At 41.0% G+C, this 124531-nt stretch overlaps 3 protein-coding genes across 3 annotated transcripts; all 3 read right to left on the bottom strand.

The window, feature by feature from the left end:
- Nucleotides 1-8409: 8409 nt before the first annotated feature.
- slc6a3 (solute carrier family 6 member 3) lies at nucleotides 8410-24078 on the bottom strand. Its single transcript, XM_069655579.1, has 15 exons — nucleotides 24022-24078; nucleotides 23340-23550; nucleotides 21389-21520; nucleotides 18785-19001; nucleotides 17130-17268; nucleotides 16833-16967; nucleotides 14867-14970; nucleotides 14015-14139; nucleotides 12775-12887; nucleotides 12475-12603; nucleotides 12298-12397; nucleotides 10707-10807; nucleotides 10047-10214; nucleotides 8573-8644; nucleotides 8410-8490 (listed from the first exon to the last, which is right to left on the bottom strand). Exons 1-15 carry the CDS (start codon nucleotides 24076-24078, stop codon nucleotides 8467-8469), a joined length of 1827 nt encoding a protein of 608 aa, XP_069511680.1. The 3' UTR covers nucleotides 8410-8466.
- Nucleotides 24079-31284: 7206 nt separating this feature from the next.
- LOC138584144 (lysophosphatidylcholine acyltransferase 1) lies at nucleotides 31285-60983 on the bottom strand. The gene is made up of 15 exons (XM_069656308.1): nucleotides 60849-60983; nucleotides 60583-60738; nucleotides 53223-53362; nucleotides 51488-51702; nucleotides 47533-47645; nucleotides 46074-46134; nucleotides 45589-45647; nucleotides 42986-43020; nucleotides 41312-41366; nucleotides 40849-40931; nucleotides 38978-39103; nucleotides 38153-38306; nucleotides 36389-36487; nucleotides 35846-35987; nucleotides 31285-35671 (listed from the first exon to the last, which is right to left on the bottom strand). The coding sequence occupies exons 2-15, from the start codon at nucleotides 60703-60705 to the stop codon at nucleotides 35442-35444; spliced, it is 1635 nt and encodes a 544-aa protein (XP_069512409.1). The 5' UTR covers nucleotides 60706-60738; nucleotides 60849-60983; the 3' UTR covers nucleotides 31285-35441.
- Nucleotides 60984-116742: 55759 nt separating this feature from the next.
- Nucleotides 116743-122419, bottom strand: irx4a (iroquois homeobox 4a). Its single transcript, XM_069656998.1, has 5 exons — nucleotides 122375-122419; nucleotides 121260-121511; nucleotides 120336-120442; nucleotides 118502-118812; nucleotides 116743-117446 (listed from the first exon to the last, which is right to left on the bottom strand). Exons 1-5 carry the CDS (start codon nucleotides 122417-122419, stop codon nucleotides 116743-116745), a joined length of 1419 nt encoding a protein of 472 aa, XP_069513099.1.
- Between the last annotated feature and the right edge of the window lie 2112 nt (nucleotides 122420-124531).

The raw sequence follows: 124531 nt of genomic DNA, 5'->3' as shown, positions 1-124531 counted from the left end.
TCTGTTGGGATGTATCTATGGGAACACGCCGCTGTTCTCTCACCGACTACCAGGGACCTCACAACAGGTAGTCAATCATTAACAGATGAGGAAAACAGACGTATTTCATTAAATTCGCAACGACAGTGTGTTGGGAACACGATTAAACATACAAGACACACTGTCTAATGACAATATTTTTTAGATTACTAAGGCTTACAGGATGTAAGAGCTCTCCAACAGCCAAGTGAGAAAGTTAATTGGGCATCAAGAGACCAACTGGAAAGCCGTGTTGCTGGTGACATCCCGAATGTGGGACTAAAAACATGTTTGTTTTGTTGACTATTAGTGTGTTGCGCGACAACAAAGAGATCTGTACTCTATGTCCTTTTGCATGTTATTGTCAAGTGCTGTTCTGTTGCAGCAATTAAAAGCCAGAGGAATAAATATAGTAGCCTAAATGCCTGGATTATTTATTTTTAATGCATTTTTCTGTAAATGGTTGTGTTATTTCCTACTTTTTTCGGACATTAAATGATTGCTACACTATTTGTTTTATATAGCCTGTTCATTCATTCATTTATTTTTTCATGCCACAGATTGGTTCCTGCAAACCTTCTACAGCCTAGTTTGAATTCTGCGAATTATATCAGAGGCCAGAGGGCTAATAATGTTCAAATCCTCTTATACTTCTTTGCATCCTCTTCACCTTACTGTCGTCATTGCCTCTTTCATCAGTAGCAATCAGGGACAGACATGCTGATCCATTGGGGCATGTTGGGTGAGGGAGGCAATAAGGTCATGCAGGGCCAAAAGCCTAAGTCACTTCGGTACAATTATTTAGTAATAAAATATATAATATATATAATATACACTATACACTATATATATATATATAACTACCCGCTCTGGCTAGTTGTAACCTCCAGCTTATCTGCAGGCAAAAATAGTCCCAAAACCTGCACAACTGCTACCCAAAGCTGCAGCTGGTAATTCACGAGATGCGATTCTCTCTTTGCACCACCTGATGGTGCTGTCGTATATAGTGTGCAAGAATTAGTAAAACAGGTGGCAGCTGCAGAAAAATCCAATCAAAATGAAGATGTGATAGATTCTTATATGCAAAGTTGCAGTCATGCTTTTAGATGGAGTAACTTTAAAGATGCACAATTAGGAGTTAATAGATTCAATGAGCAGTTGTAGCTAGAACTGAATTTTCAGTCAACCATAGGATACAGTTGATGGGGGCAAAGGCAGGTATTTCATAGAGTTAAGTTGAGAGAGAGTAACACTGACACGCTAATCCCGATCATACTCCTGAATCTAGGTCTGTTTCTCATTCACACAGTGCAAATTTGCCATCAAGTTCTCCCTTGTAACCCTAAAGAAAGAGGCTTTAAGTTTGCTTTGAAATAGTGGTTAGCTTCTGCATCATTTTCTACGTATTAGTATGATGTAGTGTTTTTCTTGTTTGCTTTCTGAAAAGCATTTGAGCATTTAACGAGATGTGGTTTTTGATATGTGTTCAACTGAGTGTGAGAGTGTGAGGCTTTCTCTTTTGTAAGATGATTTACTAAATGCATCAGTGAAGGAGATATAACAGAAGTATGTCTGAAGTACTTTCCAATTAATGAACTGATTGCACTTCCATTACTACCCAGTTTAGCTTGAACACACATTCTCCATCAGTGGCTGCTTTTGTCAATAGAAGAAGAGTAATGCATTAAGTTGTCGATCATATGATGATGAAAAAAAAGTCATTCAGTGATGTGTAGTGCAAGAGTTTTGTCAGTAGAGGGTAGTGTACAACAAAAAACAAGCCCCACTGGAACACCTGCGCACAAGCCTGCACCCACACATGCACATGCACTCACACACACACGCACATGAGCTAGAGTGAGTTTTCTGCAGTAAAAAAAGTATTTCAGTGAAAAATAAACTGCAATATGTTTGTTGATGATATGAAAAGTCCTACTTACGAATTTAAGAAGTGGAAAAAAAGGGTGCACGTATAGTTGCCTTCACCATTCTCTCTCAATGTATAAAGCTATATCCAATACTTCTGTGAATAACAGTACAATATAGTACCAAATCAAATTTAGTTGCATGCTGAAATTACATTTTAGGCACCTTTTGCTGTCTCTTTCTCCAAATAACACATCTATCTAAGCCAACTGTCAGTTATTAGGTCTATTTTTAGTATCTTTTGAAAGCAGATGCACAACATGCTAAAAAATAAGGTGCAGAAAAAAGGAAATGAACACAAAGCTTCAGCCATGACATTAAGGGGAAAAAAGGCTTTAAACATAAGTAGCATACAAAATAGTAATGTACATAAAGACAAAACAAAGACAAGTCTTTCTTTCCTGTGCTGCCTTAAAAAAGTTTTCTATTTAAAGGTAATACCACGGTGTAAAAATACATGTATATAGTGAAGAAGAGAATAGCATGAAACGATACTTTATAGTTGTACTTAACATAACATAAAGTATAAGTGTAGTGGTATGTAAATGATTAAAAGTACCCTTTAAACTTGAACATTTCTACACTACTTGAGCTAATATTACATCCAACCACTGGCAGGAGACCTTTTGGAGGACCTGAGTAAAAGCTTAGCAACAGCGTTTACATTGGTAAAAGTTGAAAAAAAAATTGCGGTGGTCAACAATAGTAACACTAACATGATAATAATCATCCATCTCAGCTAGAGATACAATGGGCTGTTTACATGCAGGTCTAGAGACCAAGCCTGGTCCACAGAAAGAGTTTAATAACAAAGGGTAGTTTCAATAAAAGAAGAAAAAGAATCAATACTATTACATTTAGTTATTTGGGACATTTTGAGATTTAAACTAGATGTTTAATCGTCTGTAGTTGTAGGACATATCTTTAAAATAACTTATCTGACAGAAAAGAAACAATCTGAAGAAACAGAATAGGACCCAGGATAGAACCTTGGGGGACACCACAAGACAAAGTTTCAGTTGATGTGGGACAGATGACAGAGCAAGTCCAATTCTGATTAAGAAATATCAACCAAGCTCATGAGCCCCTCAGCCAAGATGGAGTAGATGGTGTAAGGTATCAAACACAGCAATGGGAATACCATTACCAACACAAGTAATTCTCTTGCATTGTGCCTCAAGAGATCATTGGCGAGTCCGTCATTATCAAGTAAAATCAGGGAGGGGAAGGATATGACAAGGCGCGTTTTGCCATTTTCCGACAGCTCCTTACTTCTGAGGCCTTCGAAGCTACCCCTTGACTCTGGCCCTCCTCCATTACTTCCTCCTCTGTCTGCAGGAAATTATTGGTGGAGGACACCACTGAGGTTTGGAACAATATGATCTACAAAGTAACTGATTTCTCAAAAATTATGCCACCCTATCAGCTTCAAACTTGTCTCGTCATCTACTCTTTCATTTTAAATACTGGCGATAGATTTCATTTAAATCCGTTGTTGATTGTGTACAGCCACTTAATATTTTAAGACAAAGCCAATACCATAAAGTGCAGTGTATCTAAAGAAAGTAATAAGAAAGTCCTGTTTTATTTCACCTCTCCTTTTGTATATCCTTTCAGTTTGAATGTCCTTGGCAAGGCATGAAATTGTACATAATTGCTGTTGTTTATTGGATGTGGTAATGGCACCTTTTAAACCCTGTCCTCACATGGCCAAAATTGCTTTGCAATTGTCCTAGCTTGACAAGATTTGGAAACCTCTTAGCTAACATCTGTCAGAGCCCTGAAGTATCAACAAATGGAGGAAAGGTGGCTTCAACAAATACATGTTTCGATTCATTGAGGATCAACTTTTATGACATGAAAGATAAATGACAGATAACTGCTGATATTAGTGACACCAACAGGTTTACTTCCACACATCATTCAATGGAGCTGGAAAACACTATTTATATTTAATCAGGCCTCTACTGTTACATGCTAATGTTTCATTTTAAGCTTCTGATCTCTTCTGTGAAAGTGTGCCAACATTAGAGATCCAACAAGGAGGTAATTGTTGTGGATTACAGATGTAATAGAGAAAAAATACAAAGTGAATAATTTCATGGAGAATCCTTTCATTGATAGTAACTGAATAAAAAATAATAAAAAAAAAAAAATATATATATATATATATATGTATTCTACTTTCCTGCTGCTTTCTGTTTCAGGTTACTGTAAGCATATTAAGCTAACTGAGTCACACAGGGACAAATGGTGTGAGGATTTTGCGCTCGGTCAGGGACGAAATAGGGTGAAATGACAAAGATGACACATTTTATCCATGAAGTATTTATTTCTGTCTTTTCCTCTATGGAGGGTCCAAAAAAACCCCATAATGAGTAACTACTGAACAAGACTATAATTATTGGACACCTACATGCACAACAGGAGGTTAGTCTGCTGTGCCCTAAATAAATATGACTGGTTCAGTCTAAAAAAGGTCAATAGCAAGACCTTACAAGAAATACGTAACTCAAAGATGATGGTCGGGCCGCACGCTGATTTGAACAGATGTCAATATATCTGAAAGCTTTTTAGACGGTAATCATCCCCAACTGTTCTCTGTTGTGGATATTGGGTTGTCTATGTGTGCAGAGTGTCCTTGAGACAGTGTGTGTTGACTCTTTGGTTACTGTAATGAACACTGTTGCTTCAGGGTCATGAAGACCAATCCTGAAAAGCTAACAGAAATTATAGATTATATTCATTGTGTTAGGACTGCGCTGTTTATATTTTTTGCCTATTAGTGCTCTCCCCATTTGAATTACATGGAAGCTGGATGATCAATGTGTCATTTTGGAATATTGAACACAACATTACGATGCAATATTAAGCGGAGGAAGAGGAACACTTTTGCTCTTTTGAATAACATTTTAAGAATGTATTTCTACAACTTTTAAAGAGCTTGCATTGTACAACTTTGATGATTGTCAAATGTAAGTGCAATGGTAAAATGATGAAAAATGTCCTTTAAATTCAATTATTCAGCAATAATATTTTTGCCAAAATGTAAGAAAAGTGAGGAAGTGTAATCTGCAGAATATTTGTGACTCCTTGTAGACAGGAGTAAATTAGGCGCAGCATATTTAAAGCTCCTGTGGGGATTTTTTTGCTGGTAATGAAACAGACTGAAATTCATTCTGATGACTCTATATGAGCTACAAAAGCAAACCAGACCATCAACGACAAGATAAATTATTTCTATAGCTATTTTTAATGCCTGAAACTGCTGGCGGGGGGTAGGTGTCAGATGAGCGATCAACTGCACGCTGCCTGTGTTTACAGTTTCCAGGGCAAAAATTTAAAGTGATACATATGACTGTTAAAGAAAGCAGGATGAGTTTTCTTTTTTTTAAAACCACCACTTAAACATGTACAGGACAAAATCACCAAAGAGATAAGAGGTACGGCTTGTCCATAGGGGGCGCCAAAATTGCCACAAACCTAAAGTTCCTCACAGGAGCTTTAAAGTAATCAAATATGATAAAGAAAGAAAAGAGCAGAACAGAGAGGGACATTTTAAATGTTATAATTTTATTAATCATACTTTATTTGACAGTACAAAACAAAGTCATACAGTCAGAAAACACCACAAGGCACAGTACAGCAGCACAGGCATACAATTTGGGACATAGTTAACCCTTTAGTGTGTTACATGTACCACAAGGTGAAAGCAAACTGGTCATTGCTGCCCAGTTCGAAAAATGTTTGATGGAAGAAGGTTTCTAAGAATTTTCCATTGAATTCTCCTCAAGATCGTTAAGGCTAATATGTATCCACCGCACAGTAACAAAACAATAATCCATTTATTTATATATATAATCTTGTTGGTGTTGTTATTCAATATCATACAGTACAATACGATACAAGCCCCTCTACATTACATTGACTTTTACAGATAAATAATCTTAATGACTTCATATATTACATTACACACTGTTCGTTTGCAGTTCAATAAAAAGCAGCTTTTTAAACAGTCTTGAAACACTGAAAAAGATTCTGTAAACAGTAAAATTAAAGCTTTATGCTTTCTGAAAATGTGACAGTCGTAGCTTTCAAATCACCAAACTGAAACTGTGTGGGCGAACAAACAAACACACAACATCTTTCATCAAATTAAAATGTGCGTTGGCACTAGTTTGTGAGATAGGGGAAGAAAGGACGACCTGATATGGAGGACAGAGGCTGCCAAAGTAATTGAATAAAGTAATGAATTTAAAACTCCATAAATAAATAAATATCAATTAAATGCATCAAAATAGTATTAACAATTAATGCAGGTATGAATTAATGATTAAATGTGACATACATTTCTATTTCTATTTAATTTGTATTTACTTTTGTATTAACACCCCATTGATTTACTTTTTTTATTTAATTTGTTCTTTTTATTTTTTTATTTCCTGATTTTAATTTTATTTTTTACATTTATCTTCATCATACAAATTTAAAATATTTAATGGGGGCAAGTTTTAGACTATAAGCTGATTGACATCAGAGTGCAATCAACACTTAAAGCCTCTCTGACCTGAACCTGTTGTGTCTCCAGATTCAGAGTCCTGTTTCAAACCGGATGTTTTAATCTCTGAGGCTGTGTTGGGCCCTGCTGCTCAGCCCAGTATGTGGCCCACTCACTGATCCGGCCCCCATCAGCATGCCCCTTTATATTGTCCTCGTCCTTGGCACATTCATCAGATTTGGTGCCATATTGCTTTTACCTAGCTAAAGTAGCTAGTGTACATTTCAAAATCTAGTTATTACATTTGCAAACTGATTAACAGTAAATCAATACAATTCAGTGCAGGAGAAAGGCATATACAGTTGATCTAAGTACTCTAATGTCAATCACCCAGTAGTCAAAAAGTTGACCCCACAACACGCTTGAATTACAGCCCCTACATTTGCATTGAGAAGAAGAAAATCAAAACAGAAATATATATTAATATATTAAGGAACATCTATTAATGTCACATCTAATTAACTAATGCCTATTTCTATTTTCAATTTGGTACATTTAATCGCATATTAACTTATTCATGAAGTTGCTTATTTATTTTTGGATTTGACAGCTTTCGCCCTCCATACATGTCAGGATAAAGTTAACAATCAATTGGTCCATTGAAAGAAATTTCCTTGGCAAAATAAGCAATAATGGAATATCTGAGTTCATGTATCTTTAGTCTTTGGTTGATTGGATCAGCTGTGTGGCTGATGATGTCGTTCTAATGTGTCACTGAAAGTTATTTGGATGCTGAAATGTTCAGAACTGAGTAAATGTTCAGTCAGTAGGCTGATGGGGCTTTGGAGCAGCTGTTACAGTCTATTTAAGTCAGAGTACAGTTCAGTTTGTTTGGTTAAATATGTTATGCACTAGAATGTGTCTGTTGGTCCATCTCAGGTAGCTAAAAGCAGGAGCATGGTGAGAGGAAGTGACGTCTATTTTTAGACAATCAGTTCTCAACTCAACTCAAACTTTATTTATAGAGCACATTTTTAAACAACCAAGGTTGACCAAAGTGCTGTACAGATTCAATTAAGTTTTAATTGATGAGTCTTCTGTGATGAGACCCGTTTAGTGAATTTAAATGATGTTACTGATTTAACAACTGCTCCTTCCTGTAAAGTGTTTTGAAGCAGACAGAAGTTTGTGCCTTTTGCTCAAAGTCTGCAGGAATCAGTACATTATATAACAGTCTTTAAGGAGAGCAAGTAAATAAATAAATATCATAAACGAGACAAGGACATGGACTGGGATCCATTAAAAACCTGCAGCATTCATCACATGTCTGACTTCTGAGAAGATGGAGAGAAGAGTTAACATCCAGAAAGACAAATACTACTGCTCGGAAAAATATAGAGTAGGTACAAAATAATGATGATAATAATAAATCCTACACTTTGGAAAAAAACTCTTCCAGATGCTGCGTGTTACTCAACATATTCACCGCATGTACATTAACAAAATACTGAGACTCTCTATTGTTATTGTGCCTCAAAGAAATACCATGATGCTTTGAGTTACACTGTTATTTTGTGTTGCTTTGCACTTGACACGATGCACAGGAAGAATATTAGCAATTCAAAGAACCTTTCTCACATCGTAACAAGTGCAAAATGCTAAAACATGCACGGTATGCCTTTAAGGATAGTTTCATATAATGGAAGAAGAAGTCTGAACACCAAATTAGCTGCTTGATTGACTCCCATTCACCAGTGTTTATATATTGGTGACATGGTCAATGCACAGCTTCAAACATCCACTGATGAAATGAAAGAACACTACAATTTATGGGTTTTTTGTCGGCACTTTTAAACTGCTCCCACCACCTCCACCATCATCGAGATTTCTGTCTTCTTCTTAGCTCTTCAGACCTTTGTACACACCGCTGTGCACACACGCATCCACCCAATGCACATACACACTCTCTCGTTCTCTCTCTCTCTCTCTTTCACTCACTCTAGCTCTCTCTCTCTTTGTATTTTTCAGACCACCAACCAGTGATGCAGCTGTGGGAAAATGGAACAAACCCATGAATTAAACATAGTATCATAGTAAAGTAAAGTAAAACATAAATAATACAGCACTTACTGTGAACTGCCGAACCTCCCCGTTGTCGACCAAATGATGCTCTGTCTCTGGGGTGATGGCATAAGCCAGTCTCTGTTTCAGGTAAAAGGGAGAAGAGTGATTGACATATTCTAAAAAGTTATACAGTTTATCTGCTAATAAAAAAGGATTAGTAAAGGATTACTTGATCTTAAATGAAACTGCAAGATTAAAATTTAAAGCAGCAATTCCAAATTTCCACTTTTGCCTGTCATAGCCTCATGCTACGTTCAAAATCGGGTAGTACATACTACATACTGCATTCTACATACTACATACTACATACTGTGTTCTGAGGTAGTATGTAGTACGGAGTATTTTGCAGTATGCAACGACAGGCGCCAGTAAACAATAGTCCGCCAATTGCAAAAAGTTGCTTCTTTAGCTATAGCACCCCCTTCTGCTCTAGTATGGCATTTTGAACACAGCCATAGAAAAAGATGGACGGCGTGACAGCTCCCTAAAATTAAGCCAAAACATCTCTATCGCCCCCTGCTGACTGGCTGCAGTATAGATCATAAAGCCCGCCTCCTCCATGTTAACAGATGGGACATGAGTCAAACTATAAAATCAAAGTACACGTAAAATAAATGTTTCTTAAACATGGTTTCTGTCATTATAGTTAGTTCTTATCATGCTGATTTATGTCCAAGTGTTCATTTTTCTGACAAGTCAAGTTTTAATTAGTTATTTGATGCTGTAAAAAGGATGATTGACAGCTCTGCTGACAAATACGGCTCCTGCAGCAGATCTGTGAACGACTGCTTCAGACCAACACAAGAAGCTGTTCTGCTGTTAAACACGCTGAAGTGCGGGATCTATGCTGTTTTTTTTCGTTAAAGTCCAGATGAAACAGCATTTCGAGAGTATCTAGCTTCCGTATCGTGACGTATTTCCGAGTGAAACAGGACATGCAGGCGGGACATATCATTAGAGGGATTTGATCATTGAGAAGTGGGCGTAGACAGACGTTCTCCACAGCGCAGTAGCTAGCTAACTGACCAAGCGTTCTTGGTGCTCTGCGGCTAAATGTTGCAAATTGATTGGTTGAAATTGTTTGGTGCTAACTTACGTAAGCACGCGTGAAATTTAGTTTTACCGGAAGAAAAAATGATTGGATTTTGATATAAGAATACGAAGAAATTGATTTTCTGTATTTTTTTGGCCTATATTGTCAAATAGATGCACAATATTACCCGGGATGTGATCTAAAAGGATTAAAATTACATTTTTCATTTCACCTCGACTTTAAGGTAAGTGTGTTTTTGTTAGCAATAGTGGCTTCCGCTCCACCTGTCGATCTCTACTGCGCAACTCTGGCTCCAAATGGCGTCACCATTGCAACATGGCAGTGCCCGTCACGGGGGCTATTTTGGCAACAATTTCATACAATGAGAGCAGATGGAAACGCGTCGTCCAGCTATATATACAGTCATTGATCATAGCGCTAACTTACATCGCAGAACTTTCCAGGCAGTGTGCAGAGTTTGTAGATGGCGTAGAGAGGCACCATGGCCATTGAAGACATGGCCAGACACCAGCCCACCATGTTAGCCCACGGAGGGAACATGTAGGAGCCGTAGTTTGGAGGGTTGAACGTGGCAAAGCTCACCACCACCATGAACTGAAAGGAAATTATGTCAATGCAGAATACTTGAGAAAGCGTGAGTGTCAAAGCATTAAAACTTCACACTTTACATATAAAGAAGAGGAGGGTGTGTTGAGACATGTGTTTCGACTTATTGTCAAAACACACACCTTCCCTTTCCCTTAAATCAGGAGTTTCTTGATCCTTTCTCTATGTTGTGTTTGGATAAGGGGTATTTCCCAAAATATGTATTTTGGCCGAGCCAAAGTAGTTCAGGCATTGAGCAACAATGAGCCTTAAATATGTTTTAGTTTATACCAGAGATTTAGCTGTGCATGTTTACTGACCTCGTGGTTTACAGGAACACTTAAGTACAAGCTGGAACAAAAGCTGGACACATCTCAGATGACCTGTTTGACCTTTGCCAACTACAGTATATCGTGCTAAAAGTAAATATTTTTATCCTATCTATTTGTAACTTGCCTAAGTTAAGGTTCCAATGTACATTAAGTCTGTGCATGGACTCACCAGGAGGAAGCAGGGGCTGACAAACTTCCAGCACAGCCTCCAGTACCTTCCTGGTCGCTGGCCAATCATCTCCTCTATGTCATCGCTGAATCGGTCCACTCCTGTAAAACATTGAAAAAATACTACTATAATATACTAAAATGCACTTGCAGTAATGCGGATTACATTCACAGAAGGTTTCGGGTGCAGTCCTTGTCTGTGTTGCTTGGTACATTATCTATCTTAGATAACAGGTACTAAAAGGGTGCTCATGCAAAAGAACACATCAAACCTGCAGAAAACCACGACTGATCATGACTGACAATCATTACCAGAAAGATTTTTAGAGACTTAAAACAATCTGCAGAGCCGATCACTGACCATTTTACCTTATCACGACTTTCCCTCTCTCATAAACCTGGTTGTACTTTTTTTCCCTCTAGCCTTCCTGCCTGGAAGGCATCGCTCTCTGCAGAGGAATTTATCCAGACTGACGAGCAGGTATTCAGCACAGCTAAATGTACTTTGTAGTGGACAGCAGAGCGAAAGACCGCAGTGGCCAGGGGTCAAGGGTTTCTGGCAGCAGTTATGAGGATGGAAAAATGGCATGCTTAAGCCTTAGGCTTGATTTATCTGGCTTGCCAAGGTCGGGACCCACCAAATTGGGGCAATCTGCTGACCCCTCTGCCGGAGGCTTTGTTCGTCTTTGGCTTTTTATGGATCTCCTCACAGGCAGGTTAAGCAGACATGAGACAAGAAACTCAATACAGAAGTTCAGGTCAACCATTTTTCCTGACCTTAGGATTGTTTTTGTAATATTTTCCTTCAGCTGGTGTTTAAGGATTCACACGATAAAAAGTCTGTTTATAACAGAAAAGGAAACAGGAAGGAAAGAAGGGAAACTAAAATGGTTTGCTGCACTGTTATGTTTTCTTTTAAAGCCCTAACAATCAAAGTACAGCATAAGATAGTTTAAGGAGGTTATTTACTCCCATATAACTTAAAAACATGTATGTTGTGTTGATGGAGTGCTGAAATCAAACAGGATAAAACACCATAAAGACTTTCACTCACACACAAACCTCTCTTCTCCCATGCATGTGTCTGCATACTTAAACCTTAATAAAAAGAAACAATAACAAAAACGACGACACGCAAAGTGTTGCAGAGATGATCTCAAAACTGAGTGTGGATATAATTTGGACATCTGGAGAGACGCTGACTTTGTTGTCGCCTCCACTTGCCACCCACAACAATCTTCAACCTAGCTATTAGACAGCTGACTCCTGTCAATGACAAATGGGATGAGCTTGTTCCCCAGCAGCAATTTTCTCACCACTGCTGAGTGAACACAGAGGTAACGCTGGCAGCGGTCAAAACTCCACTAAAGCTACAGTATATTCTTCTACCGTCACAATACATGAAGAGGCCAAAACTATTATTGGGAATAGACCCCTCTCGCTGCAGCATCCATGCATCTAATAGAACTATGTGTCACTGGGGCACGGCGCTCCTTTACCAACGGATTTCTCATCAAACCTTTAATATAGCATCAGCTTTGCAGAGCATGAAAAAGTGCTCCTTTCTTTTCTCGCCCGTTTGTCGTTCTCACCGTAAAACCATGCGATGCCGATGGCTTCAATAAGCACTCCAAAGAGAATCGATGTTCCTGCAGCAAAGTGGTCCAGCAGAGTGAACACGTACATCCCACCCTGAAGAAACAGAACAAATGTGTGATTATATTATGTTCAGTAATAACAAAAAATACATGTTGATAAATGATACTTACATTTGTAACGCAGAAGAGTGATATGAGGAAGGTGGCGACAACGATGAAGAGGGTGAACAGCTCTCTGTGCTTGTGGAGGCATTTAAACTCATCAATCAGCCCCGTGATCACCGATTCCATCCCACCCATCTGCAACACAACAAACAAGTGTTAGAATGAAGACTGCAGTGGCTGTAGATGGTCGATCCACATTTTTCCAATGCTTATTATGATGTCACAAATAGGGTCTGGCTACGTGTCACCTGGCTGAAACAACAGGTGTATGTGAGAGTGTTTGTGTGGAATTGGGTGCAAACTCACAGCACTGTCAATGCCCAGCGTCAACAACATGATGAAGAAAATAACCGCCCATATTGATGACCCAGGTAGGGTTGCAATGGCTTCTGGGTAAATGACAAACACCAAACCAGCACCTACAGAATAAGACATGGAAAGGAAGACAGTAGAAAACAGCAGAGAGGTAAATTAGCAACCTAAAGGCAGCCACCAAAAAGGGTTGAGAAGAATGCTTAATGCATGGTTAAAGAGTATAAACAAAACACATAATTAAGAGATGGGATATAAAGAAAAGTTTATGCAACATGTTTAATTTTAATAGACTTTTATGCAGCCCAGTTCCTCTCCCAGCTTTGGTGGCATTTGACTCTAGTAGAAATACGACGAGAATATACCGGTGGATCATCTAAAAAATCTTCAGGTCTGCAGTCTACATTTCAAACCTGACGATTTTGAACGAGACATGACATCGGAGGCGTCCTAGATTGAGTAAGTGTAGTTTAGAGAGCTCCCTGGCCTCCGCCAGATGACGCTTTTTATACAGTCTGGCGGAGGTTTTCCAGGGCCAATTGGAAAAGCGGATAGCGTTCTCCAAAGGCACAGAGCCAAACTACATTTTTTTCCTACCATAATGGCATTAGCTCCCCATTATAGCATGATAGGACTGAGGCTGAAAATCGGCGACCTGGCCCCTTTAATTACTACGTTCATGCATGATGGCATGCTCTCCACCAGTATTTCACATGGCTGTTGGGTGACGGTCGATGGCTTGTGAACATCCATCTTCTTGATCACATTCAGGAGGTTTTCAACGGCGTTCGGATCTTAAGATTGGGCTGGCCATGACATGTAGAGAGAGATGCTGATTTAAGGAACATTTGGAGTGAACTCTAAATATTTTCTGGAGCTTTATATGTACCACAGACTCTCTTACTTACTTGATGACATGTGAGGAGGCCCACAAGTGTTGGTGAGGCTCATAGGCAAATACACAAAGTGCTATAATAAATGCGATAGGACAAGTGCTTTCATTATTATCCTGAAGAGATTTTGACATTTACTGTAAAACCAAGTATTCTCTGTTGAAGGTTTATTCCACTTCTATGTAACAAGTGATCATGAACATGGATTGTTTAACAGGTTAAAACATTTATCAATGATTTTTGAAAGCTTCAGGAAAAGCTTCAAGATGATGATAATAACTGCCTATATCAACACAGTATTTATAAAAACACAAAATGAATAACAAACAATACAATCTTACCGTCTCTTGCAACTTTGTCCAGGGCTACGTTGTGCTTGTGCGACATGTACCCCAGGAAGGAGAAGACCACAAAGCCGGAGAAGAAACTGGTCAAAGAGTTGATGGAGCTGGTGATGATGGCGTCTCTGGATCAATGAAACCAAATAGGAAAACAACAGACGAGAATGACAACTTAAAAGAAAATCAAATATTTATTATTTGTTTACAATCCATCACAGTCAATATCAACGTAATGACCAGCCAGTCAATTAAAGAGTGTGTCAGGTGTGGGTCTATTGGTTTTGACGTGTAAAGAATGCTAACTCGATAATGATCTGTGACGTGGAATATATGGACTTTACAGATTAGTTAGTTAGTCAATGTTTTGTCTTTGATGTGTTCGGATATCATTGTCAAATAAGGAAAGAACCTTGATCCGAAGAAGAGAAATAAGGTGACTACATTTACACATGCACTAAATTGTCCTACAGAAAATTCCCAACCCAAAATTTCCTTTCAAAGTTAGATACTATTTTTTGCATTTTCTGAATTATATAGTTCCAATTATTTGGTGTTAAACTCAAGGAGGAATCTTCAAGGTGGACAGTGTCATGTGTCAGTTATCAGAAACGTTAAAAACAGAGATAAAAGCCTCCTGCAGGGCGCAGATTATTTCAAAGAGTGCGACAGTTTTGATTGTTGTTACGGCTGTCTGTTGCACAGCATGGTGTCAAAGACATGGCGGGTTTCAAGGAGCTTCAAAGGTTATTGTAATTCACCTGCTTATGTCGCGTGCGTGTGTTTGTGTGTGTGTGAAAGATTCTCCGTATCCTCTCTGCAAATCCGCTCCTGCCTCTCCCTGTGTGTCTTTACCTGTAGCAGTTGTTGCTGAATTTGTTGTAGCTGGAAAAGGCAATTAGCACACCAAACCCCACGCCCAGAGAGAAACAGATCTGTGTGGCTGCCTCGATCCAGACCTGGGGAGCGACAGAACAAGCACACTTGTGTGAAGCGGCAAACAAAAGGCACAGGAGAGGAAAAAAGCCATTATTAGGGATAATTGCAGGAAACTCATTCAACGGCAGTAGATGAAAGACGCTTGTGAATACGGGGGGTAATTTTGCAAATTGCTGCTCCATGCATCTACCTAATCTAATTCTCTGATTGCTGCCATGCATCTCTCTATCTCTCTCTTTCTTGCTTTGGCTCTCATTCTCCATAACTGCGTCCTTTAGTCCTGCATGCTTACTTATTGAGCTCCTCAGTGCAGGCTATTGAGGTAAATCAGATATTGTTAGATTTGATAGCAGGTTTCACAGAAAAATACTAGTAACCGGTTACACAAACATTTGATTCATATCTATTTTTAATGCCGTGAGGACATTCCACTCTTACGATACTTGTAAACCATGTTGTGTTTCTTTTCCTGATATGGTCATCAGCAAACAACATGGAGCTGACTGTTAATATCTTTCATGTGATATGCCATCTCAGAAATATTGCCACATTTAGGGCTCTGTCAAACAATGCTGAAGTTGAAGATGAATGATGATAAGATAGGGAATTTGTTTTGTAGTTTAAGAGGTTTGTAGGTAAGTTTCGTGTCACCAGAGCATAAGTTTCCTCCTCTTTCTTGGCTCTGTGCCTCCTCTATTTCTGCCTTTTATATTTTGTTTAAACGTCTCTTTTTCTTCAGAATCAGAATCAAGTTTATTGCCAAGTAGGTTTACACAAACAGCTCTTCTCTTGTGTAAGAGCAGCTCTGTGTATTGTGACCAAAAACAAAAAACAACGTGCACCAATTCACTGAGGCAGCCATCCGCAGTGCCATATTGGATCAATGTGCATGTGATACTTAAAGTTATAATCTCAAAGTTCTCAGTATCGCTCCATTTGGCGGCACTTCATGGCGATAAGAGGCAATTGCGGGCACATACGTCCCAGATAACCAGACGTCCACGGTTGGCTCCGGTTGTAACTCTTGACTTTCCTCGCTGACGATCGCTTTCCTTTTTAGACTGTTTTCCTTCATCTGAGTGTCGAGTTTGTTTCTTTTTCTTTGGATTTTCACTTATTGTTGAAGTTGTATCTGTAGTCATCGACCTTTTCTTTGTTTGTTCAGCCATAGTAGATTACTGTTTACTCGCAACACTTGCAGAGACCGGAAAAGCAGCCGCTTAGCTCCACCTACCCTCTCTGGCAGACCAACCACTGCTGGCTGATGGAAAACGCGTCACTAAATGGGTGCTGCTTGGGATTTTTTCCGCGACAGTCGCCACAGACACCCAGTCTGTAATACTGCAAATGCAAAGGCTTTCATCAGTGGGCCATAGGCTCAATCATCATTGTGTTACCTCATTCCGCAATAGATAGTGACTTAACAGACATTTATTTACATGAAAATCTTCAAAATTACCAGTTATTGTTTCTCTTAAGCAGTAGCTTAAGTAACATACAAGCTAACAGCTAACACAATACTGAATGTTACAGTACAGAAGATTTACCCTGTACCACTGTGGATACTAATTTGTCACTGTTTAAAACATCTATCTATATACTTGCTTTCTCTCACTGTTGTTACTGTTGTGCAACATGCACAGGTCACAGTATAAGGTTATGACGTACAACTCTCATTGTAAGTCTAGGCTAGCGCATTAGCATGATAAAGCCCACCCAGTATGTTATGTCATACAAACCTTTCAGAACAACCCCACTTTGATAAAGAATATAAAAGTAAAACTCAAATGTCAAAGCATTCCTTTTAGGTGTCTTCTTCTCTTGTCCTCCAAGCACGCTCACTTTGATCATGCCCCCCTCCCTACCTCCTGTGGACACTCACCTTGGCGTCACAGAGTCTCAGGAAGTCCACGGAGAGGTAGGCTTTAATGCCATCGATGGCTCCGGGCAGAGTGACTCCCCGGAGCAGCAGCACAGTCAAGACCACGTAGGGCATTGTGGCTGTGATCCACACAACCTGAAAGGGTCGCACAAGGTACACACACATGCAGATACACAGAGAAAGCAAGCCACACACACAGTCAGGTTAACAAATATGCATGTATGTACACCTTTACATAAATACAATAATCTTTGAGTGTTTTTTGTGGTGAAACACAGCTACTGTATCGTTTCCTACCTTTCCAGAGGTCTTGACTCCCTTCCAGAGACTGAAGTAGAGAAGAACAATCACGACAGCCAGACAGGAAGTCAACTGCCAACGCGGACGGCCCAGATCATCTATACCATTACTGTCCTGGATGTGGAGCACCCCTCGTCTAAGGGAGGAGAATATTATCGTAAGACCAATGACAACTCTGCAAAGACCTTACTTGGCGGTGGCAAAACCCCAAAGATCTAGCCTAACAACATGTTACCAAAAAGCTCTGATTGCCTTTTGATGAGGTGAATCCCTCAATAGGACTGTGCCTAACCCTGTAAGTCCCACAGCCTCCCATGCTGCCCTCATTTCAGAGGACGTTCTCTTGGAACAACATGTCGGGCCACATTTACAAGAAATGCACAAAAGACAAGCGGTGTGTCAGCATGTTTATGCACGGCTATCCCTTTAAATTAGGATTGTAAAGAGGTTCAATCAGACACATTTTGAAATAAAAAATAGCAGGTGACAGCTATACAAATTAGGGAATTAGCTGCATCCAGCTCTCCAGGACCTTAATATACAGTATAAGGCGTACAATAAATGGCCATCTGTTGTCTTGGAGGCACAAACCAGACTTCTCGGTTAAATCTGTCACTCAACATATTTTCTGAAAATGCAGTTTAACCATAAAAAATCTTCTGGACTTGAAGCAGGACATTTGGATCTACCTGGCTGGGCAGAAGAAGACGCCCTTGACATAGAGACCAAAGGATAAAGATGCCATAATGACCGAACTGCACCCAGGAGCCCTGCAGGGCTGCACTTTGAGCTCCCCTCGCCACAATAAAATACCCTGAATGAACTGATTCCAGATGTGCGTTCAGGATCCATATGGCTGAAGATCTAGCGAATGACATTGCTCATGCAAAGAATACTTCAGCCTACCTTAACGTCATTATTATTCACAACATCAGTTTAGCTAAACTCCTGGATCTGGATCTTTGTATAAAATTGGCTCAGTATTCAGCACCTGGCCTTGCTGGAAGCCGAGTAGCTGGGTTTCATTAGTGACAGTGGGCTCGTCAGATGCCCCCAGGAAATCTGGCAACATGGGGTGTGCTGCATCTGTTGCAAAAGCTGCAAAACGTTGCCTTATGGTAAATTAAAAAGGTCTCAAAGATCACGACAACCTGCGCAGACAGGGAAACTGCGTCGCTAAATTTTCGTATGGAGATTAGAAAATGTACTTTATATTGGTCAAGATCCAACAATGATTCAGATCATTCCAGCAACAGCCCAACAGATGAGGCTGAATATCATCTGCCAATGTTCAGCTGATGCGGTCAGATTGCCTGCAGGTGGTTCTATGTAAATAGCACGCTCTCTTTTCAGACAGCATGGATGACATGCCTCAACTGTCACAACAGATCATCCCTATACTTGTTGGAAGAGGAGACACCTGCTCGGCTTCACAGGGAAGGATGCTACATGAGCTAAATGCAGCAAAACTCTGTTACCATTTAGAGGAACATGTACTAGAAGTTCATTTTAATATATTAATTTCAAGATTGAGTAAGACATTCAGTACATAAGTATTTCCAGAATCCTGATAGAGGTCCAAACTGACTATAAACTATTTCTAATCAAACATTAGTAAATAAATGTAAGAGGCACCGTTCAGGCCGACTTACTCAAAGTACTCCTGAGCAGGGGTGGCCTTGTAAATGTCACTGACTGAGCTGTTGTCAGCCCAGTCGGAGCAGTTGGGACTGTTCCACGTGTTGTTGCAGTGGACCCACGGCAGCTCTCCGGTGAACGAGGAGAAAAGGTAGAACAGCGCCCAGGAGATGATGACATTATAGTAGAAACCGACGTAGAGGGAAATAAGGATCACTGTAAAGCCAACACCTGTTGGAGGGAGACAAATGATTCATTTTCATAGACACAAATTGGAAATTTAGATAAAATATGTCCATTGGCTACTTTATACTTCTACTCCACGACATTTACTTAGCTCATTGGTTCATTTTTAAGTAACTATTTAAGGAAATATCTCTTTGCTCTTTTAACACATGACCCCTCCCCTTGTGACCATTTGGGGGTCTAATCTCCAAAGTAATTCGGACTAAACCTAACTATCGATACCGATACATCAGTAACAATACTTATATCATATATAATAAGAAATCGGTCACAGTGGCTGTTTTTCTTTAGAACTATTAATATTACATTTAGTTAACTTTACTTTTGTACTTCAACCAAGGTAAGAATGCAGGTATCATATCATAAATTGTACATCATTACTGAAGTAAAGCATCTGGAAACTTCTTAAAGGTGACATATTTTAGCTCTGCAATCCATTTTCTATTATTCTTATGTGTTTTTGAATCACATTGGTAACGTTTGTTTCGTTTGAAAAATTTTATACATATTTTAATTTAATTAATTTTTCGGAGCCTCTCCCTCCTCCTGAAACATTCAAGCCGTTTTGCCATTGAAAGGTCAGACCTTGTTTGGTCAGACAGTGTTTGGAGTGACTGCGTAGCCCCTCCCCCACGTGTGCGATCCCACATGGGGGAGCAGCCGCACTACACTGTCTCTCCAAAGTTGTAGAAACAAGGCTGCTCTAGGATCGGTTATTCGGCCTTATATGCACAAGCCAGAATCGGACCCTGAGTGGGAGTAGCAAACAAAAAGTTTGCCTTTTAAAGCAACACTCATCCATTAGCGTACGTAATGACTGTATCATGCACCCCAAAGTGAAACAAGTTTAATTCAGACCTTTGAGAGTGGCGTCGCTCATCTGGATTTACAAAACACTCTAATTTGTTTCAAGTGTTGCAAGTGTTAAAAAGCTAAAATTGGTCATTTTAAGGTATTTGGTCACCAAGAAAGTTTGTGATTTGGTAGAAAAAGTAAAATATGCTTTGGCATTGCTGTGCTGAGCAGTGACAGTGAAGAGATCCACCACCAGGAGCATCTCTTACTCCGTGTCTTACACAGCAGCCTTTGAAGCACGCCTGTGGTTTCACAGAAAGCATCACAACATCTGAAGATCGCCTCTTCATGCCTCTTTATTATCAACCCATCTGCCCTTTCTGTAAATCTCAAACCCTGACCACTCTTCTAAGGCTGAATTTAATTGTTAACCTTTGCTAAGAGGCATGACCACAACTGTGCCTTATTGATTCCTTTGTAAATGTGGATGTGATATTTGTCCAGGCGGCGATGCCTCTTATTAGCGCCACATGCAGCCACGTTATCCTTCCATCTCGGCCATCTCTCCCTTTCTCACTCATTGCATTGATCCTCGGAGGAAACCAGCTTGTTGATCAGAATAATTACTGTCAATATGGGCATGTGTATGTGTGTGTTTGAATAATTACAGTTATCCCCCCGCTGAGAGACAGGGAGAGAGTGAAGCGTGTGATTAGAACGTCAACCTACCCAGTGTGGTCCCTGACAGACGGCACATGGGCGCACACAGGAGGCAGATACACACACGCAGAAACACATGAGGGAGCATGTACACACTGTGGGCCACCTTTAGACCAGCAAGGACGTTATGTAACTAAAGACAGCGGTATGGCATCAAACTGGGAAGCAACAGATGGTCTGATGATGATAATGGGATTTGGGGTTGCAGCTTTAGATTCGCAGTGAAGCGTAAAATATGGATTCAAGTTAAACTATAACTTTAGAAGCTGGACATGAAACAGAGACACAAACCTTACTTGAAAAGTGTATAAAAAGCATAAAAAGTTATATTTCCAAACAATGACTTTGCTCAGAAACTAAATTGATCTTAATCTTTGTTTCTCCATTAGTTTGGATGGCATCCTCCTAAACTGCGCTTTGCTTATCGATGTGTTGAAAAGTACCCCTGCGGAGTGTCAGCCGGTGATCCACGCCACTATTTGACAGAAGGATTTGGACAATCAGGACAGGAGTCTAAAAGCCCAATTTCCATTTGCTTTCCATCTGAGTGCCAGCAGAACCTGATGTTGTGGGGAGGATAAATAACGCCTGTCGCTGCTCAGCACGGAGACAAGAAGACAAAAGAGACTGGCATGTGGACAGACAGGCATGTGGGCAGACAAGCAGACAGAGAGACATGTAGATATTAAAGAAAGTTTACTATCAGACACATAGACAGGCATGTAGGCAGACGGACAAAAGGGATAGAATGCAGCAAATGCCATGCCGTGACAGATTTGATATACATGTGTGAACATTACTGTCAGAGCATGCTGATGTCAGAGTTGGCAGGTGTCCTACAGTGTGCCACCTCCTACCTTTAAAAATGGGGCAGATCTTCCAGACCCCTGCTGCCCCCTCTCTGTTATACTGTCCCAGAGCCAGCTCCATGTAGAAGAGAGGCATGCCTGCTATGACCATGAAGAACAGGTATGGCACCAGGAACGCACCTGCACACACAGACACAGGTTACACTCTAAACAATACACGCATGCGTCTATAAAGTTACTTCTTGTGATTGATATAAAATTGTGTGCACTTTTTGCTACAAACCTAACACCCCCTGTCAGTGAGCTGACTCCTCACCCCTGATTTTATTGTCTTACTTGACATTTAATGCAAATTGTTACATGACATGGTTCATGGTGAAAAACGCCGAGGAGTGTCAGAGCTGTGGCTTAAAAAGTTCATGACAGTCTTTATGAAACTTGACAGGTACTTTTCTTCAAAGATTACATTTTTGCCTTTAATGCTCGGACAGCTGAAGAGAGACAGGAAACATTGGGAGAGGAGAGTTGGTGATGACATGCAGCAAAGGGCCAATGACGGGAGTCGCACATGCATATGATTCTCATTAGGGATGCACGATATTGGATTTTTTTTGCAGATATCCGATATGCCGATATTTTCCAACCCTTTTTGCCGATTGCGATACCTATATATTAGGCACATGTTTTTTCCCACCTAATAGCAGAGAACATCAAGTCTCCACTATAGTGGAATCATGCCTACTCTTATTATAGTGGCCAAAAACTGCCGTACCACACACATCTTGCACCCTTCTTCACGCTTGACAGAAGAGGAGTTGTCCAAAAGGTCACGTGTTTGATCACTCAAGTTTCTGAGCGCACCTGAATGCAGCATCCCCCCAAAACAAAGCAGTGAGGGAGACATGCCCTGACTTGTTTACTGCACCTACTAAGAAGACATCAGTGACCGCCGACAGACTCTTTTTATCGTGTGTGCGTCCATGAATATGTAAGTTAGTTTTGCACTGATGCTTATGTTACTCTCTGTTAGCTTTGGCCGCGGGTGTATTTTCGGCACGTTTGATGTTGTACGGTAAAATGACGAGAATGTGAGCTAACTGTTAGCTAGTTAAGAGTTGTGAAAGTTATGCATCTTCTATTCATTGGCTCGAGGTTCTGTGACTTTTTAGTCTTAATTTGGATATTGTTGATAACCTTGTGCAGGCAGTGCGCACGCACACTCGGGCCGAGTTAATGTCGTAGCATTACATCAATCTTTTTTAGGGAATCATCGAGCATTTATGCAGAATTAAAGCTTTGTTTTATCAGCGGAAAATGCCGATATTTCAAGCCATAATCTGCAGATACCGATGACGTGCCCATAATATCGTGCATCCCTTATTCTCATATCCCTCTTCCTACATTTTCTATCATCTCTCTGTCAGCTATCAAACAAAAGGATAAAATGCCACCAAAATTTGTGTTACGTGGCACAAATTAAACTGCAATATAATTTTCTGTAAATACAGGTGTGACAAACATGAGGGATTTGGAGACACATGGCCTGCCTTGAGCAAGGCCACGGTATCACTGACAGCTCTTAAACATAATGAAAGCTCTATGTTAAACAGCCGTAATTAGTGGCAGTGATTGTTGGTGCTAATCTATTCCGAGCAGCTGTGGTGGTTTTTCCCCTATTTTGATCTCTGTGAAGGGCGAAAAAATGAGCACAGGGTGCAAAAACCTACACACACAAATACACACACATACACTGTCATTCGCATACATGTGCAAATACTCACATGTACCGTACACGTACATGCATGCACATATTATAAACTTGGAGAAAATATGCAGTGTGTCTTTACTTTCAACAATGAAAAATCTTAAATTCCTTCCTTAATAACAACCTTCATAGGACAAGGGAATGATCTTATTTCCTCACATACAAACACATCCTTTCTCCTTCCTTTTATTCCTTTCACAATCTACCCTTTGGTGGGACCCTTAGCCCCCTCACCTCCTCCATTCTTGTAGCAGAGGTATGGGAATCTCCAGACGTTGGCGAGGTCCACTGCGAATCCGATCACAGACAGGAGGAAGTCGATTTTCTTCCCCCAGGTCTCCCTCTCCTCCTCCCCGCTGGGGTTGGTCTGCGCGGGAGTCGGAGTCACTAAGGTGGTCGAGGTGAACTGAACCCCATTCTGCTCCTTCACCAAGATCAGCTCCACCTTGAGAATCGCAAGTCACAGTTAATACTCAATCAGATGCAATAGGTACTTCAAACATGATAATGTACATCATGACTAATCCTCTCAAGGTCAGATGTGTATATTCTTTTAATGACCCAGTTTCTTTAAGTCTAAAACCTCATGTCGTTATTCTGTCACTTCCCTCACATGTCCACCAGTGACCTTCATTCCATTTATACAGAATTCACCAACCTTTATACATTTTCTTCATAATTAAGTTAATTGTAAATGAAAATAAATGAACATTTTTGCTTCCATTATGGTTCATTACGGTTCTTTTTCCCACCCAAGCTCTTCAGGTCTGCATAAATTGAGTATGACGGCCCATTGCCGAGAGAAATGCACTTAATTAAAGAAGCTTGCACCATGCAGTGACACAATTATGCTTTCTTTATCAAAATGAATGTCATTACATTCATCCACTACAGATGTGTCAAGATCTGCACTGACCTCTTTGGGGCCCATGGTGTTGGAGGTGGGTTTTTCCGGGGCTACGACTGAGGACATCAGGGCTACAGGGACTCTCTCTGTCAGCATGAAGGGGTGCGCAGCCTTCTGGAGCGAAATGCCAGCGGCTGAAGGGAAGGAAGGTGAAGGGCCTTTGGTGCAGAGTCAAAAGAACAGAATATTTTTTAATTTTTTATTTCCTGTTTGGGAAATGAGTTTGTAATTGCAAACACAAACCAGACTTAACAGAGAACAACATGAGAGAGGGAGAAAATTCTGCCAAAATAAAAGCCTTAAAAAAAAGAACAATTAAACTCATGAAGCAGAAAGTGCATACATACTTAAAGTCTATTTTGTTACAGAAAATAAGTCATTTCTAGTTTCAGAGTTGTAACATATAGCCTACGAGTATAGAGTACAGTCGAATCCAAAAAGATCAAAAGGAGGGTGGAGAAAAGCAACAGAGAGCGATGGGATCCAGCGTAACAAGAGGGCGTGGGGGAGCGTCTCTAAATGGCCATCACAGCAGGCTCATTTCATTTCACACTTGTTGATCGCCATTTTGCTCGCAGATTTGGCCCAGCGTCTACTAACCCTGTCTTAACACAACATGCTGTCCAAGCAATTTAGTTCATAGATTTATGTTTCAAACTCTTTACTTAAATTGTCTTTATTAGAAACTGTAGCACTTTTAGGCCTGTTTCTTAAAAATATACATATAAAAAGATCATAAAAAATATTTTTTTCAATTGAAGCAGTAGAAAAAGTGCATTTTCTTCCACACATAGAGCTGATGTTTTCAGTTTAGAAGTCTAGAAATTGTTGCTCTTATAAGAGTAAATGGGCTTTTTCAGCATTACACAGTTGGAACAACGTAATCTCTCAAGCTGTCATATCAGCAATTTAACTTCAGCTCCTTCACTCAACTGCTTTAAAATGTTGCCAAATTAAATTATTTCAGATGTCAAACCATAAGACAACAAAAACCATCATTGGTTACAGGTAAATGCAATATTACTACAAATAAAATTACTCTTCAAATATGAAAAATGTTTAGGAAACAAAAACACTTACTTTTGACAAATGGCAGGTGAAAGTGGCTCCAGTTGTCACTTTGGACGGTTTAATTCCAGTTGTGCTGATGTTTTTCAGGGCTCTGCAAATTGATGCTGACCATATTTTACGTGGACCGTTAGATGAGTTAGACTCTGACCCAGATTGAAGCAAAAATGTTTAAAGAAACGCAAAAGTAAAACAGTGAGAGATGAGAGTAAAGGCAGAAAAAGATTAGAATAACTGGTAAAGTGTGATGAGTTGTGGAGCGCTCTCCCACCCTCTTTGGCTGCAGTGACAGACACACAGAGCCCAGAGTACCCTGTGGTCTGGAATGGAGATCCGTCCGCGATACCACTCTTGTATGAGGAACAATCAACGGCACCCCCCATCACCGTCACTCTCCTCCCTCCCTCCTTATCCAAGCTTCATCTGTTCCTCCTCCTCTCTCTCCCATCATTGCATTTTTCTCACCTGATTTTCATACATGACTTTTCTTTCAGTGTAAAAATGTAAATCTGTGGAGTAAACGCAAAGATATATAGAAATAAAATATTTCAAGATTCCTTGCAGACGTAACAATGTGAAATCATCACCCTCAGCATCACTATATACAGTAAGTTGAATATATTAGAAGCACATTATGAACCTTTCTTCTGAATAGATTAAAGTTAGGCGCGTTAATTTATACCTGCAGGATCATATATTCTTTATTGGACTGTGATTTCATATTCATACCATAGAAACCAGTGGAAGGCTTTCTCTACTTGATACAATGTGAACATGCAGCAGACAATGCCTTTTTTAATATTATTCTGTAGAAGTATTCTCCCTCAAGATGTTTTGATATAAGGTTAAAGCAGCAATCTTACATTGTCCCCAGGGAAGATCATAATTAAGTTTTCTTTCTTGTACATCATTTTTACATTTAAAAAAAATCATTTTTAATCATCTGCTCATCCAAAAATGTAACTTCTTATCCTGGGTCGATGGGTTTAGTTCAGGATTTTAAAATATATCACTGTTGATTGAGACAAGATGATCTCGTTTTGATTTGATTTCACTTTAGTGGTTCAAACGCCTCAACTAAGATTGAAAACAGTAAGATATTTTTGCCATTGTAAAGTCTGTAAAAAAAAAATCAATTCAATTCAATTCCTAATGAAAACCTAAAAGGGGTGGAGGGTTTTGCGTGTACCTGTGACCCAGGAAGCTGTGTTGTCAGGGGCTAGCCCGTGGTGGGTCTCCCAAGGCAAGCTAGTAACAACTCCAGCTCAGTCTGTAGGGACTTGGCTCGGGGTTCCTGGTCTGGAACAAGCATGGAATTGGGGCTAGTAGCTGGAGAGGTGCCAGTTCCTTTCCTGGGCTCCGTAGAGGTGTCCTTGAGCAAGGCATCTAATCCCCCATACTGCTCAGGGCGCATATCCATGTTCAGCCCCCTCACTCTGACGTCTTAGCATAGCATCCTGTTTGTGCATGTCTGTATTTCGAGCCTTAGTGTGTGTAGCATTTAACAGAGTGAAAACACTGAATTTCCCCTTGGGATTAATGAAGTATGTCTTCTTCTTCAACTGCAGGAATAGGCATGGGGATTCGGTGCAGTGAAAGTCAGGCTGCAGGCAAAGATGAGGACTTATGAGTGCTGATTCCTGGCATCACAGGCTGGTTCTTGGAACTTGGAAAGGAACTGCCCAATGGCGGGGAAGTGGAGCTGGTACAGGAGATGGAGTGTTACCAACTAGATATAGTGTAACTCACATGCAAACACAGCACTGGCTCTGGAACCACACTCCTGGAAAGGGGCTGGACAGTCTTTTTCCCAGAGTTGCCCAGAGTGAGAGGTGTTGGGCATGTTTGGGGATACTCAGGAGGCCCCAACTGGGTGCCTCTCTGTTAAAGCTCTCCCAGAAACAGGAGGGTCACCTCTATGCAACTTAAAGTCATGGAGAGGAAGCTCTGTATGTTGTCGTTTCTGACTGCTCATTTAACTGCTTTCACAAAACAGCAGTTCAGAGAATATTGCCTCTGGGCGATGTCCTGGAAGTGTGCCATCTGGGTACCGTATAGTTCTGCTAGGGATGTTCAAAGCCCACGTCGGTAAAGATGGAAAACCCTGGAGCGGGGTTGTTGTGGGAACAGCCTGCCTGATCTTAACCCAAGTGGTGTTTTCTTATTAGACTTGTGTTCTAGTCATGGATTTGCCATGATGAACACCATGTTTGAGCATAGGGTGATTTGTAAGTGTACCTGGTACCATAAGCCTTTGGCTAAAGATCAATGAAAGACGATTGTCATATCATCAGATAGGCCACTATGTCTTGGACACTTGTGTAAACAGAATATCAGAGCTGTCAATTGATCACCAACTGGTGGTGAGTTATATCAGATGGCAGGGGAGGCTTGAAGACAGACAGCTCAGGTATGAGGATGAACTGGAAATGTATAGCTGAGGTCCTTGTCCACAAGACACCCCTGTAACAATTTCTCTTGCATCCCCGGAGGAGGTTGGGGACATTGAATCCAAGTGGGCCTCGTTTAAAGCCTCCATTGTAGTGGCTGCAGGGAGTTATTGCCAGAAGGCCATCTGTGCCTGTCGCGGCAGCTGCCTAAGAACCCATTGGTGGACACCAGCGTTGAAGGAAGCCATCAGCCTGAAGAAGGAGTAGGCTTCAGACAAGTACCAGGTGGCCAGCCAGGAGGGCTGTGGCTTAGGTGTTTGCGGAGGCAAAACCCCAGCATTGGGAGGAGTTTAGGGACACCATGGAGAAATTGGCCTTTGGTTGGAAATTCAGGCAAACCTTTCAACATCTCAGGGGGGGGAAGCAGGGCTTTGCTCAGGCTGTCTTCAGCAGTGGAGAAGAACTGCTGACACAGTCTGGGGATGTAATGAAATACTACAAAGACCACTTTAAGGAACTCCTGAACCCAACAAGTCTTCTGATAAGAAGGCAGAGCTCAAGGATCCAGGTATGTATACCCAACAGAGGTTACAGAGGCAGTCAAGACACTCCTCAATGAAAGAGGAGCACAGCCTTGAGATGCTTAAGGCTCTGGACATTCTTTGGCTTTCTTGACTGAACTGTCTATCGAAAAGGGAGCTGACCTGGAAGGCAGACCTTTCGATTTACCAGTCATTTTAGTTCCAGTCCTCAACTATATTGGTCATGAGGTTTGGGTATTGGATGAAAAAAATGAAATTGCGGATACAAACAGCCCAAAAAAGGAGTTTCCTCTACTTGGCTCACTGAGGGTGAGGGTGGGTAAGGAGCTCAGACATCTCAAGGGAGCTCGCATCAAAAAGAGCCAGTTGAGGTGGTTTGGGTATCTGATTATGATTCCTGAGATTTAAAACTTTGATTATAGTTCAGTTAATTGTTTCCATTGGTTAACGACAACATTTTCCATTTTAGTCCCCCCCCCGAATACTGAAGTTGCAGACTGAAATTGGCACATGATTTAGGGTGGTGGAACACCATCACTCACAAATGGAGAAAACAAGATTTTCTTTTATTCAGTGTTCAGTCCCTTCCTGCTACCCTCATGAAAACAGTTCTGTATATCGACCCCAAAGACCCACCCACCCTTTCAATAGGCATAACGGTTATTGCCGGTTATGTCTGCTATAATCAGCCCCAACACCCAGACCTCTCCAGTTTCAAAGTTAACCAAAACAGGACTGGGGTATCAAATAACACAATCAGCCCACTCCCCACGGACAGATTTATGACCCTTATATCCGGAATGACAGCCTGTTGTTTGCAGACCAATAGTAGTTGATCAATTTGCCGCTAATCCCTGACACAAACACCGCCCTCACCACAGCACACACACTTTTAAAGTGCAATCATCTATCAAGCCTTGGGCCGCGTATCAGAAATTGTTGGGTCGATTTAGGCCGCGCTGGATGTATGAGGTTTCCGATGGAGCTCTGACAACGGTGAGGTGAACATAATCGAGTGGCTTGTTTTCATAAATGCAACAGCTGAGACCCGCAGAGAAGAAGGGTGAAGAGGAGGGGGACGGAAAGTGTGGGGACTTGTGCGAGAGAGGAGGAGGCGGGATAGGAGAGGGCTAAGAAATAGATTAAGGTAAATTAAAAAAAGTGGATTAGGAATACAAGTGCATTGTGTGTTTTACAAATGATGTAATCGTGGGATTGTTCTGTTTACGGTGAAGCTGTATGATGGCAATCTTTGAAATGATAAACAACAAGAGTACAACAAGCTTTCCTTGCACTGTCTTGCACTGTCTGAGTGCCGTCTGCTCACTCCTTCAGGAAGAAAAAAAAAACACAAAAGAATGAGGACAAATTCTTTCTCTGTTGAGTAATGACTATAACCACTGATTCCAGACAATTAAAACTTTCCCCCCCAGACACAGACGACCATTTCACCTGCTGAGCCACGCAGTGGGGACTCTCATTCAGTAATAAATGGTGCACATTAAGAGAATAGTTAAAGAAAACATTTCATTAGCAATTAGTGCTCACTTTAAGCACTCACTATAATGTCTGTGGAGTTAATAAGAAAACACCACAAGGACTGTATTTCAAGTGACACATAAAGAGAGAAGCTAAGCCATAATGTTTATTGAGATGTTAATTTAAGTTGACTGACTGGGAGTCTCCAGTCATGCTAACAGCTCAGAGAGGCTTTACGCAGTTGTGCTTTGAGCTAAGTGCTAATGCTAGCATGGAAACGTTCACGACAATGCTAACATGCTGATGTTAATGAAGGTTCTCAGTCCAAGTCACGGTAATTCAAAACTTAATCCAAAAGGGACTTGAAGTCATTCTTTCAAGAACTTCAACCAAGTCCAGTTTCCCTTTTGGATAGCTTTCAAGGCTGATGTGTGGCAAGCTAAAACACGACACAACATGCACCACACAAATTAGCTTAAAACATCCTGCCTAGTGTCTCAGATATGATGATATTCTTCTGACAACTTCACTGAATACACTATTTACTATTCAGAGGAACCATTTATGGTGTTGTGTCTTGTATCATTGTAATCATGGACCATTAAATCATGAGAGAAAACATCACTTTTTCAGTATTATGTTTGGTTCAAAAGATATCCTGCAAAATGCACAATAAGTTTATGGTTGCAAGTAAAGTAGCAGCATTTCTGAAAATGTCCCTCAACTGTACAAGTGTGGCAAGATTAATTCTTTTATTAGAAACTTTACATTCACATATCACCTTTGACTATTTTCTTCTGCAAAACTTTAACACATTAAATGTTTGTTTTAATTATGGTTTTAGAGGAAATAAATACAAGATAATCAAAGTTACTACAATCCTCAGGGGAACACTATGTACCTGATTTCATGGCGGTCCATCCAATAGTTGTAGACACTTTTTGTGGAGCTAGAAGGAAATGCACGATACGTCTGGGAACAAGAGAAAACTGTACGAATTCATATATAAGATGTTGAGATAAAACTTTGATCTACCAGTGGCACTAGAGGTGAAGTCATCAACAACAAAGTCATTGGGATTAATCGTATGGGCACCATAAATGTCTGCACAAATTCATGACAATCCATTCACTAGTTGTTAAGATATTTCAGTCTCGCAACTATAGACACAACTAAGAGTAATTGTAGCTCAATTTCTGCCAATCAGTACAACATGAAAACTGAACAAAACTGAATTTTAACTCACAATCAAGAGGTATACAATTGCCACTGGGAACCTTTCAATCAACCACCGCCACACAGCAAACGGCCCCCTGTAAGCTAGTCAGGGACAGATCATCTATAGATGGAGACACTTAATCAATGACAAAGGCAGGCCTCGTAAAAGACAGCTTTGATAATGGTAAACTCAACTTGCAGATTAAGATGCTCGTCATATCTCACAGCCTTTTCTTTTAAACATGTATTGATGTTCATGTCCACTATATTGATAACATGGATTCCTGCTGCCAGGGTCTTACCAATACCTGTTACGATGCATCTCCTCTCTATAAAGAATGTTATTAGAAGAAAAAATACACTATACCTGATGCAACTGCACTGAACACTTCAGACTGCATCTACACTATGTTACCTCAAGAGGGAGACATTTATGCAACATGCCAGCAGGAGAGGAAGGGTGCTTGGTTACTGTACACACTCATACAGCACATTTTAGCTCCCCAAAAATCATGCAAGCAAAACACACACATCAACAAACACCTCTGTGACAGAGACACCACTGTGTGTGTTATCATTTCTTTTTTAATTCAATCCAAGAGTCACATTAACAAGTTATATCATAGCAGTCCTGAACAGACAAATTCAAAGTAGCTTGAAGTAATGACTCTTCATCATCAAAATGCATTAATAAAATAAAACCTGTTGAGTATAGAAAAAGACAGGAAGTAAAGCTACAGAGAAAACAGTTTCAGATTCTTGGTCCGCGGACAATAAGCCATCAGAAAGACACTATCGCTCTGTCAGAGTACACAAGTCTTTCGTCTTAGGCTCACTGTTGGACAAACTGTGGTAAGCAGGCAGCAGTAGCACAAATATACAAGTTTATCTCTCGCAGGTTTACATTTTCCCCGTTTCACAGCAAGTAGAAAAATGAGATCCTCCTCTGTGGAGGTATTTGGAATAAAGGGAAGTGAAACAAAGTGTGGAAAGAAATGGACCCAGCATTTTCATACAGCCCCGATGCGGAATTGTTCTGAGTGTAAATATTGATTACATAAAAATGCACATATTTGACTTGCTTGCTGATGAAATATAATATAATCTGTATGATCTTTAAATGGAAATTATTGTTTAAAATAAATAAAAACACACGAGGGTTGGCTCGTTACTTTCTTACTGGACCGGGTCTTAAATATCTATTTTTTTTTTTACAGTTCTAATTCACAATCAGATTACCCACTGATGTACAAACACAGCAGTTGAATTTAATTAACCACCTACTGTAAGATCACATCACGTAGAAGAACATTTAACACTTGTCCATTCCAGGGTGCAAACAGATTTTAGTCATTCAAATCCGTACGTTGTTTACAAAGTCATTCCAAGCTACAAAACCTTCACAATCTTGAGACAAAACAGAAGAGTGGGTCTTAAAAGTGGGTTTAAACTAACCAAACTCTGTCTTAGTATAAATGGAAATGTGGGACGGCGGAGCGTGCTCTCTAAAAGTGTGATCCCTAATTTCCTCTGTGCTCCATTATTGCAGCAAATGTGTGGAAAAAACGATTCGTGAGCTACAATATTGTGACCTAGAAACTGAACATGCTTTACAGCGATGTGATATTTCTTTAAAAAAATAAAGAAAATAATCTAAAGTGCAAGCACAAATACATATAATTTAAAAAGTAGTAAGGGGGAAATACGAGATTGTTAATTAACATATTATGATACTTTAAATGTGCGCACAGTCTGGAGTGTTTGTGTTGTGCGGCCCGTCATGTGGTGGAAGACGTCACCTCAAGGCCTGACACGCATAAGCACTCGAACGCTGCTCATTTCAAACCTGCACGACTTAAACAGAAAGTCAATGAAGAGAGGGCTCAAACTGGATAAAAAGTGTACATTTGAAAACCATGATTTCTTCGGAAAATGTCCACTAGAGATCAGCGCTTTGACAAGCTTCTGATTGTGACAAGATTGTCTATACATTCTCTTTTTAGCATAAAAATTCTATAGATTCAAGGCTATCGGTTTCCATAAGAAATCTGCATTTTGTTTCTAAGCAGTCAACTCAGCGGTAACAGTAATAATATAACAACAATAAAACTTTACACTGTGTAGGAGGAATACAGCACAAAACAATCGCAGTATTATACAAAGGAAAACATAAATGTGGCTCATTTGTCACCATCAATACAATCTGCTGAGGAGAGAAGATCACAGATCTTTGTCATGGCAGTGAAAATAAAAATCATTCATATACGTATATCAAAAATTCACTAAATGTCCTGCATTTGGAATATTCAAAATACATATCAGAACTCTTCAAAAGCATACGTCTTGAGAAGGCTTAAGAGATGTGAAATATTGCTTCACTGAAAGCCAGAACGAGGACACATGTACAGTATGCATGGTCACGAACATGGTGGGAATGTGAAGCTCACCGACACGATGAACTAAGCTTTATAAAAAAAACTAACACAACATGACTGAGGTTGAGTTTCATATCGTGATAAGCATAAAGACAACAGAGTAAAACCATGAATGCACAGATCCCAAGTGTTAGCCGGCTACAAACAGACTCGGATGCGTTTCATTTCATCTGTTCAGGACAGGTATTCCCTTTTACAAGTAATTGTCCCGTAACATGACATCATGAAAAGCACTGCAGCACAAAACAACTTTCATTTTTAGAGTTAGTTTTCTTTGAAGTAATACGTTACTTTGTTTGCTTTCAGAGACATAAAAATAAGATAGGAAACAGCCAATTATCTGTTGCCAAATGATTGAAATGAGCATAACTGTGTTAACACATCTAAAAGTTGATTGTAATTTCTGATAAAGTTTCTTGATTTAAAATCAGAGTACTTGAGAATTTCATATTGCAATAAAACTGTTAATAATTTAAAGACCTTTAGACTAAACAACAGCTGAACCTTTTGCTTGATTCAAAGTAATAATCTCGAAGATTTTCATTTACATAAATGTCTGTTAAGTCACTATCTATCACCGAATGAGGTAACACAACGGTGATTGAGCCTTTGGCCCACTGATGAAAGCCTTTGCATTTGCAGTATCACAGACTGGGTGTCTGTGGCGACTTTGGTGGAAAAAAAATCACAAGCGGCGCGCAGTTAGTGACGCGTTTTCCATCACCCAGCAGTGGTTGGTCTGCCAGAGAGTGTAGGCGGAGCTAAGCCGCTGCTTTTCCGGTCTCTGCAAGTGTTGCGAGTAAACAGTAATCTACTATGGCTGAACAAACAAAGAAAAGATTGATGACTACAGATACAACTTCAAAAATAAGTTAAAATCCAAAGAAAGAGAAACAAATTTGACGCTCAGATGAAGGCAAACAGTCTAAAAAGAAACGCGACCGTCAGCGAGGAAAATCAAGAGTTACAACCGGAGCCAACCGTAGACGTCACACATGCGACACGGTTTGGATATCTGGGAAGTGTGCTCCTGCAATTACCGTGTATCGCCATAGGTGCCGCAAAAGAGAACAAAACTGAAATCTTCGAGATTACCACTTTAAAGATTAGGGCGGCCTATGTTTGATTTCTACATCCTGTAACACGTACTGAAACAGTAGGGTGATAGATAATACGCTGAGAAAAAGAAAGGAATGATTTAAATGCAGCAGCATAAGGCAGAGAGGGAAGAAGTCTGACCTTGCCTTTATAAACACCCACAAAAAAGCCTTCTAACTGAATGTGCTTTCACTGCCAACCATTGTGAATTGCCCCCCTGATAGCCATTACACTGACTGAAAAACACTAACATGACAGGTGAAAGTAAATCACCTTATGCATTTTTGGTCCACGTTGTGTAATTTTAACAATAAAAAAGACACTTGAATAAGCTAACCTGAAAGAAACATATGTGGAGTTCATGTGAATGAATGGAGAGAAGAGTACTGAGGAAACAAAGACATGCGCGCAACCCAGTGAGCGTCAAAAATGATGACATCATACGAGTTAAATTTTTCATTTTTGTCACTGAACCCTGAGCTAAATCAAATATATCACTGTATATATTTATATGTATATATAACAGGCTCATAGCAATTATGACCGTCAGTTCACAGAGACCCGGGGTTCACCTCAAATGTGTCTACTGCAGCTTTGTAACAGGTAGTCACACAATTGTCACTGGTACCCTCGGGCCCTCCTTCTTTACATAAAAAGTCCTCGATACTGCTCAAAGTAACATGAGCCCATGCATTCTGCACTTTCAGCTAAAAAGGCAGCTACCATTAATGAGAGGAAATAGATAAAAGGTACAAATAAAAGAACTCTGGTTTGACTAAAACTTTACTGTCTAGGGCTTGTGTTTTGTCTTGCTCCCCTCATGTTAAAAACATGCAGTTAGCACTATGTCGGAGGAAAATAAAAATCTGCCCCAGGAATTTTGTAAGTGCTTGCCCTTCAAGTATTCAAGCATCTGAAACAGCCATTGTTTGGCATTTTGACGAACCTTGCTATGAAAAAACTAAAAAAAAAGGATTTCTTTCATAAAATAAACTGTTATCAGACTGAAAATAACTTTCATGGATACAATATGAATAAAAAGGGTAAGGTAAACTTTGTCATATTTTTAGTTACTGAAATGTAGTCCCTTACTGCTCAAACGAGTTACTTAACGACAAGTAACTAACCTCGGCCCCCTACAGAGCACCCTCTCACCAGGAGAGGTGTTAGTTTTCTGCCTCTACATGTGTTAAACCCTTTTAGTTGTGTTTCTTGTGGAGTCCATCTTTTTTGCCGTGGTCGTTGGGGCTGAAGTCAGGGCAGATACCGTTAGCGATTTTGGTGGTGGCAGTGCCTCGCAGGTTCGGGGAAGACAGGTTGGGCTTTGTGTGGTGACCGTGGCAGGGGCCGCTGTGGAGGCCTTCGTTTTCTGTGTACAGGTAGTCCTCAGAGAAGTCCGGGTGCTGCTCCACAAAGCTTCTGAATTTGTCTGTGAGGAGACCACAAGAGGGTGCCAGAGGCAAAGGTAACATGAGGCAAAGGCTTTAAAAAAAGAGGCCACACTTAAAACTGAAGTGGCCTGGTTTTTTAATCTACTGCTTGTGACGAGAAGAGAGAAAAGCTTAAGTCAACCAGTATGTTTGTTTTTCATTTAACCTCTTACCAAAGGTGATCTTCCCCGTGTCTTCGGCGTCGATGGCAGTAAACAGACGTGACACGCTGAGGCGAGTCACTCCTAAAGCTGTCTTCAGGATAACTGCCAACTCCAGCTCTGTGATGGCACCATCCTCCTCTGCCTCAAACATCTGGAGAAGGTACAAGGGGAAGCAATGCAGATGGTCATCTCTTTGACTTTGCCTTCAGGCATGCCGCTCTGACAGGGTTGTCAGATTAGGAGCCAGTTGAACTGCTTCTTAAATGGGCACTTTGTGAAGGTATTAAAAAATAATACATCTGTTTCATGAGCCTTAAGGTCACAGGAACTTGCTCAACTTGAAAAATGATGAACAAATTAAATCTGCAGGTCTGAGCATAAAAATGTGGGAGGATGTGCAAACATGTGACAGCATGCTATGCTCTAATAATGGAGTAACTTTATAATTCTAGCATTTTAACATGGCAAATGTCATGACTGATCCTACGTAGGCACAAGAAGCTCTATTCTGTCTGATGGTTCAGTAATTGTAAAGCTTGAAAGGGAACATACCTTGAAGGCCAATTTCATTGTTTCCAGAGTTTTGGCAGGTCTGCATACGACAGATAAGGCTATCACATATTCTCTGATGTCCATGCAGTTATCTTCATGCTGGAAAAACAGGAGAATACAACACGTTAGGAAAGATGAAGACAGAGGATGTGAGCGAGTAGTTATTTCACAGAAGTATCTGCAGGTGAAGGTCATGGTAATCTCTGTTTATAGATCCTGCATAGAAATGTAGAATCTGGTTTCCCTTTGAACTACACTTGTAGTCTGAGTATTATTGACCAATCACGTATCAGCAGGCTGCGGCGTAGGCAGGGAAAGCAGTCCGCATGGAGAGCAAAAGCAGGCGGAACGTAATGCGGCGTAATGACATCCCGGCTCCCATCAGTGGCTATCTGACGATGATTTAGCTTCTTATTAATCTCTATACACAGACATCTGCATGCTAACAGCTAACAATCTGTTCTAGATCTAAAATTCAACTTGGGATGAATTCCCTTGACGTTGTGTCACGCGTTCAGTTTTCCGGACTACCTCGAATGCATCAGAAATGATCAATCTGACCGTCGTTCAACAAACAAGCATTTTAAAAGTAGTTTTTTTTCTCCTCTTGAGGACAGACCTGACAAAGCTTCATTTTTACTTTTTACAAATCTGCATCATGGTGTTGAAATTTCGTCAAAGGCGGGACCCGTTAATTAAAGTAAATGAAAAACAAGCGCAGCACACGGAAAAGGAAATCTTATCTGGAAGTCGTTTATTGTAACCGCTGGCTACATGCCTGACATGTTCACAGTTGTCCCCAGAGGCTATGTCGTCGTTGTCGATGGGATCCGAGATTGAGGTCATGGACACATTGCTGCTATAAAACTTTACCGTTTGTTTGGATGCCACACTTCAAGCCACTAAAAGTACCCGTTTTCAACTGGAGATCATTAATTTCCTAAATTGATGCACTTATTGCTTACTGCATAATTATATCATCTTTAGAAGTCAGGCAGTGGAGAAGTGATATTCCAAACCTGGAGGCTGACTTTGACTGGGACACTGTGTGGACTAACATCCTGCTGACGTCCCGTGACCCCGACCACCAACAAATTCACCTGAATAATGTACATAGAACTGATCTTACTCCTAGAGGGATGCACCTTATGGAAACTGTAGCCGATTCCTTCTGTTCCCTGTGTACTCAGGGAGCCCATGGAAGCTTTATACACATTTTGGGAGTGCCCACCTGTAGCCGACTTTTGGAGGGAAGTAGCCACCCATTTATCTGATATGTTCTCTTTATCCATAGAGGTATTTATACCTATTTTGATATTGAATGATGTCTCTCAATGAACAACTCGAGAGTATCAGAAGAGGGTTATTTTTGCAGGCCTCACTGCAGCTAAAAAACTAATTGCAATACGTTCCTCACATATATTGATGTTATTCACATGGAACTATCAACTGCCTGTATAAATGGGATTAAGGAGGCCAACCTAAATCAATGGCATTTGGCTCTTGAGAAACTGAAAGCTCTTGTATACTCACTGCCCAACAACCTTGAGACTTGTCCGTTATGATCCCGTAGGTCCTGGGGGGTGGGGGTTGTTTTCATTGAACTGTAAGTTTCAGGATGTAAGCGTCTCTCAAATGCTTTCCTTACTGTTTTACCCTCTTTGTTCTCTGTTGTTGTCTCTGTATTTATTATTTCTTACTTGTATGTCTCGTATGAATCTCTCTATAAAAATGAAAAACATTGGATCACATCAAAGTCTTTACCTCATCAAAAAGAGCAAACATGTCTCGCAGCATGTCTGAAACCGGCACGTCGAGGAACTGAGCAAAGTCGTCCAAGCCCAGCTTCTGTCCTTCCAGCTTCCTGGCTCGGTTCCCGTACTCCTGCAGGACCTTCTCGGTGTTCCGGGGTTTCAGCCTGGGAGGGCAAAGGCAAGAGACTTTGTTAATAAATAACTTGGCCATTGTGTAAACAAGGAAATTTAGAAATACCCCAACCAAAAAGAGGAAGAGACAAAGAGGAATTATGGTAAATACATCAGGGAAAGTGTATATGTGTTCAACTGTTAGTGTGGAGTTGTTTGAACCCCACTATCTTTAACTGCATTATATTAAAATGTTTGCAGTACATTTTTTCATTTTCAACCCCTCCCCTTTTTTCCTCAGCCCAGCACTGTCAGTGGTCCTTGTGACTGCCAGCCGTTGAACCGTGAAGGGAGCAGACAGCCATGTGTGTCCTGGGATATACATGGTGTTGCCAGACGCTTGTTTACACCTGCCAGAGAGGGGTTGCACCAAAAAACACTGTACCATGTGTGTAGATCACACTACCCCCCTCCAGATCCCCTCCACCTGACCAACCAGTGGGAGTCACAAGCTCAGTGACAAGGACAATCTCCGACTGCCTCCCCACCTGTGCGCACGACCAGTTGCTTTTGCTGGAATGCACAACAAAAGGCACCACAGCCAGACACTGGATCCGGTCCCCGTGGTGTTTTGTGAGTATTCTGCCCCCGTCTCCCCCTTTCACCCCCTTGTCCTTGCTTCTCTTGAATGGGAGGGGTGCATTGGAAGGTTTAAGTGACTCACCCCAGTCTCCTGACGAGCTTGGCATACTCCAGCAGACAGGTGTCGACTGGCAGTCTCAACTGGCCTTCTGCCATGGCCAGCTGGCAGTCTTCAAATGAATAGTCTGTGATGGGTACCCCCAGGGCTCTGAACACAGCACAGAGGAGACAATGACGGGACATCAGTTTGTGCAAATCGATACTTGCCTGAGGTTTAAAAGGGCCAATGCGGTAACTGATAGGGCTGCAAAAATACTCTGAACGTCCGCCTGCAAAACTGAAGTTTCCCATTGCAGGCTGAAAGTAGGGAAACAGAGTGTGGGAGTGTCTGAGCAAACAAGTGGTTTGGAAAATGTGTGTAACCAGAGCTCTGAGTAAGCCAGCGTTGGCTGGAAGATCATTTAAATAATGGTGCGGTTTTCATATTCAAAGCAAAGCGACAGTTCTGATCTCATGAATGATTAGTACTCATGAAGAGGAAACAATTTAGAAATGTCTACAGAACATTTTCATCTTAATAAAGTGAACTGTGACTCTGACGCTGTATCTGCCCTTCCCTGCTTGTCGCTCTATGTGAAAGAGGTTTTGAGCTATCCATGCAGGTGATTAGATGTCCCACAAAACAGAACTAATGCATGTTGAAAGTGTTGTTTAAATAAGTAATTGTCCAGTAAAATAAATAATGAATCATGTGAATGCTCTCAACAACCGATTATGGGTGTTATACACTAATCCGGGGAATTACCGGAACTTGACAAGCCGCCACTACTGCGGTGGCTTCTCCCTGGGACATCTGTGCGTTTAAATGCAAGCTGTCCTCAGAAGAGAACAATTTTCTGCATTTACAGCCACTTTCTGTGGAACTTTACTTTTGACAATGATGCAGGAACCTGTGGAGTCATCGACTGCTCCAACAGTTGAGACAAACTTTAACTTAAGGCACAATACACAAGCCTTTACGTCATGAAGAGTCCCCTTGTATGAGACCGGACGCTCACTGGTTGCACAGAGCACTGAGATATTCTTCACAAGTGAATTGACAATATTATAATAATATTATTATTATTATTATTATTATTACAGTAATTTCATCTCTCTCTGAGTGACCTGTAGATGCATTTAGTTGTTCATCGCCAGGCGATTATTAGAATGATCTCATATATAACGTTCCTCTACTGGCTAGTTAGCATAATCAAGTAAGAGCTGCCTGTAATCATTAGAGACCAGCTGCATGAACAGAAAAATAGAAAATCAACATGCTGAATGAATATCTATAAAAAACGTATTTGCCGATGCAACTCGTCTGTGAAGATCAAATGCAGCTGTTAGTTGATTATGTTAACTAGCTAGCAGAGTAACGTTATATTACACAGCACGTCATCACAAATATGTGGCGGATGGACGATTTTCTCTCTCTATTTCTCCATCATGTTGTTGTAACCGATGTCTAATATGTGAAATCTAAATCATGTTAAGATCACCTGATTAAGGTCCCTTCATTAGTAACGAGAGGCAGCTGTCTAACATCTTTACTAACTATGCTGCCGTCACAGTCAGCAGCAGGCACTTAGTTGCCACCGCAGTCATGGCGGCTCCACAAGACGGCAGCACGCACAAATCGGTCGCTGGATTAGTCTACACCAGGGGTCTCATACCCTGCTCCTGGAGAGCTACCTTCCTGCATGTTTTAGGTTTCTCTGTACTCTAACCCGATCTGCTCGTAATCAACCAACTGAAGCGTCTCAGGGGAATGATAATGAGCAAAACATTCGAATCACGTGTGCTAGAGTACAGAGACATGCAGGAAGGTAGCTCTCCAGGGGCAGGGTAGGAGACCCCTGGACTGTACAATCAAGAGAAGAACCACACTAATCATATAAAACATGAACTTACTTAGCCATGACACGTCTCACATTGATCGCAAAGAGAGCTGGGTTCTTCTTCTCCTCCTCTGACGGTGTGTAGATGGGGAGGAACTGCAGAGAGACGAAGATCATTAGTTAGCCAAACCTCAGACATCATCAAGGATCTATTTTGTTGAACGGACACTTTATTTACAATTTGATGTACTGTGGACTGATAATCATTCTCTTGAAAGAAATTAGCTAAGATTATATCCACTAAAAGGGAAGAGGAAAATAATTACATGTCTGTATGGATCAGACAAAACAATAGGCAAGGGGGCATACTCAACATCTTCAAAATATGCAAATACAAATCAATTACAAGAGCCTTCTTCCAATTTGTACAAGTTGATCATTTTGAATCCTGTTAGTTTAGTGATGATCCTGAGTAAATAGGTCATGATCTGCAGTCTTGTGATTCATGCAGTATGAAGAGATAACATTGTGCTAACCTCGATCACAAACTCGTTGTGCAGCTGGCAGAGTGTCAGCCACAAGATTTCAAACCTGGGTGATAAAAGGACATGATCAACAACAAATAAATACAGACACAAAGGAGCACTAATGGGGCTGAATTTCAAATGGGCAGATGATTTGTTGCTGCTCTCCAGGCATTTTCCTCAATGTATTGCCTTTCAAGAGTTGAAGAACACCATGAATCCAAACTCAATTAGGACAAAGGGTATAAAAATAGGATGTGGTGCAACTATTACACCAACTGTGACATGAAAAAGGGTCACTTTATGCTCCATATTAATTCGCATGAGTTATTGTATAACAGTATTAGTTCTTCAGCTGTGATTAGAAGGCATTCAAAGACTGATCATAATGATGGAAGCTGAACCAAAACAGGACAAAGTATTCTGAGGACACCGCAGAGACTGATAACAAGGGCAGTCTTTCTCCTGGAGCCATGACTAATCTGCTTCCTGTCTATTTGAGATCTCTATGCTGAGATTCTGGTTCAGTCAAAAGCGTTCATTTCCAGAGTACAGGCCTATACTCGCTACATGTATGAACTATACTGTATATAGTAGTTAATTCTCTTTGGAACAAAAGACGGTGCTCATCCTACACTGAACATTTCCATCTGTTTATATTCAATTTGTAGATTTAGTCAATATTGTAAAAGTCTGAATAATTCAGTTATTGAACATTGAGGTTGTTGATTTGCATGTAGATGTTAAATGAGCGAATAATTTATCACCATTCATTATTTATCATATAAGTGAGGGATAATGTAAAGTGTGTGGTTTGTTATAGCAGAATGGAACCCCGACAGGACGAGCAGGACCCTGATGTGAAGCATTATCCCACTTACTTTAGGCTATTTACTTAAAAAAAATAATCAATAATTCGACACAAAATATCAATTTAGAAATGATTTTATTTCTCTAAAAATCACAATATTCCTGTTTAAAAATAGTCTGTTACACTCTGAACTGCGTCCATACTCTTAACTCTTTAGCCTTCTAAAAATTAGCTAAATGGAAACATTTCCAGTGATGAAGTAAGACACTGAACAGGACCACAGGATTCAGCGCAGCGCCTGATTGAGGTTTTCTGCCTCGTCACTGTCAGAGTCTGTTGACATTTTCTTTTCCATTTAAACACCGCCTATCCCGTACTGTGTGCTGTTTAATGTTTACTTCATGTGCAATCTTCAGTTTTGTAGATCCCTCTCTTGCTTTCTCGCTGTTGTTTTTGTCTCCCCGCTCCCCCCCTTCTTGTAACCAGACCGACATCAAATTTATCGAACTTCTTTCAGCAGATTGATATGATTTCAGTTAGTGCTCCAGATTGTGTGATTAGAGCCGAATCCCGAGCATCAGTCTGTTCTTCATAGTAACAGTCTGCTATCCAGAAATAACAGACCTCGGAATGCCGTTATTAACCAATCAGAATCAAGCATTTAACCCTGCCGTGTAATAATTTTATTTAACTGATCAATAATTTTGGTGATGATGATTTCACATTATATATTTAAGTTCATGTCAGGGTGTATTTATTGGCAGATTGGCCTTCTCTTAAGTGAAAAAAACAACAACAACAAAAACAAAAAAACACTTAAAATCAAATAGAAAATGAAGCACAACATATAGTAAACAATGAAATAGTATACTTACGCTCCAGGCCCTTGCCACGTCCATGTTATTGAGTCCTGCAAAAAGTACATGAATGAAAAACATCAGACATTTTTTTATAAAAAAAAACCCAAATATTTCCAGGATGCATTTCTAAATGTTCTTTTTTGCACACAAAAAATATAGTAATCAGGTTCAGGTGGAAAATGAGTTCCCATGTACTTCCTGTACTACTCCTCAAAAATACTGGTTTTAAGATAGTTTGGAAATTAGGTCCTTTAGCCATATCCTATAAATACTGTACACATGTCTTGGTATTTGTTTAGCAGTCTTAAAATTTTGCGTTACATAGGGAGGTAAAGGTTAAGTTTTATAGCCCATGATCCTGATGTGAGTGATTTAATTTTGAGTGTCTGCTGATACCAAGTCCTGGTCCAAAACTTCACCTAAAATGGTCCTACATACCACAGCTACACAGTGTGCACGGCAAGTACATTAAAGTTAATAAATGATCACATATCAACCCAACATGTATGCTTAACAATAGAATAGCTATAGAATGCATTAACAAATACATAGACACCAATCAGTTAAAAAGCCCAATACCTTTTTCTAAAGATCCGATCATTCCTTATCATATTTCAAACACAAATGTGGATATAAAAAATCCCTGTTCAGGAGTTAAATGGCAGTTTTTTCAAAAATCCATTCAACTTAAACAGGAAAGCGTTCACAGTGATGTTTCTAAAATGTGGTTCAGCAAAAAGTGAGGAATCCTGGCATTGCTACAGATGTAAACAGAGCAACATGCACTGAGGGAACAGATGGGATTTCTGCAATCGACCTCAAATATTGCAACATCTAAAGATCCGGGGCCTCTTCAGTGGAAGCCAGTGAAGGTTTACTGGATTTGAAGCTTCTCAAACAATTCCTTCTCACGATGTCCCCAGCTAACGTTGGGTTTCAACACAACAACAAGCCTGAGCAGAGCCTCGGACTCTCCTTTTGAGTCATACGATGATTAGCCAGATTTCCAGTCAGGCCATCAGAAAGTTGCTCTCTGCACACTTCACTGAATCTTTCTCATAACTGGACTTTAACAACTTCATTGGTTAGCACAAAGTTGCTCGAACTTCAATTGGGCAAACTGATATTTTCTCAATGAAGCTATTGCTATATATAGTTATTGCCCTTGGTGTTTTGAAGCATAATAGGAAGCAAATATGATTCATAAATTATATAAAGAAATGTAAATCATAAATAATACACTCACTCTTGGTGCTGTTATGCTACATGAGTCCCACATGCCCACAGCAGGATGCATCTCCATAAGTACTAGTCTCAACTGGTTTGCAAATCATTTTAACAGATAAGAGACGCATGATATCTGTGTAACGCTGCAGTGAAGTCTTGCATGTGAACACAAGTACGCCATAAGAGGTCCATGCAGCAGGTTCTAGTGTGATTTGCAAGGGTGCTAATTGCAATTTCTATTGATTCATTATTTGCATTTTGAAAACTAAACCATTAAACATGAAGGCACTTATTTTTTAAATTTGTCATGCTTCTTCCCCTTTACACCATGTCCTTAAGTCGCCTCAGAATACTTATTGACACTTTCGATCTACAACAGGTTCAGCCAACAGATCAACTCATTCTGAATCATGCATTACCAGACATGAGGAGCTTCAAAATTTACACAATGTGAACAAGACTGTTGACCTAGGGAGGATTTCACAGTAATGTCTGGGATTCTGCTGAGTGCGCAAAATGTGTCCGGAACATTGTCTTCTTCACGGATACTATATTTATCTGCAATATCTTTCTGACTGTCATGTGACCGGCAAGATCTTTACCTACCTACTGAGTGAGACAAGATGCCAAGCAGGCCACCGGGCAGGCATAGTATACATACAGAAACAAACAATAAAGCCCATCCTAGCTCATATAGGTTTAGGCATATAGGCTTATTTCTTGCATATCATGCACATTACGCATGTTCATACAATTAGGATGCCTTCCTGACATTCTCCTAGCACTTACAACTTAGAGGTTTTATCTAAAGGCTACCTGCTAAATGAAAGTGACGGACTATTGACGATTATTGATGAAGAACAGAATGCAGATCTTGGGCTACTGATTAATCTTAAAGGAAACCAGTGTTTGAGCAGTCCTGTTCCTGAGAAGGATTGCATAAAGACAGTAAGGAGACAGGTATGGATTCACTGCCAGTCTAACCCCTATCTGATATTAAAATGTTTCAGTATGTTGGAGTAATCCCCAGGCTTCTCAGCTCAGTCTGCAGGCTGCTGTGAACGCCAGGTTTCACACTGTTTTTTCTACATGCTGCACCTTGTGATGTCATAAAGTGCAGCCTCAGCAGGCTTCAGAGAGCTGACCAATCAGAAGAAAGTGGGCTTGTAGGGGCGGGGTTTCTTAAAGGGACAGAGCTGACTGAGTCGTTTCAGGCAGAAGCTGTATGAGGGCCTGCACAGAGCACCAGTGTGAGAAAAATGAGGAGTTTTTGTAACTGTAAATTATGCTAAGCTACTGCACAGGTATCACAGAGTGAAATATGAAGCTTGCAATTAGCATAATACCCCCCCTTTAAGCTGTGTTTCAACTGTATCCAAAAACAAGCTTACCAGTTTATTTGGGTAACGTATCACCACAGGCTGCACTGGTACAGCTGGGATGAAGGCCCCTACAAGAGCAAAAAAGGACACAAGAATTGGCATAACTGCATAATCAACAAATATAGTCGAGAAGTGGAGCAAAAACCCTTTTACATACCAATTTGTTATTAGTGTATTTTAGATGTTGGTCTTACATGAACTCACTTGAAGGCTCATTTCAGTTAAACTATCACATCATTATTAAAACTTTCAGAATGCTGACAGTGATTTCTGTTCAGCTTCCTCAATAATTAAGACCACACACAAAACATTTTAAGATTAATTGGAGATTAACTCGATGTGTACATATATTTAAATAATAAGTCAATATACCCACTGGGTTGAGCATGAAAGAACAGTTCATGCTGTGAGGAAACGGCCAGCAGCATGACTTCAAAGGAATAAAAAATAGGCAAGATGAATAAGAAGAGAAATGATTATGGAAGAAGCTTTACCTGGTTTAAAGGTGATTAAGCAGGATCTATTGGTGCATGTTCCCTCAGGAAAAATCATTATCTGTGGGAAACACGGAGAAGTTCACAAATTACAATAATGGAAGCCATATCCCAAACAGTAAGAAGAGCATTCGGAAATTGTTACAGAGCATTAGTGTGTATTTTAGCTTGCATTTTAGATGTGCAATTAATTGATAGTAATGCTGGATTTTATCAGTAAAAAGCCGATTTGACTGTAGTCTGTAATCTCAACTGTAACTTGTGTACATCTGTTCAGAAGCGGACAGCTCTAAGTTTGTCAGTTCACACCTGGCATTAGATTGCATCTCTAAACCGATTCAAGTTATCTCTTTACCTCTATGTGCAAATAAAAACGTAAAAAACAGTGGCTGATGGAAAAAAAACTACTACATATTTGCAGCATAGAGAGATAAAAGAGCGATTCATGTTGAGTATACAGAAAGTAAGTGAAATATGGACTGAAGTGTGGACGTGACCTTAAAAACTCTCTTTGGTCATAAAGCCTTATGTGACTCTACAATTGTGTCCTTATCTGTAAGTGTATGAGCTCCAGACTGGAGTCTCTATTCATAGTAACAAAACAGACAAAAAGGTTCATGTGACCATCAAACTTATAGATCTGCTTTATGACACGTCCTCATAACGCTGCATTAAAATGACCTATTATGAACTTGTCAGGGTCACATCTCAACCCTACGTCGCAGTATTGAAATATATGTTCAATAGGGGGCGTGATTTGTTCCTATTTTAATGCACGTTCCACGTTTACGCATGTTGGGAGCCACAGAAGAAATGATGACACAAAGGAGCGTCAAAAGACACAAAGTGGAAGTAACAAGAATTACACACGGGTTGTGTGTCACTCAGTAATCATCCTCATCATTACCCCGGTTATGGAGATTAGGGGGTTCTCCAATGTGGCCCTGGGCACAATCACCTATATACTGCTAGAAGAATGTGGCCACGTGTCTCGGACCAGCTCGAAATGTGGTCTGAGCGATAAGGTCTCAATGCATCCTCAGTGAGTCTGGAATGTGTTCTCACCTTAACATGCTGTCCACTAGTGATCTGATCACCTAGGACACATGCTTTCACAAGTAGTAAACAGTGCTTTGGTCCTTTGTAAGGGATGTCCAATTCTTTTCTAACCATTAACTCTGTATCTCAGTAGAATGTTAGTCCCCCCCTCCATGTCACACTCATGCTATAAGAGCAACAGGGTTATAGTTGTATCCTTAAGGGTACTTTATACAGATAATATATGAATCCAATGTTTTCTAAAAATGGATAAGATGACCGTTATCTTCTCTTAAGCACACAGTACTTTTGAAAATCTCATCTCAATTAAAGTTTGTCAATGCTAGGATCAGGTGCTGTTGGGTGTATATGTGCCCACATCTAATACACAAGTGTGCAGAAGAATTTCAATTCCATTTACCTGAGGCCATTCTCCCCCAGAGTGTGCTCTGCGTTTGATCTCCTCCACAGTCTTCTTCCTTGAGTCCTGGTCTGATCGTGATACAAACACTGGCCTGATGTACTTAATCAAAGCTGGAAGCAGAAGAGCGAAAGCAGAGGAAGAGTTGAGAAAAATGCAAATGACTAAAGAAACACTACTTTTTTTAAATTTCTTTTGACAGCAAAGCAAATAAAGCTCCTCTGCATGATCTACATCTACTACATTTAGTGGTCTAGGAGAAGGGGGGTTGGGAACTCTGACTCAGACCTTTACACTTAAACTGGTAATACTGGCAAAGATTGCAACGCCTTAACAATGAATAATCCTGCAATACACATAATGATCAGGACTTAAAAGCAGCGTGGTGCATTCAGCGGCACAAATACTGCATTGTATCGGCTTAGAAAGTCCAGCGCGCAGAGAGAGCAAAGCTCCTCTTTACATGAACCACCACTCTGATAGTGCCCTCTATCAAAGCACCTCATTTCAACCTTCACTCCACCACTGAGCTGCACAGCGGTGAAGAGTGGATGAATGGCTGTACTAATGAAATTCCTGTTAATGTGACATTAATATTACTGTGAGCACTGTTGAATAAAAAGCCTTTTATCTGGATGCATACCTAAAACAACTATTAGTAAGAGCATTGGCTAAAAACTCTTCAGTTTCAACACCAGTTCTTTAAAGCTGGGAAATAGAAAGACCAGAGGTGATATTAAAGTATAAATTATGTTTGATGGAAAATGTATAGAATGGCTTAAAACTTAACACATATCAGCAAGGCTCTTTAACTCTTAATATTTCCTAACCAGAACTGACACTAATCAGCCATAACATTATGACCACCTGCCTAATATTGTGTAAGACCCCCTTCTGCTGCCAAAACAGCGTTGTTCCCTGGTCCAGTTCTGATGGTATCGTGCCCACTGTAGGCGCTTTCGCTGGTGGATGGGTCAGCATGGGCACTCTGACAGGTCTGCAGCTTTGCAGCCCCATACGCAAAAAACTGCGATGCACTGTGTGTTCTGACACCTTTCTATCAGAACCAGCGTTAACTTTGTCAGCAATTTGAGCTTCAGTAGCTTTTCTGCTGGATCGGACCGCACGGGCAAGCCTTCGCTCCCCACACGTATCAATAAGCATCGGCTGCCAATGAACCTGTTGCCAGTTCCCAGGTTTTCCTTCCTTGGACCACTTTTGGTAGGTACTGGCCACTGCAGACCGGGAACACCCCACAAGAGCTGCAGTTTTGGAAATGCTCTGACCCAGTCGTCCAGCCATCACAATTTGGCCCTTGTCAAAGTCGCTCATTTTTCTTGCTTCCAACACATCAACTTCCAGGTTCACTTGCTGCCCAACATATCCCACCCACTGACGGGGTCATTGTAACGAGATAATCAATGCTATTTACTCAATCTGTCAGTGGTCAGAATGTTATGGCTGATTGGTGTGTATTCTTCACACAAAGCCTGGAAACAGGAGAACGCATCCAACACATCAGTATCATCCTGTTTGCTGTGCAACATAGTTTCTGGTACATCAGGAGACGCTCCATCCCCTATAGTACGCTCTCTCATTTCACCGAGAGAAAAGGTGTTACGATGGAACGATATTTGCACTGTGTACAATATGCAAGCATGAGGTAGGGTTGGAAGTTGTCTACCAGATTGGTATGTGACAATGTCCAGAGTGGAACCTTGTGATGGACGATGACGAGGCAGCAGTCTGTCTTCTGTTTCAAGCCTTTCTGCTCCGGTAATGAGTCTAAGTGAAGTCAGTAATTCACTTTTGAGTCCGAAAGTGGCTTTATGTTACAACCTGCTCTGCTGCTGTCCACTGCGTTTGACTCTTCGGCTGACAGCGCTATCAGCAGCCCGGCAGGAGAGACGCTCTCTGGAGCGCTGGGACCTTATAACTGAATACGAGCGGTAGGCCCGCTGTTTTACTCGGACTGTGTAGAAATCTGATGTTTTTATGAAACAACTGACGAAGAAAAGCACTAAAACCTTAGTCATTGTGAAATATATGACTCATGCTGATATAGGAGAGAAGTTCGGCCATAACTTTGGCGTGGGTGGCAGCCGCTTTTAAACACAATGTTACATTGGTAGAGGGCTCCATGGTCGATGGTGATCAGCCATGGACAATGGCATCTTCTCTCCCCTTAACCCTGTTTGTGGGTGTCTCTTGTTCAAGCTCATAACAGGTCTCAATTGTTACAGCGGCAAAAAGTATAAAGAAACTAAAAAGGAACTGAGCAGACAAAGAGAGGGTTTAGATATTGTAGGTTAGAATGCTGGAAGCATTTTCCTGCTTGTTAATTACAAAGAAAAATGAGCAAAGGTAACGTTCCCGATAGCCTAAAGACAGATGATCAAAGCAAACACGTCAGGGTGAGTGGAAGCGTAAGGTGAAGAACGAAGAGAACGAGGCCACGCTTCTTTGGAGAAGAAATTGATTCCAACTGTGAGCTGTCTGCCGGCAGGAAGGGATTAAGGCTCTTTCTAGTACACTGAGAGACACTCTACACACGTCACTGTGGCTGATCAGGTCTTAATGCTTATTCTGGATTCCAGTTGCCTGCTCAGGCATTGATGCCTGGTTCCGACTGAAAGGCCAACTAGTCATGTTACAGTAAAACAGACACATCAGTGGAAAAACTTAATACTTTTAGGACACTTACGTAAACAGGCAACAAAATAATTGAACTTTGAGATGTTTATGCTGCTTAGGTTGCTTTAAAATACCATCTCAGCTGATCGCTTGCTGTTGATGAAGATGACAGTTTGCCAATGAGACAATGTGCTCAAATATAGTGTCTTAATCCTGCAGCACAAGCAAGTAAGCTGCAGTGACTTAGCAAGTGTCACTCATCCGGGAGGTAACAAAGTTGCTAGTTAATGACTTAATAGGCGGCGCAGGAGGAGGAGAAAAGAAGTCTAAAATAACAAACGCCCAGGCCTTTTAAAGTGTGTCATGCTGCAGGGGCCAAAAGGACAAATCCCTAAACTGGCAACTAGAAAGGTAACTGAAGTCGCAAGCTAGTTAATAGGATCTGCTGTTACACTAGTAAGTGCACTGGCTAAAACAGAGCATGGCAAACTTGACCTCTGCATGAGGACATCCAACATGTCTTCAGTTAGCTGCTATCAGAGACGCAGATTTTCACATAATATTCAGACCGAAAGGTTAAGAAAGGATTTAGTTTGTGCTCTCCACCTCAATATAATATGGATGTCAAACAAAATAATGGTTATTATTCACAATTATGTCTGTCAGGCTAACGAGCATTTTAGGGATGTAGTAGGGTTGTATATACTGTATTTCAGTTATCATTTATCTTAAGAGGAACATTTAACTTCTGTTTTTTCATGTTTCATGTATCTTTTTAAGAATTGAACTATGTCATCAGAAACATTTAACAAAACTGCAGCACTCAAGGTTGAAAAATCATCATCAATGTTTTATAGAATCACCTTGCAGAGTTGGAGCGGACATATGAAATGTGCTATTTCTGGAAAAAACTTCAGCTTACACACGCAAGGCCTGTGTATTTCTGTTTCCTGGTATACACCGCTGTGAACATCACCTGTGGTGTACTTGGCTTCAAGTCATCAAACAAAAAAGTCAATTGGGCAATCCCTCTCTTAACTGATGAAGCAGCAAAATCATAGAAGGTGTTTCGACCTGCCCTTTCCAAAGAGTCTTTGTCTGTTTCATTACAACACAAGGAGACTTCTGTGGATACTTAAACTTCCCTTGAACTTTGCTGTGGCTGAAAAAGATTGGGTTACTGCCCAATCTGCTTAGAAATTATGTACTTTGGTCAAATAATTCTGTCATGAAGAATCAGATCCCTCACTGGAGTCCTCTGATCACCTTTTAACCCCCTCTCAATCTAGGTCATAGAGGTGACACGGTGTTCGTTACTTACTGCCCCAGAGAGGAATATCCTTGCTCTCCGCCTTCATGACAATTGAGGCCATCGTCATGGTGACTGGGATGGCATCAAAGTACGAAGAGTGGGGTGCCAGGGTGAGGATGGGTGCTTCTGCAGGCAGTGCCCTCCGCCCTTTCACAGTCATCCAATGGAAACCTCCCGCAAACCACATGACCCGCATGATGATCTTCAAAATGATGTCCACCAGTCTGCAAACAAGGCAATTCATTGGTTAGGGGCACATTTCATTTAACCTGGAAAAGGCAATTAAATCTCCAACATTGGATAACAGATGCATAGGCAAAAACATTGTTGAAATGAAAGGTAAGGTAGGACAGGAGTTAAGATTTGTTGCATTAAATAAGAAGACCAAAGCTGCTCAGAATGCTCTTAAAGGGCCAGTTCGCCAATTTTCAACCTCAGTCCTATCATGCTATTATGGGGAGCTAATACCATTAAGAATAAAAAAAAAAAAAAAAAGGGATTTTGCTCTGTGGCTTTGGAGGACGCTATCCGCTTCTCCAATGGGCCCTGGAAAACCAGCCAGGGAACTTGCTAAACTACATTTCTTCAATCTAGGACGCCCGCCTCCGATGTCATGTCTCGTTCAAAAGCATCAGGTTTAAAAGGTAGACTGCAGACCTGAAGATTTTTTAGACTATCTATCAATATATTCTCGTCGTATTTCAGATTCTGTACCGCTCTGAGCCGTTGCCTGCAGCGAAACGGTAGTGTTTCGCTCCAGCGTCTCTTGCTGGGGCCGTTCCTTTCGGAGGGAGGGGCAAAATGCACGCTGGGTGTTGTAGGAATGTAGGATGGGCAAAACCACGAGCTGTTTGAACGACTTTCTCCACAGCTATGACGCCAATTTCAAATATAATTGCTTCTATTGATTACAGAGAACACCAGCTTTGACTGACAGTGGCTTTTTCCAGGGGCCAGACGGCATCAGCACAAACTAATGTGCAAAACTGCAAACTTAAAATTCACTTAGCATTGTTGTTAAATGGTTTGCATGCACAACCACAACATGAAATATTATAAATTGGTATCTTGAACTATTTGTTGCTAAAATCACCTGTGAGCATTCACCTACATTCCCTGTTTCACCTTTCATCAGTTTGAAGAGATCTGTTTCTATTCTCTAGACCTCTCTCACCAACCTACCTACACATTTAAATTACAAGCACCGTCTATACCCAAGTCTCCTATAAATATAACATTATTCACCTGCATGTTCATTAACCTTTCAGGAAGTATTTTTAGTCTTTCGCTAAGTGTTTAAGAAGAAGAGACCTGTAGCTGCTGAGGGAGCTTCTTGAAAAGACTATTCACAATCAGTGAGAATGGAGAACAAGACGGAGACAGAAGGTCAAACACCTCCTCTATCCCAGCTCAAGAATGACTCAGAGTAATATGAGATAATCACACTGTAATTTTTTAACCTTAAACAGTAAAGTAAATTCTACAACATTGTGTTACTGTTTGATCTGGGAAATCTTAAAGCACCGTTTTTGAGCAATGTGATCTTCTATTCATCCTGAAAGCAGCATAGCTGAGTGTATGGCTAACTGCCCGCTGCATTCCATCATTACTGGTGTCAAGTCCAAACATGCTGCATGAGTCTTTCCAAGAGAAATACTATTTGCCTCTAATAAAAGATTTGCAGGTCCTTTTGAAAAACAAAATTCACCCTCAAACAAACACAAAACATGCATAAAGCACCCACCTCCTCCAGAGGCACTGGGGTTCAACGGTGGTCTCTGAGCGCCCTACTGAGGCCAGGAAGGCAAAAGGCCAAGCCAGCAGCATCATGAATGCAGCTATGAGTAGACGGATGGGGAACAGTGTGACTGTCATTAATGCAATCTGCAAGAGAGTGAGAAACAGAAGGAAAAGAGTTAAAGAAACACATCCAACACTACACACATCTCAGTTTGTCTGTAGTCTTTGCGGTATTGAGCCATTGTGGACTCACAATCATACGTCTTTCCCACCTAAATGTAGCGTGTTGATGCGGGTTTTTCAGACCCAGGAAGACCCACTTATAGATGCCGATTGTCTCGCTTCTCATTGCAAGTGGAGTTTTTTTCAGCCTATTTTTTCAGTTAACGGTGGTTGGATCTTTATTGTATCTATTACTCAGTTTATTTATCAAACTTGGCGCCAACAAATCTGGAACAATGTTCAAGCGCTGCTTGGACGGAGACGGGTTGAATTTGTAGCTGCGACTCACAGAAGTTACCGACGAGGCGTAGCATGGCGCCGGAAAGGGGTAGAAGATTAGCGTGTTAGCTTGGGTTTTGTGTTCCCATCAATGCCGATCGGAACGAGACAATAGTTACCAGGGTCTACTGCAGAGTCATCTGACCCGGGTCAGAATCCTGAGTGCAACCTTCTCATTAAGCAAAAAAGAGTGTAAGTGGGTTTTTTGACCAGTGGGAAAGCGGCTTCGGTCATCATTTCTTTTATGTGCTGAACAATAAATGCATGCATACAGTGAGGTAACTTTATGAGACAAGAACAAAGCTGATTTTATTACATCTTTAACAACGCACCATGAAAGTTGGTGCAAATACAAAAAACACACTTTAAATTTAACCTGTTGTTGTGAAGTGATGTTATGAAGAAAGAGACTTCATGAGTGTAAAGCAATATAAGCAATGGTCTCTGGTGTGGTCACCTGCAGTTTGGCAATGCAAAACACCAGAATACTAACTGTATCTTAAGTACCTGACAGTTAAAAGGAGTTTGTTTATCTGCCCTCAGGTCATAACATGGTCTGTATGTCAGTGTTTACTTCTTGTAACAAAGCACTAACAGTTACGTGACTGTTGTGTACAAGTTCTTCATCGGTGCTTACAAAACCAAGCACTTCGTTGGTGACTGTTTACCTTGCAGCTTCTCATGACAGCAGCGGTTATCTTCTGTCAATATTTGTATTGATAGCAAACACTACAGGGGAAGTCTGTCAGCGCTCTTATCTTATCCAGGGAGAGTTGTAGTCTGACAGCGGGGTCAATTTAAAATCAATCAATTTAAAGCTTGCCTGGTAAACTGCTGACAAATAACAGGCAGCACATAAAGACCAAAGATCTGGAGCGCAGTGGGACTTTTCACACACGTTTATCTTTCCTCAAAACGTATTCTAAGAAATGTCCATGTTTATTATGATGCTCTACTTTATAGATGTATTTAGATGGGAATGGGCTGTGGGAGTCGCAAAAAGATATTACTCACTAATCCTACCGCACCACAATCCTTATGTGTATTTTCATAGTCCTCCTGTTTACTTTCCCAGGATCCTCTTAAGATACATTAATTAGTTATATAAATCTACCACATATGGAGTTTACAGTTTTCCACAAGAAAGAACAAACAACCGACTAAGAAGTGGAGCTTTTTCCTATAATAAAAAGGCTCCTTGCAGGGGAATGTTTGAGAGCCACTGTATAATGCATTTGTTAAAAGATTTATTCAGACCCAAAGCATGAGAATGCATGAACGTCACTTAGAATTAAAATAAACGCAATGCTACAAAAGCAGAGAGGTTATTTAGGAGTTAGAGTGAACAGGCATTGCACTGAAAGGCATCTTTAAATGCATGTGATAAAACTTAACAGTAAATGGGAAAACCGAATAAGCATTAATCCGGACTGATTTTACTTAGATATTTTATTGTAGCTGCAGATGTAGAGCAATACTGTAAATACACGAAACCAAATCACAGACTAGTCTAAAGCAGAGGTTGAAGGTTTAGCCATTAGTTAAGTATTCTTCAATCCGGGTGCATTGCTGTATTTCCAAAGCATGTGGCCAGTCATGTAGCTGGAAACCATTTATTTTGTTATGAGGTCTTCCAGTGGAAAAAGAAACATGCAACCATGGTCACAAATGATGCTTTTATTGACTTCTTGACCTCAGTGAAACAGGACGTTGCGCTTAATACAGCAAACACTTTCAAAATGATACAAGTGCTTGAATTGAAACCTTTTCGGGCAGTAGAGGTTAGAGTATGAACTTCCTGTTTCCATATTGCAGAATGAGATGTTTCACACTTACAAGTCAGAAGACCTTTCCTTTTGGACTGTGTTTAAGGTCAAGAAGAAGGTGCAGCCGAGTGTTTAGCAGAGCGAGTTTGACTGAAACTCGCTCTGCGGTGGTAAGGTTGTTCTGTGTGCTAGTGACAGTTTACCAAAATGAATACTTAAATAATCATAAGTGCATTTACTTAATAATCATAACAGGTGCTTACACTTGCGAGAAAATAGAAATATGGGCTGACCAGAAAATTTCACAAATGCTTGTGGAAAAGCACAAGAATACGGAGGTATTCAAACTGTTCAGGGGGAAAACTCAACCAAACATTAAAGTCTGCGATCGTGTTGAGTGTGACTGAGGTGTGCTCTCCCTTACTTCAGGGAGTTTACCCATGTGGAGATTTCAATCAGAGAGCAGTTTCCTTGCACGTCAAAACTTTTGGTCTGCTGGTTAAAGCTGCCATTTTAACACAAACCAAACTCGAGGCAAAATACAACATTGTAACAGTTTGGTCTTTGATTTGGACCAAACAAGCGGACTTAGGTGTGAAAGCACCCCAAAGTCCTACTACACCTTTAGCCTTCCCTGACAATACGATTAATTGGTTATTGACACCATACTTAAATCTACACAATATACTTACTCAAGGTTATTCAACCCTGGCCCTTCAACTGAGCAAACTATGCCTTAGAATTCTGTACGACTACGCCTGTGAGGAACACATCAGTCGCCCTCTTCTGACGCCAATCCACAGAAACACTGATCTTTGTATTGTGGGAATAAGCTATTGACTCCTTTCCGCTTTGGCAAGATCAAAACAGATTTAGGCCTTTGTGTGGTTTCCCAATTAATCACACAAGGAATGTAAATTAGGCCTGTCAAAGCTAAGCTGGGAATTCAATTAACTTTAACATGAGAAGCTTGTCCTCTGCCACTTCACCAACTTTTATGGTTTGAGGCTAGGTAAGGACTGGGATGCTTGCTGATACATCGGAATCAGTAACAAAACAGTGATACGTGTTCTCACATTTGCTCTATGCCAATCAAATCATTTAATGAGCTCATCAAGATGCAAAAATGCAAGAGCATCTTTATATTGATTGAAGGTTGGACAACTAGACTACAATATAGCATACTAATGAGCATCTCCAAGTCTCCACAATTGCTCCAAGATTTGAGGAAACTAAAGAGACGATCCGTCTGACACGTTTTACCTATACCGCACTACGTCACAAAAACAACTTAAAAGAAACAAATTGGCAGAGAAGTGAAACGTCTCCAGTTCCTCTGACTCTCTGACTCAACTGCACAAACTCTTGTAAGCAACAATGCCAAATTAGCATGTCAATAAACAGGAAACTTTGCTTCCAGTCCTTTAGCCTGCACTTACAGGAAGCAGTGCCGCTTTCTGGTGTTTCACCAAGGTTACTCACATGGCCTGCATTCATTCAACAAAACTCATCTGATCCGATCAATACCTGATACTTGTCCGAAGGAGTGCTACAGAGGGTTGAAAATTTAAAGCCCCTTTTCCATTGGTCAAAAAACCTGCTAGCACCCGGCTTAGTGGGAAAGGTTACAATCGGCATTCAGACCCGGGTCAAATGACTCTGCAGTAGACCTGGGTAATTATCGATGCTGCCGCCAGTCTCCGTCCAAGCAGCGCCGAGTTTGATAAACAGACTGAATGCGTAATAGATGCAATAAAGACCTAACCAACGTAGGATATTCACTGGCCTCCATGCTGCTTACCAAAGAGTACAATATAAGTTCGTCGTGCTTACTATTTTTTACTAACCCTGTTTCTGGCACGTTTGTGACGTCAGACGGTGACGCAGCAGAAAACAGGCTGAGAGGAGTATACTCCACTGGCAATGGGAAAAGAGACAATCAGCATTTATGAGCAGGTCTGCCTGGGTCTGAAAAACCTTGAACATTTTGGTGGGAAAAGGGAGTATATCAAAGCCAAAAATTATTAACTTATCAAAGTTCAACTTGGAAACAATGTATGCATATTTGGCGAAACATTGCAACACAAACACACACCCTCTGTGCTTACATTCCATGACGGTACTTGAACAGCGCTGGTCAAGCAAATTTGAGTCATCTCATGTTTCTCGGTTACATACTGTCACGTAACATTTTTTTTTTTACATAAAAAGGTAGTGGGCATACTACTTTCCGTTTTATCTTTAAACTCATTAACAGTTTCTGTGGGTTCACCTGTTCGTCGACAAGACAACTGGTAGACTGAACTATCACTTTCGCTCCAGTCCTCTGAGTTTCACTTTAGTCGTCCTCGTGTTGCTTTAGATGAAAGCAAGATCAGCGCAACATGCTGAAAACACTTTTCCTCAGTTACATCAGAACAACTAGGAAACTCAATTCCATCGCTTCATGACCCACTTTTGGTTTTCGGCACTTAGTGTTTACAAGAAACCGGTTTTTAAAGTGCTCAGCTTCTCTGACTTCTATTATGTAAAGTTATGTGTGTGTACAGAAACGAAGTGGCTGCTGGAAAAATAACTCTGCTGTCAAGAAAATCCCAATTAAACGTCACTGTAGGGGGAAAATGAGGGAGTTGTGTGAATCATTGTTTTGGGCAAACATTTCTCTACAAATGTTAATGTGCACATGCATTGACAAAGAGTGGAGAACAAGCTTTTCCAGAAGTAAACTGTAATCAGTGTAAATAAATAAGTGACCTAGTTTCAGTGCTCATGAACAACTTCCTTGATTTTATCATGTTAGAATTATAGGAGTGACTATACGACTCCCTTAGCTTTGATCCACCTGACATTTTACCGTTTTCCTTTCAGTGTGTTTTAAAAGCACCGGAGGGAAAATAAATGTGTGAACCTCCCTAGGTCACCTTTCTTACTTGTAACAAGACACGCTTGTATGCCTGTTATGCCAGAGCAGCGCCATTCATAAAACTGAGACTCTCCCATTAGACTGAACTGTTACTCAAAATACCTCACAGCTGCGTCCCAATTCAACACTGTTTACAAATACTTAACAATGTGCTCTATGTGCAAATCTTTGGTAAGCATTTTGACAGTCAACATGGAAGAAATTAATGCTCTCTGCTGTTTTGTAACTACAAGATATGCAACGCTGAACATTACAGACACGGCTGTGCGTGAGACGGGTCTGTCAAAAATACACAATTAACGGCTCTCAAACGTCCTTTGTATGTTACTGAACAAACAGACGTTTCACTGAACCAGGATCTATGTCCCATGATTTTGGGTGGATACGCACTCAGACATACACACGTGCACACTTACCTAACTAAGCTATTCTGAGAGATCATATGAGGTGAACTACAAAGAGCCGACATGTGCCTCCAAATTTATCAGCAGCCCCAGTTTGAAAGAACAAGATCAATGCTAGACGGCGCACATGATGAGTGGAAGTTTCCTTCATCCGTGCATAACGCCACATGTTGCAATATTTGCATGAAAGAGACAATTTTAACTGTCGGCTGTGCAACATCAATCAGATAGAGGGACCTTTTAAATCACTGTGTTGTAATGTCTATGAAAGCTGCATGCCAATGATGGTTTTTCATGGTTTTTGAACTATGAAGGGCAAGAATATAAAGGTGCTTTTCGACCTTTTAGTTCCTGGAACTTCTCTTCAAGGAACTAAATGGTTCCTGTGGCCCATTGTTGTCTGCGTTTCCACAGCAGCCTAAAGTCCCGGCAAGATTATCCAAATCAGGCCAACGACGTATGGGGAACCATATAAAGTAAGTGCACAACACCGGCAGTTCAGTAGGTGGCGGTGAGATGAAGATGAAGGTCTTACAACAAGGATGATGCCATAAAACGCGACAAAATCACTATTTGTGTGGCACTACAGTAAGCATGTTCGCATGGAGGAGATTCAACTTGTGCTAAACTTGTGATAAACAATCTAGAAGCACGCTGATAACAGTGAGCTTGCAGCTGCAGTCGTTTAAACATTGCGGGTGGAATAAAACACTGCAAGTACTAGACCAATTAGAAACGATCAACACTGTAGGCCCCGACCTGAAAGTTCCTGGACCTTTGGAAAGTACTACCCCCCCCAGCAGGAACTTTTCAGGGGGTAAATCAATTACCCCAAAACTACATTTCGACCCTGGTTCCTGCTATCAAAACGGTCCTAAAAAAGGACCCAAAAAGGTTCCTAGTTCCTGGGGAAAGTTCCTGCTGTCGAAAAGCACCTTAAGCGAATACCTTTTTCTGTGAAGTCTAAAAGCTCTAATCTGATTATCAGCTGCAGTTACGGAGGGCTGGGCTGCATAAATCTGCTCTATGCTGCACAATTCATGCATTTAATCTTTCGAAAGAGAGATTTCCAAAAACGTGTCAACTTCGGGGAAATACATAGATAAGAAGTCGATTAGGGGGGGGATGAACACGACTGACTGACTGACAGTTTCCCATGCACTTTCCCTGCCTCCACATCCACACGTGTTGGTTGCTGGGACGCACCGTGATAACAATGCAAGACAAACGTGTAAGGGTAGCTAGAGGTCTTTAAAATAACAGGCACATGTAATTTTCTCCGCAATAACAAGTTATATTGGTGAAAGATACGGAGCACGCGACATGCTTGTTTCTAGAGGATGTGACAACAGTTAAAGAGCAACAAGCGCGAGGCCCATCATGGACAAGCGGCCATGCTCAAAGAGCTGTGTATCATCTAGTGGGTTGTTCCTGGAAGAGAAAGGTTGATGTTCATGTTGTATACACTCGTGTGAAATAAATGCTGCTAAAAACATTCATTAAAAAGACTCTCAGCCTGTTTAAGCAGCATTAAAGCACAACAGGAACCCACTAAGACTGAAGAAGAAGAGCAACATGTATGTAGCCTCTGCTAGCTGACCAGCTAACAGTAGCTCAGCTGATTACATGCAATGAAAAAATCTGCAAAGTTAAATGATGGTGACAGCATCTCCATGGTGTCGCACTAAGGTGTTAATGTCCTACAGCCTGCCCGAAAGCTTGTTAGGGTATTTCTGCAAGAGTAAAACATTTACAAGGATTTGAATTTACCTTTGCTTTCTGCAGAGGGGTGAATTTCAAGACGTGCACAAAAGGGTTTCTGAACGGAGGAGCTTGGTCCATCTTCTTTCCATCTCCTTCCACCGCACATTGTCTGTGACTCGGCAACCTCATTCTTACAGGGAGTAACGTTGGTCGATGTTGAAGCTGTAATAGAAAATGTATGCTGTCTGAAAGGAGGACTCTTCACGCTACACGCAGTTTCCCTTATGTTCCTTGCACGGTGGCTAATTCAGGTGGCAGTGCAGGGTTATTACCGTTATCTTTCTTCCCCGGACAGCATGGAGGGATAATGGTTAGCTCAAGGATTAGCTGGGGGTATTTGAAGTCGCCGATATCTTTCTGCCTACAGTGCGCAGGACGCCTTCCTCCACACCGTGTTCCCCAACCAGTCCGCTAGCTCAGGATGCTAACGGGAGCCACGATTCCTCTCCTTTGTCAGGGCGCATGCGCAAGATACATCATTTGTATCCATCTCAATTTGAGGAGCACGATGTGATGCTGCCTTCACACCTTTCTAAAATATGGTTTTTTTAAAATTTACAATACTTTTCAGATTCCCAGGGGGATTATAAACATTAAGAACTTACGTTAATTGATACAAAACATTATTGTAAACACCTTTAAACAAACCTTGTTTCAATGAAAATGTAACTTTTTAACTTGACTGTATCCAATAAGTCTGGACTTTTGCAGGGGTTGTGATAGAAAGAACATGTTTTTATTTCGCGTTTAGCCCTTTAGTCAGCATGAAAAAAATATATATAAACAAAATCTTTGTTGCCGCTGGTTGTTGTCATGTTTACCATGTCCAGCATCGCTGCAACTGGACAATGCCGAATTGTACATTTCTAAAAAGTTCAGTTAAATATAAATATATAATAATGTTAGAAATACAATTTAAAATATTTTATAAATAAATATTTAAAATATATTTGTGCGAACAATGAAACATTACATCTATCTATCTATCTATCTATCTATCTATCTGTCTATCTATCTATCTATCTATCCAAACTCATCTATCTTTAGAGCACTCTGGTCACTTCAGCTGCTAATGAGGAGGCGGTACCGCCTGCTTTGCTTAGAACAAAAGGAAAGGTTACAACTATTATTAGCAGACCAGAATAGGTGTCCAGCTCTTTATGCATGCAGAAGGGTGGGTGTCATTAAAGTTACTGTTTATTATTAGACGGCCGAGTGAAAGTATGATCCACATGAGATGTCCTTAGAGAGAGAGAGTGTGTGTGTGTGTGTGTGTGTGTGCGTGCATGTAGGTGGACACATAGGTAATTGAGCGGGTTTAATGCTCAAAGTGCAGTCATTGGTTCTATGACATGACTCACAACAGACATTACATCATAAAGTAAATAATTCGGGTTTTTTTAGATGTTTATATTTCATCACTACATAATTGTAGGGAAATATGAATTATTTACTAATGCTACTGAACTTACTTAAGTTAACAGTCTTCAGGATAACAGTCTTCAGGATATCTGCACTAGTTTTTAAGCAAAATACTTTCAACTTGTGAATTATCCCTTAAACGTGTATGTAAGATAACAATCTATGCATTCAGCATTAAGGTTTTGAACTGGTTGAAGATGAATTGATATTAATATGCTGCACAATTTTGCACTCATGTCATAATCCTTACAGCTTCTTTATTAAAATGTTGCATTATGTGTTGTTGCACTCTAGAGACTTTTCATAACTGATTATGTGCTTCCCTCTAGTGGCAAAAACCTCACAGTACATTAAAGGCAGTTTCAGTTTAAAATGTGCTGGAACCTTACAGCTACTCAATCACACGCACACACACACACACACACACACACACACACACATACACACACACACACACACACACACACAGACACACTCACTCACACACACACACACACACACACACACACACACACACACACACACACACACACACACACACACAAAGTTACAAATACAGCTATTGTGAACCAAGCAATCCTCTTCCTGTAACATTTTCACCCACTCCTCTACAAGATAAAGAGCTGAACAACACTATTCTGCTAATAAAAGATGTAACCTTTTCCTTTTGTTCGCAACATATAAGATAAGGTTTATTCAAGCGATGAGCGGCCAGGAGCAAAATAATTACTTCCTCTTTTCAAGAGATAAGAGTAATGACTCATAAATCACTCGTACGTGAATTGCAATTAATGAAATTAATATTTTTTTTGCAAGTTTGAGTGGAATTATGAGTTTCAGTGTAGAAATGGTTTGCACAGACTTGCAAATAAGGTGCCTACATTTATGGCCTATGATGCTTGATTGATTCTGTCCTTAACTCAAATGTAGTGTAGCATAAACATCAAGAAACATTGTAAAACAAATATCAAAAGCCATCATCATTTTACTATTGTTTGGGTGGAGTGTATTATTAATGTCAGCATTGATATGTTTTTCACCATGTTCAAAATTAGCCTTAATCAAAAATCTTTGTTCAGTTCTTATACACATGTGAAAGGTGTGAGAGTGATGTGAGTGAAGGATGTTTTGCAAGTGTGAATGTGTCAATGTAAAAGTGTGTGAGTAAAGCACAAAAAAAAAGATTATAAAGATATTATGTTATTTTTTTAAAAGCCTGCTTGTCCCCACAGGAGCAACTCTCTGACATCACATTTCATTTTGTCATTTTAAGTGCTCAGTATACAAAAATACTGCAGTTTATAGGACAAACTTGAATAATAGCCTCACTTTTTTAAGTAAACGTATAAGCATTATATGAAACCATCTACAAGAACAATTTAATACAAACTAAAGGCGCCGTAGAGGAAACTAAAAGCAGCATTTATCTTCACTATAGTGCTTCCCTCTGTGGCTCATGAGCTGAATTGTGTGTGCGCAGCAGTTTCTAAAGTCTCTTCTGAGATCGAGTTCCTCATTCGTAAAGCTATTGATTGGACTACATGTTCATAAAGGAACTCGAGCATGTGGTGTGAAAAAAGGTGCTGCATTTGGGAGCCCTGTACTTTATTTATCACACTTGATTTCGCCTTGTCCTCCCAGCAATCATGTTTTTTTTTGCTTACGGTTTTTATAATTGCAAGTGTGTCAAGATCAGCCGGTCCAACACACACACACACACACGTGTGCATGCACATTTTGCCGGCACAGACACCCGAACACACACCATTCAACTTGAGATTTTAATTTGGATGTAGAACATGTAGTCAAAGTGCCCTGTGGGCTGACCATATCAGGTCGTGACATTTGCATTTGACAGGAATCACATCAGACAGGGTTAATACTGGAGAGGATGGAGGGAGAGAAGAAGAAAAAAACAGCGGAAAAGGTTTCCCTCATTCCTCCTACGTCCCCTCTCCTCTCTTTCCCCCCCTCCAATCCCATAGCTGAGGTGCTTAAATTAAAAAGGAAGAAATGCAATTTAAAGACATGGGGTAAACAATCACAAAACACTTGTTTCTGGAGGAGACACAATTTCCTGGTGCCTTGTCCAATTTCTTGTGGCCTGGAGGGCTGCCGCATGCGTTTTAACACCTGGTTCTACACCGCTGATTAAAATTGTAATGCCACTGTTGAATCAATCCATATGACATTTTGGAAATACACAAGTGTCGGGACATTTTATATATACAGCATTTTTTCTGTTGTTTTCATTTGGGAACTGAAAGGTGCAAGGTGGCACTGGGTGTCACTACTATGCCTTCCAACTGTTTGAAGGGAATAAAGGAAGTTTCAATATCCTAAACAAGTAGAAATACACCACTATCATTGCTGTGCGCAGTGTAGGAGCCATGAATGAATTCAGAAAGTCTATTTTGTTGTCATTTAAGGTAAAGGTGTGTATGGTGGTTACATTTTGGTGGTGTTTATCTTATGTTTATGATATCATTTATTGTCTGATCATATTAAGAGGAGAAATGGCGGGTCACATGGATATTGAACTGATAAAGTCACCTTTTATGTTCAGTTGGAGAGAGGGGATGAGCTGGGTCGACTTATTTTTTCACGTATTACTGTGATTACTTTGATTGTGAGTTGGTACACATTAATCAAAAATCACGCTAATCAAAGGTTAAACGCATTTTTGGGATCTCAGTGATTCGCGTCAGACAAGTACCAGGCCCGACCTCAGCCTCTCAGTGACTTATCTGTGCCGTGAAGTCACTACACATAGTGTTACTCAAACGGCCCATGTACGGGGTAGTGCACGACCGAAAATGGGATAATAATTTTTAACATTTTTTTATCATCACCATTGTGATAATCATTTAAAGTGGCCTAAGATGTAATGCTTTAGGAACATTCAGGAAAGAATCTGATGAAATTTGGGTGCCAAAGTGCCTGTAGAAGCCATAATGGGTGTGTTACCTGTTCTAATTTCTGTTGACCGTGTTGGTCTTCTTTTTCACGTCACGTTTTTTGCCTTTTGTATTGGAATAATTTGTCAGTCTTTTGTTTAATAAACAGTTAAAACGTATCGAGATTTTAATGTGATTTTGTACGAAATGTGTCATGTGTGCCTACTTAAAGAAGTTATCTCGAAGTTCTCCATTTCGTTGTATTTGGTGGCAATTTGTGGCAATTGCGGGGGCATACATCCCAGATAACCAGACGTCCTCGGTTGGCTCCGGTTGTAACTCTTGATTTTCCTCGCTGACGGTCGCTTTCCTTTTTAGACTGTTTGCCTTCAACTGAGCATCGAATTTGTTTCTTTTTCTTTGGATTTTCACTTATTTTTGAAGTTGTATCTGTAGTCATCGATCTTTTCTTTGTCTCTTCAGCCATAGTAGATTATTGTTTACTCGCAGAGACCAGAAAAGCAGCTGCTTAGCGCCGCTTACCCTCTCCGGCACACCAACCACTGCTGGCTGATGGAAAACATATCACTAACTTTTCCGTGAATGTCACCACAGACACCCAGTCCTTAATATTGCAAATGCAAAGGCTTTCATCAGTGGACCATAGCCTCAATCACCATTGTGTTACCTCATTCAGTGATAGATAGTGACTTAACAGACATTTATTTAAATTAAAATCTTCAAGATTATTAGTTTAAGCTCTGAGCTGGATTTTTCGACACAGTGCTTTTAAACCTGGATCCAACATTTAAACAGCATCTTACATTTGCCCAAATCAGCTCCTGGAATTTGAATGTATCTCCTGCTGAAAACAAAAGAAAGTAGAGCCTCAGAAAGACATAAAGCTGATCCTTGCAGACACTAAGAAGACCAGCTCGAGAGTTGAAAGATATTTTAAGGGCAAAAGAACAAATAAGAATATTTTTTGAGGAGCAGGAAATGAATAAAAGTGAAAGGGAGGAGAGAGAACAAGAACCAGAGAGAGAAAGTCCAGATTTTTGTACCTCTGTTATATCATTGCCCCCCCTCAGGCCAAACATCTGAGGCCGAGTGACAGACGGACCGATGTTTGCTTCGCTCCACAGTAATGTTTTACCAGACCCTGCGCCCATGTCAATCAATGGCCGGCATGTTCCAAAACATATTCAACACACAAAGAGAACACTTTGGCTCGAGGAAATGGATTGTGTGCAAGATTGGCAGGGGACTCTCTGGATGTGTCAATCACCAAAGGCCCTTTGTTTTACCTCTGTCTCGAGCTTCAAGAACAAAGACGTTTTCTTTTGTTTCATTTGTCTTTGTGTGCAATAAACACATACATTTTCTGTTTTACATTTGGCTGCAGGAGAAAACACTTTTTTACAAAGTATAATAACAGTGGGGATTTTGTGTGGCATGCTTTTGTGGAAGAACTAATCTAGACATTTTATGATATGCTGATGATGAGCGCAGGATGAAGGGGGAAGAGGAGGGTTAGCATTTGAAACCGCAATTTCACACACAGACATTTGAAATCTGAGAGAGCTTCTCTGGCATGGAATCTAAGCGGCTTCTCTCTGTTTTTTTTCTCATCTCTCTCCTCTGCTCTCTTGTTGTCCTTTCTTCCTGTCTGGCCTCTCCAGGTGCCGCGCTATCTCGCAGCTAACACAGGAATCCATGAGCCGTGTACATCCTCGGCCCTTTGAAAGGGGAAGCCACTTCGGCGCTCATCTCGGAAAGCACCTTCCGTCGTCCTCTGTGTTTCCTCGGGGAGATGAAGGGGGCTGCTGCTGTTAGGAGAGCGGGGTTTTGTAACCAAAGCCACATGCTGGGCAGGACAGCCAGTTGTAAGACAAGAAAGATCTTTGTGGCGAACACAAGTGCTTGGCTGTCCTCTTGCATGCCTGTCTGTCGGCAGCGCTTTGCCGGCTGGACACCTGTACAACTGTAATTTTACACAGGCAAAAACAAAGACGTGCTACACAGGGGGGGAGCGTGTAAAGAGGGATTATGCAGGCGTGTGTTTTGTGTGCATGTTTTCTTTGGGAAGAATTCAGTAAGTGGTGCAGAGTGCCCTCTTGTGAAGGGTAATGTTTGAAGGGGGGGAATCATCACCTTGTATCTCAGAAGAGGCAGCCTGTCAGGAGGTGAGAGTGATGCTGAACAAATGAATGTGACATCTGACACTTTCGAAAAATGTTGCTCGAATATTCACGGGGTGACCTTTGACCTTGAGAGAAAACGGGGCTGTGACCTGGCTAAGCATTGAGTGTCCAAATGAATAGGAATTTTGGGATTGGGAAAAACTGAAGTGTTTAATAAACTGAGGAAGGACTGTGAGCTTGTTTGGGGATGAAAGACGAGGTCACGGCTTTGGAATGTGACTGGCTGATAAAGCGCAGGAAGAGGAAACAGATAAACTCGAGCATGCCGCCGTCGAACACACACACACACACACACACATTTACCCACGGCCTGTTGCGCTATCGTTGAGCGTCGAGTGTTAGCTGACAGAAACCACTGATCTGCCTCAGTGCTAAAACCCTGATAAGGAACTAGGACATTGATGACCATGTCTGTGTGTATTATTGTGTGTGCATGCCGAGATTTAGAAGGCAATACGGGGCTCTTTTTTTATCTTTGGTGATTTTTACAATAGTTTGAATGCCCACTAGATACCTCATATAACCATCATGATATGCTTGTTATAACCAGATCCTCCAACAAGCATCGCTCTGGTTCCTTCAGTATAAAACAACACTGTCAACACCATAGTGTAGCAGGTGTTATGCTTCATAATTTAGTAGGAATAATCCATTATGTATATGATTTGGCTTAAATGATATTCACTAAAAGGCCCCCCCACCACTTCAGTGGGCCACGTCTAATGTTATATGGGATTTATGCTTTCAGACAAAGACCAAACACAGTAGTACACATTTTACTTTGAAATGTGTCCTTATAAGATGCCCCATATTTGGTTTGTGGTTGCTAAAACTTTAATCTAATTAATTGTCCATTTCATATTGTGGAGCAAATAGACGTGCTGCAGTTCATACTAGATGGTTTTGAAGGTTAAAATGCAAGCTAACCTTAAAGTTCCAATCTGGAAGATCTCATTTTTGTTCTCATTGGCGCCACCTATGGCGATAAACGGTAATTGCTGGAGCACACTTCCCGGATATCCAGACAGTGTTGCATGTGTGACGTCCACGGTTGGCTCTGGCTGTAACTCTTAATTTTCCTCGCTGACGGTCGCTTTCCTTTTCAGACTGTTTGCCTTCATCTGAGCGTCGAGTTTGTTTCTATTTCTTTGGATTTTCACTTATTTTTGAAGTTGTATCTGTAGTCATCGATCTTTTCTTTGTTTGTTCAGCCATAGTAGATTACTGTTTACTCGCTTTCAGAGACCAGAAAAGCAGCCGCTTAGCTCCGCCTACCTTCTCTGGCAGACCAACCACTGCTGTGTGATGGAAAACGCAACTTTTTCCGCAAAAGTCGCCATAGACACCCAGTCTGTATCTCAATCACCATTGTGTTGCCTCATTTGGCAATAGATAGTGACTTAACATGGTGCTATATGGTGCCTACAGTTGTGGATAGTACCTGGTACAATTTTGGTATCAGAAGCCAAGGTTCCAGGTGAGTTGAGCAAGAACCCTGGGGTAGAACCCTGCAGACCACTGATCAGTCAGAGAGAATCATCGCTCGAACAACACGGTACATCCTGCACAATCACGACCCCCATCTGGTAGTTTGGTTAGCCAGTCCGACTGAGAAGTGTGTTCCTTTCCTTTCTCACACAGACAGAAACAGAGTCTTAACTCTTGATAAGCAAATTGAAAAGATGTAGTTAAAAACAAAGTACCACCCCTTTGATGGGATGAATTCAGAGCCAGATGGATGAGAGGCTGATGTCACATCTTTTGTGTTGCTCTTGTTAAGTTTCTTTGGGGAAATGTCTCTAAGTCTGTCAACACTGCAACATTTGTGTCACTTTTCTCTCTTTCTCTGTCTCCATCGCTCGTGTCATGTCCTGTTCTGGAGGAAAGATTATGTTGGTCTAATTGACCATCTATGGTGATGACATTGATATCAAAGCAACAGAATCATGATTTCATGCTCTCTTTTCCTGTTGAACTTTTTTTTGTCATTTCCTCATCTTTTTTCCGGGGCATCGGAAGTTCACATTACTACTGTGGGGGTGAAAACAACAAGAAATAACTCAATATATACCCAATCCAGAATTGGATCGCTAAAGCTCTGACCTTTAGTACTAACTTAGCGATAAAAAATTCCATTGGTCCTTAAATGATCATTCTAATGTCAACTTCTTTTAAAATGAGTTGTTTTAATGCATTAACTAAGCTTTTTTTTTTGGTAATGACCTCTAGTCTCTAAAGGTAGGGTAGAATATTGTACATATAGAAATATGTAGCAATATCACACGAGAAGGGAGTGATGTTATACTGAATATCAGCACTCACAGCAGTGCGATATTGCTATTATACAACACAACACACTAGTAAAAAGTTATTTTTTGCTCCACCAACTCAACTAGTTCCACAACTTAACGGAAACTGGACTTTTGTTGCTAAGCAACCCAAACATTCTCCTGCACTCTGTGTCTACAGGTACTAGAGATCAGCTGTTTTCATAGTGTACATTTATCTGTAGGTTTTAATTTATCATCAACCAGTGAAATAAGAGTCTGCTGTGTGATTTAGAGGTACCAGCCTTATTAATGCAGACAATCATGGTCTGCTGTAATGTTCATTAACAGTATTCTGAACACCTGGCTGAGGCGGAGTGATACACAGAGGGAAAAGTCTCAGTTGTTCTCCATATCAGCACTTTTGGAATGCCTCTTGTCCATTCAGATTATTTGGTCAGCATTAATTGTTGTGTCATAAACTCACCGTAAAAAAAGAGAATGTAAAATCTTGTAGGACATCAATAATTATACAATTGCTCATTTTGCATCATGTACAGTTCGATAAAATGTTTGACATATAACCGAACTGTGATTTTGGTTCTTTAAAAAAACCTTTTCTTTGTTTTAGGCATAATTCATTATTTATTACAGACTTGCCACTGAGAGGCTTTTCCTGATGTGGCATGGCTGTTATCATTTTAATTGCTTTAGAAAAAATACAACATTTGTTACAATGTGAATTTAAACATCTCTTAATATTTTCTAAACAGATATTTCTTCACAGATGCATGTTTATGTGATCTGCTGCTGTAGCAGTAAATGTCACGTTGTTGTTGCAGTACTCGCTGTGAGCAAATGGAGGAGCTCTAGTGATTCTTTTTGACCACTTGGGAAGGCCGCTGGGAGGACCAAAAGACAAACATTGTGTCTGAGTGTGTGTTAACAACTAAATCTGCATGAATGAGTATGTATAAGCCTTCTTACTGTATGTGTATGTGTGTTACTTCTGCGTGTACAGTAAGTGTGTGTGCCCCTGCACAAATATACACAAGAATTACTTTTTGTATCATATATTGGCGTATTGATGGAGCTTTAATTTTGACTGTAGATTTTAATTGGATGCTGCATTAAAAAAAGACTCACACAGAAACATTCATACAATTTGAAATGTACTTAGATGTACCACATATGAAATTTGATTAAACGTATCATGATGATGTTAACAAACAATCAGACTAAATATCAAGATGATTGTATATATTGGGTAAATTGGCTTTTGTGAGTCTTTTGTTGAAAATGTGTGGATAATACAGAAGACGACGAACAAAGTTGTAAAGTCCGGTAGACATTGCAAGCATTGTTATTTATGTTACCTGTACCAATAGGCCACTTTCATCACAAACACAATCTCAGCCTTTTTCCTATTTACCTTAAAGGGATAGACTGAATAACAGTCAGCACGGCCCCTGTTAGGAGTTCGCCAGCCAGAGTTCCTACACGGAAGCTAAGCTAAGCACCGCCGCAGACGGGGTCAGGAGCACTACGTACTTTAGCCACTTAAAAGAGTCCTACATGTAAAGACATATATTTTTTTGTCACCTGACAGCCCTTTCTTACTCTGCACAACAGCCATGTATACCTTCGCATGCATCGCACAGTATCGGATCAGCTGTTTGGGTCAGCGGTTTGTAGAAGAGACAACAAATAAAAGAAAATACAATATTATGGGCACAAGAGGATATTGTTTTCCTAAGCATGCCTTGTAATATATTATTCCGGACCTCATACAACCCCACTTAAAAAAAAAAAAGTCCCTTTAACACCTCAATGGAGATTTTGGACAGCTTAAAAATATAACATGAATTCAAAAGGTTTCTGTTTTAGTGACCCTAAATGACCCCTAACCCCTTATTCTCAGAAATAAACAGATTTTGAGCAGAATTCAGTAAAAAGACTTAAATTCAGAATCATGATTTAACTCATTCATCTAATTCTTCTTGTATTTAATAGAATAATTCATGTTGGAGTGTTATTATAGCTCAAGGAAAGTGTGCTAGGCATTAATGACAAAAAGAGAAATGCGTCTGTCCATCATAGGGAATTAAATGGAGGACACAAAAGTCTGAAAAAGAAATATTGCAGAGGAAAATACAGTCGTGAAGGTCAGTGTGCGTTTGACCCTGGTGACTGGAGGGTGATATGTTCCAAACTTTGTAATAATAGGAGGATATTCTTGTAAAATCTTGTAAAAAGTGCCATAAAAAAGAAAAAATTAACTATGAGATTGCTCCGTGGAGTTTTGAAGAGGAAATGTAATTTCCCATTGTGGCTGCATACAATCAAAAAGCACCAGCAGACAGATTATCAAGCAGAAACATCCTCTCGCTACATCTAAAGCCCAGCTGTCTCGCCGCCCTTACATGGTGTTAAAAGTGTCCCGGCACAATGGTTGACATTGGTCTTGCAGCAATGAAAACAATGGCCCTACATGCTCCTATCAAACTCTTACTTAAATCCCCCCTTTTACCCCGCTTTCATTCTGTGTCATTCTGCCTTGTATCTGGCCAGGACTTACAAGTCTCCGGCTGTGACATAAGGGATTCCATGTTGTCCACTCCTAACAGATTACACAAGGACGCAAGACAAAAGAACAGCAACACGGCCTGTGCATTTATTTGCCTTGGTAAAGAGAGGGAGGGGGGAGAGGATGGTGGGAGAGGGAGAAATGAAGAGAGTAAAGGGGGGGGAAAGTGAAAGAAAAAAGAGAAAGAAACATTTATTCTTATGGATATTTATGGACTGAAAGAGAGAGAGAGAGAGAAAATACGAAAAGAAAAAAGAGGGTAGAAAAAAGGGAAGCATTCCTTTTAACTCTCTGCGGTTATCACTGGTCCAGGCCGGCATCTTCATTCTACCAGGAGAAAATGCTAATCATCAATCTCAGGCTGCATGCTACGTCTCTGTTTAATAGCTGATAGGGAGTCTCCACAGGCTGCTTTGCTTCTTTGTTTAAAATGACATATAATGGGACTGAGCCTTATCAGTGTCTCAATGCATTCTCTCTCTCTCCCGGTCTCTCTCTTTCCTTCTCTCTCTCTCTCTCTCTCTCTGGGATTGTGGTCCAGGGTAAAGGAATAAGGGATAGCCAGCCGCGATTGATTTTGAGCCAGGGATAACTTAATCCATCAATTTAACATGAAATGAATATGCAAAAAGTGAGGGAGGAAAGTAGGAGGGGGGGCAGGGGGTATCGACCATCCTCTTTAACAATGACAAAACAGGAGGATGAATGTATGAAAGGAAAGAGCGAGAGAGACATAACTTATAGGGATGTGTTCAATATTATAAGCTACTACTTAAAAAAAAAACATAGGCTGATCTTTAAGGCTAATCCATCACTACGTGTTTGTGGACTGCTGTTTTGAAACCTTGAGTGAGTTGCCGCCATCTTGATTTTTTGGAGCCAGAAGTGACCATAATTGGTTGAGAGTTTGGAGCTGGAGAGTAGAAATGGGAATCTCTAATTTATCAGTGTTCTACAGTGGAAGCCTGCAGCTTATGTGTTAGCTGGCTAAATAGACGGTTAATCACATTGATTCCCACAGAATGAGATTCTATGTGTAGTGGTTGCTGATTTCACTTGTTTAGAAATAAAAAAAACAACAGAGCTCGCCCACATCTCATCAGGTAACGAAACAAACAGGGTCATCACAACGACCTGCCGCCTTCTCTGCGGGGAGTAGTACCAATCACGTATCTGCAGGCTTTGACTGTGCATAAGAAAAACAGTTTGTGTGGAGAGCAAAAGGGGCGAAACATTTCTGACGTGGATTAAGCTTTTTAATATTCTCTATAAACAGACATCTGCATCTGTTCTAGACGTGTTATACTCCAACTACATTCTCGCTTCTCAAGTTACTAGTCTATATAAACAACGCAGCGTACGGAAAAGGGAGGACTTTATTGCTATAACTTTACTGGTAAGGGTACACCGGAAGCCCTGAAAACCTTCCCATTGCTGCCAGGACAGTTTTCAGGTAAGTGTCCTGAACAAGTCAATGAACACAGGAGTTACGTGTATTAGGCTATTGTGTTTTATTGAACTAACTGTATCTGTTTGTTTTCCCTGACCTGAGAGCGACCTCATTGTTGTGAGTCCTCAAGTTAGGGTATTTTTCTTTATTGACTCTTTTTTCACTCTAGTAGTTTTCAGAAACAAGCTGTATTTAAGTTCTCAAAATATAAATCACTTTGAACTTGATATTAATAAAAAAAAATTGAATATATCTTTTCTTTTTTACAGGAAATACATTTAAGTATCTTAACTTTGTTCAAGGGTTTGAAAAAGTTCCCGAACTTGATGGTGGCCCTGCCTGAGTAATGACTTTAAATCAAATGATCTAACTGATATTTCCATTTCCTCACCTCACCGGCGCTTACAGGTTGCTTCTGTTTATGGTGGTTTCGGGTCAGCTGCTTGTCTGTCACATGATCAGGAAGGAAGGAAAACATTAACATTGAACATGGGCTGGAGCAGATGAAAGCTCTTGGCCTGACTGTCAGTGCTCTGAGGTGATGAGAGACGCCATTACTTATTCATGAGACCTAAATGCAGAGCAGAGGAGATGGGCATGGCTGACCCTGAATCGTGTGTGTGTGTGTGTGTGTGTGTGTGTGTGTGGTGTGTGTGTGTGTGTGTGTGTGGTGGGGGATATTAGATTAAAGCAGTGTGATTGAATCAAACTCAGTGTGCCAGCTGTGATGTTTATTTTATCTACGGGGCCATCCAAGATAAACAAAAAGAATATATTTAATCTTAAAATGACTTGTTTAGCGATCATGCCGAAGCTCTCCAAGTTTTTGACAAAGACAGAAGAGTGCAGGGTGTAGAGTTCTTTAAGGATATATTCAACTTTTATGAGTGCTCTGGATACACTTTTAGTTTAATACATTGGTGGAAAAGTCTGCTTGCTTAACCTACCTACTGGATGTTTCTACATGTTTCAGCCCGTTACCAACAGGTCACATATATCCTACAGGAAAAAAAACAATTAAGTTTAAAAATGAAACCTGGGCGTTGGTTTGCACAGATGTACAGAGGATGTCGTCCTCGATGCGGTGGCCTGGGGTTCGACCTCCATCCCTGGCCCTTTGCCCCTGGTTCCATCACTGTCCACTGTCCCCTCCATAAAAAAAAGACATAACAGGCTGAAAAATAATCTCAAAAAATATATAAGAACTCTAAAAACTTTAAGGAAAAAAACCCTCTGGTTTAATTCTGGTTCAGCATTGAAATTCAAGCACATTTGTGGGCCTGTTGTACAAGTTGTATCCCTTCCATTGAAGCATGCATTCAGATTACACACAGGGGGATTTCATCCATTCATCAGAAGTTTGTTCAAGTTAAGTATTTGATAGAAATATGGCTGTGCCTTAAGTTTTAAGCTGCTCAATGCTTACTGAGTAGCATTTTGATGGTGGGAAATATGGCATCTGCACTCAGTGTTTGAAGTACAAGTGTTATTCTTGGCAAGTCGGAGCATCTCTGAACCAAATCATGGCCAAACTAAATGGCCATGGACCTCTAAAACTCTTTGCAGGAACTGGATCACTCTTATCCAAAGCACTATCAGGCAGATTAAAAGAGACCACACAGTCAGAAGATCAATACATCAAGCTTAGTTCCCTGAAAGATAGAAAAGCAACTTTATCAAAGTTACAGAAAAGGCTGAAAAAAGAACACAGGATTTGAATCCACAAAGGTAAGCTCAAGAGAACCGCTTGGGGCCAATTAAGAAATACCCGCAATCCACAGTTGATGACTGGAAAAAGCTTATGTACTAATACACACATGCTCAAAACCTGGCACTAACAGAATGGTGTACATAAGAAGACAAATATGTATGAAAATGATACATGCATGTATCGAGTACTATAAATGCTTTCTAGATACATCTTGTGATGCACCTGAACACTTCATCAGTGATGTAACCTGTGTGGTCTTTCAACAATCATACACCTCAGCCAGGTTTGATCAGGCCCCAGCTTGTGTCCAGGTAGCACTACCCCACCCAAGGGTCACCTCTTCTGATCCACAGCCACCTTGAAGCAACTTCTGCTGCTTCTGTGGCCAACTTGATGGCCCTTCGCCCACTGGCCCCTGTGATGTTGTAGGCCCTGCAGAGGGACTGGCCTGTGAACCCTCTGCAACCCAACTCAATGGGCACACACCTCGCTCACCACCCGTTGTTGCTGCACTTCGCCCCAAGCTCCGTGTATTTTGCCCTCCTCCTCTCATTGGCCTCCTCGAAACATAATGGTGGTGAAATATTTAATTCTGGGGTGTTAGGCCCTCTTTGGAGTTGGATAGCTGCACCAAACTGACTACAACCTGACCAAGGAAAAGACACACTCCATTCTGCAGTGACATCGTTCACACTCTGTCTGACAGTGCTGAGGTTAAAGAGGGAAAAAAAATTCTATTGGATGGCCGTGCCAGCACCTGCATGACAGTAGATGTTTATGTGTATCAAGGACATGGGTCATAAGTGGAAAATGAATAGTTCCATCATGGTGGACTACCGAGAACACCTCCACTTTTGCATTCTTCATTTGTTGGTTTGGAGTTAAGATTAAAGGACTATAGATGGTAGATGTTTGGGGACTTTGGAATCAAATCTCTGTGGTTCCGTTGGCGCCATCAAATCGTAACCTCCAGCACATACTGGGGCATTTTACAGCAGAGTGTGAGGCAGTTGGAATGAGAGTCAGCAACCCCAAGTCTGAGGCCATGGTTCTATGTCGGAAAAGAAGGATTGTTTTCTCTGGCTTCTTACTACCCCAAGGGAAGGAGTTGAAGTATCTCAAAGTCTTAGGACTCTTGGAAACTGGACTTTGGGATTGACAGGCAGATTGGTGCGAAGCAGTGGCACGAACTTCCTCCTTAGGGTGGGCTGAAGGAGCTCAACAATCTGGAGAGAGCTCGGAGAAGAGCAGCTGCTATTTTGCATCGAAAGGAGCAAGCTGAGATGGTTTGGGCATCTGATCAGTGTGACTCCTCGGCCCCTTCCTTTGGAGGTTCTCAGAGCGAGTCCAATTGTAGGAGACCCTGGCATAGAACCAGAAGACATCAGAGGGATTATATGTTTAACCTGCTCTGGGTGAACATCGGAATCCTGCAAGAGAAACAGGGAATCATGCTGAAGAGAGGGGACGTCTGGGCTAACTAGCTTAGCCTGTGGTTATTGGACCCGAAGAAAATGAATGGACTTTTTGTTGCTTCCTATTATTCATTTAAATCTCATATCTCATTTATATTTGCAACAGACATTTTTGCTTTATTTACCATCCATCCATTCAATTTACTCAATGTATTGTTCATAGGTATTTTGTTAGCAGGGATGGTTGAAAGTTATAACAAAGTATGACTTTAGATGACACTTGAAACAGACTGAACGAAGAGTTTCATTCTCTTTGCCCTGAACATGAGAAGACACCTGTTCATGTTGTCTCCTGACACTTTGTTTGAACTCTCGACTCCTCCCCCCTCCTCTGCTGAGTTCAGTTACATCGGAATGCTTTGGAGGGGATATTTTCTGCGAACAGCATCTTTTATAATCCATATCCAGTTATCCAGCGACTCAACTTCCTGCTGAATGCAGTTCTTGTGCGATCAGAGACCTGCACACAGCTGAGGGTGCTACTGTTTCAAAGCAGCTGGAAACGACCTGTCATCAGAGGGGGGGTGAAGATAATGGATGGGTATTATGGGTTGTATCTGAAAGCTTAGGATCATCATACACACTTAACACATGTGCGCACATATTTTGTGTGTTTGAATGTGATACCTGAAGAATAAAGGCAAAACAGCTGAACTTTTAGAGCCTTTCTTTGTTTACACACTAAAAGTAAAAATACCAAAGTGGACATATTCATAACATATTCATGAATGATCACTTTGCCTTATACGACTGCACCTCGGCAGCCCAACCCAAGCCCGGCGAGCCGCTCGCCAAATTTGATAAAGCAGTTTGTGGATAAAAAATGTTAACTTATTGCCAGGCTTGTAGCGAGACAGGTAAAAAACAGCGTTGCCACATGTTCCCAACCTGATTTACAAACTCCACGCTCTGTTTTCTATCTCCCAGACTCGGAGGCCAGAGAGGTTACACCACAGGAAATGAACTCAATATCAGGTAACTATTTCTTTCTCACAGAGGTGGGTGTAAAATATGCACGGCCGGACTCGGTGGGACAACCCCGCCATGCTATTATTGACTATTCATTTTTCCCTGCTTGTCATTGATGTATGTGGGCAAAGGAATAAGTAATGCATATGTAACCTATAGCGTATACTCCTTTTTAAATATACATTGGCAAGAAGTAAAAAGCTGCCCCGGTGATTTTTCCACAGTCCTTATCTGCATTTGCAGGTTGCCCAGATCCATCAATGTTTATGAAGCCAAGGCCAGTGTAATTCTAGCACATTTATCCAGCTGGAACACACACGCGCATGGAAACATGTAGACACAAGCACACACACTTAGAGGGACTTTTCCATTATGCCATGAATATCTCGGGAATGGCTATTTTTTTTTTCCTTTTCTTAATATCCAACCCAGACAAAAATCTTGAATTATTTTCATGAGAAAAATTCCCAAATATTTCATAGTAGATAAGGTGAAGATATGGCTGAGGGAGGCTCCTGGCTGGGCGTCACTGGAAGATAACTAGGTTTTATTAATGACCTGACAGTGGAACAGGCTAAAGTAATTAGGCTCTTCCCTCTCTCCTTCTCTTCCGCCCTCCTTCCCTCTTTCCGCCTCGATAGATGGGCGAGCAAATTTTGGCGATAGTTTGATAACCAAAGGGACACCAGTATCCTGCCAACAGCAACACACACACGCACGCACACACACACACAAGGGCAGGATGAATGAGTGCAAGAAAAAAGAGGGATGCCAGTGATGTTATCGAAGTTCATTCGATTTGCCGCGGAGAAAGCAAGGCGCCTATCGGTTACATTCACCTGTGAATGGTTAATTGTCCGGCCCATGCAGATGGGCGAGTCATTAATAACATTTGACTAATGGTTTAATTCTCTCTCTCTCTATCTTTCTCTTTCCTTCTTCCTCATTTTACCACTCTAAAACAGATGAAACAACATTATGATGCTTTCATGCTGTATGAATTTGCCTTGTATGAGTCAGGCCTCGTAAGTCAGAAACGCACACGTAACAACACACCAAAAACAACGTCTTTCTATCGCTTGCTTTGTGATTTATGTTTGCATAAAGTCAAAACAATTGAAAAAAAAAAGTGTTAGAGATTATTTCGTTGGCAATGTTGTTTATTTACTAATACAATATAATGCCAGTTCATATATTTGAGACACTATTTAGCATTCCTCTGACTGTCTGTCTACATAAGAATCATCCTCATTTCCTCCAGAAAGATTAAGAATCCAGCTTCGGATTTGCGGATTTTTCTTTCCAACATTTAATTGTGGAAATCTGACACCACACATTTTTTTCATGTAATTTTTGGCCTGATTAACACCCATGCATTCTTAAATATTTTTGAGTAAGGTAGCACAGGACAGGACAGTGGACAGCTGTAAAAACAGGGCTATAATTCTCTTTCATGACATTATTTGCATCTGTGAACGAAGTGAAGCGACAAGAGCAAGATACAAAAACCACTGCTGCTTTAAAGGTCTTCTCTTTAAAGTCAAAATTTCAACTAAGAGAAAAAAAATGTTATTGGAAGCCTAATACAGAAAATCACACCGGAATATAAGACGCAGTCTGTTTTTGGGGGTATAGCAGAGTGGGAAATGTTTTTTATAGCTATTTATTAATAAAAGCGTGTACACACGATATTTCAACACTATTTCAATTTATTTTCAGTGTTCAGTGAGTTCGCAATCCTGCTAGCTACCGCTGTAGCTAGCGGTATTGTTGATTGTTGTGATAGTGGTGGCTGCAATGGCGATCATGACGGTGCATGTCCGTGATGAAGCTTTAGCAACAATCAAGTTAGTTTAAAACTGCGAGGCAAACAGCAATTTGCACTATAGCATATTGTAAATAGGAGACGTTGTAGCGGCTACGACCCAGAAACAGTTTAATGCTAATGTGACGTCACCACTTAACAACCGACAACTTTAGCTAGATTATAGCGCCATCATCGTATATACTTATCCACCGAATTGGTATGTTAAAAAAATCTTTCGGGGGTGCTGGTTTTGCTCCTTTGGTAGAGCAGGTGCCCCGCGTTTAGAGGCTACAGTCAACGCACTGATCACAGATTCGTCTACCGGTCTGCCGATCGATTTGGTGCATGTCAACCCCCGCTGTCTACTCCCCACATTTCCTGTCTCTCTTCAGCTGTCCTCTGTAATAAAGGCAAAAGCCCCCCCAAAACTGTTACGTGTGTAAAAATAACAAATAGTCACATGTAGCAATGTAAAATTGATGCCATCTTTCCTGCGCTGTTCATCATGACAGCCACCAATGACAAAATCACTGTGCACAGAAGAGCATAAAACATGCTGTACGCAGTGTGATACATTGCACTGCTGCGGTTGCAGAATACATCCTCAGCTGAGTTAATAAAAATAGCATATGATATAATCACCAGACAGAGAATATGTCATATAATTATCTCCTGAAGACAGACCACCCCTGTGGAGCCGCGTTCCCTCTTAAAGGCCCATTTGTCTTTTGATCCATTAGCAGAAACACCTGCAGTATCTGTCTATCTCTCACAGCAGCTGTAGGATGGAGAGCAAGAGTCTGAGAGACATTAAGACCGCCAGTTGCTCTGTTAAGTGTTTAAAGTGATGCAATCCATTCCCTGGGTGCTCAGACAGACCCTCAGATCCCCGTCAGAGTGTGTGTGTGTGTGTGTGTGTGTGAGAGAGAGAGAGAGATAGAGATAGAGTACAACTGTGTGTCAATGCTGAAAACTTAGTGTGTATGATCTGACCATGTGTCTGAATATGTGCATGTCTCTGTGCATGTGCTTTTGTGTACCGTTAAACTTTGCATGAGTGCACGAGCATGTGTGTGTGTGTGTGTGTGTGTGTGTCTGTGTGTGTGTGTGTGGGAAGTGTCAGACAAGGCAATCAGGCAGACAGACAGAGCAGCAGTGAGTCACTCCAGATAGATCCAATGTCCACTTATCACAAAGGAGAGGATAAGGAGATTATCTCTAAATCAAAGGTTGCCGGCGCTATCTGAACTGGTTCTTCTCTGAGCCGGATGGACAGGCTTGTCTATACTCACAGAGTCTCGCTCCTTCTTCCTTTCCATCTCTTCCTCGACATCCAATTTTTCCTCTTTCTTTCTTGCTCATGTCTTTCACTAAACTTATCTCTTTACCTCTAATCTCACTTGATGTTTTGTCCCTTGTTTCTCCCTTTGCTCTGAATATTCTCAACACTGTATCTCGTTCAATTCATTTCAGTTCAGAAGGCCCTATTGGCATGACATTTGACATGTGTTGCCAAAGCACAGTTAAGATGATGATGTTCAGGAATGACATTAACACAAATGATGTGAATAACAATGTTAGTTGAAATAAATAAAGCAGATGTAGTAGACAGGTTGTGAAGATTGATGGGTGAAAGGGCATGTAAAACAAACTCTCAACAAATAAATGATGGAATAAAAAACTTATCAGCTGAAGGAAGTGCTAAGTCAGGAGATAAATTCAGTCATAAAACAGTTAGTTCCGACCGCATTCCATGAGTGCTAACATATAGAGTACAGCATCACTGGGACGTTTCACTCTGTGTATCACTCCGCCTCAGCCAGGTGTTCTGATTACGAGCATGAACATTACCGCAGACCCTGTTTGTCTACATTAATCAGGCTGGTACCTCTGAATCACACAGCAGACTCTTATTTCACTGTTTGATGATAAATTAATGTACATGATAGAAAACAGCTGATCTGTGGTAACCTGTTGACACAGAGTGCAGGAGAATGCTTGGGTTGCTTGGCAACAAAAGTTTCAGTTAAGTTGTGGAACTAGTTGAGTAGGTGGAGCAAAAAATAATCTGTTTTTACTACTATTGATGCTTGTTGAACTGTTGTATAAAAGCAATATCACACTTGAGGTTGTGATATACTGAATATCAGCACGGCTGTGACTATAGGCCTGCGGCCTTGTGCCTACGACCAAGTCGTGATGTTATTCAGTACAACACCACTCCCACTTGTGTGATATTGTTATGAGTGTGCAACAACAGGAGTGATCACAACAAAATAATTTTATGGACATTAAATTCCATCAGTTAATGAGGAGAATGAATGTGTTTAACTTTGAAACTGGAGAAAAGGGTTAGCTTCCGCTGTCAAAATATGACAACAAAATTGTCCTGTAGTTAGTAAATGAAGTCATGCCACTGGTAAGCGCTTGTTTCGAAGATTTCAGTTTCGTTCTCTTTGGCGGCCCCTATGGCGTTAAGCGGTAATTGCGGGAGCACACTTCCCAGATATCCAGACAGTGTTGCACCGGTTGTAAATCTTTCCTCGCTGACGGTCGCTTTCCTTTTTAGACTGTTTGCTTCATCTGAGCGTCAAATTTGTTTCTTTTTCTTTGGATTTTCACTTATTTTTGAGGTTGTATCTGTAGTCATCGATCTTTTCTTTGTTTGTTCAGCCATAGTAGATTACTGTCTACTCGCAACACTTACAGAGAGCGGAAGAGCAGCCGCTTAGCTCCGCCTACCCTCTCTGGCAGACCAACCACTGCTGGGTGATGGAAAACTAACTGGGCGCCACTTGTGATTTTTTTTGCGAAAGTTGCACCAGACACCCAGTCTGTAATACTGCAAATGTAAAGTCTTTCATCAGTGGGCCATAGGCTCAATCACCATCGTGTCATTCGGTGATAGATAGTGACTAACAGACATTTATTTAAAGGAAAAACTTTGAGATTATTACTTTAATTTAGTTTCGAGAGTTTTTTAGAGATGTGTACTGATGTATTGGTCTGGCGCTGACCCTATAAAACAAACAAAGCGAGTGAAATTGTCTGTTTTATTAACAGTTTATTATTTTATTTTGTATTTGACAGAAAAAGGCAAGGAGATGCCTGATTTTATTTGAAGTTAACTAACAGCCTGTGGGCTTGTGTTAGTGTGTGCTCTTATCAGTATGTCTTTATACTTGAAGAGAGCACAGTTGTGCTAGGTATGCCATGTATGGGACTTCAGTCAGTCAGATTTATCAGTATGGCTGTCAGAGAACAGCTGGTAAGGTGTTTAAAAGGCACATATGCATGTTTTTATCTGTGCTACTTATGTCCATACAATTAAGGCACTGTGTAATGGCGTGTACATGCATTATTTTCATATAATCAAGTCAATATAACATTTTCTGTGTGTGTGTGTAATTATGTGTTGAATCAATGAGGCCATAATTGCCTCAGTTTGCTGTCTTAGCTCTGTAACAAGACAGACTAGATGTTCTTCAGCGAGTACAATGATGGACCCCTGATTTAAGATGTAGTACAGCAGTTTAACTCTGGTGTGTTTGCAAGACAGACAAGATGTTCTACAGCTCTTACAATGACAGATGTGCGTTCGGAGACGCACAACTAGTGTGAATGTGTGTGTGTGTGTTTCTGAGTGTGATGGATCAGCCCTGGGTTGACATGATGTCCAACAGGAGTGTAGTACAAGCTCAGAGAAACCATGTTGCTTTTGGTCAACATGCTCCGTGCATTTACTAAGCTAACTGGGTTTCCTCTTGTGGGAAAGCAGCGCGCGCTTTCCACCCCGGGGCAGCCTCCTTTCCTCTGCGGCATCCTTCCTTTTCCTGCTTCCTTAAGCCTTGTATTTAACCTTTTAATGTGTGTAATTTACTTTAACTTTTGTGTCGCTTCCTGCCATGCATTATAGAATATAAAGCGTGCACAAAATAACAAGGACATAAGACGGTAATGCTCAAAAAATGTGGTCTCAACAACTGCCATGGAACTACTTTCTGCATCTCAACAAAAATGAGCTGTATTAAGTCCATGTTAATTTCCACTTGACTCAAAATTTCCCACAATTTCTTGAATTTTCTCATATTTTTGCATATAGATAGATGCAATGACCACATTTTAGTATGCAATAGATAGATAAATTTTAAAGGACTTCCTTTGTGTTTATTTCTGTTCTTTGTTTGACGTTTGTGTGTGTGTGCGTTCGGAGGGTAATTAGGGCAGAAAAGTTGCTGGATGAATTTATCCCCCCTGTACTGGCCTGCTCCCGCTGCCTGCCATCGCAGCTCAAATCCCCACAGAAAAGCTCGGTCTCTCATCCTGCTCAATTTACTTTGTCTACGAGGGCTGCCGAGTCCCCGCAGAGCATCGCTACAATGCAACACACACACTTAGACACACAGACACACAAAGGGCCATTATAAAATGCCAATTTATATTTCATATGTTCCTGTTTGAATCTGTTTGGGCCGCACAGTTACAAATGGAGGTGACGTGGTTAAAGTATTTATGCTATGCAACCCAACAGTCTATGTATTAGTAATACGGCAGAGTGAGGGGAAACATATTCTTTGTCTTATATCCCATTTGTTGTCAGGATGGATTCACTCATTCAGCAAGATGCCATACGGGGATAACAAGGGGATCATAGGGGGCACAAAGGAGTGTTTGCGTGAGTGTGTGTGTGTACTCTCCAGTGAACTTAACTTGTCTGTGTGAGTTTGTGAGTGTTGGTACGGTTGCAAGAAGCCTCAAGAAAAATGTATGTAAATGTTACGTTGTAGCCACGGTAACAGTAAGTCCACCTGTCCACTACCTAAGAGCTAAATAGGGTACATCAAATCATCTATTATTAAGACATGTTTGTGTATGTTCAACATTATTTATACATAGTTTGGTATTCATGGTTGCTGTACAAATGGGGTTAATACATAAATAAAATGTTTGCACTTGAAGTGGAGGGACTACTTTAAGGAGCGTATGCACCTGGAACCTGTGGCACACACTGCAAAAGGATTGCACTGTGCAAACCGAAGTGCAGAATATAAAGCAGCATGCACAACATAAAAGTGCATGTACAGCTCATGCTGATCATGTCGAACAGTTGCTTCTCATACTTGAGGATTGGGGCGTAATAGAGCAATAAACTAGCGTGCCATGAAATGTAATACAGAGCCAAAATAATGACCACATTACCCTCCAGTCAACCTGTTTTACTCGATCTCTCATCTTATTTAGAAGGTGCAGACTCACACTTGTCCTGTAGGTATCCGTGCAACATTGACTCTATTTGTTGAATCACTTTAGGAACCTGACAAACTAATGTAACCGCAGTGGTAGTAGTCAGGCAAACATCATGTAAACAAGGAGAACCGGATGCTGCATTAGGCCAAATGACAGTTAAATCTAAGGCATGCCGTGTTTCCAAGTAGCAGACAGCAAAACAAAAGAAAAGATGTTTACAATAGTGTGACAATGAGCCATGCCGGCGAGAAAGGTACAAATTAATAGTTACAAAATGAAACCTTGCTTGGGATCCATGTTTACCTCTGGTTATATGCATATTAGATGACTGCGTGGAACTTCAAAATAAAAACAAGTAAAATCTCAAAGCCGGGCTGGAGGTGCACGGAGGCATATAGTAATCACAACATGCTGGAACATAAGTTAAAAGTCTTTCAGAATTTATATAACATGGAAGTGACATTATTTTGCATGTAAGTGTGGAGGAGAATTTGCATGAGATATGAATTACTCATAAAGGCACAACACAAGTTTTTGAGTTCTGTGGGCACCAATCAAAATTAATTATTTCTATTGTTAATTTTTTATTGTCTCAACACACGACTGAGAAAATGCATTAGTCACTTAGCATCCTTTTAATTTTTCATGGCAAGCTGCTTGGGAGGAAAAAAACATCGTCACCAAAGAGAAAACAACAAAATGGAACCACGTGATGCAGCTACATACAGATGTCACAGAGGGGGGCAGCTGTTGCCCCGGTTACATGTTGGGACTGAAGTCTAAGAAGTCAGTATTTACTCAGAGTGTATTTATATTCATTTTTACTGGGAAATGTCCAACAACTTTAGAGGATGAACTAATTACATTTTTTTTACAGCTGACCTCTTCTTAAACTGTGTGTGTAGAATAAAATATGTAATATGTCATACACTTTGTTTACATAAATGTAATAAAGGAAATATTGTCAAAGCATCAAGAGATAAACAGATTATAAGGAAAAGAAAAGAAAAACAAATACACAAAAAAAGTGTCATTCATTGTTTTCTGTGTTTATGAAATAATTTCTTATTGTGTGTGTGTCCATGTATTTGTAACTGTATTTCAGTGTTTGTGTCTAAAGTAGGTGTTGTTGTGCATGCCTGTACCCGTTTATGTTGGTGTTGTGCTATTGTATGTGTGTCAGTGTGTTATTTAGAATTTTTTTTATGTGTGTGTTTGTGTGTGTGCGCGCGCATGCGTTTGTGTATTCCATGTGCATTTGTTTGTGTTAGTGTTGTGTCATCATTTATGTGTGTTTGTTTATATTTTTTAGGGTGTGTGTGTGTGTTTGTGTGTGTGCATGTTTGTGTGTTTATGTATTGTAAGCATTGTAACATGTCAAGATGCATCCCTGATAGAAAAGTGTACCTTTAAAGCTCTTGGTTGCCTCATTCAGCAATAGATAGTGACAGACATTTATTTAAATGAAAATCCTCGAGATCAGACCTTTAAGTAACAACATATATTAACACTAAAATGACTTGAGTTTTTGAGCTCTAACAGGAGGGTCCTGGGCCTCACTGAATCTGGTTTAAATCCCTTTGTACTTGTCTACCTCTCTTAATCTTCCCTATTATATCACCATGCTAACTGTGTGTGACTGACCCCATGCATATTAAAGACATTCGTTTTAGTGTCAAACCATGATGATGATTTGTCTGAAAATATGCTCAATTAGCTATTAATCCTTTACCTCCGTGCAATTAGCATGCTGCATGGAGTCGGGGGAGGTGCGCGCCTGCTTATAACAGTTTGGTTCCAGAGGTACTGGAGGTTTTCAATCTGATCAATAATACAGGCTTTAATGAGGCGCAACCTGCCCCCAGCTGGGAAGATTTCATCCAAAATTCATTAATTTCCTGTTTTATTAATCTGGAACCACAAGCTGAGATGTTCAAAGCTGCAGGAAGGCCAGAACCTGTGGTGCAGAGAAAGAGGGCAAAGAAGTGAAGGGAGGGAAGAGACAGAGGAATTATGTATGCATGTTTGCCAACTCTTCATCAGGAGCCCCTGCCATCCCTACCTTCAAAGTTATCGGGAAAGTCACAGAACTCTGAGAAACTGTAATCAGCGGTGCACAAAGCTGCCTTTCATCTGGTTTATTTACCCTGAAACATGCAGGCTGGAAAGGTTAAACTACAGCAAACGCCTTCATCATTCCAGTTATGGATCGTGAAAGCGGGATAGGTTTATTGTATGGAAGTCAGATAGGGTGGCACACATACGTATATACCGTAGACTGTATAAATAATGGACGTAGCCACCGTGACGTCACCCATTGGTCTCTCAACTGCATAAATGAGGCCAAAATGTTGGTTTTCTGGAGCCAAGTGACCATATTTGGATGCAAGGGTGGTGCTGGAGATACGCTATCAAGTTATCAAGTTATTAGCTCACAGTCTGTGCCTGAGGCTGATCCACTAGCTGGTGAATGAGCGAGTTTAACTTTGTGTTTCCCACAGAGGAGATTCTGTTTGTGGTGTTGACAGTTTTTTTTTTTTTTGTCAGACTAAGAAAGTAGCGGACTTGCTGCTCGTTCGCTGGTGAGATAGCGGCGGGCGAAGGACACGTACCGGGAAACTTAAAATAACCGATCTTCTCATCACTATGGTCCGCTGTAATATCTCCGGGGAAAAGCATGTGCTACTTGGTGCTAAAAATATATCAGTTCAATAATACTAGTATTTAACACACCAAAAAGCTGGAGCGCAGACTTCTTGCACGGCCAGAAAGTTCCATGAATGACACAGAGAGAGACAGATTATTTGTCCTATTTTGGCACAAAAAAATCCCCCAAACAATGCGGCAAATTAAGGTTCAGTGACTGTGTGGCAGTGTGTCTGTCAGCAGTATCCACCTGTCACTCCCCGCCGGATGAGAAAAATCCCCCTGTACAGTTATCTTGAATAGTAAAATTAGCTATTTAAAACAAAACCGTTTTTTGTACCAGGCTGTAAACATGTTTATTTTTCTCACATGCCGTAATGCTATTTGTTTCTGGAGCCAAGCCTCAAGTGGCCACTCAAAAAGAACTGCAGTTTTTTGCACTTCCGCATAGGAGGTTGCCGCTTGGTATATTCCCTCAGAGTTTTGATGTACATTTCCATTCATTTATCTGCTGTGGGATGCAGCCCCAAGGTCATGGGTTTTCATGTTTGTAAACTGACAGGGGTTTTGCATCCAAATGGTGTGGAAGAAGAAAGTATGGAGATGATGGGGGGAGGTTACTGAAGATGGAACGACAGAGAAAGAGCAGACTGGGAGAAGCAGGTAATGTATAGTGGGACATGGTTGAAGAGAGTGTAAGCGATTTGAAAAAGGCAAACCTGGGAGGATAGAATGATGCAAAGGCTTGAAAAAGAGAGGCAAGAGAAGTTTTGAGATATTAGAGATATATTGTCAGCTAAAACCAGAGAATGAAGTCAATAAGTAAGTAAACTAAGTCAATCTGCTGGTCCTTGCTCAATAGGTGGCGCTTGGTGCAACACATGACTGTTTGCTGATGGTATGATGCAGCAGATACAGCGTCACATAAAAGGTTATGGTTTATTACAATATGTTTTAAATGGACAACAGAGACTAGTGTGATAAAACAAACTAAAAATGTTGTGTAAAATTAGCAACTAAAATCTCCAATCACTGTCTTAACAGTTGAAAGAGTCCTGCTAAAAATATCTAAGTATGATTGTAAGCTTATTACAGTTGACCAAGTATTTTAAACCCATCTATTTGTATGTAGTGAGGGTTCAGGCCCTGTGTGCTCTTTGAACACATCCTTTTCTAAGCACTCTCTTCTCTGTGCTCCTGGACCTCCCATGGCTGCCCTCGCCTCCATTTGCATTCATTTTCATGATTGCTCCATGCCTGTCTCCCTCTCCATGCCTCGCCCTCCTATTACCTGCCTGTCCGTTCGCCTTTGCGTCAGTCTACAGACAGAATTCACCATATTCGCCTCCTTTTCAAAACCACAGGCATGGTTGAAGGGAGCTGTAGTCGAAACCGTTCAAGTGTTGCTCGTTCACTTTTTTTAGGGGCTTGTCATTTCACGATTCTACCTTTCCCAACGCTGCTGTCGGATAGAAGGGGATTAATGGGCATCACCTCAGTGCTCTTCAGGACGGATTTTTTCTTCTGCCTCAGAAAATATTAATATCAATTCATTTTTTTTGCTGAATTTATGTTTTTTAAAACATCCATTCAGAGCGAGAGCATATCAATGACATTTAACAATCAAGACAATAAACTGTGTTTTTTCAGACGTTGGCGTACAACCTCAGCTATACTCCAGACACTGAACTGTGCTCAAGCACAAGGTTATAGGGTAAAATGGACCAATACAACTTACACCATTACACTTAGGCTGTTAATAAGTGCATAATAAATGATTTATTAACCTTAATAAGGCACTGTTCTCACTTTAGATCCAGTAGCTGGAAAAAGCATAATTGACTGTTAATGAGTGCATAGTTATTTGCTAATAACTGCATAATAAAGTATGTATTAATCTTAGTAAAGGCGTAACAAAGGCATAATAGGTAAGTGAGTAAGACTCAATGAATGAGTTTGTAATGCTATTATAAAGTATGAGAACCTTATAAGGCTTTTATTAATGCTCTTAAGCTCTTTATAAATTGTTCACAAGTTTCTTATAAATGCTTATAAATGTCTTATAATCTAACAATAAACATGATTGTGATACTATTATTGACACTTAGATAGTCTTATTAACATAGCATGAACATACTTAATGCAAGTAAGGACATATAAAGGTCTTATTACCTATTAACTAACGCTTATTAAAGTGTTACTAAATACGAAGAAAGACAAAAGATTCAGTGGGAACTAAATGCCTCAAAGGGTGCAAATGTTTCCTTTTGAACAAATAAATCATCTTGTTTTCAGTGTTGTGCAACTCAGTTTTAAACCACACTAAGAGTTAATAGCCATGCCAGCCTAGCACTCTCATGCTTTGAGCTGTAAAGTCATCATGCTAACATGCTTACAACAACGAAGCTAACATGCTGATGATTAGCTCATGTAAAGCTTACTTACCATGTGTATTATCTTAGGATGCTAACATTTGCAAAAGAAACACAAAGTGGATCTAATTAGAATATGATCCATTTTTGGATGTATTCAGTTCTAAACTTAAATATTGCAAAGAGATATTTCATTGGACCAAACTGGTCAAAGAGGAAGAATCCCTTTTCCAACATAGCTAGGTTATTTTAAATGCTTCTGTAGCAGCTGTGGCTCAGCAGTAGATTTGGTCGTCTCTCAATCGCAAGGTTGGCGGTATGATCCCTGACTGCTACAGTCTACATGTTGTGTCCATGGACAAGACACTGTATATAAGTGTATGCTCTATATAAGTGTTGTCTATTTCTATCGCAATATAGGTGGTGTTTCAAAGCTTAACTTATGTGTTATCTCCATTCTCATGTTATAAGATATATAAGACAATGTATCATCAGCAAAAGCACCAACACTTACCTCCAAGTTCTCCTGTATAATGCTGTTTTAGATTCACTGCTTTCATTGTGTTGAGCTCCAAGGTCAGAGTTCAGTCAGGCTAAACTTTAAGCCACAGAGAGCTCTGAAGTACTGCCTCATTTCGTGTGTTACAGGAACATTGCAGACACCAATACACACACTATGTGTATACAACCATACACACATGTTGATGACTGTACTTGAAAGGGTCTGACCCTTCTGAACTGATCCTCATACCTTCAGCATATATACATCCCTTACTAAAACCAAATTGGGATCTTCTTAACAAGATATAATAAAGGTTCAACTGTCAACAATGTCCACACGCGCATAACTAGCCCTCACTGGAGTTTCAAAGCTCAAAAGGATATTCATTAAGATAGTAAAGTAGTACAGACACTCACACACACACACACACACATGCCTCTCTGCATTTGTGATGTACAGTATCATGCCACTCTCATGTCAGGAAACTTATCAAGGCCTGGCCTTATTGTGAAGCACCCATGGTATAAAAAATAAAACCACTATCATTATAATATTCATGAGCTTTCACGTCCCTCCCCTCCCCCCTTTCCTCTCCTCTCCTCTTTAACTCCCCCTCTCCCTCTCTTCTCTCCTGAATGCCAGAGGTGACAGACGGAGACTTCCTTGTCTCTTCTCCACAGCTCTTAAATACAGAAAAGGTTAATTCCTTCTGTGTGTACAGACCTCATTTCAGCTGCCCGGGTTAGATCCCTGCCCCCGTCTTTTAAAGACAATGCTTAAATTTTTAAAACCGGGCCGTCCTAACCAATTTAACTCCAGCTGATCTTTCTACAAAAGCACATGGCGCGATGAAAAATGCATCACAACCAATCTAGGAGAAGTTTTTAGTGGTTGGGACGGAGATACAGGAACAATTGTGTCTCATTTTAATAATGAGGAGGACTTACAAATTTGGGCTCTGAGAAAACTTGCCAGATTTTATCTAATTTAACCAAGATGTCAAGTAAGATGCCAGAACTGGTAGGGCTGTCCCATGAAATTTAAACTAACACATTGTTCATTCTAATTCGAGGCAATTCAATTTTATATCCTAAAATAGGTTGTTGCTGTCGTTAAGGGAACAAGACTCTGACTGGCATAAAAGTTAAATCAGGATGAAGTTGCATAATTGGCCATTCAACCAGTTTCCAGCCAATTGATTGACCTCAGAAAGTACTGAGTGGGCCAGGATGAAGGTAGCTAGTTAAGACATCCCTATGGTCAGGTAAAAGCTCCTGTTTGGGGCTAGAATCACTGCTTTGTTAAGGTGAGGGGACCTCCTCATCATGGTTACAATACCCGCTTGGCCACGGTTAGGGAAGTACCTAACTTCTTGGTAAAATAACCCAACCTGGGCTGTAAGAAATGAACAGCTTCTCCCATGTCAAGTTACAAATTGACCGAAAAAAGCTGCGCCAACCTTCAGACTTTGCTGCTCATTTGACGAGTTAGAATTACTACTAGAAGGCCTCAACAGAAACATCTATGGCACGTGAGAAGACTGATGCTGCCGATAACATTAGGAGAAATTATCTTGAGTCTTTTGTGTGGTTTCATACAGTTTACATACAGTAGAAACTACAACTGAAGTACCAGACTCATTACATTAACTAGCTGGTTTGCAATCCTGGTTCACTTTACTCTGTGGCATCCTGTCAGCTGGTTAAGCCAGGTCAAAGACCTTGTCGTATGAGGGATGACCTTTTCCCATTGAGCTATTCACTTATCTCATAGAGGTCCTCAAAAGAATCAAAGGCTTTTTTCTTAAAGCAGGAGATGTTACGCCCCACCCGAAGGTCACCCTTTCGGGCAAACAACGATCCACAATCTGACCCAACAACCTTAAAAAAGTCAAAACCAAAATATGATTGCAATTTATTCAACATACACTTTCCCTCACACTCTGTACCGACTACAGTATTCAAACTCTCCCAATCTCTCACTCCCATATAGCTGCACCTACACATCATCTCTCTTTCTGTCTGACTCTCATGCATACACCGAACCTACAGTATCTGAGTCTCTCTCGCACACTCTGTCTCTCCTTATCTCCCGCTTTCTCGCACATAAGACAACAACTAGCAGAAAAGTCCGCCGAACGTACGCACACACGCTCGCGTACGCCTTCATCCAGCTGCCCCTGCCGCGCCATCTCTGCACCGCAAACAAGCATCTGGTTGTTATCGCTCTTCGCCATGCTTGCTGAGCAAAGTTTAAGCTGATTCGGTGACAACCCAAACCGAGCCACCCCGGCATTTCCTTACAGCGAGGCCCCCTAATCTGCCAGACTTGGGGAGAGACAGAGAGTGGTCCGCTCTCTAATTCGACGGAGAAGCGGGGCTTGAAACAGCACAATTAAAAAGATACTGTTGTGTTTACACTCGCTGGCCTGTGTAACTGCTGAATGGGGGACATAAACAGCTTAGCTGCAGCCAGTGTAAGTGGCCAGCGTGGGCCTCCTCCTGCTGAATACGAGAAGAGCTACTGTATTCTGTCACACCGCATTTGACAGGAATTTGAAATCTGCTGCATTATGTGCTGCCCACAATAAAACCTTGTGTTGTTTGAAAAGCCGGCATTAGACGGCAGAAAACTGGCATCACAGAAGGGAAATAATTTGATCTTGTCTAATCTGGCTGAGGGGGGAAAATATTGTAATCCCTCCCGTGCTCTGCGATTGCATGTGCATGTGCCTGTATGCGCAAGTTAGTGTGCACATGCGTTTGTTCCCATTTGAAACAGAGGTTTTTGAAAGCATCATTGTGATATGTGGCCCTTTGTGTGAAGTTGCTCGTATTGCCTTTTCAGTTGAGGTTCCCGAAGGTGTTCCTCACATAGTAGATAATAACAGGAGACTGATTTAGAGCTGTAAATCCATTGCACGCGCACACACACACACACACACAGTTATACTCGGTCCTTGCGGGCCCATCAGAGCCCCATTGTAAAAGCTGCTGGTTTTATGTGGAGTGCAGATGTAAATCCTCACATTCCCTGTGATATCTCTTTGGCATCCTGTTGTCTCTATCTTTGATCACCAATCTTCTGGGAAACTGATGAGCGCGAGCGCCAGCAATCGGAAAACAACAGACACATTAGGACTCTTGTATTTATACCCGCGCTGAAACAATGGACCTGTGTCAGGGCGATTCTTTCCCCCAGCGACTCTCAGGGACGGCTTTGAAAATTGAAACACAAAAACTTTGCGTTCCACACAAGCCTGTTCCATCTTTCGCCGCCATTGTTGTTCCTCTTTGATAACGGGCTTGAACAAAACCCAAAGCTAATCTCGCACGCTTTCATTCATTACAATCCTGGATCATAAAAATGGACATTTTTGGATTGTTGTTCAACCAAACTCTTTGTTGCTTTTTTTATCATGCCAGAATTTCATGTCCAGTCTTTGTTGTTTGCTGTTTTGTTCCATGAAAGCGACTGTATAGTGTATATTAGGTAATCAGGTGTCGTGAGAAAGGGGCCCATTCTCACTTTGTCCTTGTTTCCGGTGGGATCAGGGGAATGATTAGGAGGGCGCACTCACAGAGGGAGGGCAGACAATGAGCGGAGTAGATTGTCTTGTGTAGGACGATAAACTAAGAGGCTCATTATTATCTGTACAGTGATAAACCACATGGATGGTACAGATATAATGCTTACACAGCTGCTGTGTGGTTTGGTCTCAGGCTTCAATCTGAGCACATTCCACCAGATTAAAGGGTGAACTTTTAACTGAAATCACTGTAATAGTTTTCAGGGGCAATGCGGGACTACTTTTTTATAGGCATGCTATAAAGCAGCAGTTAATATCGCTAAGTATTGAGTTTAAGATTGTTTTTGGCTATTTTACTGCTATAAAAGCAGAAATTTAAAAAATGCTTAAGTTCTGATTTTCAAAATAAAATAACATTTATATGAATTACATTTTTTTTCTTCTATCTTGAGCAAATTAAGCCACATTTGGGCATATTAAAACTGAACTTTTAAGACATCCAAAGCACAAAAACTCTAAGAATGACGTAAAACACATGTACTAAATAAAATTCCTCGTATCTGGCTATCTTTCAAATCCAGCTTCTTGATATTCTCCTGCAGAACCAGGAGAGTTGTGTGACTTATTTACCTGTCCAGCCTCTCTGTGTACAGCGTTGTCAACAAGATGTTAGCACTCAAAGGGGAAAATAACTGCAAATATAAACATGGTGAGGTACATCTCGAGCTGGAACAAACCTGCTTTTCTGACAGCTTGACAGTCACCTGAGGGTGAAACAGATTCCAAAATCACTGTCCAACCGGCCACACGTAGTCTTGCTTTGTCTGACTTATGCACACACACACACACACACACACACACACATGAAGACACACACACACACACTTAAACAGCAGGTCCGCAGAGGGGCAGAGCAGGAAAAAGAGGCTGTCTCTGGCTGGGCAGCTGTACGGTCAAGCAGAAATATCTGGATGTTTCCCCTCCAGCAAACTGCGAGTATCAGTGGTGACAGACAGACAGTCTGACAGTCAGACTCTCTCTCTCTCTCACACACACACACACACACACACACACACACACACACGCAAAAAACGCACAATGATCGACAGAGAGATGGACAGACAAGACTGACAGACAGAGACACAATCTGTACGTTGCATGTAGGAGCAGAGACCAGCACAAAGACACACTTATACAGACACCCCATACACACACACACACACACACACACACACACACCAATTAAATCCTTTATTGTATCAAAGCAGCAACAAAATCCTTCATATAGCTCAGATTTAGACAGAAAAGCCTGTTCTAGTCCTTAATATAAAAAGCCATTCTAATATTGAGACTGATTTTTCAGGTGAGTTTGCTCACATATTTAAGGTTGTGATAGAAACTACATATAAACTTTTACACATTATTTAATTAAAGAGGATTTTAAGAAAAATAAAGTGTTGCAATAATACAATTTAGAGCAGCTCTGGGACCTACTGGTACGTTTAAATTCAAGTCATCAAACTTCATGTTCTGTAGTACCCTTTCTAAACCATAGAGGTCACTGTTGCTTTACATACTACTTAAAACAGGCTCAATGTAAACCTCCGATCAGTCCCGTTAGAGGTACCTTTGATGCACACTTTACCTTATAGAAATGCAGCTTATTTCCTCATTAAATAACGCGCATGATATCATTTATTTCTAATTATTTAAACTGTCAACAGTAAGCTGTGCCATTGCACTTCACATGCGACTTAAATGTAAAATATACTGCATATATATTGTATCATGAAGTTTAGGCCTTCACTGTGATATATGGACAGGTAGATTTCTGCATGTGGTTTTTAGACTCTTTCTGTTGCACACATGAGAAGGCGGGGGGGGGGGGGGACTTGTAAGGGAGAGCAGCACTTCAAGCGTAACCTCAAACAAACCCCAAACACTTCGCAGGGCACTTAAGACTCACTTCATGCGGTTAAACTTGAAGCGAGAAACTTACCTCGAGTTTTTAGCCGGCATTATAGAAACCTTATTGAAGCACGGCACCTGTTTGGAAACGACTAAATCTACAAGTTTGGGTCAGTAGCGTGAGTATTAAGATCTGTTTAGCCACATGCAATGGTAGAAAATATCCTAAACTCCTTAAAGAGAAATAAGGTAACATTTTATTAAGTAAATATATGTACTGTTAGAGTGCTTTAACTTAAACTTTTTGTTGTAACTCCACATGAATCTATTTTTGCCTACATCAAACAGAACATAAAAATTGATGTTTCAAACTTAGCAAAAACTTCTCTGTCTTTTAATGCATGCTCTAGCAGGCCTTTTCCACAGCAGCCTTACAAAACAAAAATGCTGACTTCAGCATTGTCCCGGCTTTTTATGGGGAAGAATGAATAACATGTACTCCTTGGATTAGATTCTCTCATCTTCAAATCCTAAAATCTTCTCCCGGCGCACCTGTGCCATGCTTTGACACTTTGCACAATTCAGACTGGCGTTTTGAAACACTGACTGAGGACTAGGATGAACAAAAAAAAAATGACACTTGCAAATTTTAATCTGCAAAAAATAGCAAAGAAAACAATAGAGCGTTCCTGCAAAGTGATATCAGGTGCAAAGCTTTGAAAAGCGTTCCTCTAAACCTCTGTGATTTGAGGACCATGAAAAACTCGGAATTTCTGTCTTGACAGCAGCTTTAGCTTCAGGCTAGAATTTTAGGTGTAGCTCGCACTCATTTTTGACTCTTCAGTGGAAACTCCTGTCAGTACTTCTCACCTGACTGACCACCTCCGGAAAAATAGCAGGTTTAAACTGGCGGCCATGAAACACTATTTCTAACACAGCTGTAAATGTAATTTGTCTTTGTGCAGACTATTTATTTCACCTGCTTATTATATGACGCTAATGAAAGGCGCTAAATATATCTCCTGCGCATACAACAATGAAAGAAATCAGGCCACACACCTCCAACCCAGTTTGCTTGTACAGTATAGTGATACACACATACAGCACCAGGCATGTGTGTGTCTGTGTGTGAGGCCTCTGTAACCCAGACATGCTGTGTAAAAGTATACAAAGTGTGCAAGTGTCCATGGGACATGCTAAGCAAGTTCAACACACCTCTATACACGCTGACAACCATGCCCGCATTTAACACATGAACTGCAAGTGCCAAACGTTCAGGCTCGGCTGGCTTGTTCTGGGGGTTTGCGCCAACACACACACACACACACACACACACGAACGCACACACACACACACTGTGTCTCATGGAGGAACTCACTAGAGACTTTGTGGCTTGATATTTGGCCCATCAACATTCTACTTCCTCTCCTGAAGTCTCATTTCCATCGCCTGACAAACACAAAGGCAGGATCCTCCCGGCCCACTGAGCCTGTTAAAATAAATAAATAAATCTCCACTCCGCTGTACATCAGTTAATTATCTGTTTCACTGAGTGGCAGACTGTCTCCACCTTGCTGTTTCCACACACACACACACACACACACACACACACGGAGAGAAGCAAAGCAGGGAAAGGAAGAGAGAAAGATGGCAGACTGCCACAGTGGCTTTCATTGTGAACTTGTTTAGTCAAAATAACGAGTGGGAGGATTATGAAAGACTGTAATTAGGTGTAGCAAAATGATTGTGCAAAAAGAGTGAGTGACTGCGCGTCGTGCTCCTGACTTACCTTGTTAAAAAGTCCTTAAGGTGAGTTGGCATGTCACTCAGCCTGTGGCGCCTTACACCTCGTGGGGGAGTTTTAAGTCATTTTGGCATGTAATTATCAAAGGAACACTTTGTGATAGATGGCAGAGTCGACGACGGAGAGATCAAGGGGAGCAGGAGGAAGAGAGAGCATGAGACACCCAGTCTGAAGCTCATCATAATTAGAGGATTTCTCTGACTTTGATCCAGCGGATAAGAGTTTTCTCATGAATCCCCTTTAAAGTTGATGTATTAGACCTGTACCTGAGACACATCCGTGCACCTGTCAAACAAGCTATTCTAATTAGCTGTCAAAGGGGAGACTTCTTAAATGCTAACCTTTGGTGATAATAAACTGCTGGAGTTTAAAGGCTTTGTGTATGTCACTTCAATTTGGGTAGTGGTAATTATTTAATATGCTCATGAACCGATCCACCAAATTCATTCAAGTCATTAAGTTATGGAGTAAGTAGGGGACTTTGTGAGGACATCACACTATTTACTGATAAACCAGAAAGTCATCAAGTGAAGTCAAAAAGTGGCACGGTGAAATTCATCTGCATGTATTCCTGAAACAAGTTTATATAGGCCACTCTGTATGCTGCAGTATAGGTCATAAAGGCCACCTCCTCCATGTTAACAGATGGGACATGAGTCAAACTATAAAATCAAAATACAAGTCAAATAAATGTTTCTCAAACATGGTTTCTGTCATTATAGTTAGTTCTTATCATGCTGATTTACGTCCAAGTGTTATTTTTTCTGACAAGTTTATTTTTAATTAGTTATTTGATGCTGTAAAAAGGATGATTGACAGCTCTGTTGACAAATCAGGCTCCTGCTGCCGATCTGTTCTGAATTAGCAGAGTGGAGGAGGAACGGCGAGAGGAGACGTAACTAAAACAATCACTACAGTCATTGAAGTTTCCATATCTGTAAACGTCTGCTTCGGACCAACACAAAGGAGCTGTTCTGCTGTTAAATATGCCGACTTGTGGGATCCTTGCTGCTTTTTTCAGGAAGTTAAATGTGTGTTTTGGATCATTGATATAGGCTTGGTAATGTATGGGCTACTCAAAGGGCGAGTTGGGGGACTACTGTTGATAGCAAACCAAGGCTCGCTTTATTCCAGACACTTGCTGTATTAAATTGGCTTTGCTGCCTTGTTCGTGTATGCACAAACTAGCTAAAAAGATGAACTTGAGGTCCGACTTTTTTGAACCACTGGTCTGCGAGGAATCATGAAAAAACCAACAAGAGACCTCTAACAAAGTACTTTGGAACGGTAATAATTTCAGGTGCAATTATTTAATAAAGGGTAAAACCAAAATCATAGAGCTCTAATGATATTAAAATCACCTGGAAAGTCTATTTTGCCAACACAGGCCCGCTCGGTCCTGTAGCCCTCAAAAACTTTTTCCTGTTGAAGTGGTTTCAACACAATTTCTAGAAGACAGGGCTGAGTGGGCACATATCGTAAACCCACTCTGATTACTGACAAGTAAATGATGTTCAGAAGATCAGGAGGGGAAGTTATATTTGATTTGTGACGTGGATTTATTTATTTAAATAACTGACATAAAAAAATCCAAAGTTCCAAATACTTCAATGATGTTATAGTAAGTCTGTGCTAAATGCTTACAAACCAGCCAGCCAGGAACATGCTAACGCTGGTCAGTTTTAAAACTCTCCTAGTGTGTTTTTTCTATATTCCCTGTGCTGTTTCATTGTAGGAATGTATCTCTGGACTGCCCATTATCTCATTTAATAAGGTTATTTTAATTAGAAACAAATAGTCCACACAGTTTATTCTAACTCACATTTTTACCATTGCAGTACGTGGAGGTAAGATATATTACACGTATTTCAGGTTGCTTGGTTGTAGGTAAAACTGGGCTAACAACATACTTGTCGTGCAAGCTCACTCTAAAAGATGCAGCATCAAACAGGGTTGTGGAGACTGACTAGCCTAGCATACAAACAAAAAAGCAACACTTTCTGTAGGAACTGGTGAGTGCTGCAACCTAAAAGTTTACAATTCCAATCATTGTGGCATCATGGCAGGCTATAAACTTATAAATTGAGTACACACCTAATGGGAAACAAACCGGTCTTCTCATCACTACAGTCCACTGTAATCTCTCCAAGGAAAAGCCAACAACTTCTGTCTCCTATTTACTGGTCGACCATTCAATAAATGTATGATAAAACAGAACAGGCAGCACAGTATAGCTGCTACTTAATGTTAAAAACATATTAGTACAATAATAATAGAATTAAACTCACCGAAAAGCTGGAGCGCAGACTTCTTGTACGGCCAGAAAGTTCCATAAATCACACACAGAGACACAGATTTGTTTGAATGAAAGAATCCCCAAACAGTTCCTACTGCACAGAGATGAAGTTAAAGGGATTGTTCGGATTTTCGGACACTAAGTTGTATGAAATACGTGCCAGTAGTGTGGTGGATGCAAAGCTATATAGCTTACTCACTGAGTCCCGTAGGCGGAGTTCTGGCCAGTTCCGAACGTAGAATAAGTAGTTCCGGTGAGATGCCAGGGTCATCGAACCAAAGAGTTTGACCCTACAAAAACATGCAGGCAATGGTGAAACATTTTTGTAACAAAATCATCGTTCTAGCATTTCATATACTGCGCCGTTCTTTTGGCACTATTTTCTCTCTTGACAAATCCAGTATCACTACGCCTGCAGCAGGCCGGTTTCTCTGGTGACGTGATCCATCAGCTGTTTCTAAGAGAACACGCTGGAATTGGTAACTTGTGAGACGACGTTTGTTGTCACAAAGGAAAATACATGTCTGGATGGTGTGAATTTGTTATTTTCCTGGCTGTAGTAATAAAAAAATTCCACTGCATGTATTTCATCGTTTTACTGACACGGATCATGCTCTTAGAGGTCCAGTTGGATCCATTGTTAAAGGTAAATCTTCCTCATCACTTTCATAGTCCGACATGTTTACTTCAACGATGACGAGAATCTGTCTGAATCAACGTGAAACAGCTACTTGGTCAGCTTACCTGAGAAACCGGCCTCCTGCAGGCGTAGTGATCCTGGATTTGTGAAGAGAGAAAATAGTGCCAAAAGAACGGCGCAGTATGTGAAATCGTAGGAAGATGATTTTGTGTTGAACATGGATCACCATCGCCTGCATCTTGTTTTTTTAGGGTCAAACTTTTTGGTTTCATGACCCCAGCATCTCACCAGAACTACTTATTCTACGTTCAGAACCGGCCAGAACTCTGCCCACAGGACTCGGTGAGTAAGCTAATAGCTTTGCATCCACCACACTACTAGCAAGTATTTCATACAACTTAGGTTCAAAAAATCCGAGCTATCACTTTAAGTTCAGTGACTTCGTGGCCCCTATGATTTAAGTCTTAATTTAATTAAAATAGGTGACTTATAAAAAAAATCACCTCCCGTACAGTTACCTTGAACAGTAAAATTAGCTATTTATAATGAAACCGTCCCCCCCCCATCTGGGGTAATGTTATTTCTTGGTTTCTGGAGCCAGCCTCAAGTGGACACTTACAGAACTGCAGTTTTTTGCACTTCCGCTTTGGCTTCATTTTTCAACACCGGAGGTTGGCGCTTTATCATCCCCTATTCTCTCATCCCGTTTCCGACACTATTCACCATCCTCTCTTTCAAATAAAGGCATAAAGACCAAAACAAAATCTAACAAAATAAAAATCTGAGGCGGTGCACATAAATATCTTTTCATCGAATAGGCTATAAGACAAACCTCATTTTTTCAAGAGTTATCCAATAAAAAATAGTTTATAGTTTATGCTGCAAGCACAGCTCCAAAAGCAAACGCCCCTTCTGATCAAAGTAATTTATTGTAATTAACTGATTTTTAAACAAAAGATTACATCCGTTAAATCTGGTGTGACCAGGCCTTTTCAAAATACATTTCAAGACCTTTAACTTTTGATATTTGAAAGTGTAGATTATATAAAAACAGATGAACATCCACATATACGATGGACATTATGCCCATTCCCTCTCACGGATCAGAGCTATCATTGAACTGCTGCCATGCAGAGGAAAAGGGCATAATGATTCAACTCAGAGATGCTGGCCAAATCTGTTCTGTACATATGCATGGCATTCCTGTTTAGAGGGTGTGTAAATATAGGACAGAGGTTAGTTCAAACACAGAGACCTGCAACCTTTTTACTCTCTAATCTGCAGAGAGAGGGGAGCAGGAACAATACAGGACAAAACATCAAATTACTGCATGTCACAATCTGTTTTAATGTCATTAAAGCCTCGCCGACTATTCATCCTTAAATGGTCAATTTATATAAATTCATCTGCTGTGCCGCCAAAATAAAAGCTCTTTATGTTGCTGTTGTTATCTGTTTCATCTTCAGACAGATTCCAAAATAAATCCTCTTTGCTGTTCAAAGGAAATAGCTATTTATTGTCGGGATTTATTTAAAATTAAATACAACAAAGACATTTCGGGGAACATTCCTTTAACAATGCAGGAGAAACGGCGCGCAGCACAGAAAACACAATACATTACACACTCTGCGAGAGACGTGCCGAGGGACAAACACTTTCTACTTTTTTCTTCATCCAAGTCATATTTATTTCATTAGGTGTATTCTCCATAGGCTTCACGGTGGCAGGATAGCCATGCGCTCAGACACTCACTCACACACACACGCGACAGGACCCCAGATGTCCACTGGTGCATGTAGTGATTCTATTTTTTTCTTCTTGGAGTTTTTATTTTTTCCCCTCATCCGGAGAGGATAACAAACACCAGCAGCCAGACATAATTAGTATTGGAGAAGACACAAAGAGTCGCTCCTAATGACTACAAACATCTATGTGGTTGACTTTTTGTGTATGTAATTGAAAGGGGGTAAAAAATCAATAGCATTCAATGAAAACTAATTGCGAGAGGTGAGAGTGGGGAGCTGTTAGGCGTCTATTAGAGGAGGCAGCAGCAGACCGCTTCTTCAGTCAGTTAGAAAAGCGCTCTGAGCGCAAATTTGTGTGAAACTGTGCGTGAAAAATGGCTGAATAAAATACCCATAATTCTTCTATTATTTAGTAACTTTCGGGCAGCATGGAGTGATGGGAAGCAGATGGAAAACAAGGAGGAAGAGAGGGGCATTGTCTCCGAGTTGTTGCGGTTTGTGGCGTTGCAGGGAAGAAAGAAACGTTTTTACTTCTTAAACAATTTGTTCTGTTTTTTGGCGATTATATAAGCCAAAATATCCTGCTTGCATCGAGTATGATTTAAAAACATACAAAAAATTTTAACACAAAAACGTGATATCTTCACAACTTATTTCCATCTTTCAATCCAGCCTGTGTTTATATTTTCAACACTTTAAATCTTCTAATTAATAAAAGAAAAATGCACTGTTAAGGGGGCCTCTAAAAGTGGAAGACTACAAATTAAAGTACCGTAAAATCCGGAATACAAGTCGCACCGGAATAAAAACGCAGTCACTTTTTGGGCGTATCCCATTTTTTCTACAGCTATTTATAAAAAAAAAAACGTGTCAACACTATTTCAATTTACTTTCATTTAAAACACATTCATAACACACACAAATCGCAGCCTACCATCTGTTTTCGCAATGTCGTGTTTGCGGTGCTGTAGCTAGCGGCAGCTGGCAGCCTACGGTAACGTTGACTGAGGGTGGCGGCTGCAATGGCGATCATGACGTTGCATGTCTGTGACGAAGCGTTGGCAACAATCAAGTTAGCTTTCCTTGCTTAAAACAGCACTGCAGGATATTGTAAATAGGAGACATTGTAGCGGCTTGGACCCGGAAAAATGCGGAGATGTGACGTCACCACTTCACAACCGGATAGCGCCATCGCTTGGGTAAAATACCGTAACACAATAACATACCTCTCTCTGCATTTTATACTGGTATATTGGTCACACCGGTATATAGGACGCAGCCACTTTTTAGATTTAACAAAAGTATTGAAAGTGCGTCTTATACACTGAATTTTACGGTATGTAGAAAACATATGACAACATTATGCAATGACATATTTTTATGCTGTGAAATTAACATCTCTTTGTTTTTGCAGATGACCTTTGTCTCAACTCCACCTCTTAATTATTCATCCTCCATCTTCCTGCGTTTAAAAACATTTTTGTCATAAGCTCTGAAATTTGAAACATCTCAACAGCCGCCGTGTTCGAAAGCAGCTCTGACCTACAAACCTATAAATCCTCACACATTTACTGAAGTGATTATTCCTATGCAGACTGAATAAACAGGATATCGATGGCGTCAAAGTCAAACACTGGGGCCATCAGGAGGATAGATACCGGCTATAGACATCTGCCAAGTTCACAGGGGTGCTTGTTTACACTGTGGGCTGAAGCCTGGAGTAACAAAGGGCAAGCACTGACAAGCAATTGGATCCCTAATAGGCTTTTAATTCAGGCCATATAGTCTATCTAAATCAGTCCTTCTATGACCCTTGTAAATTACAGCCCGTAAAACTTTACACATTTCCAGCTACACCACATTGTCAGCACTTTACGTCAGGTCCTAGCTCTGCTACACTTCAAACATCACCTGTGGTTCTGCACACACACACACACACACACACGCTCACAATTACACAGAGATTATTGAGAGAGGGCACTGCACAACAACCACAGCCAGTCCACACTCAAATACACACACACACACACACACACAAAATGTCAGTTGGCCGTGGTCGTTGGCAGTGGCCTTGCCATAATCTCTCTCTAATTATATACACAGCCAGGCTTACTGTTTCAATGCAGAGACCTGAGAAAATACAACCTACTAATCTTATTTGCACACAGTGGCAATGAACTGCTGGGTGAGAGGAGAGGAGAGGAGAGGAAAGGAAAGGAGAGGAGAGGAGAGGAGAGGAGAGGAAGATGTTAAAGAAAGAAAAAGAGAATTACAAACATTTTTGGGTCGTTTAAATGTATTTGTTTTCTCTATTTTAGATTTATTCTTTTATGTTTTCATTTCATGCGGACATGTGTATATTTTGTCTCCTTTCATTGTCTCTAAACTGATGCAGTTCCCTTGATGCAGCTAGAAAATATCGCATTTCTAGCTCGATTTATGAAAAGTGTCAGTTACAATATTTCCATCTCCACCCTCCTGTATCCGACAGCGTATGGAGTCTATACAGAGAAGGGTCTTTGTTTCCACTTGGATGCCCTGTGATAGAATATACGCCTGCTCCAAAGGAGGTGCGATGCAGACAGGGTGTCTCACACAGACACACACACTCAGGCCTGCACAGCTACACACACTATGTAAATAATGCATGTGTCTTAAAGGGTTTCACCCCGCCACAGCTGGCCCACTTCAATTAGAACGCTTTGCACTCGTCTTTTTCTCATGCACCCTTTTTCCTCGCTCATTCCAGTATGTGCTCTTTTTGCACAGAAAAATCCAACCAAAGTTAAATAGATTTTCTCTTAAATGTGCTATCCATTATGCATTCTCTAAATAAACTGTTTTTTACAGTTCATATGCCAGTAACCTTCCAGTCTTCCTCATAAGTATTAAAGTTTACCAGATGACAAGCTAATACCCTTTTTCCCACCGAAATTAGCGCGTTGACGCAGGTTTTTTACACCCGGGAAGATTGCCGTTGGAGTTTACTCCTTTCAGTCTCTTTACTGCTGCGTCACCGTCTGACGTCACAAACATGCCAGAGACAGGGTTAGTAATCGGTTAAGATATTATGGTGGTCAGGTCTTTCTTGTATCTATTACTCATTCAGTCTGTATCAAACTTGGCGCTGACAAATTTGGAACAATGTTTGAGCGCTGCCGGGACGGAGATGGGCGGAAATTGTAACTAAGTTGACAAAGAGTCACAGAAGTTGCTGACGGAGCATAGCATCGCGCTGGAAAGGGGGTGGAGATTAGCGTGTTGACACGGGTTTTGTGTTCCCATCAATGCCGATCGGAGCCGAGGCCATTATTACCTGTGTCTACTGCGGAGTCATTTGACCTGTGTCTGAATGCCCATTGCAAGCTTTTAGCTGGTTTTTTGACCAGTGGGAAAGCGTCTTAATTAATGTAAAAACTATGCCTACACCAACTTGTCTTCAAGCGTTTCTACCTAATTCTAACACGGTCACATATTATTTTGCTCATTGAAGCCTCTGAAACACTTGCTCTGCTGTGCAACATGTACAACTTTACCCCAGTGTCCCCTTCTGTGGCGCTTAATTTAATTTTCAGCTGATCCTCTGCTGCAAGGGGAGCAAGCATTTAAATTTCCAGTCCCCGAAATCACCCTCGCTCAAAACTCACATAATGTTTAAGCGTACCTTATCTTCCCCTCTCCATTCCTGTCTCCTGATCTCCTAAATTTAGTAAAGGCCTCGTGTGACCCTTGCTCCTCAACCTAACCACTCTCCCTTGGACTGCCCCTCCTTCCTCCCTCTTTACTTCCACTCACCATAAGTGGAGGCCCTGGCCCGGTCTAGTCTCCTCCAAACACATCTAATTACCCCGATGCCAAGCATTTCCCATCCATCACATTATCTTTCAGAGACGAGGTATTAGCGCTCCCCATCCCGTCAGCCAATTACCTGCAGCCTTCTGCTTGAGTCACCTGCATTGCAAATGTGACCTTTACTTAGAGGGCTGATTGCATGTTTCCTAGAGTGTGTGAGAGAACGCGGGGTTTCAAAGTGTGTGTGTGTGTGTGTGTGTGTGTGAGGGAGAGCAAGTGATCTCCGAAAGGGTGTGTTAAAAGAATGAAATGAAATAAGTGCATGTGTTCATGCATGCAAGTTTCCATATAGAGCCATATCCTGCATATGTGTGTCTTCAGGTGTGCATGCAGATCTACTGTGTGTGCGTGCGAAAAGCCTGAAGGCCTTCAATGAGTGTGTGTGTGTGTGTGTGTGTGTGTGTCTTTGTGCATGTGTGTGAGTCTTGGTTGGGGCGGTGAGCAGACCCTCTCAGACACCCTTTTGACCCCCCCCACCCGCCCTCGTGTGACGGGCTGTCGTGAATGTTAATGTTCTGTGATGGCTGTGGAGCAAATAAGTGTTTCTGACACAGTACAGGCTCCCATTACAGGAGCAGGCCAAATGGGCTCGCTAGTGCTTTAATGAGCAGGCAGGTCAGTCAGCCGCAGCCACTGTACCAGTCCCACACGCTGCTTATGCAGGGGCCGACTTCAACACCCCTCGACCAGACCTGAGGAAGAACTGACTTCGGCTGCCGTCTTCGAGCTTAGCTTGTACAGTGTTTTTTTTCTAATCTTTAAATTGTGGCCAAACTTAAAAGCTGGGAAAAGTTTCCCGACTTAATTTTACATGAAATTGATTCATAATCATAAAATGAAGTTTTTCTATGTCAATATCTGTATATCTATGGCTAAATATAATTTAATGCCCTTAAAATGAAATACATGATACGACATGTGCTTATGAATTGTGCTGTACCAAAAAATCAATTGTTAATTATAAACTTTGGTTGCATTCTAAGTTTTTCTTTTCTTTTTAAATAAGCATGTTCTTTAAGATAGCTACTTCCCGTGCAAGACGGTTAAACCCTTAAACATTCCCAGCGAGCATTTTTCCACTGAAAAGACGTTTAAATGACGACTATGGCCCCCGTTGAAAAGTCGTTCAAAACTGGTTCAAAAGTGAAAGTTTTTTATATTTGAAGGCGTCGATTAAATGTTTATGTTTAGACCAGATTTCACCTTCTTCTCTCACAAGATTCATCACACATTTACACACATATTGTCATCAATTTCAAAGTCGTATAACGGCTAAAATGATTGAATAAGTGAGCCGTGCATCACAGTCACAATTTTTTTTTTGCATACATGGATGGGGTTGGACTCGAACTCACGACACTTTAATTTGAACCGCGCACTCATCACCGGCCACCGAAATCTCCCAAGATTGTGATTAAAAATTAAAATGCATTGAAATTACATCTTTGTGTAGACCGGATTTAACACTCAGCTGCAAAGTGAATTTGGAGAAATGCCGCTACAATCATCACTTTCGTCACCCTTTCATAGCTAACATGAACAAATTATCAAATTTATAAAACAAAAATGTGTTTCTGACACGTTGATGTTGTAACTGTATTTTAGCCGTTTGTAAAATCTAAATTAGGTCTTAGACGTTCAGACCTGATTTCACCCTGTTTTCAACCACATTTCAACGTTGAAATCCTGTTGGGGCTCACTGGGTTAGTAAGCACCAACGACCACTACATGATGTCACAAAACATGTCCATTCTGATTTTCTTTGCTGTACCAGAATAAGGGCCTGTGTCCACTTATGGCATATTTTGTATTTTCTATACAAAACCAATGCAGTTCAGCATTTTCAGCGCTCAGAGTGCAAAAACGCCCTCTGCGTCAGCTGTCTGTTGTCGCTGCGCCCTCAGTGCTCTCAGTTAAAAATAGTTAAACATTGGAAACACAACCTCGCTCGTCAATGTCACTTCTCCCTCACTGGCCAATCAAAATAAAGAAGGGGCGGGACTTCAGATATCAACTTTGTCAATGGCGGAGGAGAAGCGTATCATTTCAATTTTTTGAGTGCACAATTTCCAGGTGTAGAGCTGCTGCTAATGTCCTTTGTTTTCAAGTTTTCTTTGTTAAATTTCAATGAATTAAAGCAAACAGACTTAACGATCACTACAGAGGGAAGCGGAAGTGCTGCCAGACAACTTTCGTAACCTAGCAACAGTAAGCGCCGGGGAGAAGCGCTCTGAAATTGAGGTTGCGGCATTGCCAGCATTAAAAAACGCCAGTAGTGGACACAGGCCCTCATCAACAACAGTGACAAATATGGAAAGTCTTTACTGAAGAAAGTCTTAAGTTTGTGTTTGCAGTTTTAATATGAAAGTCATAAAACATCTTTGTAATTCATACATTTGGTTCTGAGGTAATTCATTAAGTGGGTAAATGTCACCTGTCAAATAAAGTACAAAAACAGAAATTTGGAACGCCTGCAAAATATTCCACTGAATGGCAAACCAGGAGTCATGTCCGTTGTAAAGTCCCAGTTAGCCTGACAGCCTGTGGACACTGTAAACTCAGTCCCAACCAGTCCAGTGCAGCTACAAGCAAGTGAACAAAGAAGCTGTCTCTCTCCTCTCCCTCAGGATTGTCAAGAGAAAGTACAGCTTGTAGGTTGAGTCAAACAGTTATTTCTGAAACAGGTAGAAGCCACATCGCTTGGCTGACTCATCATAATTTAGAGGGAAAATGAATCCCCCTTCTTCCACTTGAGGAGAGGCGAGACAGGGAGGAAAAGGAGGTAAAGGTAGAGAAGCCAGGAAGCCGACATTAGGCTTGATTGAGACGCACGGCAGACGGAGAACCGCCTAGCGCGTCAGAGCACATCCTCACAGTTGGCCAGGCTGTCTCTCAAAACTCTCCAAATAGTCTAAAGTCGACCTGTTGGAGTTACTGAGTCGTCACACTACATGGTGTAGCCCGGGAGCAATGGGCCCACAAAGGTGTCTCTTTTCCTCTCTCTGCGGGACTTGTTAGAGGTGCTATTTTGGAACCTCTCTGCCTTCATTCCCGCTGCTTTCGGTACAGCTCGAGGTGAACCACATACTTTATAAAATTCTGGATCTTGCTGAAAAGCAAGGGAAGGGAAATGTAACTAGCCATGCAAAACCACAAATCTTCACTTGTTTTCATGCTCATAGTAAAGAACATAGTCTTTGCCATATTTGATCTGTAAGATTTTCAATGATGCTGATGTGCTTTGTATATGCAACACTACCAGAGAACTTCTGCTGGAGTCTTTATGTCTACAAAGGCTTGAACACCGACAGGACACGAATCCACGAGAGAGAAGTCATCCAAAGGACTATTAACATTCCTTTAGAAAACAATGATTTCTGCATTATGCTAAGTCACCAATACACCATTTCCAGCTAATGCAAGTGCCAATGAAGAAACTTTTCCCTATAATGAGACTCAAAAGGTCACAGCAGTACTTAAAGGGAAAATCCTTTACATGCAAACAAGACAGATAACAGACCGCAGATAATTTACTGAAGAAACTAATTGGCAAACAGTCCAACAAGACACCCCGCTGTTAGATATTCAAGCATGAGAATAATTAAAATGTGAAAAGCAAACACGATGACTGTCGGGCGGTAAACCAATCACCAGACGAAAAAGTCAAACAATTTGGTGAAACACTCGATCCAATAGGTTATGGAAGGATTTTGGTGAGGACAGATCAACTACGTACAATGTTAGGCTACAAAAACATTTGTTTAAACCTACTTGGAGTTTTGAAAAAGCCTCTATATGACCTACATAGGCAAGCAAGTAAGTAGTAGATTAGCTAGTAAATAGAGAATGACATAGTCCAGAAGAAAATACAACCTAACCTTGTTGAATCACTCAACACATGAAGAAAATGTTGGGACTGACAGAACAATGCAATACAACAGACAAAAACCATGAGCTGCAGAATCTTCCAAAATGAATGTTTTTCCAAGGATACATGGCTTAACCATTGACATGTGTTCAGACTTGCCAAAATTAAAAGGTACAGTGCCATGGTGCACATACCCATACTTAAGCCAATGATCAAGGGCAGTTTGGGCTACAGCTGTGTTTGACTAGACCACTCATGCTGACACATTGGCTGAATTTAATTTCAAGCATGCAATAGAAAACTGTCAAACAGCTGCCACCACTGAGCAAAGTAACATGCATGAAAGCACATGATCAGGCAAGAACCAACAACATAACCATGCTGGACATGCCTTTCATGGCTAGTGGGGACTATAGCCTACAGCATCATGCATTTCCTAATTCGTAAAGAAGTACTTGTATCAGTACAGTTTGACTTGCTGCTGCAGCAATGTCCTGTCCCTGCTAAGCTGCAGTGACCCTCTGTTACTGCAGGGCTACAGCAATCTCTTGTCCCTGCCGAGCTGCAGCTATTTCCTGTTTCTACCTGGCTGCAACAACTTCCTGTCCCTGCCAAGCTGCAGCTATTTCCTATTTCTACCTAGCTGCAACAACTTCCTGTCCCTGCTGAGCTGCAGCTATTTTTTGTCACTGTGAAACTGCTGCAGCAATTCATGTCCCTGCTTACTTGCAGCAATCTTCTGGTCCTGGTGAATTGCAGCCACTTCCTGTCCCTAATGAGCTGCAGCAGTGACTTCCTGTTACTGTAGGGCTGCAGCGATCTCCTGTCCCTGCTGAGCTGCAGCTGTTTCCTGTCCCTGCTTAGCTGCAGCAACTCCCTGTCCCTGCTTAGCTACAGCAACTTCCTGTCCCTGCTGAGCTGCAGTGCTCTCTTGACCCTAAGGAGCTGCAACAACCTCCTTACCCTGCAGAGCTTAACTACATTTCTGTCTTCTCTTGCTGTTGTCAGTTGTCTTAAGCCCCCATTTTGAAGTAGACACCCGTGGCAGTCCTTGGCAGGTAGGCCTATCTGTGTCCCAGGCGCCGGGCTCCTGCTGAGCGATGCTGGTGCGGACCCCTCTGTTCAGGATTCCTGGCTTTGGTCTCCTGCTCTGCCCTTCACTGGTCCACCAATCCAGCACCCTGTTTCCACATCATACCTTCAAGTAATCCTGCTTTCTTGCAGCCCTAAGAGCTGATCCACCTATCTGGTTGGTCCCGGAGCAGACCAGTCGACCTGGTGTCTTTTGGGCGTCATCTTTGCCTTTGCTTATTGCAATAAACTTTGTCATGCAAAAACTACGGCATTAAGTTACACATTATTATTAATGCAACTCTAGCTGCGTTGGTGCACTGTGATAAGTGCACTGTCAACAAAATATGATGATAATAGGCTGTTCTGTGGACCTCAACTTTGTCTGAGAGACTGTAACCTACTACAGGGGAAGAAACTGCATCACATTTTTCCTTAGAGATCTTTTAAAATAAGATTTATTGCACAAGAAAAATATCCAACACTTTCCACAGTTAAACACCCACCCAGCACTTTCCGAAAAACCTTTTATATCCAGAGAAACCGGAGGGCCTCATTTGTATGTTTTGTTGGACCTCCTAAAACACAATGGGAAATGGAAGCAAAGGTCAGTGTTAAGTCTCCCCTGGCTTTTGTTCTTTAAAAACAACAATATTGTATTGATCTGTCCTGAATGATAAACACAAATGTGTTGGTAAAACACAGTCTCTTTTGACCTTTAGCAATTACTTCTACATGGCTTTAGCAGCACTGTGGATGACAAAAAAAACAATGTCTGACTCATTTTCTTTCTGTATGTGTATCACCATAACTATACACTATATTTTACTTACATGAAACACCTTCTTGCCACAGAAATTTAAATATTTTTTTGACCTTTGAACACTTTTGGTGGATTATTTAACCCAACTGTATAACTATTTGAAGTATTAAGTATCTGTGTTTATTAATTCCCCTAAAAAACAAACATCAAGGTAACATTATCTTTATCATGAACTGAATATACCTTACTATAAATACAACTCAAAATTGAGCCTCATAATGAACCAACAGCCAACCAGCTGCTTAAAGAATCTCAGTTATCTGGCGGTGAGCTTAACTGAGCTGAAGTTGTGTGACAGAGCTGAAGTGTGTTGTGATGACCCACGATCAGGAGCCTCTTGACCTTTCCACCAACCTTAAGAGGGTGTGAGATTAGGATCCTGGACTTCCTTTGTGAGTCATCATTAGTCAGCATACAAAAGTAACCGAACTCTAACTTTGGAAATATTTGTATACAAGTATTTTTTTTAACAATTCGTCATACATTCAGCTGGCTGGGAGGAGACCCAATTGATTTTAGAAGCTTCATATCAGAATTGTCTTTATTAGAATAATCTCCCACCCCCATATTAAGACTCAATCTTATATTGAAATCTCAAAGTCAAAATAAGATTCAATCTTTTTTTTACTCTTGCTGATCTTTGGTTTAGTTTTTTTGCGATGAACACTTCTGGATTCAGTTTTTTTCAAGTGTGTGTTTCAAGAGTGTCATTTTTATTGTATTAAATTATGTTATATTAACCTTGATTGTATTATTCCTTTAATACTATACACCCGCACTGAGGCAGATTCTAAACTTGCAATGACAACAGAGCACTTTAGGTCAGCTCCTGTTCTTCTTAAAATCATAAGCTCGAAGAGATCAGTTTCGTTCTCTTTGGCCGCACCTATGGCGATAAATGGTAAATGCGGGAGCACACTTCTGCAGTGTTGCATGTGTGACGTTGCAACTCTTGATTGACGGTCGCTTTCCTTTTTAGACTGTTTGCCTTCATCTGAGCGTCACATTTGTTTCTTCTTCTTTGTATTTTCACTTATTTTTGAAGTTGTATCATCGATCTTTTCTTTGTTTGTTCAGCCATAGTAGATTACTGTTTACTCGCAACACTTGCAGAGACCGGAAAAGCAGCCGCTTAGCTCCGCCTACCCTCTCTGGCAGACCAACCACTGCTGGGTGATGGAAAACGCGTCACTAACTGGGCGCTGCTTGCGACACCCAGTCCATAATTCTGCAAATGCAAAGGCTTTCATCAGTGGGCCACAGGCTCAATCACCTTATTCGGCGATAGATAGTGACTTAACAGACATTTATTTAAACAAATTACTTTAAACATGCTATTAAAACAAAGTGACCTAACTTGACTCTATTAAATTGACGTGTATGGTATAAAAAGTACTTGATATGGGCAGCATTTTTCTCTCTTCTTCTCTCAGTCAGTCCGAGTGAGACGGCTGGGATGGTGAAAAAAAGCGCTGCCCCTCAGGCTAAAACCTCTTGACCTGTGGAAGCGCTGCAGGGAGGCGATGATAGAGGCCTGATAGAGGCCAGTCACTGGGGCCTAAAGGCACATCCTGGACATGTGCTTTTGGCAGCAGGGCTCTGAGCACATCAGCCACAAATACACACACTCACACGATCCCACACACACACACAGAGAGGCCATATCTCCAAGCAGTGGAGGAAGAATACGAGGAGGCCCTTCAGATTAGAGATGTAAATATTCTACACATCATCCTGACAGCTGAAATTTGAACTCCTCTTTTTGGTATAAAACACTCTCCTTTTGTCTCCTTTACTCAACTCCACCTCTGATCCACTACTTCCTGTTTTGTTCTGCATTATATCAATATGTTCATTTGCTAAGATCAGCCGTGCCAAGCAGTCACACCATCTGACATTTAGACGTAATTTAATCCTCAGAAGTAAAATATGTTTTTGAAATGATACGATCACACACCTACAGGCTGTTTTGTTTATTGTAGCATAGGAATTTATATTTTCTAATCATAATACACTTTGTTTTAATTGGAATAAAAGGCCATTACATTGATTCTTGGAAGGGGCGCTAAGGTCGTAATAGAGCTGTGCCTTCTGTGTGTGTGGTCTCTGTACATTGCTCCTTGTGTGAGGTCATGCTTCATATTTTCATTTAAGCTTTGATCACATTACTGCTATTCTCACCTTATTAATGTTAGTCAATGAATAGATTAAATATTCAATTAAGCCTGACGTGTGTATGAATGGGATTCTGTGTGTGTGTGTGTGTGAGTGAGAGGGGAAGGATGTGAGCGTGTGTATGTTGATGTGTAATGATGTGTAAATATATTTATGGCTCAGGGTCACAGTGGTATTAACCTGACCCAGACTCTCTCTCTCTCTGGGGAAGCAGCTGATTGGTGTGTGAGTGTGCAGTCTTTGTGGGCCTTCTACTACAAAAACAGTGTGTGTGTTGTTAGCAGGATGCTTGTTTAAGAAGGTAAGAAAGGAAGGAAGTAGTATTTTCATAACTTTTCAGATTATATTGAACCAAAAAAAGATCTTGAACAAGCATGTTGCACACGACTTTGACCTCCCTAGAAAGTGAGATAAAGCTGTGTATGACTCCCTCGACTCAGCGGCCTCACAGGAGGACTTACACACTGCGCTCACTTACGTGCTGCTTTTACCAAGCGGGGAAGGTATTCAGTTAAATGTCCCATCAGTCAGGCACATGCCAAAGGCCTACATCTTATTCAAGTTTTAAACCTCTAATTGGTAACGTTTAAAAGGCGTTTAAGAGTGCCCTTTCTTCTCCCTTTTCTCATTTCCCATTTAATGTGTTGTGTCAAAGTCTATTACCTCAGTTGGACGTTTCTGTCCCTTAAGTTGAAAAAAAAGGGGAGGGGGATAGAGAGAGTGAGGGAGGGAGGGTGAGAAAGAGAAAGAGAGAGAGAAGAGGGAGGGGGGGTTGAAAAAAAAAAAAAGAAAAGCCATCAGCTGAGGTTTGCCAGGTCGATAAAGCTTTTAGATTTGGAGATGTTTTCAGGGGGAGCCCATTTCCTGCGGCTAAGAGTTGTTAATGGAGCTTAAGGAATTATCTTATGACTCCTCGGTTCGAGAGCAGTTTATTCCAGCCCGGACCCCCTTTGCTCCCCTCCCTGTGTGTCGGAGTGGCTGAATATGCTGCTGTCAGACCCGCTTAATGAAAAGTAACGCGTCGCTGATTACAGTTTTATTTGGTCTCTATGTAAAAAGCTCCTGTTAATTTACCATCTCGCTCCCTCTGTGTGTTCGTATTTGCCACGGCTGAATGATTTAGTTCGAGCTGCTCTCTCTCTCTCTCCCTCCTCTCTTACTTCATGTCTCTTTCCCCCCCTCAAATAAAAAGCCACCAATTGCTTCCGAGGTCTAATAAAATCTGTCCTCATGCTAAATTAATTAAACGTCGAGGCTATATTGTCTTATCTGCGGGGACTTAAACTCTGGCCTAATTTTTCTATCAGAGGCTATGAAAAATTAAACACAATTTTTGCACGTGGGCCAATAAACACGCCTGCGTTGCGGAAATTGTGAGTAAAACCATCCCCTGTAAAATGAAGCACCTATTAAGCACCTGTCAGATATCTGCTTTCTATATCTCCTTGTGTTTATTTCGCGGTCATGTCAACTTTGCTTTGCTGCAGGCGAGGTTTTTTCCAACTAAGGAAGCAAATAGAAACATACATCCCGACTCCGATTTATAGAAAATCCCTTTTGTCCACCATAGCACTTTCTTCTAAGAGTAGGGGGGGTGAGATGTGCTTTTCCCATTAAAATTCATCACTGAAGCCCCCCACCCCGCCTCCCTCCCTCCCCTCTCACAGGACAGACAGAGTCCCCCGAGAGCTCCACTTTCGCCATTACTGTCAAGTACCCTTGACTCCTTTCTTTTTGCCCTTTTATCTACAACAACTAATTCGAGTTCCTTTGCCCTTTTCACTTTTAGCCGACGTGAGCGCCTCTCTCGTATAAAGCCCCCCTCTCACTTCTCAGAGGAAGAATCAGCATCCAGGCTGTGTGTGTGTATGTGTGTGTGTGTGTTTTCTCTCGCAAGGCCCCAACGTCTCGAGGAAATTGAGGGGTTAGTGTCAAAACGAAAACTCTTCACTTGAAATTATTTCACAGGGGAGGCCCTGCGTTTTTTTTTATTGTTGTTGGGTTTTTTTGAACCCATTAATGGACGCATGGCGAATAACTTACCCTTTTGACAGCTGCATCATGGAACGCTGTTGAGATGTTCCGATAATATTATCAGAGAGCAGAGAGGGGAAATCAATAGGCTGACATGAAATATGACTGCGAACATCCCAATTACAGCCTGTTTAGAGGGAATTAATGAGGCAGATCTTAGATACTGATATTGTTCTGTCTGGAGGGTTGAGCTGCCTCATTTTCTCGCTGTCACTAAATGAGAGTGGATGTTTGTCTGGAAAAATAACACATGGTGAAAGATGTTCGATTAAGTGGATTGCAGGCCTCGTGTGTGCTGAACGATTAGAGGTGCTTTTTTTAAGGGAAATAAAACAAACAAATGAAGAAAAAGTAGGTCCCCTGTTTTCAGCACCATGGACAGCACCTCTCCCTTTTCATGAACCCCACATCACACGCGCTCTTCAGAAACCGACTGCTTTTATTTTCAGTGAACAAAGTTGAGACGCCCTCTCTTCCTAAGAGAGCTGTGCATTTTGTGAGACTTCTTTTTTTTTCTTTTAATAGTGATACTCAACTGCTGAGACCTAAATAATATTCATTTACATTTGCATGCGCATAGTAAAGAAAACAAAAAAAAAATGATGTAAACCTTAGGCCTATTTTTTTTTTCCAAGATGTAAACTTTAAGTTATACATTTCGATACGTTTTGTGCGTGCGTAAAATCAAATAAGCCAAAACCGATCCGGATATTTCACTTGTGTACCGCCAATGTAACAGTTTATAGCTACCTTTGTTTGTTTTAAAAACGAATCAAACATAATGAGGGAGTCATGGACACCAAATAGGCTTTTCCATCAGTCACAAAAAGTCTATTTCTTTCAATAAAAGGGTCTTTTGGTTTTGTTAGGAGCAGAAAAGTTTGTCGATAGATTTGGGGAAACTGTCTTTGGAGGAGTCTTGGTGCTGCTGCAAGGCCGCCGCGCTCCGCTCCGCCTCCAGCATGGCGCCTTTGGTGTTCGTGCTCCAGGAGACAGTGGTGTTGGTCAGAGCCTGGCTCAAAGTGCTGTGCCTGAAAAGGGGGTCGTGGAAAACCCCGTCCACCCAGTTTCTCAGGGTCGTGACCGGCGAGTCCTGCCTGTTGTCCAGGCCGGTCACGGGTGAGGTAGCGGCGGGGGAGGGGGTGAGGGAGGAGGGCGGCGGGGGCTGGCACCTCAGCATACAGGACGGGTACTCAGTCTGGTTCAGGGAGGTCGCAGTTTGCGCCAAAGACCAGATGCGAGGTTTGCCGTCTAATATCTGATGCTGCTGCTGCTGCTGCTGGTTGTAGCACGCCTTCACCTGCTGTCTGCTCTCCGTCTGGAAATCCTCCGCGTTTGTTTTCAGACAACTTTTGCTCAAGTCCTGCTCCCCTCCCAGGGAAACCGGGATGGAGATTTTCAGAGACGCGTCCTTGATGAGGTGCTCGTTGGGGCAGTCGCTCGTCGTCGACATGTGCGTGTTCATGTGGTAGCGATGCTTCAGCTCACACTCCGAGCTCTCTGACTCCAGCGTGTCGAAGTCGTCCAGGTCGCTCAGCTGGAGGTCCTTATCAGGCCGACTCCTGGTCTCTGAGAGAGAGAGGAGACAGGAGGCTTGTCAGAGATATGTGGCATCAGATCTGATAAAGGCATCCTCTGAGATCAAGAGATGTTGACAACTTGCAATCACATTTGTAAAATTACAGTTGTTAACGTATATGAATGAATGAATTACTGTTTGCACCTTGACAGCTCCTTTTCATTTTATTTTAATTTTACAACAATCAGTTTAATCAGTGTTTGATTTACTCACTTTTATTCTGAAGTAAATGCATTTAGGCCCAACAACAAAAGTAAGCCATGATCAGCTGAGATATTTGTTAGAAAAACAACAAAAAAACACACTTTATTTACATTTAAAAGTGACCTAAACATAGTGTAAGTGGTGTGACCCTGCACTTTATCCCCCATGTGAGGCCTGTCTTATTGTACACCATAGCAAGTGTGTTAGTTACCCAAAGTGCTGATGCTTCAGACAAGATTTGTTTTTAGAACTGCAATTTATCAGAATATCTAAGCAAATTGTACGCCTTAAAATGCTGGATTTTGTATTATCTTGTATGATAAAGTTTTAAATAACAAAGCACTTATCTAGTTCAATTTAAAGAAAAATAAAAAAGATATAAGGCGGAGGGTTTTAGAGAATAAAATCCCAACACTGCTTCTTAAAGTTCATCAAATCTTCGTCATCTGCTTGTGGATGTTTTTAAAGAAATACACCAATAAAAGTCACCGTGGTAACATTATCTTAGACCTAGTTCATAGTGCATCATATACACAGGAAATAGAGCAACTTTACAAGATGCACAGTAACATTGGACTGTCCTCAGAAGTGTGATCACAGTTATTGTTCTCTTGGTTGCTCTGCGGTTCTTCGATTCATCCTCATCCACATCAGAAAGTTGCTCAAACTGACTATTTGTGTCTCTTCTTACTGCAAATAATATCAAATCTGTTCCCATCCCCCACAATACAATTAATAAAATGCAACTTTATGGTACTACATTTTTTAAAACATGCTTTAAGACCACTGTAAAACAACGTCAACGTATTTGTGCAGAGCAACAAGACACAGTGACACTAACCATCCTCATTGTTCTCGCTCTTGATCTGCTCCTCCTGAGACCCGTCCTCGTCCTCGTCATATCTCTTCTCCTCCGAGCCCTTGTTCCTGGGCGGCCACGTCATCTTGTTTTCCTTCTTGAGCCTCCGCCTGGCATTGGCGAACCAGGTGGACACCTGCGTCAGGGTCATCTTGGTGATGATGGCCAGCATGATCTTCTCTCCTTTGGTGGGATACGGGTTCTTCCTGTGCTCCTGCAGCCAGGCCTTCAGCGTGCTGGTCGTCTCGCGGGTGGCGTTCTTCCGCCTTGTTCCGCCATCCATGGAACCATATCTGTTAATGAGAAGACCATAAATACATTGGTCATGAGCGGATAAGTAGGGGATTGTTTGCGTATTGCATGACAATTTAAAATGGGTTGCAAAGGCTGTTCTCTCCTGGAAATTATGACATAGCCATCTGTGGCATACAGTCCTCTTTATGAGCCTTTACAGCCCTACCTTTCTGCTGCTGGAACATTATTAAGATCTTAAATTTAAAGGTAGACGTCACAAAATCTGTGAAGTTACATTTAGAAAGTGCTAGGAAGAGGCAGGCGAGGAGTAAACACTATAAAGTATGAGTTGTTTGTCCCTTCGGAAACTGAAAAAATGAGCGTTTTCATGATGTTGTTTTATAGATTTGAATATATGCTTTGATTTGCTCGGACCACGTGCACTTTCCTGTAGAAGATGGTAGCTAGGAGCGACTTTGTTGCGTATAACTTCCCTAAAACTCCTCGACAAAATCCCTCTCTGCACCTTAGCCACATCCTAAGTAAATCTGCAATCAGTATCTCCTGGAAAAATGCTAATTATTCTATCAAGTGTTTTAGCAGTAATAAAACCAGCTGTATTTGGACTATATTTTCAAATACCAATGTATCACCTATTAAAACCATTCGTAACGCAGCATACAGCTCCCTCCCTACCTTCTCGTCTCATAAATATCAGCCATAGAGCTCCATTTAAAATGCACCGTGTTGATTTTCAGTCAGCAGTGAGCTGTAAAAGTCCTCTCCGGGGAGGCTTTTATGAGGCCTTTATTGCTCCGAATAGCTTAGCGCAGGTCAAGCACTGTTAAGGGAATCAAAAGCAGAGGCGCGCTGCACCTTTCCATACCCTGGCAGATAAAATAGACTGTAAAATTGCTTTATTGAGTGTAATGATGAGCCCTCAGGTGAGAGACGGGCGCAGGCGGAGTGGTACTGCTGTAGGCCTGCTTGTTTTTATAATTCTGTTTTGCCTCAGACTCGGGCCTTTTGATGTGTCTGCACTCCTGCTGACAGTTTGTGCACTTTAAAGTGAGTTAAGAGTGATAACAGTACCGCACAAGAGTGTGTGTGTCTTTAAAGATGCGGGTTCTGCTCTGATCACTGTTAATAGTCTGGTATAGTTGTCATTCTCGCCCTACATTCTCATTATTGGGAAGACCTTTCAATATGGCAGGCGTGCTCTTCACGACGCTGAAAAGGCCTCACGTCTATGTGAAAGGGGGGATGAGTCTGAAGAAGAACATCACCTCATCAGGAGAGAAATGTGACACCAGATGAAGGTGATCACCCACTGGTGCAAGGTGTGATTAGAACGGCCTTGACCTCTCAGGGTGGATTGATTTAACGCTGGAAGTAAACACTAACTAACTTTGACTGTTGTTTGCCAGCAGATTAAAACAGTTGACATACGCCTGCAAACCTGCGTGACAGTGGGCTTATGCTACACAGCTCAAAATAAGTTCTGATGCGACCAAATATGTTATGTTTTTTACCCTGTATCACACACGCACCAATCGCTCACATCATCACAGAAACAACATACCTGTCGTACTGATACTGTCCCAGGGTAGGATCATACGGGTAGTAGGCTGTAGCCTGGGTTATTCCCGCATGCGCAGAAGCTGTGGCATCTTTTGTGTCAAATGTGCCCTGCAACCAAACACAGAGAGGGTTACTTAGAGGGAAACATGTTTTTTTATTTTGGTATATTTGTTGATTTGTATTGGATGAATTTCAAAGTTTATGGAGAGAATTTGATCAAATATCCTCCAAAATAAAATATGGGAAAAACTATCCAAACAATACCACAACGATACATGATCAATGGGTTGTTAATGTCAGTAAGACATGGTGTTTTCTTTAAATTTAAGACTTTCAGAATAAGTTTTAACAAATAAAACTTCAACAGGAAACAGAAGGTGAAGGTGAGCTAATAAATCTCTGAGTGTTTCAGGAATGATTCCAACAAAACTGAGAACAGCTTTGATAATTCAGGTAACAAATAATAGATTTTAAAAAGCATGAAGTCACTCTGGAAACACTAAATTAACCAGAACAAACTACTTCTTGGACTTTAAAGGCCCATGTATTCTTGTTGTAAACTAAAAAATATGACAACTATAAAAATATAAAATTCAGACTTTTCAAAGTAAAACACCATTTAAAAATAAGCTCCTTTCTAATAAAAACAAACTCCTTTCAAAATAAATGAAACATCTGACTTTTTTCCGACTTGTGTCACAAGAATTATTAATCTCAAGGCAAACTTTAACACGAGAAAGTGAAATTATTTCTAAAAACTACAAAAAAGAAATTACCTTGAAAGATGCTCTGAGGATAAATCATGAACAGAAAAAGACAGGTAGCCTATTTTGCGATGTAAAAGAGGAGAGGTGCGCCTGGCTCCGCTCTCAGCACCCTGCAGCTCCATTAATCAATGTCAAGAGGGATCAGATGAAGGACTTACCAGCGAGTAAAAAGCCGAGGCGTCCGTGCCGTATGTAACGTAATTCCCATAGCCCTGACCGCCGGTGTACGGGCTCCCGTACACGCCCAGCGCGGCGGCTGAGCTGAGCTCGTGCCTCGCCGTGGCCAGCAGCCGGCTCTCGTACACGGGACAGTAGACTGGGGTCTGCCCGGACGCTGCTACCCCGGAGTCGGCTATGGATCTGCCGGTGGACTCGCAGCAAGTGGTCAGAGAGTTGGTTGTCATCAGGAACTGAGGGGAGACCAGGAGAGAATTTATATTTAAGTTATTTGATTTCACACTAAAACAAAATCTAACGTGAGACTTCAGCACTTTGATCACGAAGTTACAGTAGTTTATAACTTTTGTCTACTGTAAAAAAAAATCTCTATAAAATGAAGATGATTCTACATGTTTCAAGTTCTGTTTCACTGCAAACAAGATATTACTAGCTTAAGATTTTAGCGGGGGAAAAACTGTTTTTACTTCTCCAGAAATTGCCTAAGTTGACTCTCCTTTATTCGCACTTATATTCGTATCAGAGAAACGACATCAAATGGCTTTTAAAGGCTGATGTTTGATGATGAATGATGCTTCACACCCCTGTGGTAATGTGCGCGTAAAACGTGTCCAAAACGAGCCGTCTATTAGCTTTGATCCAAATGAAACAAACAGATACCGCATGTCGCTTAGTCATACCCGAAGTAATGCCCAAATGATTTTTTATGGCTCAAAGCCAAAACAAAACAGCAGCTGGGTTATGGCGCAAAACACACACAGCGTGTGCAGAACAAGTTGGCATGCCTGTTCCTGCGCAGATAAACATATGGTTGACATTACGGAGCGGCTATTATCTTGCTGAAAATCAGTGAACGGGAGGTCGGGGGTCTCGCTCTTTTTTTGTCTACCCTCTTCTTACCTTTTTTCTATCGCTGCAGGAGCGCAGGTATCACTGGCTGTAACGGAATACCTTTCCGATAGCCCTGTGACAGCTTCCCTGATTCTTGGCCAAAACGCGTAAAAGGATCGCGCTTGAATCGATGAGATAATCAATCGCAGGAATGTCAAAAGCAAAAGAAGCGATTAAATGAACAAAGGCAGTAACAGGAACTTACTTGTGGAGCAGACGAGTAGGGATATCCAAATTGTGGATATGACATGGTAGAGAGGTCCCCCAATATCCAGAAATAAAGCGAGACTGAAGGTCTCCACTCTAACGCAGGCTGCGGCTCTGTTTGACTGTACCAATTGATTGGTAAGCACAGGCTCCTAGGATGCTTATAGGGCGAAGCAGAGTAGCATGTTTAATTTGTGCAAAATGCCCCCCACTCAAACGCCTTTCCACGGAAAAAAATAAAAGACGGAAATCTTCCAGCTCTCCCTTTTTCTTTTAAAGTCAATAAGAGAAAGATAAATGAATGAAAGTGAAAGAGACTTTCTCTGGCTGTTAGATCACTTTGTTGTCAGATACATATTTTTGCCATATAAAAAAGTAGTATAAAAGACGTCAGCAGCAGAGGCAGGTTGTTTTAAACGGCGGCGACTCTGACGTCAGAAGTTTCCCACTCTAAAAATGACCGGACTGTAACTTTAATATGCATTTTTCTTTCCCGGGATGACGACAAAAAGAGAAATTCTTTGAGAGGGAGAGGAGGGAGCACTTTAAAAAAGAAAAAAAAAAGAAGATGTGCTGGAGATTAATTTGCAGTCTTAATCAATCAATTAGGCCAATCAGTGTCCTGAATATGCAAACGTATGTATCAGTTTAAATGCATTAGGGCCTAATTAAGCACATTCTTATCATTCCTCCGCACTGATGCTAATCACAAGGGGAACTAATTGATTTTAAATTAATTAGTAAAGAATATTTTTTGTATTCTGCGCACTGAAACACACTGCAGTCCGGAAGTAGAATGGAAAAAACATTCACAAAAATAAAATTGCAAAAAAAAATGCATTTAAAAGAATAAGATTTCATTTTTGTTATAATAAGCTACTTTAAAAAGAACATTTTTTTTTGTTTCATTATTCTCAAATTTAATTTGGAGCAATTGGTCCTCAGAGAGCTGCAATTGCCTCCTCAACAAAAGGACTTCATAGGATGTAGTTTTATTGAACTTTCACCTTCTATCTATCTATCTATCTATCTATCTATCTATCTATCTATCTATCTATCTATCTATATATCCTTCACGTTCAACAGTCGAACTGCAGTAACCAAAACATCCAAAATCCCCCCCAAAAAACCCTCTCGCCCCAGCAGCGTCATGCAGCGCCGGGCGCGCGCTGCCTTGCTTGGAGAATCCCGGGTTGAGACATGTGGATAGCCCCGGGGGTCACTCCTCAAATTAATGATGATGTACTCCTCCTCCTCCCTCCCTCCCTCCTCCTCCTCCCTCTCTCCTCTCCAGCTGGATCTGTGCCTGCCGGTGACAGGTCGATTGAGAGTGATTGATGACTATCTGGGGGACCGGGGCCAACATAATAATATGATAACGGCACCTTGCAATAATTGCTCGCTTTCATTTACTGATGAAAGAAGTAATAAACAGCTATAAGGCTGGAGAAACTTATGGTGGTTAAGTGGCCTATAACTTTCTCTTTTACCTCTTTTATTTTGATAGGACGAGCAGGTGTGTTGGTGTAGGAGGGCGGGTTGTACAAACTGTCTGTCCTCTCATTCATTTTGACAAATTGAATTATAGGGGGTTACTACCTCCGAGCAAATGGCCGCATTACCGCTGTGATCAGGGGGGGTCAGGAGGGATCAGCCCGCGCGCTTTAATTTGCATTAACTCTAATGCCACCTTAACATTAACCACCCGTCTGAACGGCTCAGCCATACACTCACTCACACCTCGCGCGCGTACACACAGCTTCATTTTGTCTCATTAATTTAGACTTTTTTTTTTTAATTCATTGGGGTTAATGTGACACGCGGTGCATTAAGGCAGGGCGGGACCTAATTTATCTTCGACATCACACCCAGTGGACGAAAACACGAGAAAGTGATGACACGTTGATTTTGGAGCACCTGACGCACACGCGCGCACACTTTGGTGGCCACAGATATATTTAAGCCACTCTACTCTTCTTTATTGCCCTTCGCATGGACCTTTCACTCTTCAGAATAAGTCTGGAGACAGTGTGAAACTCTGATAGACACATCCACTAAACTACACTGCCCACACTCCCTCCCTCCCCCTCGCTGTATACCTTTTCATTATCCACTGCGTTACCCAGTGTTATCGGCCGCCTGTAATAAAATATTT

Source organism: Semicossyphus pulcher, unplaced genomic scaffold (genome assembly GCF_022749685.1).
Source record: "Semicossyphus pulcher isolate SPU_LCO1_2020_fin unplaced genomic scaffold, fSemPul1.0.p SCAF_9, whole genome shotgun sequence".
NCBI lineage: Eukaryota > Metazoa > Chordata > Actinopteri > Labriformes > Labridae > Semicossyphus > Semicossyphus pulcher.
Note: the sequence above shows the minus strand (reverse complement) of the source record. Positions and strands in the feature narration are given on the sequence as shown.

Excerpts from the sequence above, each read along its gene's own strand:
- irx4a (XM_069656998.1), bottom strand. The coding sequence starts at position 122,419 with ATGTCATATCCACAATTTGGATATCCCTACTCGTCTGCTCCACAA. Across the intron at positions 120,443-121,259 it reads CCTCGGCTTTTTACTCGCTG|GGCACATTTGACACAAAAGA; the intron begins GTAAGTCCTTCA and ends GTTTGGTTGCAG. Across the intron at positions 118,813-120,335 it reads GGACAGTATCAGTACGACAG|ATATGGTTCCATGGATGGCG; the intron begins GTATGTTGTTTC and ends TCTCATTAACAG.
- slc6a3 (XM_069655579.1), bottom strand. The coding sequence starts at position 24,078 with ATGTCCTCAGTCGTAGCCCCGGAAAAACCCACCTCCAACACCATGGGC. Across the intron at positions 19,002-21,388 it reads GATCTGCCCCATTTTTAAAG|GTGTTGGCTTTACAGTGATC; the intron begins GTAGGAGGTGGC and ends TCCCTCCAACAG. Across the intron at positions 14,971-16,832 it reads TGAGACTCTGTGACGCCAAG|GTCTGGATCGAGGCAGCCAC; the intron begins GTGAGTGTCCAC and ends GTCGCTCCCCAG.
- LOC138584144 (XM_069656308.1), bottom strand. The coding sequence starts at position 60,705 with ATGAGGTTGCCGAGTCACAGACAATGTGCGGTGGAAGGAGATGGAAAG. Across the intron at positions 45,648-46,073 it reads CTTAATCACCTTTAAACCAG|GGGCCTTCATCCCAGCTGTA; the intron begins GTAAAGCTTCTT and ends TTGCTCTTGTAG. Across the intron at positions 35,988-36,388 it reads CAATGAAATTGGCCTTCAAG|ATGTTTGAGGCAGAGGAGGA; the intron begins GTATGTTCCCTT and ends TACCTTCTCCAG.